The 144179-nt window shown below is 47.3% G+C and overlaps 1 long non-coding RNA gene across 1 annotated transcript; it reads left to right on the forward strand.

Annotated features, from left to right (window-relative positions):
• Window positions 1-7835: 7835 nt before the first annotated feature.
• Window positions 7836-96358, forward strand: LOC147703656 (uncharacterized). The gene is made up of 5 exons (XR_015297591.1): window positions 7836-7971; window positions 8054-8124; window positions 12502-12587; window positions 95586-95642; window positions 96195-96358. It is a non-coding gene; the product is annotated as an uncharacterized LOC147703656 (long non-coding RNA).
• Window positions 96359-144179: the final 47821 nt, after the last annotated feature.

Here is a 144179-nt window from a genome sequence, read left to right on the forward strand (position 1 = left end):
GTGAGGTGCTCTCCCCTGGCTGAGAGGGTCTTTTGGCCCGAGTTCTCGGACTTGTCGTTGGCTGGCTGCTGGACGACCGGAGGCGCGTGTGCTGGTGGCGTGGTCCGCCCACCGGCTTGGAGTTTGGGATCCGCTCCGCCTGCACGGCCACTCCGGCTGGTGTCCTGCGATCTGAGCTGCGGGCGTGGACGGAGCTCGGTGGACGGCGTCCTGGTGCCTGGAGCCTGAGCAAATTTGACTCCTGCCCCGCTGGTGGAGGTGAGTGAGGCGCTGGCCTAAGCGAGACCGGGGCTGCGGAGGCGGCGCTAGGCCGCGATAGGCCTCGCCGAGCGAGCTTCGCCTGGCTGGGGTACGCAACGGCGTTGTGACACAGCAGCTGATAGTTGGAGGTGTGCTCCTATCCGGTGTGATATGAAGACCCTTTGCGCTGCAAATCTGTGTACTCGAGAGGATTGCTGAATCTCCTGCGGCTCTTGGACTACCGCTTTGGGTACACTGTTAAGCCCTGAACTGCGACTGCCGGGGTGAGGATAGACTAGGCCCGTGACCACGTGGGTTGCTGCCCCTGGGCCAGGTTGAGCGTTGTGGAGGCGCCATGGGTAGGCCGGAGCGTAATCAGTCCAAGATCAACTTTGAGGCGAAGAAAACGGCGACGTCCTCCTCACAATCACCGCCGGACGCTGAAACTTCGGGGGCGGTTGGCGGAGCCCCGAATCTGGAGACCACATTGGTGGCGATGCAAAAAACGCTGCAATCCATTGAATGCACCATGGAGGCGGTCAATCACAGGCTCGACCATATGGCGACGCAGTTCGACCGGCAGAACGAGCGGATGGGCGAGGTGGAGCAGAGAGTGTCCGCTGCAGAGGATGGACTGGCCACGGTGACCACTAAGGTGTTCAACATGGGGAGGGTGCTGGCTGTGATCCAGGCGAAGAACGAGGAGTTGGAAGGAAGGTCCAGACGAAACAACATTCCCGTCACGGGCCTTCCGGAGTCCACCAATGTGGGTCGGATGGAAGACTTTATGGAAAGAATGTTGGTGGACATTTTTGGCTCGGATCAGTTATTGAAGGTCTTCATCGTGGAGCGGGCGCACCGCTCCCTGGCAAAGAGGCCTGTGCCTGGAGCCAACCCGCGCCCTGTTATCGCTCGTATTCTTAATTACAGGGACCGAGATGTTATACTTCGGCTGGCCAGGGAGAAGGGCACCATTGAGTACCAAGGAAATAAGCTGGAGTTCTTCCCTGACTTTACTGTGGCGGTGCAAACAGCGCGCAAGGAGTTCGCTCCAGTGAAGCAACTGCTGAGAGACGAGAACATTCCATACGCCAGGTTGTACCCGGCGCGTCTTCAAATTGGACCTCCATCGGACAACAAAATCTTTGCCACCCCTAAGGCTGCCATGGACTACGCGAAGAAACAGAAAAAACGTAAAAGGGACTCTAATGGACAGCAGGAAGGGGAAGGAGACCTCATGGAGGATGTAGAATAGGCGATTTTCACCTGGCAGAGTTAACCTTACTGGATGCGATTCGACTTGGTACAGTGTCCATTTCTGGATTGCTGTGCTCTTCACCCTGTTTTATTCGGCGAGCCTCTGCTATTGCTGGTTGTCTACGGTACTCCTACTACTATTGCATTGTGACTCATTTATGGGGCTGAGGAGGATTGGCATGTAAATACTGTGTTTAAATCGACTTTTGGATTGTGCCCCACTGGGACTATGCATAGGGTGGTGTATGACTAGTGTGTTTTACTCATACGTCCCTTGATATTTGCTTATTGGGCTTATTTTCTACTTGATGGGATCCTGGCGGGAGAGCCGATTGCTCTGTTGCACTTGCTGGGCAGACATGCTTTGCAGGGATCTTTAATGCTCTGAGAGTTGGGGGGGGAGCGGGAATTCATTATCGCTTACGCAGTCCGCTTCTCGTCAGATTTCTGGCGGGAGCTGTGCGCCACTGCGTCCCCACATATGGGAGATCCCCACACATTTATGAACATACAGTTGGGGTTGCTGGGGGAGGGGGGCTGGGGTCGGCTTTGGCAGGTTGGGGACGCTGAAGTGGGTGGTGGGGGGTTGGGGGGTATGTTTCGATCCTAGGTTTGGTCACAGTATTGCATTGAGTATGATGGGAGGTATGTAGGGGTTGGACCGGGGTTGGGCAGTGCATGGGCCTTGTGTTACCTGATGAGGGTGACTCTCCTTACTGGGCTTCGGAGGTTGCTGGGCTCTATGCATTGTGCTCCTTCTAGACAGGGGGGGGTGGCCCTGCTGGTTTAGGGATACCTGTCAACTTTGGGTGGATGACCGGGGGGGGGGGGTAAAATTGCATGTGTTACTTGGAATGTGAGGGGGTTGAACCGCCCTCAAAAGACTAGACAAATGTTGGCGTTTCTAAACAGGCATGGTACGCATATAGCTTTCTTACAGGAAACACATCTATGGGGCAAAGCTGCAGAAACTGTGGGTCGGAGATGGGCGGGGGGTTAGGCTGGCGTCGAACTACTCCTCATATGCACGTGGTGTGATGATATTGATTAAAAAGTCTGTGCCATTTGTTACGATACATGAAGACATTGACAAGGATGGGCGCTATATTATTGTGCATGGTACTTTATGCGGTTCCCCTGTCACGCTCATAAATGTGTATGGACCTAATGTGGATGACCCTGATTTCTATGTTGTGCTTTGGAATAAGGTATACATGTTGCCACAGTCGGCTGTAATTTGCGGTGGGGATTTTAATGTGATCTTGGATGGGGAAATGGACAGGAAACAGGACAAGCCCTGGGTACGGAAGAAAGCGGCTGCTGAGGTTCATGAGGGTATGCAAGGACTGGGATTGGTTGATGTATGGCGTTTGAAGCACCCGGGAAGGAGAGAGGGCACTTGTTATACTTCAGCTCACGACACTTGGTCGCGATTGGATTACTGGTTGGTGACTCGGGATGTGAGTGGATGGGTGTTGGAGGTTGACCATTTGCCGCGCACGCTCTCTGACCATGCGCCGGTTCGCTTGCTGCTGCAGGTACCGTCGTGTACGCCTGCTCCGCTCACTTGGCGCTTATCTCCGGGAACCTTGACCGATTTGGTGCTCCGCGAGCGACTCAGAACTATTATTGTAGAGTTCTTTGAGAAAAATGTCGGCACGGTTGATAGTATGTGCACAGTGTGGGAGGCCTTTAAAATAGCTATTCGTGGGGCGTGTATTGGCCTTCAATCCGGAGTCCTGACATCACTGAGAGACTCCATGTCTAGGTTGGAACGGGAGTTGCTGGTGTTGGAGCGGCAGTTGGAGGACTGCCCTGGGGAAGCTCTACTAGCCGACATTAGATCAAAAGTTTCCGAATATAACAAACTGGCCGATCAGGAGGTGAAGTTCTTATCCAAGCACACCAGGGCGCGCTATTACGGGGAGGGGGGCAGACCGGGGAAAGGACTGGCCGATCGCATAAGGGAACCATGGGCCAAGCATTGTGCGGTGCAGGAGATTGTGGATGGAGGGGAGGTCGTGACTGACACGCCCGGCATCCTGAGTTGCTTTGCAAAATATTACGAGGGTATGTATGAGTATCGGGAGACAGCGACGGAGGAAGAAATAGCTCAGTACTTTGATGATATAGCTTTGGTTTGGCTTTCGAGAGGTCAGCAAAAATTCCTAATGCACCACATCACCGAGGAGGAGTTTCGGGAGGCGATTGCTGCTCTTCCTAATGGGAAAGCTGCTGGCACGGACGGCTTGCCTGCCGAATTCTATAAGGAGTATATTGATCTTCTGCTTCCGCACTTGGCGATGGTGCTGGAGGAGTCTGTGGATCGGGGGCAGTTCCCGACCACGATGAGGGAGGCACTGCTGGTTGCATTGCCGAAGCCCGGGAAACCTCCGGACCAATGTGAGTCGTATCGTCCCCTCTCACTAATGAACACTGACGTTAAGGTTATAGCTAAGGTGCTTGCAACTCGCCTGCGGCTGCTACTTCCGGTAATGGTGCTGCCTGATCAGTCGGGGTTCATACCGCTTCGGTCTACCACCCACAATCTCAGGGCTCTTTTTGCTGCCTTACATTTACTCAAACCGGAACTGGCTGCAGTGGCTGTTCTGCTTGATGCCGCGAAGGCATTTGACTCAGTGGCATGGAGGTATATGATAGCTATTTTACATCGCATGGGGGTGCCCTTCTTTTTTACATCGTTGGTGACTCTTCTTTACACTGACCCGGTGGCCCGTGTGCGGGTCAACGGCCATGTCTCGAACTCGTTGCCGGTGCGGAGGGGCACTCGGCAGGGTTGCCCTCTCTCACCTTTATTGTTTCCTATAGTGATGGAGCCCCTGGCCTGTGTTCTAAGACAAAGGTATGCAGACGCGGCTCTGAAATTCCCCCTTCGTTCGTTGGCTGTGTCCATGTATGCCGATGACATGGTGCTTTATGTGCGCGAGCCTGCATGCCATCTTGAACCTATCCTTCAGGAGTTCATCCGGTTTGGCCGACATTCTGGTTTGACTATCAACTGGGATAAATCTGTTATGCTGCCTCTCACAGACGTCACAGTTCCGTTCCCTCTGGAATTTCCACTGGAGTGGGCTGTGGACCCGGTGCGCTACCTAGGGATCCAGATTCATCGGGATAGTCAGGAGGTAATTAGAGCCAATTATGGTGTGGCTGTCTCCAAACTGGAGGATCAGGTATCTCGGTGGATTAAGCTCCCTCTCACCCTGGCTGACCGCGTGTCTTTAATCAAGATGGTTGTCCTCCCAACATTTTTGTATCTTTTTGTAAACATACCTCTTCGACTGACCTCACATTTCTTTGCGCAGCTGCGCTCTTTGCTGATTACCTTAACATGGGCTGGCAAGAAGCCGCGAGTGACGTGGGATGTGCTGACTAAGCCCTACGCACTGGGTGGTTTTGCCGTGCCGGATATGAAGCTGTATTATCTGTGCGCACAGGCGCACTTTGCTGCCTATTGGGTGTCTGCTCCCCCGTACACTCCTCACGTGGCACTGGAGGCCAGTGCTATTCTGCCGTACCCGTTGAGAGCTATGGTGGGTAACACTCACTCGGTGTTCGATAAGGGTGAGGTGGATACAGTCCGTTCCACAGCGAATGCCTGGCGTGAGCTTGGTAGGAGAGCTGGCAGGTTACCGCTCTATGCTCCTAGCATGCCGCTATTGTATCATTCGGATATCTCGGTGTCGAGTGAAATTGGTGGTTTGCAGGTCCTTCAGGGTGCTGGTCTCCACACTATGGGGGATCTCTTCCCAGGGGCCAAGTTCCTTCCATTGCAAACTGTGACGGAGCAGTCCACGAATGTGGTCATGGCTACCTTTATATATGTTAGACTCCGTGCGGCCATACACTCCTTATATCCTACATATCCGGAGGAACCCCTAGCACTGAGTGCTTTGCAATTAATCTACACCGCGACAGACAGAGTTAAACTGCTCTCCAGACTATACCGTGCTGCTTAAGAGGACGAAGGGGGGGGGGGCTCTCCTGGCTAGGGCCAGATGGGATAGGAGTCTGCCTGAGCCGTTAACGGATGAGGAGTGGACTGAATGCTGCTCCATGACTGGGGGCTACGTGGCTAATGGCAATTTCCGCCTCCTCCACTTTAAATTTCTACATCAGTGGTATTACACGCCAGCACAGCTGGTCAGATATGGTCTTCGGGACACTGCGAGGTGTGTCCGGTTTGGAGAGGATGATGCAGATTTTGTGCATTTGGCGTGGGGGTGTGCCCGGGTGTATGGATTCTGGTTGGCTGTGACTGATGCGCTGACTAAGATGACGGCCACGGAGGTTGCGATGGATATACGGCTATGCTTGTTGGGGCTTGCCTCTGGAGTGCCTTGTGGAGAGCGAAAATTAATTGTACTGGCATTACAGCTTGCTAAGCGGAGGGTGGCTATGGTGTGGGGTGGCAGGCAGGCGCCCGATGTGCAACTGTGGTTAAAGGACCTGGCCTACTGCAGGGATCAGTTAACCTGCTATGCTGAAACTCTGCCCGAAAGGTCACGTCCACGGGACATTTGGGCTCCATATACTACATATATGCTTGCATTGGAGGAGGACGACAGCTCTGATGGCGAGGGCGGGGATTGAATGCCTGGTGTCGGTGTGCCTGAGGGTTTGCATGACTGACTGTTTGGGCTGAGTTGTTATCGCCAATGGGATATCTATGTCTGCTGGTGAGTGCGGCTCCTGGGGGGGGCTGTCCTATCTGTACATTTTCACTGTTCTTGTACGACGACTGATGGCACATGATGGATTTCATATCTGGGGTTGCACTGCTTATACAACTGATGGCAGTACCTTGCGTACCTTCTACCTTGATTTACCATTCAACATTAATACGATGAACTTTACTGTGACCTGGGACCGGAATTGTTTGGGTTTGGGGGGTGGGGGTTGTTGCTGTTCTGTATAAAACTATAAAATAAGGCCTACAGGTGATGAGCGGGGAACGCATGTGGAGGATGATATTGAATTGAACTGTGGACACTTTTTGCCCTCTACGTTCTTGGACTATCCCTGCCTGATATCCTTTGATATGTGCTTGCAGATACCTACTGTTGATATGATGGCAGCCGGCCCTGTATAGGGTTGTAGGCCACTCTGCTGTGTTTGTGAGCACGTTTACAATAAAGGTCTTGCAAAAAAAAAAAAAAAGAGATGACAGAAGAGTTATGCCCCCAGGAGAATGCCAACTCCTTATTGCGCTCCAGACACCTTTTAAAGCGGTTTCCTCACTGACCTTCGCTAGATGGGTTCGCTGGGTGATGCTGGAGGCTGGCATAAGCCTCCAGCACTTCGGGGCGCATTCAACTCAAGAAGATATGGCCTCTAAAGCTTTCGGCTTGGGTGCCCGCTTGGAGGATATCCTAAATGCGGCTGATTGGTCCTTGGACTCCACCTTTAAGAGGTTCTACTTCAAGTCCTGACCTGACCTGTCCAGAGCCTGTCGCTCCACCCGCCGCGTGGCCCATCCTTGGTGTGCCTGGTCTCCGCTTGCCGCTGCCGCTGCCCGTTGTGCCTCTGTTGTGCCCCTGATCTCGCCTTAAACCGTACTGTATCTGCCCTGTTGTGCCAGTAATTTGTATGTTTTGCCCGCATTGTATGTTGTACCAGTAAATTGTATTCTTGTGTTCTCGCCAACTGTTGTGCCCCTCCACCTCGCTCCCCGCTCCCTGCCGCTGCTCCCCCGCGGCCCCACCCCCGTTCCTTCCAGCATCACCGATTCGCTTCCATCCCCATTTGCCACCCCTCTCCCGCCTCCCAGCTGCTCCTCCCTCCCACTGGAAACATAGGGTTGTGTCCGCGAGGCGGGGAGCTGTGACCTGACCTGACCTGGTCAGAGCCGGTCGCTCCACCCGCCCCGTGGCCCTTCCTTGGTGTGCCCGGTCTCCGCTTGCCGCCGCTGCTGCCCGTTGTGCCTCTGTTGTGCCCCTGATCTTGCCTTAAACCGTACTGTATCTGCCCTGTTGTGCCAGTAATTTGTATGTTTTGCCCGCATTGTATGTTGTGCCAGTATATTGTATTCTTGTGTTCTCGCCAACTGTTGTGCCCCTCCACCCCGCTCCCTGCCGCTGCTCCCCCGCAGCCCCACCCCCGTTCCCTCCAGCATCACCGATCCGCTCCCCTCCCCACTCGCCACCCCGCTCCTGCCTCCCAGCTGCTTCTCCCTCGCTTCGCGCCCTCACTCTCCATTTATGGCAGAGTTTGCGCGTACGCCAAAGGCAAGCCCGTCTGCGCCCATCCGCGCCTGAAAATCATCTTCATGCCTTTAGCCATTTAGTAATGGCTGCCGCTTTCATTCATCTTGCTTCTTAGACTAGCAGAAGTCCGTCCTTTAATACCATTATGTAGAGTCTCTAACGCATGCGCGTCTAACACCGACCGGGACTGCTGTGACTCCGGCACCCCCAAGCGAAGATTACACGGAGTTCCTTAACCTCTATCAAGGTGAGCCCCCCTTTCCGTTAGCCCTAATAAAACCATCTCCATCTACAAGCAGTTAGTGAACTCCGCCCGTTATATTTTACAGATTGAGGACTATACCTTTTAAACAGCACTTACGATCATCGTTAAAGGATAGACTTCAGTGAACCCAGTCAGGTATGAGAACCTCCCGCCTTCTCCTATGTAGACTCTCGTTTCACCATGTCCACAATGTTTAATCAGTACTGTTCGCATCTTTTTAGCATCATATCCAGTTCGTTTGAACGCGCAAGTGATTCATCTTTCACATTTCTAGTAACTAAGTCAAGGTCAGTCATATAAAGAGCGTGTCGTTTTTTCACCTGGTGCGGCATCCTGGTAGCACCCCTCAGCTCTATTGAATTATTTATAGAGATAGACTCAACTTTCACTCTTTGCGATTCCTTTGGGTTACGTTGAATCTTTTTTTCTTTCTTTTTCACCCAGTTACACCTGAACTATTTTCCACTTTCTCCCGATCAGTAGAATGGCATGCAGTTAAATGTTGTATATAGGAATGATGTCTGTTAGAATACTTTGGACTGTTTATCCCTCACTGTATAAGAACTGCAACAAATAGAACGTTTTCTTTGATTTTTTCAGATACTGCCCCCGAAGAAGGGCCTGTGGCCCGAAATGCATAGGGCATGCTAAGAAATGTATAAAGGAATGTTAATGAATTGTGAATGTGCAACAATTATCGAAAGTGATCCTTAAATGGATACATCTTATGATTTGCTTTTGAAAAGTACTAAGTAAAAAGGCCAAGAACAAATTTTTGCCTGTATTGATTATGTTGACTAAGTAATGATGTGATATGTTAATATGTTTAAAACTAATGTGTATTAATTAAATAGAAGCACTCCAGCTGGAAGTGCAACAGTGCTCACTAGGACAAGCGGTTACGCTTGTAGTATTACTCGTTATTTGCATAGCAGTTTGGGCATTGTGCTTACCTAGGTAGCACGCATTTAGCTAAACAAAAAAAGTTCAAGTTGAAAATATCTAACTAGTAGGTGTGCCCAGCCCTTTATTTCATGTTTAGAGTTTGCGCGTACGCCAAAGGCAAGCCCGTCTGCGCCCGTCTGCACCTGGCCCGCGCCCAGCGCCAGACCCCCTGGACCCCGTAGATGCCATCCCACCCGCCGGACGTACGACGCCGCCACCCTCAACGCACTCATCACCGGCAGGATCTCCGGCTGCCACAGAGCCACCCCAGGACGCACCCACGGACCCTTCACCTGCCAATCCTGCAAGTTCTCCTGCATCCGGACCGGCACCGCACCCGCCAAGCCGAGCACCAACAGCAACCACCTGAAGTGCATCCTGCTCAACACCCGCTACGTCCACAGACACTCCATGGAACTATGGAACCTGCTCGACACCACAACTCCGGACGTCGCCTTCCTCATGGAAACCTAGAGGAACGCCTCCTCAGCGCCCGACATCGCCATCGCCATCCCGGACGGATACAAGATCACCCGGAGGGACCGCGTCAACCAGACAGGAGGAGGCATCGCCATCGTCCACAAGAACACCATCCGCATCACGACCAACTCCGACGACACCCTCACAGCCGCCAAACATCTTCACTTCCAGATACACACCGACCCCAAGACCACACTCAGAGGCACCCTCATCTACAGACCCCCAGGACCCCGCACACAATTCAGCGAAGACATCGCAGACTCCATTAGCCCACACACCCTCGTCTCCGCTGACTACATCCTCCTAGGGGACCTCAACTTCCACCTGGAGAACAACAACGACAACAACACCACCACCCTGCTGGACAACCTCGCCAACCTCGGACTCAAGCAACTGGTGAACACACCCACTCACTACGCCGGACACACGCTTGACCCAGTCTTCTCCTCCAGCAAGTACATCTCCTTCAGCCACTCCACCGGACTCCACTGGACAGACCACAGCTGCGTCCACTTTAGCTTCAGAAAGACCATGACTCACCTCCACCCACAACAGGTTCCCCGCAGGAGCTGGAATAAGATCACCACCGACCAGCTCACCACATCACTGAACCAGAACCCTCCAGCCAGATCAACGGAACCCAACCAAGCTGCCAACAACGTCACACAGTGGATCACCAACTGCGCTGACGACCTTGCACCCCTGAAAAACCATCCCAGCAGGCCCGGAAGCAAGAAAGCCTCCTGGTTCAACGACGACCTCAAGAACTCCAAGAAGAACTGCCGTACCCTTGAGAAAGCCTGGCGAAAAAACCTGACTACAGACAACATGACCGCCCTCAAGCACGCCACCCGCAAACACCACCAGCTGATCCACACCACCAAGAAGTCAGCATTCAAGAATCAACGAGACAACAACGCACACAACAGCAAGGAACTCTTCAGCATCGTCAAAGAGCTCTCCAACCCCAGCGACGGAAACAACAACATCACTCCCTCACAAGACCTCTGCGACTCACTCGCCTCGTTCTTCCACAGCAAGATCGCAGACATACACAACAGCTTCGACGAACAGACCATGCACCCAACCACAGAACCAACGCCCCCTACAACCACCCTCCGCGCCTGGTCCCCGGTCAGCACCGAAGACACCATCCGCACGATGAACACCATCCAATCCGGATCGCCAACCGACCCATGCCCCCACCACGTCTTCAACAAGGCCGACTCCGTCATCGCACCCCAACTCCGGGACATCATCAACTGCTCCTTCATCACTGCCACCTTCCCGGAGAGCTGGAAGCATGCCGAACTCAGCGCCCTCCTGAAGAAACCATCAGCAGACCCCACCGACCTCAAGAACTACCGCCCAATCTCGCTCCTCCAGTTTCCTGCCAAAGTCATTGAGAAGACCGTCAACAGACAGCTTGCCGCCTTCCTCGAGACGAACAGATCCCTCGACCACTCACAGTCCGGCTTCCGAGCCAACCACAGCACAGAGACCACCCTCATCGCAGCCACTGACGGCATCCGAACCCTGCTTGACAACGGGGAAACAGCGGCCCTCATCCTCCTGGACCTATCCGCAGCGTTCGATACTGTCTGCCACTGCACCCTAGTACAACGCCTCAGCAACGTCGGAATCCAAGAGAAGGCACTGGAGTGGATCATCTCGTTCCTCGCCGGAAGAACCCAGAGAGTCCGCCTCCCCCCGTTCAGATCCAAGGCCACCAAAGTCATCTGTGGCGTACCACAAGGATCATCACTCAGCCCCACCCTCTTCAACGTCTACATGAGCCTCCTCGCGGCCATCGCACGCCAACACAACCTCAACATCATCTCCTACGCCGACGACACCCAGCTGATCCTCCCCCTCACCAACGACCCTGCCACCGCCAGAACCAACCTATTCGAAGGGATGAAAGACGTAGCCGAGTGGATGAAGAACAGCCGCCTGAAACTGAACTCAGACAAGACGGAAGTCCTCATCCTGTGATCATCACCCTCTGCCTGGGACAACTCCTGGTGGCCCCCTGCCCTGGGCAACGCACCGAAACCAACGGACCACGCACGCAACCTGGGCTTCATCCTGGACTCCTCCCTCTCGATGACCAGAGAAGTCAACGCCGTCTCATCATCGTGTTTCAACATCCTACGCATGCTCCGAAAGATCTTTCATTGGATCCCCACTGAAACCAGGAAGACAGTCACCCAGGCACTCGTCACCAGCCGACTGGACTACGGAAATACCCTCTACACCGGAATCACAGCCAAACTGCAGAAAAGACTCCAACGCATCCAGAACGCCTCCCCACGACTCATACTGCACATCCCCCGACACAGCCACATCTCCGGACACCTGAGAGACCTGCACTGGCTCCCCGTCAGCAACAGAATCAAGTTCCGCCTCCTCACCCACGCACACAAAGCCCTCCACGACCTGGGCCCCAGGTACCTCAACAACCGCCTGACCTTCTACACTCCCACCTGCCAGCTACGATCGACCAGCCACGCCCTCGCCGCCGTTCAACGCATTTGAAGAGCCACCATGGGAGGAAGATCCTTCTCCTACCTGGCAGCCAAGACATGGTACTCCCTCCCCATCCACCTCCGTCTTACCCAAGACCACCTCTCCTTCAGGAAGCAATTAAGACCTGGTTGTTCGAGCAGTAGCGGACCCCTCTCCCCCAAGCACCTTGAGACCCTCCGGGTGAGTAGCGTGCTATACAAATCTCTTGATTGATTGATTGATTGATTGATTGATTGATTGATTGAAGTCGGTGCTTAACATGGCTCATTTGTTTGTGGGAAAGCTTTAAACAAGCATAATCCTCGCCTTCAGTCCTGACATAGAATGAAAAATTTCCTAGCTAACGTAACTGAAAGTTTCAATTCTATTAAGGACTCGGAGGCGAGGATTATCCCACCCTACGCTCCAGGAGGAGAACCCTCCCCGTACTGCAGTAAGTACTTTACTTCAGTTTGGTTACATGTATCACTGTTACTGTGTAAAGGTTAACTGCTTCATGCTCTATTTGCAGGCCTTAGCAGTTTGATTCCTTCGGTAATGTGTCCCTGTCGTTTGCAGGTTCTGATGCTCACAAGCAGGACGCCTGAAAAGAATGGATGGGATGTCTTTGCGCTCCAAAAGAGGAAGAGGGGAGACTAGGAAAGGTTATGTTGGGCTACGAAGCCCCTGATTGGACACTATTGCTCTAATCGGATTGGATGTTACTATGTGTTTGTTTTTTCTTGCTACCTTTCCCTTTGGTTCATGGGAAACATAGCCTCTGTTAATCTAAATTGCTGCTATTTGGCATAAAGTGAAGAAAGAAGGAATAATCCTTGCCTCCAAGTCCTTAATAGATTTGAAACTTTCTGTTACGTTAGCTAGGAAATTTTTCATTCAATGGTGAAGGGAACTATTATCGAAGGGTTGGGCTAACTTGCTTCATTCACTCTGTGTCATTAGAGACTTAGGACCCAATTTATAATCTGGAGGCCAGGATGTCCTCTGCTAGGGTGATGGAGTAAAATATTCCATCACCCTGATGGAGGTCCCACTGACCAAATGTAAAAATATTTGGTCAGGCCAGCAGACATTTAATGTGTTGACAAAAGCCATAGTCAAACAGATTTCCATCAATGCACTATAACTTTGCTGTACGGCTGGACCATATGAAGGCCTGGAACAGCCGAGAAATCTTCGGATCCGCACCAGATCTTGTTATCGAATCAGATGCCAGCAGGTTGGGCTGGGGTGCCAGGTGCGGGGATCTCTCTACGGGAGGTTTGTGGTCACCTGACAAACAGAAGTTGCATATAAATTGTCTAGAGCTTCTGGCGGGGTCCTTTGCTGTCCGTTGCTGGATGAGAGACTCTGTGCAGTCTTGCGTTCTCCTGAAGATGGACAACATCTCAGCAGTCCGATATGTGAATCACCTGGGAGGCACCAGGTCGAAAGCCCTCTCGGATCTGGCGGCGAGTTTCTGGCAATATTGCTTGGACAGCCAGATTTCAGTCACATCAGAGTATCTGCCTGGGCGCGACAACTTGGAAGCGGATTTTCACTCGTGCCACTTCCGAGACTCCAGTCTCTGGAGACTTGACCCATTGATTTTTGCAATGCTGAACGATCAGTGGGGACCCTTTTCAGCGGATCTGTGTGCATCCAGACTGGATCATCAGACTCCGTGGTTCTTCAGTTGGAGGCCGGACCCCCTAGTGGCAGCCACAGATGTTTTCCTCCAGGACTGGAATCTGGAGCAGAGGTATGCGTTTTCACCCTTCATGATGATCACGCGGTCAACGGCTCAAGTCCACTGGCAATCAGCGAATCTAGTCATGGTCACCCCACTTTGGAAGTCGCAAATTTGATTTCCAGTTCTTTTGGAACTTTCTTGGGATTTTCAAGTCCTACTTCCCCACTTTCCGACTCTCCTCACAAGCCTCAACGGAACTCCACATCCTCTGGTGTTGACGAACTTGCTGTATCTCATGGCGTGGTGGATTTTAGGGGTAGAGCGCAAACCCCAGGACTTTCGCAGAAGGCTGAGCCGCTCCTCTCCAAGGCTTGGGCGGACAGTACCATCAAGAGGTATAGGTCCGAGTGGGGCAGATGGTCCCATTGGTGTATGCGAAGGGGTTTCGATCTCCTGGTCGCAGATGTAGTAAACGTTGTGAACTTTTTGGCACAACTAGCTTCAGACGGGTTGGCCTACAGATCCATCAACACATTTTGGTCGGCCATTTCATCTGGCCATGTTCCGGTTAATGGAACGCCTATGGGCAAACACCTCATGGTTTGCAGGTTACTGGTGGCATTTGACTCTCATTGCCTCCAGAGCTGCGCTACTCTGCGCTACTCTGCGCTACTCTGCGCTACTCTGCGCTCTGGGATGTGAATTGTTTTTAAGTTTGTCAAACATAATGACAAACTTAAAATGTTTTATTTTCAAAAACAAAACCCAAAGTAGGATTTTCCTTTTGAAAATAAAAAAATAATGCACCGGTTGCCAAAGGAGTTGTCTTCCATGGTGAGGGAGGCATTTTGCAGTTTTCACTGCACTAACCGCCAGGGTTTTCCTGGCAGTGATGGACAGTGAAAACTGACCTGTGAGTCTGTCCATCTAAATTAGGTGGGTGGGAATACATGTCAACCTCCAGTGACGGTTACTCTGATGGGCCATCGGAGGAATGTAACGAAGTAGCCTCCACCATGATTACATCAAAGGTCCGCCAGGCATTTAAATTGGGCAGACAGACCGTTATCTTGGCGGACAGGGTACTTCATCACCATTGCGACAGAGTACTAATTCCACCAACATATAAATTGGCCCCTTAGCTCAAAGTGTTTTTTTTTCTTTTTCTGGCTACTACCTTGTTGTTGCCCAAGGAACCCCAAAATAAGCTTTCTTACACTGTGGATATTCAGTGGGACATTGTCCCTTCACACACGCACTGTTTAGGTTTTTGGAGAGCACGAACAGTTATGGCTCTGGGAGTCAGTTTGGAGTAATACCCTAGCCCAGCAGTGTAACAGAGTATGTTGCTCTCATGTACTAAATGCAATACAACCAATCATGCAGCTCACTGACATATGACTGAAATACAAAGGAATGGGAGCCCAGCCAAGTGCAGTTATTCATGCTGCATTATGGCTGCACCAAAAGCTGAGACCTGAAGCCTTTATCAAGTAAGCAGAGGTGAAGGATAACTATTTGAGAGTTTTTGTGTTGATATAACCGTCTGTGCCTGCCTGTCAGTTAGTAAATCAGTTTGCATGCATGTGTGTATTCACATATTTAAATGAATGATTGATGTCTGGTAGAAGATTGGGCCCCAGGCAAACGGTGGCTTTGGCGTAAGGTGTCTCTCAAAGCTTAGGTTTCATGGTAGATCAGGCATGAGGTTGTCATCTTTTACATATGCTGGCTAATCTAGCGGCTTGATTACATGTCAGGTCGGAGAAAATTAAGACTGCTTCCTCCTGCTACACAAATACGTCACTTTCCCTTCCCTACTCCCCACAACGCCTCCTGCATCTGCCAGCCCTGAGTACATTTACTACCTGCTCAGAGCAGGTGGTAAATACATGTGGTTAGGTGTTACTGTAGCTTTGGTATCAGGTAGCCATCCCATCAATATTGTGGCATCTAGACATTATGTTGACCTTTCTTGGTATACTGTAAATATTGTGGCGCAAACGTCGATAGAGCCTTGTGAATGGATTTATGTTCCACAAACTAAGTGATAATTGTTAGCAGACTTTAGGTGTCTGTTTGGTGTGGCGAAAGCAGGAGAGAAAAATAGAGTGCACAATAGGAGAAGGAAGGAGAATGAGACAGTAGGAGGATAAATCAAACAGTGACAAACAGGTTGAGTATGATGGGCCTGATAGGCAGGGCAGATCTGGAAGAGTTATATAATTATGTTTACACACAGACATACAGAGGCTGCAACCGCAGGTAACAAACTTACAAGACTACTTACAACCACACAATACTGATTCGATCATACAGAATACATCAGGCACATAGAGGGCTGGGGACAGATGGACAAAAAGAGAGAAGGACAAAAGTATCGATGTAGATTTCATGTGCATTCAACATTCACACACTTTGGTGATGAAGGTAATGGGTTTTCAGGAGGAAACGCTATCTACAGGTGATTCCTCCCCTTTTAAATATTCCAGGTGCCAGAATGGATACTTAAACCTTTCCAATAGCTTTTTCACACCATTAGATGAGTCAGGTAATAAGGCAGCACCAGAAGCAAAGTCATTGTGAAGTAAATAGAGTCATAATGCTCTGATGTCCGTTTCCCATCCATTTTTTTTCTGTGCAGGGCAAGAAAGGCATCAGCTCTGCAGAGGTTTGCAGAACCACAACAATATGGAACCTTATTACCATGGCTTCGGACCATCCTTCAAGATGGTGAGAGTACTATGACTGGTGAGGAATCTCCAGGTGGATAGGGTACCCATCAGAAAGATTGCTATCAAAGAAAAATAAAATTTTCTTCAAATGTATACTTCTACTCGCAGATTCTTTGCCTTCTAAATAGATTACCGAGCAGTAAATCACACAAGCAGAACTTGAAGGGATGGTCAGACACAGAAGTCATGGTGGACAGAAAAAGTGAAATAGCTAACCAGCTGTAACTCCAAATCAGAGTGGTAGTGCTTAGCAAAATCATGAAGAGACAGCAATGTTGCTGCCCTGCCGGTCTCAGCGACATGAATTCCCTTCGCAAATACTCAGGCGGAAGACTAGCCTTGGTGAAATGCCACCTGATGCCCTCAGGTGTTGCTTTTCATGCTAGAGCATAACATATTTTAATACATAGAATGAGCCACCTCAAAAGATTCTCTTTTTAACACCTTTTCCCTTTCTGTTAACTACATACCCAACATAGATCTGGTCAGTGACCCTGAAATCTTTTGTGTGGTCACTATAAACTCTAACTACAATTGTGAGATCCAACCTGTGTAACCTCTCCTCCTCCTTGGAGGAATGGGGAGAGATGGAAAAGAAAAAAGGGTAGTGTACTGACCAAGATGAAATGTGATCACTATCTTGAGAAGGAAGCAGCTCTGGTTCAAACAACCAACTTGTCAGTCAAGTAAAAGCCTGTTGGGAGTTTACAGCCTCTGCCTTGCTCATGGCCCATATTCTGCCAAAGCATCAGGTGTTGTGGTTGCTTCTGGTGGGTGCTGTGGCTGATGTTGGTGAGAAACTGCATCCACATTCAAAACCTAAAAGTGTCCAAAACTAATGGTAATGATGTTGGGGAGTGTAGGCTTAAAGAGGGTGCTGTTGTGCTGCTGTTCTCAAAATGTTCTATGGCTGAATAAAACCTCTAGGCTCTCGGGTGACAGATGTATGGATAGGAAACCTGTGTCACGTGGTGCAGGTTAATTGAGTCTATCTATTGTCCAACTCAATGCTGGTGAGGAAGAGGGCATATCCCAAGCCGCAAAAACTTAATTCAGCAGGGCAACATTAAAAGGTCTAAGATACGTCGGAAAGCTGAGCAAAAGGGTGGAGTACCTCTGTCAATATATTTGCTTTTGTTCCCATGAGGAAAGTGCAAGTTCCAAGTCCTCAGCCTTCTTCTTGCCTACAGTGTGCTAGAGAGCACTTCTGGAGGAGAGTGTCATGAATGATTTAACATCCCGAATTCATGGGATGGGTCAATGCCACAAGCTTTCCGAAGGTCCTGGAATTCGATTAGAATTAGGTGGCAGATATTGAGATATCTCACCCATGTCATCAGGTCTTGACACATCCAGTGGGTCGGAATCACTGCAAAACAGTACATGTATCATCTACCAGCGGTACAACCCATTTGCCAGCTTCTCTCTATTCTGATGCTACTCCATGAGGCATTGTACCTCCCTCCAGAATTTGCTAGGCGCCCTTTTGGGCTCAGGAGGGGGAGGTTTTGCCTTGGGAAGCTCTTTCTTTAGGCTCATCATCGCAGGTGCTGAAGCCATTACCACCAAAAGTCAAGCAGGCATCGGTGTAAATGATGTCAAAGACGGTGCCGTGGTAGTGCAGCAAAGGCCAGTGCCTCAGGAAAGTGCTGAGGCAGGAAGGGAGCAAATAACCCAGAGGGGAGTCCCACAGCGGCAGTCGAAATTGCATTCAGGAAGAACATCGGGTACTTTCATTGAGTAGGGCACTTCAGAAACGCCTCGGGGCACTGGCCATGATGGTGGGTTCTGTGGTAGGAAAGAAAGCAGCAGCAGCAGGGTCTGCTGAAGCTGGTGGCATTGTGTCAGAAGAGGGAGAAATCTAAATCAACTCTAGTTCAGAAGATGACTCAGTGGGGGTCGGAGACCATTGAGGGGATTTATATTTTTTACATTTGTCACTGTCAGCATGTCTCTTCTTTTATGCTTGTGTCTCAGCTCTCTTTACGATTTCAAAGGCAGAGATCCCAGTGACCTCAAAGAGTTTGGAAGATTCTCTCAACCCGGTTGGTAGTCATTATTGACCATGGCTATAAAGAGTTTTACCTTCCTCTCTGTGATGGCCTTGGGGTGCATACTTTGACAATACTCACATGACCTTGAGTTGTGGTCTGAACCAAGGAACCAAAGGCAGACGTTGTGAGGGCCAGTCATTGACATCTGACCCTCACAATCTCAGCACGACTTTGAACACCTAAGAGGTTATCACAGAAAATGTGGAAGAATTGCTGACAGGAATTTTGAAGAGCAAGCCCCACACCTGCCCCAAAGGTGCAGACAAAAAGGAACTGATGTCAGGGTAGCTGCATAGGTGTTCTTTGGCTCCAGTGACATCATGATGGCGTTTCTTCCAGTGCCATCTCATTGTGTGCGCCCCCTATCAGCGTAGAAGCTCTATTGGAAAGGTTTCCAGCTTCAGTGTGACACCTGGGATATTCAAAAGGTGAGGAAGGTGAAGATAGTAGTATGCGGCAGAACTCACATTTTAGGTAGACGAAAATCACTGTCAGGGTCTAATCAATCCGTGGCTTCCCCTTTGTGAAGCCACTTTTTCTTGCTGATGGAAAGCTTAGGATTCTAAACCGACTCAATCACTGCTTTTTTAGGGACGATCATGTGTCAATGAAAATGCAGTTCGTGTGCATTCTATCCTTTACTCCTATGCTAAATAATACATTTTTATGCAGACAGTCATCTTACCTGATTGAGGTGCTACTTGAGTTGCATATCCAACCATTGCTAGCAAATAGAAAAAAATGATTAATAAGTATTATATAAGGTACACCAACAATAAAAAAAATTCATAATGTCCTACTATGAAAACAACCGTTTAGGAACAAGCAAATCCTCAATAACAGAATGTACAGCACTGTTATGTAATCCATATCTGTACAATGATTTTTAGGCAAGTCTTTAAAGCAAGTATTTGGGCAGTGACTGAGTGAAGTTCTTTGACAATATTTTCGTTTATACCTACCCGAGTCAAATGAAACCAAATGACCAAGTCTGAAGAATCAAGACTTCTCAAAACCTGATGCACCCAGACTTTTGACACAATCCAATCCTAGCTTACTGATTGATCACTCCCCCTTTAGGCAACATTTATGTACCAGTAGAACAGTGTAACAGTCAAAACAGACAGTTCTGTCTTTACACCCATGGGATTTTTATTCTTGAATGTGGCAGGTGTCTGTAAAAAATCAACACTAGAGAATGCCTAGAGTTTATAGCAGGTTTTCATATTCTCTGCTTACAGGGAACTTGGCTTGTAGTGGTTACAGACCAATACATGTCCCAGCTGTCGTGTCTAGCCACAGTAGACCGAAGGGAGGGTTATGCAGTTATTTTTCCAATTATCTCCCTTTTACTAAAAATATCCATGGTAGCTCATAATTTATATTACCAGATGATTGTATGAAAAGTTTCAAGATCCACCAAGATAGCAGTGCTTATTTTTTACAACACTACATCGCTTGATATAATTACCGCCCTTCGATAATTACATAGTGACTTACTGCTTCCTTGTATAGGAAATCAAAAGGACCAGATTATTACGTGACGAGGAGATTCAAATACATATTTGTGCCAGATGCCTTCTAAAAAGGTACACGGTTTAACTATGCGGTTTAACTAATTCTGATAATCTCGCAAAATCCCATTACTTACTTAACTGCTACAGGGACAAGTTGCATAATTTATTATATAGACTTAACTTGGCATTTTTTAATGAAATGTGCTCTCCTAGTGCCCCATTTAAGTCTACCTTTAAAGATAGAAGTCACAACAGCACCATAGATTTTTTTATTATTCGCTAGTCGTTTTTGGGTCTCGCCTAGGCAGCACTTGCGCTGTCTCTTCGAGACATGCTGTATTCACGATATGTGAATAAAGCTCCACCTTCTTCCTGCCCATCTTTTTAATTGGCTCCTGTCCCTGTCCTTTGTAAATGGTGGCTTTTCATTGGTTATTAGGCTTTGTAGTCCCTCTTTAGTAACTACCTGTCTCTTTTTGTAACCTCCCATGAGAACACCCCCTATTACATGTGTTGTCACGCCCTAGGTTTCAATTACAACCTCAAGGCACTATTTTCTTAAAGGCCTTCAGACAGTACACTCACTTGGTCCTAAACAAGGTTATCAGTGATTACTTTTCTCACTAGCACATCTCACATTTAAATCAGACCTTCTATAAATTTCCCTTCATCAGCTCCACATAGAGTACAACCTAATCAGGAATTAATATAATAATTCTTTGTCACATTTCAAAGCTACTAATTGTATATATTGTGGTACTGGCTTCCATGCAATGCATTATGGGTATGATGCATTTACCATATCTTCAAAGTTTATGATGCTCACTAGGGACATCTAGAAGTGCAGTACAACCTAATCTGGAATTAATATATTAATTATTTTGCCACATTTCAAAACTATTATTTGTCTATATATGGACATAGCTATTTGAATGTACTCATGGTACTGTCTTGCATGCAATGCATTAGGAAAGTATCATACGTGATCAAAAGTTTGTTGCTCACTAGGGACCTTTACTGCATCTACACATCTATGTTAGACCTTCTATAAACTTCCCTTCATCAGCTCCACATAGAGTACACCCTAATCCAAAATTAATATAATCATTCTTTTGTCACATTTGAAAGCTTCTAATTGTATAGATTGAATGTACTGTGGTACTGTCTTCCATGCAATGCATTATGGGTAGGGTGGATTTACCATATCTTCAAAGCTTATGATGCTCACTAAGGACATCTAGGCGCAGCTTGTGGTAATGCACAAACACACCTCACATTTATATTATACCTTTTAGAAAATTCCCTTCTTCAGCTCCACATAGAGTACAACTTATTCAGAATTAATATAATAATTGTTTTGTCACTTTTCATAACTAATAATTGTATATATGGATATAGCTATTTTAATGTACTTGTGGTACTGTCTTGCATGCAATGCTTTAGGGGAGTACATATGTGACCATAAGTGTGATGCTCACTAGGGACCTCTAGGCATAGCTTGCAGTACTGCACCAACACATGTATGTAGACCTTCTATAAATTTCCCTTCATCAGCTAGACATAGAGTACAACCTAATCCGGAATTAATATAATAATTCTTTTGTCACATTTCATACCCCTTCCGGTTCATTTTTAGAAATTGTTTATCAGCCCATAACCTGATCTGCCCTGCACAGTTGGATAGGATATCTCCTGTACCCACATACATCGGTCAAGGCCGCCAAAGCACAATTGATTACATTTTAATCTCATCTTCATTGCTGTCATTAATAGGAACGTGAAGTGCAACAAATAACTGCTTTAGGGACCATATTCCATTGACTTTGGATCTTAACATCTGTGCTCTCAATAAAGAGAGGCTTATGGTGCAAAATATTAATGCTAGAATTGCACCTATTGACCAAGCACGCAGAATAAGATGGGAAATGATCACTCCTGACAGCTTTATGGGAAATTTTATTACTGATTGTGCACAGAACTTGGGAATCTGCCTCAGATCAGGACTCCTGCCCTTTATCAGTCCTTGATGCCTTTGATCGAATCACAAAGCAGATTGCCTCAAACTTAACGGTACCCCATAAACCAAGGCCACTAAAATATAAAAAATGGTTTGATGAAGCCTGTATAAATGCGCATAACCAACTAATGCAGGAATTAAAGCAAAAACCTAGGGCAGTCTTAGGGGTTAATAAGGCTAGGAGGGCATATAAATTTGCTGTAGAAAGGCGGAAAAAACAATTAAGGGAGATGGCGTGGAACGAGCTTAGTCAGGTCAGTGCTTGAAAAACAGCGCTATGTTCTGGTACGTTGTTTACAGCCCAATGTTTGACGAATCCCAGAATTTAAGAAAGGATTGTTTAGTCCCAGCGGATAGTTCAACACTTTGGGCAAGTGTATAGTGATGTGATCACTGCAGTTACAGTAGGGTTAGTGTTTGGGTCTCACAATCCCTTAGTTTTACTACAGGATGAAGTGTTGAAGGCGATTATGACAACGTCAGGGGGGAATGCCCCAGGTCCTGATGGAGTACCGGCAGACCTTCATAAAGCAGATCCTAAGCTATCGGCAAAAATGTTAATCCATGTTTGTAATGCAGCTACCCTGACTGGTTTTCCACTGCAGTGGGCAAAGGCGGTCATTATACCAATTTTCAAGAAGGGAGCCGGAGATGACACGGCCTGCTATAGGCCCATTTCGCTTCTTGATTCTGCAGCAAAGTTATGGGGAAAGTGGTCCTTGCACGTCTTACTGAGTGGCTGGATCAAGCAAACATTGTTTCTGGCCTACAATATTGGTTCAGGCAAGGGAAAGGAACATTGGGCCAATGCCTTAACCTCCATTTGGTGATAGGGAAGTACACAGTCGCTAAGCACAGGGATCTCCATTTGGCTTTTATGGACCTAACCTCAGCATTCAACCTTGTTAATAGATGAAAACTCTGGGCGATCCTCCAAGATATAGCGCTAGCGCTTGACCTGATATCTTTTTTGGCCGCATCCATGAAAACACAACAGCGGCTGTGCACTTCAATGAAGATGGCAGCCTAAATGATTCTTGGGAAGTTAAAAGAGGGGTCCGGCAGGGGTGCATTTTGGCACCCTTGCCGTTTACACTCCATATCAACAAATTAGGGGACGCTCTGATCTCTTGTTGCAAAGATATCCCTAGAGTGGGGGCTAAAATGATTCCTGCACTACTGTATGCCGATGACGCGTTGTTGGTGTCAAGGACGGCTAACAGGTTCAGGTTTTAATGTCTTTATTTCGATAAATGAAATCATAAAAGACAACTTAGAAAAACTTTTACAACAATATCAACATCAATTCATGTTACAAAACAAAATCATTGTATATAAAGAAAAAAAGGGTAGTTATGCCTATGTATGTAAAATCAACACTATACATCAAGCTTGAATCCAAGGTTAAAAAGTTATTAAACCATCAACGACAAAATCAAGACATTAAGTATTCCAAATATAATATCATAATAGTTAAAAAGCTCTAAAATAGGTTTAACAGGTATTAGTGGTGGGCACTATACAGCTTACACTCTGTCAAATAACGGTAGGATTCCTTCTTGTTCTGATTACCCAAGCCCAACCTAGGTATTTAGCCAAGCATATCACAATAAAATCAGTTGTGTTTGTTTTTAAAACCCATATTGCAACTGAAGATTTATTACAGTTCATACGTTTAAAAATGGGTTTTAGCCACTTTGAACGGGGTTCGCTATATCGCGGGCAAACAAACAAAAAGTGCCCCTCTGTTTCCTTGCACCCAGGGCAATGGCTACATAGATTACTAGTTTTATTGTTCCATGATGCTGTGAAGGAATTGAGGGGTAAAGTGCCCACCCGAAATTGGTGATACAATTTTTTTGTCTAGGGGCTTTGAGATAAGATCCCAATATAGCTCCCGAACCGGATCCAATTTAAATCTTAAAAAACGCCCTGTCAGATCTTCAGAACCGGATGCCTGGACCAGAGAATGGCGGGTAGAAGCCCAAAATAAACTCTTAAAATCCTTTTTTGAGGGAAAGTTGCTAATATCTGGCGAGGACCACAGGTGGCTAAGGCCCATGTCAAACAGGGTCTTTTTCACCATCTGCAGCCATGGGATTCTCTCTGAGCCCCCAATAGCCTTCACCTCGGATACCTCCTTTGCAAAGAGTGACAACTCCTCCGTGGTCCACAGACGCCTCCAGGTAGACACTACTCTGTAACGTGCCATATCCGTTATTGGACGGCAACCCATGTCGTGACAAAGAGGGATCAGTGGTGTTGATTGGGGGAGTCCCACCAAACTACGAAGGAACCTGCACTGGATTTTGTACAAACTTGAGAGATCCATAAAACCCCATAACTCTGCCCCGTACAATGTCGCAGCGTTGATTTTAACATCGTAAATTTGTAAAGCCGGGGCAACCCTTTTGGTAATCGATTTCTTTAGCTCTCGCAAAAGGCAACCAGTGAGTTGGGACAGTTTTAAATGCTGGGTCTCCATTTGTGGTTTCCAGGACAATCGGCAATCCAGAGTGACCCCCAGATACGTCATCGTGTCAACTTGTTCTAGGTTAACCCCATTAAGTTGTACACTACTACGTATTGGTTTTTTTCTGGAGAAAACCATAAATTTTGTTTTCCCCACATTTATCTGAAGGTCATTACGGTTACAGTATTCCTCAAAGTGATTTAATGCCCTCTGCAGACCCCCCCTCGTTTTAGATAAGAGGAGGGTGTCGTCCGCAAAGATCAACAATGGGAATTTTGTCCCCGCCAGAGACGGAGCATCGGTGTTAATTGACCCGAAAAATTTCACTACCTGGTCTATGAATAGTAGGAATAGGGTGGGTGCGAGAACGCACCCCTGACGGACTCCTCGAGAGACTGGAAAAGAGTCCGTAAATTGGCCTTGTGCCCCCCATCTGACCCTAGCGAAATTGTCTTCATGTAGTCTGATGATGATGTCCACTAGTTCCCCCGGCATTCCTAGGTCCCTTAAAACCTGCCACAATTTTCCTCTCGGCACCAAATCGAATGCTGATTTTAGGTCTATAAATGCAGCAAAGATGGTACCGCCACCAAGTATGACAAATTTCCAAAAAATCATGCAAAACCTCAGGACCTGGTCTATAGTACTTGTACCGGGTCTAAAACCTGCCTGTAAAGGGGATAATATTCCTTCTGTATCCATCCACCCATGAACCCTCACCAAAATCATACGGGCAAAAACCTTTTGAAAACAATCAATTAGGCTAATCGGGCGATAGTTCCCTGGGTTTGTTCTATCGCCCTTTTTGTGTATGGGGAGAATCTCCGCCCCTTTCCAGGTCTTGGGAATGTGGGCACCTCTCGCAATGATGTTAGCTATGTATGTTAAGTAAGGTACCCACAGACCTGTATTCGCTTTAAAGAGGTCTGCCGGGATTTGGTCCAACCCAGGTGCCTTCCCCCTCTTTGTTAGCCCCAATGCATATTCCGTTTCAGCTTCGGTGAAGGACAGGGTCAAATTGCCTGGTGTTGTTACCGGCAGCAAAGACATTCTGGGCGGGGAATCATGGGCCACTAGACAGAATTGGGTAGAGTAATGTTTGATCCAGTCTTCCGGGCAAACATGGTTGGACGGAGTGCGAAACTCACCATCTTTACCACATTTGACGATGTCCCAGAATTTGACATGGTCGTTTGATTTACTGGCTTCCAGAAGATCTGCCCAAAATTCGTCTTCCCAATCCTTTTTTGCCACCCATTGTACTTTTTTGTACCTTTTCCTAGCCTCTTTAACAGCACAGATGTCTCTAGATTTAACTTTTTCTATGAGATGGCTATGTGCCTCTCTACATTCTCTATTGTACCATTTACTTCTTGGGGGGTTCAGATGCCCAGTATTATGATTACATGGCTTCGATAGAATAAATTTAAGTTCGGAAAAACAATTATCATGAATACCCATCAATTTATGTAAATCATCCTGACCCTTTTCAACAGCAACAAACTTCATGTTAATTAGAGCACATGTCACTACATTTTCAATGTTGGACTGAATCGTTACATCGTTTGAAATTAGTGACCACTTCACTCTCCTCCGATCATTTGATACAGTTATCACCCCTTGCCCCCTAGGATCAGGTTCCCTTAATCTTGTCTGATCACACGTTAAGAATTTCAAGGACAAGGGGTTATGGTCGCTCTCAGGTCGTATTATAATTTCCATGTCACGGCTAACACTTTTAACCCCTTCACCGTGGGGCTAATTCCCCGCGGTGCGGGGTGGGGGGGCGCGCACGGCGCCGCGGTGCTGATGACGAGCCCAGGCTCGTCATGCAGCACGGTGCTCGTGTGCTCATGACGAGCCTGGGCTCGTCATGAACCCGCCCGCGCAATGGAACGCTCAGCACAGCGGGGGAATTAGCCCCGCGTGTGAGCGTTCCACGGCTCATGACGAGCCCAGGCTCGTCATGAGCACACGAGCACCGGGCTGCATGACGAGCCTGGGCTCGTCATCAGCACTGAAGGGGTTAAATTGTTTTATAGATTTTATGGAGTCCCTGGACCTGATTACTAATTTTAAAAAGTTGCATGCTATGTCCATAGGCTCAAACAGGGCAAGGACGGTCACATTCTATTGCAAGGATCTAGAATTAGTAAAAGTCCCTGCAGTTCCATATCTAGGGGGTCTTTTCGATGATAGGCGATCTTAGGTCACACCGCGCATACACAAAAGGAACAAACTCGCTAGAGCCTCAGAGGCAATTCTAGATTTTGCAAAAAGAATTGGATCCAAGTCACTCCCGGCACTCATGAAGATTTATAATGCTAAGTGTCTCCCCATGGTGACCTATGGGAGCGACATCAGGGGATATATAGATGTAAGAGAAATACAGGGGTCGGAAAATGTTTTTTTTCGTCGATTGTTATCGGTCCCAGCATCTACCCCAGTATTTAACTTGCATGAGGAGCTAGGAGCAGGCTTCATTGCCGACCAGATCGCGGTTGCCCCTTTATTGTGCTGGTTGAGAACTTGGGCACAACCTATACCAAATCTTACCCAACTGATTATCCAAGACTACCTTTCCTTAGATAAGGTGCTAGATATCCAATGGATCCCCTACTTTAAGGACCAGATGGAAATGCTTAGCTGTCCCGATCTGTTCTTTAGGCCCACAGCGCTGGGCAAATCAGCCATAAGGGACCTCAAGCAGCAGTTCTTGGAAAGATGCATGTTATCAAGGGAGGGGAGTGAATTGGCAAAACCTATGGCGAGAAGATTAGTCACTTTGGGCTTGGCTACACAGGTGCAACCGTATTTAACCTATATAAATAAATCACACCACCTGTTAGTTTTAATAAAATTCAGGCATAATATGGTTCCCTGGCTATTAGCGTTTTCGGAAGGGTATTTTAAAGAAGGAACATAGACCCTTGCCATTGTGATAACTTCTCGGACCAGAACACTCTCCATTTTATATTTTTCTGTGCCTATTACAATGCTTTACGGAGGAAATTTATTATCCCTCTACTCAGAGGTTGTATTTCGAGCAGGTTCGGCCCGCACTGGCATACCTGCAAATGCTAGCCTCGCCTATGGTGTGCTATGGAGTAGCTAGCTTTTTGACTTCTTACGTTTGAGAAAAATTACCCCGAACATACTAAGAAGACATGAGGTAACAAATGTTTAATCATTTATGTTAAAATTAATATATTAATTATTTTGCCACATTTCAAAACTATTACTTGTGTATATATGGACGTAGCTGTTTGAATGTACACATTGTACTGTCTTGCATGCAATAAATTAAGGCAGTACCATATGTGATCAAAAGTTTGATGCTCACTAGGGACCTCTACTGCACCTATACATTTATGTTAGACCTTCTATAAACTTCCCTTCATCAGCTCCACATAGAGTACAACTAATCCGGAATTAATATAATCATTTTTTTGTCACATTTGAAAGCTACTAATTGCATATATTGAATGTACTGTGGTACTGTCTTCCATGCAATGCATTATGGGTAGGGTGGATTTACCATATCTTCAAAGCTTACGATGCTCTCAAAGGCCATCTAGGTGCAGCTTGTAGTAATGCACATACACACCTCACATTTACATTAGTCCTTCTATAAAATTCCCTTCATCAGCTCCACATAGAGTACAACTTATTCAGAAATAATATAATAATTGTTTTGTCACTTATCATAACTAATAATTGTATATATGGACATAGCTATTTTAATGTCTTGCATGCAATGCTTTAGGGAAGTACATATGTGACCAAAAGTTTGATGCTCACTAGGGACCTCTAGGCGTAGCTTGCAGTACTTCACCTGCACATTTATGTTAGACCTTTAATACATTTCCCTTCATCAGCTACACATAGAGTTCAACCTAATCCGGAATTAATATATTAATTCTTGTCACATTTCAAAGCTATTTGTATATATTGAATGTACTGTGGTACTGTCTTCCATGCAATGGATTATGGGTAGGGTGGATTTGCCACATCTTCAATGTTTATGTTGCTCACTAGGGGCCTTTAGGCTGAGGAACTGCACCTAAACCTCTCACATTTAGATTAGACCTTCTATAAATTTCCCTTCATCAGCTCCATATAGAGTACAACCTAATCCATAATTAATATAATAACTGTTTTGTCATATTCCAATTTGTATATATGGACTTAGCTATTTGAATATAGCTATTTGAATGTACCATATATGACTAAAAGTTTGCGATGCTCACTAGAAACTTCTAGGAGCAGCTTGCGGTACTGCACCTACTACATCTCACATTGATTTTTTTTAAACATATTTTATTGATTTTCATTGCGGTAATCAGATACTCATCCTTACATTTCACCATCATTCTTGCCCCCGGTAATCAGTTATCAATTGGCTGAACTACAAATCAACTATTCTGCTGATTAATTATCATGCCCACTGTTCCCCCTGCAATACAATAAGAAACTGCAACATATCGCCAATCCACAGGTATGTGGCCAGATAACCGACACTGTTTACATTCTATATCTATTCAAATGAACAATTGAAAACTCCCTCCCCTAGTCCCCCTCCCCCCTCCCTTCCACCGATGTGTTCCTTATATCCACAACAATTCAATAGTTAATGTTCGTGGTGTCATAAAGCCAGGATGCCCCTACTGGGTATTACCGTTCCCTCGTGCGCCCCAGTATTCCCTGTCCTCCCTGGTCGGTTGGCTTATCAGTGTCTGAACCAGCTCCTCCCATGCTCTTGCCGTGTCCAGCGCCTTTTCATTATTCTGACGTCGCGCTTGCTGGAAGCGAATAGCACCGTCACTACTAGCTCACTTAAGCAGCTCAGCCCTCCATCTCTTACTGTTGGACCCTCTTTCGATTTCCAGTGCATCGTTATTTCCCTTTTCGCCAGCACGAGACCCATATCTACAAGCTTACTTGTTACCTTTGTCTTGGATGTGTGAGGGAACCAGTGGAGTATGCATGTAGCCATATCAAAGTCCAATTCGTGGTCCGTAATAAATTTATTAGGTCTCCCACTTCTCCCCAATAGCCCCCCACTTTCGGACATTCCCACAACATAGCTCCAATTCTGCTCCCACTCTAGTGCATCTAGGACATATCACATTGCTAACATTATCATATTTCATGATCCTACCAGGTGTTAAATACGCTCTATGTAATATAAAGGAATGCACCAGTTGAAATCGTGCGTTTCTTGTGCCTTTCCACGCCCTACACAACATATGCCCCCAAGTGGCCTCCGGTATGGGTTTCCCAATGCTCTCCTCCCATTTTAGGCGCAGCGTATCTTACTGGGCTAAAACCTCATTCAACATTCTTGAATATAGGCATGTAACTGCTTTAAACGTACCTGCTGCCACCACCACATACTGACACGCCATTGTTAACTTAGGCTCTATCAATCCCCCTTTCCAATGCTTCTGAATTGCACGCACCAGGGTAGCATGTATCAGGAGTCCTCCCCTGGAGAGGTCAAACCTCTCCTGCAATACCTGATAAGTCACCAGCTCCCCATCCTCGTATAAGTCCCCCAACACTTGGATCCCTGCCTGCTCCCATTCCCACAATGATGTCCAATCTCCTCCGTGGGGCAATGCTGTCAGCATCCCTAGTGGTATCTCAGGCACATAAGGGTGCTGTCACCTGCTCTCCACTGGCTCCTATTCCAACACAACCTCAGAGTCTTCTCTTCCACTGTGAGATCTCTCAGGTCCAATCGTTGTTGCAATACTATAAAAGACAGGACATGTCTCGGAATTCCACCACCTCTCGCGGATTCAGGCCCCGGAATTCCATGGCTACCGCCTGTGTAAGAACCTGTAATTGGGCGCTATATAATCCGGTTCCAGGTCAGGAACCGCCAACCCACACTCTGCTTTTGGTCTCATCAATGTTTTTAGAGCCACTCTGCGCCTCCCTGCCCCCCAAATGAACCCCACTATCATGGATTTCAAGTTGGCGAACACCGAGCATGGCACCCATATAGGAAATGTTCTAAAAAAGTACAACAGCCGGGGGAGTGCCACCATCTTCCGCAAAGCTATCCTCCCCATCACCGACAGTGGAAGGGTACTCCAAAATGCCATGCTCCCTTTTAGTGCTCGTATACATCTCCCTATATTTCCTTCTAACATATCACCGGCTCCATGATAGATACGCACTTCGAGGTACGCTAAACAAGATGGTTTTCACCGCACGGTCCTTGACATCTCAGGTGCCACTCTCCCTGGTCGCAATGGGAATAAACATGTTTTAGACCAATTAACCCTCAGTCCTGAGACCGTCCCAAAGTCCGATAGCAGTTGTGCCGCCCCTGCCAATGCGTCGTCTGTGTTCGCCAAAAACAACAACAAATCATCTGCGTATAACAAGATGTATTGCTGTTCCCCTCTAAAAGCCAAGTCCTCATACCACTGTCCCAACCATAGCCCGCGCTGCCAAAGGTTCTATTGCCAAAGCAAATAACAGCGGGGAGAGTGGGCAACCCTGTTGTGTCCCACCAGCTACCACGTATCGGGGGAAATCATCTGCCCTACTTTAACTCTTGCCACCGCCGAAGTATACAGCACGGTTGTCCACCCCACGAACGCCTCGCCCAGCCCAAAATACCCCATTGTTTTTATAAAAATATGGCCATTCTAGGCTATCAAAGGCCTTTTCTATGTCCACTGAGAGGATTGCAGCAATGAACGAGCCTTCGCAGGTCTCTCCCAATACCCTCATCAGTCTCCGCACATTGGTAGTAGTATTCCTGGTAGGGATGAACCCCGCCTGATCCTCGTGTATTAGGCTAGTCATATGCTGCAGCAGGCGCGACGCCAGGATCCGACTAAGTATCTTATAGTCTGTGGACAGCATTGACAATGGCGCGGTACGCCACTGTGTCCGTACCATCTCGTCCCGGCTTCAATAGTGGAACAATGAGGGCCTCACGCATAGTCATCGGGAGATGTCCCAAATCCCTCTCCTCACTATAGACCTATATTAGCCTTGGTGCCAATAAGTCTATATATTGCATATAAAATTCAACAGGCAACCCTTCTACTCCCGGGGTCTTATTCCGATTCATCTGTTTAATGGCGCTCCTAATCTCTTCAAGCGTAAAGTACCCAACCCAGGTGTTTCGCCTGCTCCTCATCCAGCTGTGGAAGTGTTACGCTCTCCAAAAAGAACTCAATATCAGTCTTGCCTACTGTTAGCGCCTCTCATATAGGTTCTCATAATACTCCCGGAACCCATGCATGATCCCACTTTGAGTATAGACCACAGTACCCTCCCCCGCCCGTAGTGCCAGGATCGGAGAGCCCGCGGTATCGGAATAGCCAGCCAAGCTAGCAGCGTTCCTGCCTTATCGCCTTCCACATGAGTCTACTCAAAGTCAAAGTCAAAGAAACTTTATTTCGATTGATTTTACAATCATAAAAGTGCATAGTAGAAAAACATTTGCGTCAAATTTGTAAAAAAAGTTATCATATGTACAATGTTAACTGGTACATGAACAAAACAATAAATTTAGTCTTTAAAAAGAGTATCACCTATGCAATGTGACACGGGTTGACAATTGAATGTAAATTGTGCATATAAAAATTTACAAAGCAGGAACAGCCAATTGAGTTCGGGTTTTCAGACATGCCTTTAAAAAGCAAGCTATACACTTAGCAGCAAATTGTGTGTCTAAAAACTGTAGTGCCAAGAGAGCAGGTCTGCATCTTCTCAATCCCATTTGGCGGAGAAGTGGAACCAACCAGCGTTTACGCGGGGTCTCGTAGAAACTACAAAATAAAATTACATGCAAGGTAGACTGAAGAGTTTTACCGTCACAGGGGCATCTAGTTAATTCACGTGACCAGTCTGAAACCTCGGGGAACGAGACAAGACGATAAAAAGAATCAAATCGAAATCTAGTTAAAACATATCTATCATAATTTGACAAATAAAAGGACAAATATGGTTGTATGCCAGGGGTGGATTGAATCGCCATCAGTTGGTTGTTTGAATGTTTACCAATTTCTGAACACATACGAAGATCTCTTAGGTGGGTAACACATAGTTTCTTTAGAGTCTTTCTGGTTATGTCCATAAGTGAGGGAGGGTCAGTAAAAAATGCTAAACAATTTAGATCATTCAGAAAATTAAACACATAAAGTAGCCAAGGAATCTTTTTCCAGTGGGTCAGGGATAGGCAATCGGTTATTAGTGACCGAGTGAGATGGCATTGCTCTTTGGTCCATATACGGTGCCAGAGGAGTATCGGTTGGTATCTAATGGTGTCAGTTAGATAGTCCAAGCCGAGCTCAATATGACTTCCGTAATTTGGAGCACTTCGAGGGAGGGCTAATACATATTTCAAAAAGTCATTTTCGGTTACTTGGAGCTCTCCGGCAGGAGCATAGCCCAATACGCCCGCTCCGTAAGTTGCCACACTCAGACATTTGGCTTGATAGATTTTGAGCAACTCATCGGGAGCGGGCTTGCCCAACATCCTGGAAAAAGAAGTCAGGCCGCCGTTGTGCGCTGGAACTGCATTTTTTTACTGATGATGGCAGGTTTCCAGGTGATATGTTCATCAATAAGGATCCCCAAGTAAGGGTATTCCCTAGCATTTTCTAGTCTGACATTATCTATAAAAAGAGGTTTACGTTTCTGGGCTTTCTTACCTATGTACATCACAAAAGTCTTGGACTTGAGTCTACTCAACATACTTCCTATAATCAAAATAACACAGCCTCTCTACCTCCGTAGCCAGCGTCTCCTTAGCCTCTATTATTTCTTTCTGACTTTCCGGGTGATTGTTCCGCTAGCCTCAATCGTTGGTCCTCTTTCTCTACGTCCTGCAGCAGGATTTTCCATACTCCAGCATACTTGCTTCTACATATCCCTCTTAATACACCTTAAAGGCATCCCATTCCACTGCCCTAGTAGTAGCAGTTCCTGCGTTCTCATTAAAGTAGTGCGTTATCCCCTCTTCCACCTCCCTACGTAACACTGGGTCATCTAATGTCTCGGGGCGCAACCGCCATGTGGAAATTTCAGCCTTTTCTTTCCTCCAATGCAAGGTGATCAGCAACGGGTTGTGGTCGTATAGGGTCCTAGTGAAATACTCAGAGTGGGTTACAGAAGGCACTACCAATGGGGAGCACAGTATGGCATCAAGCCTAAAGTGAAGCTTGTGTAGTGCTGAGAAATAGGAATAATTCCTAACCTGCGGATGATGCGACCTCCACACATCAACCAAATGCCACCTAGCTTGCCAATCAAGCCGATAATTATACAGTCTATGAACTGGTGAATCTGGTAAGGGGGGGGTGAGACCTGTCCATGACCGTGTCCACTATTGAATTAAAATCTCCCCCCAATATTATCGGGCCCGCCAGGAAATGTGCCAGAGTGCGGGACATTCGATCCAGAAATCTCGCCTGATCCACATTTGGGGCATAAATACTACATAAGGTTACCTCCCTGCCATACAAGCGCCCTTCAACCGCAACAAATCTGCCCTCACCATCTATTGTTTGTTTAAGCATCTGAAAGGGGGCCCCTGCCCTGATCCAAACCAACGCCCCCCTCGCGAACGCCGAATAAAATGTGCTAAAAACCTGTCCCCTCCATCTACGCTGCAGTGCTAGGCCCTCTGATTTAGTAAGGTGCGTTTCTTGGAGCAATGCTATGTGCACCACCCTCCTGACCAGATATGCATGAACCTTGTGGCGCCTTGCCATCGTATTTAGTCCCCGTACATTCCAAGTAATACATTGCAAATCAGGTACTGCCCCCATCAGCACAATTCCACCATTTCTCCCCTCCATAAAAACTATTGAACACACCGGTAAACCCCAGATCCCAACCCAGCCCCCAACTCCCCCACCCCCCCACCCTACCAAGAACAGGTCCTAAAACAAAACTGTTAGTCCCCATCCACACCATTCCAACACACACCTCACACCTAAGCCCAGCAGTAGCCACTGCAGGTTTGCCTTAAGGGCAATGGGGGTGCCTAGTGCCAATGGGTGACCGCTCTCGCTCACCCAAGATCCCTGCTGTAATTCCCCAATAAAACACAGCTAAGACTCCCAAAGAACTCTGCAGACCCTCCCAAACAACACATACAGGGTCTACGAGCAAGCTTCCTTCAATCTGACCCACATTTCCCTCCACCATTCACTGTAATGTAGGCCATCACTCATCCAAGAGTCCATCCGCTGTGGCCCGGGTGACCTGTGGCATTTTACCACTCTCCGCCTCCGAGGTCTCCGCATCCGACTGTGTTTTGTCCTTCTCTGAGTCTGTACTTCTCAGGGACTGCAATACCAGTTGACCTGACAATGCCATCACCGCATCCAACACTTCCTTCTCTCCAGCTCAGTTTGTGACTGCAATGGTTTCCTCTTGTCCAGCCGCTTACGTCGAAGGCGCGGTGACTGGCGTTGGGGGAGGCCCCACGGGATTCCTGAAGGCGTTGCTCCATCCGGTCTGTTCCAGCTCTATAGGTTTCCAGCCACGTCCAGGTTTACTCCGGAGTGTTATGGAATTGCGTGCCCCCATCCCACATTATTTTCAGCTTTGCCGGGAATATTGAAGGCCCTCTGATCGCAACTCTTTTTTAACTGCCAGGAAGGATGTTCGGCGGCTCTGGATCTTCAATGTATAATCCGGGAATATAGTCACTCTACTATTTTCAACCTGATAAGGTCCTTCCGTACGTGCCTTCTGGAGCAAAAAATCCCTGTCCCTATAATGCAGGAGTCTAGCCACCACTGGGGGTGCGGGACGCCCCGGTAGTGGCGGCTTAGCTGGCACTCTGTGCGCCCGCTAAAACGTATAGAAGGAAGACAAACCCTCCTCCGCCACCACCGTGCTCAGCCAGTGTTCCAAATACTTCACCATGTCCGCCCCCTCCACTTTTTCAGGCAGGCCCACCACACGAATGTTGTTCCGTCTATTTCGGCTTTCCGCATGCTCCGCCCTTTTCTCCAACGTCTGAATGCGGTCTAGTACGTTCGTCATTTTGCTTTCCAACACAGTTTTGGCCGGCGCCACCTCCTGCAATGTTACTTCCACCTGTTTCACTCTGTCCACCACCTTAGAGTGGTCCGCTCTCAGGAGCCCAAACCCCGTCGCCACCTGCGCAATGTCTTGTTGCAGGGCTGCACGGGAATCTGCTATTGCCTCCAGTATCCGGTCAAACTGTTGCTGCATACCAGGGTCCTGTGACGGTCCTGCCTCATCTAATTCATCCTGAGACCGCATTTCAGTGTCTGGCGACTGGGGTCCCCCTCCTTGCTTCCCCCTAGGTTTCCCCATGTCTTGGGCCTCCGGATCGCGGTCAGGCGCAAATGGGATTACCACATTGCCCCGAACCTTGCTGGGTCATCAGTGGTCAATACCTCCGCAAACGATGCAGGCGCCCCACTGTATCAACAATTCACCTCCGTCTATAGTTCTGAGCCGGAGATCCCAACAAATCCAGGCCCAGTGTTCCCCGGCCTTAATCAACAATGTCTCTCACTGCCACAGTCGAGCCACCCTTAGAGCAGAGGAGTTACACGTTGTACTTCCACAGATGGCGATCACATTGTCTCTCCGTCACCTCCGGGTCCTGCACCACATTCCCCTCCACTCGTTACAGCCCAGGGTCCTCTCTTCCAGCCCCTAGATGCTACTGTGATTGTAAATGTTGGCTCCTGCACCCTCTTGTCTCTTGCCCCTACGAGCCTCGCCCGATCTAGTTCGCTCCCAACTCCACTAGTGCACCGATCCGGGTCCTCGCTGCCTGCCACCTGCTCCTAGCTAAAGGCTGTTGCTCTCCTCCTCCGTGGAGCGTATAGCTGCCGGGGCCAGGTATGTGTTTTACCAATTCCGGGGGTGCCCCCCCTCTTCAGATCCCCTTTCCTGCCCACCGGTTGCAGCAGTTCCCAAATCTCGGGCCTCCACCGTCCGCCAGCTCCTTTCCCCACCCCCACCACAGCTCATAGGCCGCAATCGTCCCTCGGTCCCGCAACCGCCGGTATGATTGATTTTGCCTCTGCTCCACCGGGGATATTGCTCAGCGGCCGCTCCGCCGCACGTCTAATAGCTTCTGCGGTGCCTCCTTCAGGGACCAGGACCTCAGGCTCCACTCTCTCCCCGCCGGTCCGTTTCCCCGATCCGACCGCGCTTGCTCCTCTCTCCCGCAGCGTCGGGTGCCTCCTCTCATGACCTCCTTGCCTCTTCGCGGCCCGCAGTCCGCCAGCCAGTCCCACAGGGCACCAGTGCTCCGGACGCTACCTCGTTTCGCTCCTTCAACGGGCAGAGTCCTGCGGTCTCAATGGCAGCCTCGATCGCCCCACATCAGCGGCGCCGCCATTTTATGCGCCGTCACTGCCAGCGCTCCAATGTCAAAGTCTGCATATAACTCGCCACCCGCGGCTAGTTTATCGGCGGGCAGGCGCCAGGGGATGTCCACACTCTTCCCTCGTTGCTCGGTGACACCAGGCAGTGCAGAGAGCTGGGTAAATCAGGATCTTACGGGGATGGAAGCGGAGCTCAGCGCTCACGTAGCCAGCTCTATTGGCCTCCAAGCAACGCCCCCTACATCTCACATTGATATTAGATCTTCTATAAATTTCCCTTCATCAGCTCCACAAAGAGTACAACCAAACCTAGTCCAGAATTAAAATGATTCTTTTGCCAAATTTCAAGGCTACTAATCGTACATATGGACATAGCTATTTGAAAGTACTTGCGTTAATGTCTTGCATGCATTGCATTATGGCTAAGGTTGAATTAACCATATCTTCAAAGTTTTTGATGCTCACTAAGGACCTCTAGGAGCAGCTTGCGGTGCTGCACCTAGACAAGCAGTGCTGGTGCCTTGCTCACTGGAGACCTCTAGGAACAGCTTTCGGTACTGCACCTAGACATGCAGTGCTGGTGCCTTGCTCACTAGGGAGCTCTAGGAGCAGATTGCAGTACTGCACTAATACAATGCTGGTTCCTGGCTCACTATGCAATCAATTGAAATACACCATGTCTCGCTTTACTAAAAGTATGAGCTATTGACGTTGCATTATTATTTGTAACACCAATATCTCAAACTATCAGTAATCGAGACCTATTGCATTGCAAATGCTTGTTTTTCTAGTGCTTCTAATTTTTTTACTCATAATATTCCACTAAGTGACCACTTTCTCCAGAGTGTTCAGCGTTTCTTTGATCCATCTTGTAATTAGCCCTCAAGCCAAACCCTCTGTATGGCAGCTGATATTGGACTGGCCTTCTTAAACAGGTACGCAATGTGTTGGTCTCAGGCCGAGCCTGAATGTTTTTTAAAGCAGTTAATTAGCCCTCAGAGAGAAGCTTTAGAGATGCGCTTAGATGATTCCGTTGATCCACGTGTACTTATTGAGGATTTTCTGGCGGTTACGGGAGGAATCAAGGAGGGCCTTTCCGCCTCCAGAGAGCGTACTTGAGAAAAGGGTGGTTTGATTCTGTGTGCTCCAAGGCCCTTTACTCCTTCCATGCTCATGACGAGCTCAGCTCGTCATGCAGTACACTGGTCGTGTGCTTATGACGAGCTGAGCTCGTCATGAACAATTGAAATCTGAAAAGTTCAGCACCAAGCGGGAATTGCTGCAGCAGTCAAGGTGTTAAGAGATTAAATGAGGCCCTACATAAATCCCCTAGATGCAAGTTTGAGGTAGAGGCTTGTCGATCTGACTACAAGAGCACTATGAAACAGGATTAAAAAAGGTTGGAGAAGCAAAGCTTAGAAATCATTGTATGAAGCAAGACTTAATAAAGATAACACTGCATTTTGGCATATAATTAATTCGCCACCTGATGGAAGAGGAACGTTCTAAGATGGATGTTGCAATCTTAGAAGCAAAGTGGATTGACCATTCTTTTAGTATTTATTCAACTCCCACTAATACGTCCGATCTAGTAGGTCGGATACTTTTAAATCTGTAACCGACCCCTCACTCCATAGCACAAGTCTCTCTTCAGTCTAAAGGAGGTCATCAGGTTAATAATTGTGAGTAAAGGGATGAAAGCACCAGGACCAGATGGCATTCCCGTGGATTTGTTTACAGTCAACATCTTATTATTAGGCCCTATATTGACTCTTGTATTAGTTGCATGCTGTATTACAGGATTTTTACCAACTTGGGTGGAGTCAATTATTGTCCCTATTTAAAAAAAGGTAGATCTTCTTACTCCTGACTGTTACAGGCTGATCTCCCTACTTTATTCATTGGTGCAGATAGTCATCCACATGATCTTGAATAGACTACATGACTGAGCAGTATCCAATGAAATACTTACAGATCTACGATAGGGATTTCGCTCTGGCACAAGGACTATTGAGGAGGATCTTAGTTGGGAAGTACACTAAGATTACAAGGGAAATATTAACTGTTGTTTGTAGTCCTGTCATCTGCGGTTTACTGCGTCAGACATGACATGTCGTGGAATATCTTGGCTGACCTTGGGGTGGAGATAACTATTATCCAATTTTTAAGGGATTATATTCTGTAAGTAGGGTCAGGGTCCGTTATAGAGCATGGGGACAGTGCACGCAGTCCTGTGGCATTGAGGAGAGGTAAGGCATGGCTGTGTACTCGCACCCTTTTTATTCTCATTATATTTAATTTAATTTTGAACTTTATTTTGGTCATCGACTATAAAAGCAATAAGTCGTAATACAGTACAAGTAAAATACTTCCGGTCAAATCTAACAACCATACATTAAAATAATAAAATAACAAGCATAGCAATGATAACACTAGTCAAAAATATATAAAAACGCACAACACACTTCTGGAAATACAATAAGTATACTCAACCAATAGGCTGGGTTGCACTGAGTTTGAGTGAAAAGATGTTAACATTTTACACTGAATGGGCCAGAGGCTTTCTATAAACTTTGCGATTGAAAAAACTATTTCCCTTGATGTTTCAGCTCTGCAGATTTACATTCACACTGCTACTCTGCAGCCTTGAACACAAAGTAGTTTAAGGAAAACAAAGGTCCTAAGCTTAAGTAAAATCCTACAATAATATTATATAGACCACAATAGGCTACTATATATTTCTCTCCCTTGTCCAGCCGGACAGGGAATTTATTAATCAAGTGACTTATTAAAGGTTAAGATACATTTGGCAACAAAACATTTCATTGCAGTAAGGCACAGTCCTGTACCGTACTGAGAAAGGATAGGAGAGAAGGTAGTAGAGGGAAAAGTGTTTCAGGCAAAGAGAGTGAGCAATCAGGGCACTGTTTTAAATCAATATTATCAGTGTTTCCTGGAGTAACACATACATACATTAATGTACATTGGTTAAACGTATGTCTACTCAAAGGAGTCGACGTTTTGATCCCGTGCTCAAATTAAAAAGGGATCATCTTCAGGACTTAAAGAGTTATTTTGCCTGGTTTGAAAATTAAATACGCCTGTTGGGAAGGAAACAGGGGAAAGGAAAAAGAAATAACAGAATTTACGTCAATTCCAGAGAAGGTAATGAGAAGTCAGCTTATCCGTTTTTAACATTGTATAAACAATCTTCGGAACCGCAGTGGTAAGGTGTTGCCAGCTGGCGTGGTCATTAAATAAAAATAATTAAAAAAACATTTGGTGTTCAGTGCACTGACAGTAATTAGGTGACTAACTTGCTCCGCCGTGATTGTGGCGAGGAGAACAGTGTGTACGTATACTGGGTTTGGGACAGGATTGCCACTAAAGGTTATGGCGTGCAGCCATGGTGTGACACAATACAGCAAGGGTTGCGGGCTTAAGGCGCATGGGGTGGCGTTGAGACACACGTTTGGGACTGGTGTGGGACATGCCAATGCGTATGGTCGATTGCATACCTCCGCTGGGGGTAGTGAGGCGTAGCAGAGAAGTGCTGAGATGGTAAACTTCGCTTGGATCTTTTGGGCACAGGCTTGGACTTTTCCAGGGGCACATTGTGAGTTAGTTCAGATTAGGCAATGTCTTTCAGAGGTATCTTGCTATAGAAGTGTTGTCCAGTCCTCACTTCTGTTCAGTCCTGTGTGGATGGTATTAAACTGGATTATGGTCTTCAATTCCTCTCGACTCAGGAGTTGACCCAGGTTGCCTCCTCTTTGTGGCAGCTTGACCACTTTTAGGATTGTCCATTTGATGTCGTCAGCGGTATGGTTTAGTTCTGAGAAATGTTCAACAAGTGGAGCATTTGGAGTCCCACATCTTATGCGGCTCCTGTGTTGGCATATGCGGGTCTTTGCTTTTTGGGTGGTTTGGCCCACATACATTTTAGGACATGGGCAAAGTATTTCGTAGATGACATTACTGCTGTTACAGTTGGTAAAGCTTTTCATTTCAAAAGTGATACCATTATGACAAAAATTGCGAGCCTCAATCGTGAAATCACATACATTACAGCAACCACACTTAACGTGACCCAAGATTAGTGGTAGTCCCCAGTTGGATTCAATGGTTGCCTTCGGAGTGGGGACAGGTAGGGCTGCTCTGACCAAGTGGTCCTTCGTGTTCTTGCTTTTCATAAAAGCAAATAACTGTCTTTCTAAGTTTATTGGGCCTGCGTTTATCGTTGGCCAATGCTTGAGGATAGATTTTCGAATTTTATTCGAAACAGGGGAGAAGGTAGTTACACAGGCTATCCTCTCTGTTTTGTCACGAGTCTTTGGTGTAAGGAGAACCTTGCGTGGGTAGTACCAAGCTCTTTTGGATACATTTTTTATTAGTCTTCTAGGGTAGCCACGTGTTTTTAGTTTATTGGCCAGAGTGTTACCTTCCCTGAAGTAGTCTGCCTTGGATGAGCAATTGCGCCGTATCCTCAGAAATGGAGAATATGGCAGTGAGTCTTTCAGGGCCCTCGGGTGGTTGCTGTCATAGCTTAGAAGAGTATTTCGTTCTGTAGGCTTTCTATACAAGCGTGTTAGCAGTTTGCCTTCATTATGATAGATTGTCAAATCGAGGTAGGCTATTTGTATTTTGTCATGGGCAAGGGTGAAGTTGAGGTCTGCACAGTTATTATTTAGCCAGTGGAGAAACAAATGCAATGTGGCAATATCGAGATTCCAGATCAGGAAAATGTTGTCTATATAGCAACGCCAAAGTGCTGTTCCTGAACGGAATGGATTCCCATCCGTCAGGATAGAGCCAGTTTTGAGTGCGTCCATGAACAGGATAGCCAGGTTGGGGGCAAAAATTGCCCCCATGGAAGTGCCCTTTATCTGTTGATAATATACATTATTAAAAATGAAAAAGTTTCTAGAGAGGCATAACTTAAGCAGCAGAAGGATGAAGAGTGTGGGGACCCTATGAGGACGGGGACGTGAGTCAAGGGTTTTCTGGATAACCAGAAGAGCCGCTGTCTGGGGGATGTTTGTGTAGAGCGACTCTACATCCATGGTGCAGAGTGTGTTAACTGCTGGGTCATAGGGATAGTGTTCTACCAAGTTAATCATCACCATGCTATCCCTTACGTAGCAGGCTGTAGATGGTACGAAGTCTTTTATGAAGAAATCCACATAAGCTCCTAGTGGTTCTGTGGATTTCTAGCAGTTAACACACTCTGCACCATGGATGTAGAGTCGCTCTACACAAACATCCCCCAGACAGCGGCTCTTCTGGTTATCCAGAAAACCCTTGACTCACGTCCCCGTCCTCATAGGGTTCCCACACTCTTCATCCTTCAACTGCTTGAGTTATGCCTCTCTAGAAACTTTTTCATTTTCATTTTCATTGTTTATAATGTATATCATCAACAGATAAAGGGCACTTCCATGGGGGCAATTTTTGCCCCAAACCTGGATATCCTGTTCATGGACGCACTCAACACTGACTCTATCCTGACGGATGGGAATCCATTCCGTTCAGGAATAGCACTTTGGCGTCGCTATATAGACAACATTTTCCTGATCTGGAATCTCGATATTGCCACATTGCATTTGTTTCTCCACTGGCTAAATAATAACTGCGCAGACCTCAACTTCACCCTTGCCCATGACAAAATACAAATAGCCTTCCTCGATTTGACAATCTATCATAATGAAGGCGAACTGCTAACACGCTTCTATAGAAAGCCAACAGAACGAAACACTCTTCTAAGCTATGACAGCAACCACTGAGGGCCCTGAAAGACTCACTGCCATATTCTCAATTTCTGAGGATAAGGCACAATTGCTCATCCAAGGCAGATTACTTCAGGGAAGCTAACACTCTGGCCAATAAACTAAAAAAACGTGGCTACCCTAGAAGACTAGTAAAAAATGCATCCAAAAGAGCTTGGTACTGCCCACGCGAGGTTCTCCTTACACCAAAGACATGTGACAAAACAGAGAGGATAGCCTGTGTAACTACCTTCTCCCCTGTTTCGAATAAAATTCACTGTTGAAATGAAAAGCTTTACCAACTGTAACTGCAGTAATGTCATCTACGCAATACTTTGCCCATGACCTAAAATGTATGTGGGCCAAACCACCCAAAAAGCAAAGACCCGCATATGCCAACACAGGAGCCGCATAAGATGTGGGACTCCAAATGCTCCACTTGTTGAACATTTCTCAGAACTAAACCATACCGCTGACAACATCAAATGGACAATCCTAAAAGCGGTCAAGCTGCCACAAAGAGGAGGCAACCTGGGTCAACTCCTGAATCGAGAGGAATTGAAGACCATAATCCAGTTTAATACCATCCACACAGGACTGAACAGAAGTGAGGACTGGACAACACTTCTATAGCAGGATACCTCTGAAAGACATTGGCTAATCTGAACTAACTCACAATGTGCCCCTGGAAAAGTACAACGTTCAAATGTACTCAGAGTCATTGTAATGCTTCTAATGTAATCTCACACCCTTTCACCATGTCACATGTGACGCCCTCAGCACCCCCTCACAAGGCATGAGACCAGGTTCGCCGCTCACACCATCAGGGAACCACATTGTCTCATCCCGATTCATTAGGTTCAATTACCACAATGCATCTTTGCCTAAATGTCAGCCATTTTAATATCACAAACACATGCGCCGTATGCCTATAATCACTATTGTGTCACTTGCCCTTTACATTCATGCACCTGCACGATAGGCGGCCTTCCCCCAATTGTCTGCGCACCTCTTCAAGATGGTGGCCATATTAACCTGAAGTCACACTGGGCCCCACCGATGCCTCTATCACGTGACCCTCTGGCTCATTACTAAGATGTCTGCCTGCCCCAGTCAAGCGCGCAATCGGACAAGCACAGCGGCCCGTCCGTATCCAGACATCGCTCTACTCCCCGGTAAGTCCCCAGCTCTCGGGTTTACCAGACGGACACCCCTCTATGCTCCAATCTAATCACCGTTCAACCCTTTCTCTAGCGGATCCTTGAATTACTCGACCGCGGTGCTACGACGGTCATCTAGCCGGCGTCGAAGCCCATAATCAGTAAACCACAGACAGCCCGACAGCGCCTCAACCCTAATTGAGCCAACGGTATGATCCCGCGCCTTTTAGCCATTCACCCATAACGTCCCCGACCTGTAACTAACCCTCATTCCCTCCCTTACAGCATCTGTGGTTCAAACCCTGCACGTTTAAGACTCGAGCCAGCCTCCATTACTCAATGGACACACCGACAGGCACTCAGCGCCTGGCTGTCCTGACACTCGAGCCTGGAATTACCACATCACGGACTCCCCAAAAGGCTTCTACCAAGCCTACGGTACGTTCCGTTTCTCTTAGCTAACCGTCAGAATAGCTTCCCCGCACAGGAATATTAACCCCTATTCCATCCACAGCATTCGCGTCTCCAAGTCTGTGCCCAAAACATCCAAGCAAAGTTTACCATCTCAGCACTTCTCAGCTACGCCTCACTACCCCCGGCGGAGGTATGCAATCGACCATACGCATTGGCACATCCCACACCAGTCCCAAACGTGTGTCTCAACGCCACCCCATGCGCCTTAAGCCTGCAACCCTTGCTGTATTGTGTCACACCATGGCTGCACGCCATAACCTCTAGTGGCAATCCTGTCCCAAGCCCAGTATACGTGCACATAGTTCTCCTCGCCACAATCACGGAGGAGCCAGTTAGCCACCTAATTACCGTCAGTGCACTGAACACCGAATGTTTTTTTAATTGTTTTTATTTAATGACCACGCCAGCTGGCAACCCCTTACCACTGCGGTTCCGAAGATTGTTCATACAATGTTAAAAACGGATAAGCTGACTTCTCATTACCTTCTCTGGAATTGACGTACAGTCAGTTATTTTTTTTTCCTTTCCCCTGTTTCCTTCCCAACAGGCGTATTTAATTTTCAAACCAGGCAAAATAACTCTTTAAGTCCTGAAGATGATCCCTTTATAACTTGAGAACGGGATCGAAACGTCGACTCCTTTGAGTAGACATATGTTTAACCAATGTACATTATTGTGTGTATGTGTTACTCCAGGAAACACTGATAATATGGATTTAAAACCGTGCCCTGATTGCTCACTCTCTTTGCCTGAAACACTTTTCCCTCTACTACCTTCTCTCCTATCCTTTCTCAGTACGGTACAGGACTGTGCCTTACTGCAATGAAATGTTTTGTTGACAAATGTATCTTAACCTTTAATAAGTCACTTGATTAATAAATTCCCTGTCCGGCTGGACAAGGGAGAGAAATATATAGTAGCCTATTGTGGTCTATATAATATTATTGTAGGATTTTACTTAAGCTTAGGACCTTTGTTTTCCTTAAACTTAGTTGATACCCAATGTCCATAGCTACCCACTGGGTTCCCCTTGTTTTTTCAAAAAATTGAACACAAAGGAAGCAGCAGAGAGGGATTATCCAGTGCCTTCTTTGCTTGTTGTATTTTGAACAGAAGAATAATATGTGTTCTGTTGTTTACTCTGCTTCTCCTCGTGCAGGAAATAAGTAAAAAAGTGCCTACAGGGGATTTTGTTTCTAAACTTAGTTCAATAGTTATATCTAGAAAGCTTATTTTCGGTTCAACCCTGATTAGTGGAAACTAATGATTAATCAAACAAAAAGAGGGAAGAAAAATAATTCTTTTTAGGCTGACATTTGTCTCAAAAACATAAATTGGGTAAAACGGGGCAGACTTTTCTTCAGACAAACATATATTTAATAAATACACAAATAAGAACAAGGGAAGTACAATTAGAATCAACCAAACATAGTGCTAGAGGTGTCACAAATTAATCTGCGGAGCAACTATGTATACATCTATTCCATAAATTAACTACGGAAAACGATCTAACAAAACAGAAAATGGTTCCTTAAGATCAACAAATGTGTGAAGAAATAGACGTTGCAGTCGATGTTTCGGTCTGTGTTGGCAATAAGACCGTCAGACCATCTTCAGGACGTGGGGTTGATTGTAAAACCAAAAGATATTCCTGTATACACAATGTACATAAATATGTAAACATTGTCAGCTAAAAAAGTTAATTCACTATTTAAAAGAGAGAAAAGACGCACCCGTGTGAAAGAAAAAAGTATAAGGTCATTCAGTGTGAGAGGCCAACAAAGTATAATTTCCCTCCTAACCCCGAGCTGTGGGCAGGAAAGGGACCCAGATCACCATATAAAAAAAAGAGAAAAAGCTCTTACTTTTTAATCAAAAAGAAAAAGAAACATTAGCTCCTATCAAGGTTTTCATTAAACAGTAAGAATATTCAGATTAGAATAGCTTACTTCTATACTTTCTTTGGAAGGAATTGGACCCAGAAGAATCAAGGTACTTGGACTGGTACACCGTCCGGTTTAGTGAATATCTATTGAAAAAATAAGTCAGATGTATGTTTTAAATGTAAATCTGATATTAGACTACCACAATAGTGGAGTTGTGCACTCAGTACTTAAAACGGTTTGTTGCTCAAGGAACGTTATTGGGTTACTTCTTGTGTCAAATATATGTTGTTTACTGGGACACTCGCAAAACACTTTGCGCAATAAGGTAAAGCGTGAAAAAGTTAAAGCGCACAATGTGCTTCAAAAGTTGACAACCTGAGTGTTACAATTGTCCATACTTGTTTAAAAAGACCTGGTATAATTAGAGTGCTCATTGCGTTTCAACAGCACAGCATGCTGAGTATTTCAATTACACATAGGCATTTTTTTCTTCAAAACACTCGCCTCTCTTGATGTAGGACTATTATTTTTATTTGTATCCACTAGATGTTTGGCTCATATTCATTTGAGCGCAACGTATACTAAGGAGTTATTGGCTACAATTCTTCTCTGTAAAACAAAACATTTTTCTATTTGATCGCAACTATTACTGTAAGAATATATTGGTTGAAATTCTTCATTTAAACTTAGAAATCCCATATTACGAGACTGGTCATCATGAGTGCAGTACTACGTAATTGAAAGAGGGTAAATTATACAAAACTGAACTATTTACACCCATCGAACGAAGTACTATGAATCGACCTCGGGTTTCAAAGAAAGTTCGTACATATAAATAGAATCCAACGATTCAAACGTTATATTACGCATATGTCAATCATGTTAAACTTACCTGCGACCAGTTAACATGAACATATTTACTCCCCACTCTTATACACAGTGACCAATGCGGTTTTTCCCTGCGCGTAGCACTTTACTCAACACTAGGAGACTTCATCATGTAATGAGGTCTACTCCCAGCGAGTACGACATGGTGGGATGTCTAACGTTAGACCTACGTCAGGCATTTGACTCCATAATGTGGGAGTACATGTTCACAGCCCTGTCACGTTTTGGCCTCCCCCAGGATTTACTGCGATGGGTGCCTCCACTCTACACTGGCCCTACGGAGAGGGCGTGTACCAGGAGGTATATTTCCTTAGAATACACAGTGCACAGGGGCACTAGACAGGGGTGCCCCCTCTACCCTCTCCTGTTTGTGCTTGCCGTGGAACCGCTAGCCACAGCCTTGAGACTATCATCTGTGGCTTTGGGAATTCCCATACTGAACGATACACACCTTATCTCAATATATGCAGACAACATCCTCATATATTTGCAGGACTTAGAGGGCAAGGCGAACCCGCTCCCTGTGGTATTCTCCGACTTTGAAACCATATTGGGGTTCAGCTGTTAAAGCCGGGAAGTCCTATGCCTTTTATTTCCAGGAGGGTCTTCGTCTGGATGCAATAGAATTTGGCACTTATCGGATACCGGTGGCACAGGATACATTTAAGTACCTGGGTATCCAAGTCTACAGGACCCCGGCAGACCAAATAGAAGGCAACTTGATGAAGGCCATCACTTCGCTGCGCCCTAGTATTTCGTTCTGGACATCCCTGCCTCTGTCCTTGATGGGGAGGATAGCCATCTCCAAAATGGTGATGTTGCCATGACGATTGTATTTCTTTGTAAACTTTCCCCTGGTGGTGCCTCAGTCTACATTTTGCTTATTAGACACACTCTTGGTGGGGCTTATATGGGGCAGCAGTAGACGCAGGGTAAGTCTCAAGAAGTTACAGTTAAAATCTAACAGGGGACGGTTAGGAGTTCCCGATTTCCGAGCAAACTATTATGCATCCCAGCTGCAATGGCTGTCTTTCCGGACAGCAGGCAGGAACTTGCAAGAGATAAATTATACTACACTGGATCTGAAAAGGGGTACACTACATAGTATGCCACTTCCAAGGGCGAAAATACCATCGGACGGTCCTCCACTATTACAAATGGCACTGAACTTCTGGAAAAAGGCACTGCAGTACACATCGGATGAGATCCGCTACGTGTCAAATATCCCACTATGGGGGCTGCCAGTCATGGGTAGTAGACTCACAAGGGCAAGGCTGTGGGCTTGGGAGGCTGCGGGAGTCGTGGAAGTGGGTTCCTTCTTTGGGGATGGGGTACATCTGGATCATGGCACATTTGTGAGGACCACAAGGGCTTCTGATCGCCTTTACCTATTGCATGCATTGATAGTACATTACATCAGGACTACATGGGCACCCCAGCGTAGTGAGCCTCCACAGCATGACATGGTACATCTGCTTTATTTCATGGGGAGAGGGGGACACCTAGTTAAGTGGCTATATACTGGCATCCGGACGCAGGCCTCTACCTGCCTTACGGACCTCCGGGGGAAATGGGCAGAAACTACGAATATGGTAATTTTAGACAAAGCCTGGGAGGGTATTATGGAACACCCCAAGCGGGTCTGCCATAATGGAAAACTCACGCTTATACAGTATATGATACTCCATAGAGCCTATCTAACCCCGAAACGGATTCACTGAATGTTCCCGGAAGCCCAGAACCACTGTCCAAGGTTTAGGGAGAAGAAGGCTGGTTTGTACATATGTTGTGGGCTTGCCCGTATCTCAGGGAGTACTGAGGACACATTCGCAACATGCTGGGAGAAATCCCACACCTTCCAATGTCAGACAACATATTGGAAGGCCTATTGGGTCTATGCAGGCGCACCAAAGCCCATAAGATTTCTAGACCTATCGCTAATACTAGCGAGCAGAGTATTTACTATGAAATGGAAATCCCCAAGGAATCCCCCACTACATGTATGGAGAGAGGAGGTAATTAGATGGGGTAATGCGGAAAGTGATGCACTTAGACAGGAGGAGGCAAGAGGGTTGCGGAAGCGTCCCATCTCTATGGATTGAGACGTTATGCTAGAAGACTTCACACAATTGGATATCCCACTTCCATTGCTTGATTCACCACCCTGATCAGCTGAGTCGTTCGTCACACCGCCAGAGGCAACTAGAGTAGATTGTGAAGAAAGGCTCCTAGTACACCGAAGGTATAGGGTGACACCCATGATAAAGCATGTATATGAGACTGTATAGATGACAACACACCAACAGACTAGGAAGGGGGGGAGGGAAAGGGAGGGGGTAGTTAACTTAGTTTAGGGATGACAAAATGCATATTTATGTCACGGTATGTTAGTGACATTAGTAAGTAATATGGATGAGTCCACGTGCCGTAATTATTACATAGTACGTTTTGTATTGTGGAATTGATGGATACAAAAATTGAAGTATGTACACTTACTTATAGTAAATGATGGGTTATGTTACACCACAATGTAAAATGGAAAATGCCAAGAACATTTGTAATGATGTAATGCACACTGAATAAAGGCTCAATAAAGTTTGTTTAAAAAAGATACATGTACGTATTTAGTTAAACCGTGCAAGCAACCGCTAACGGTCACAGCGACTTGTCTAGTCTGATTATGACTCCTAAACGCCGTCAGGAAATATAAAAAGCGAATAGGGGCGTCTTTAAATAGACTGCAAATTCGGGCTTTGTGACATAAATTCAGGTCAGGGTGGCGCTTAACTGCACAGTATCTTTTGTTTGCGCAACATACACGATTCCCATCAATGTGGAACTGAAAGTGAGTGTGGTGCCATTGATCGACTATTTCTAGGCACGTCACTTAAGAGGTGTATTTGTTAGAAAACAGACTAAAGTGAATCCAGCACATTTAATGAAATTTGTCAGGCATCTTTAAATGTATCATAATAGAGCCTGTTTACTGAAAATGGTTATAACATTTAATGTTAAGTTAGTACTCTAACGAGAGTTAGATGTTCAGTGTAGGCAACTTATTTATTTGAATTGCCACAATATAATTTCTCTGCAACTAACCTAATACAGGAACTGGCATCGACTTGTGGAACCAGGGAATATTATTAGTGAGGACTTCATGCAACCAAGTGACAGAGAAAATAGAGTCAAGCAAATACGAGTAAGCGGTGAGATAGAGAGTAAATCAAGAAATTTATAAAGAAAACCACTGATTTAGGATTAAATTGACATTAATACATAAAGAAAGCATATATTTACATTCAAATGTTAAGAGCCATATTGTGCTGCATGTATAATGAAATACATTAGTCATAAACATTGGAAACTCTTACATATAGAACTACTCCACAAATAGTTACATCGTTTAAAGTATAGCTGTTCATAAATTGTTCACTCTTGAATTAAATCTGAAAAGTATTTAAAATACAAATATGTTATATACGTAGCACACAATGGAAAAAGTGGTTCAAGTATTTGTTCAATCTAAAATTGAACCTGGACAGTCTTTAAAATACAGATATGTTGTGTATATATCACAAAATAGAAATTAGAAAAAAATACATATTCTATTCAGCATAAACATTCAGCAATGTTCTGTTCCGATTAATGTACCCAAATATTCAATAGACATACTATTAGTATTTAAGTCAATATTGATCCAGCACACAAGTCTCTTTTTCATAAAGTATATACAATAGTAACCACAATTTGTAAATCACAGTAGTAAAACATTCAGTAGCAGAATCAATTATGGTATTTTTGAAGTTCAATCTTTATTTAATCTTCATAACGCACTGTAGCCAACGCGTTTCGTCCTCCACGGACTTCTTCAGGGCAAATAAAGAGAGCTCGTCTTACAATGTAAATGTAGAAATCTATCCTTCCATCCAGTCCAATTAATACTGGGTATCTTCAAGGAAATCTCCCCTACTTCATCATGTGTTATTATTCTCATTAAATGAAAGGCACTGTATTTTCAATATCAAGGTCACTCTGGTAAGGTAGCCCGGTATAGTTGAAATTTTAAAGGTGGATTTCGGCCGGCTCCATCGCGTGGCGTCTTTTGTTGTAGGGTAGTGTAGCGTAGCGGAAGGTGTATAATAATACTATTATTATTTACACATAAAGATGTTGAGCGAAAGCAATCAAGAGTGTATTCAGCGTCATCATAAATAAAGCCAACAGTCAGGAATTACAGCCCATTGATTAAACAGCACAGGACCACAGAGGGAAACTCATTATCATCATATACATGCAAGGGTATGCCATTCGGTGGTTGAGTTCAGACCCTTATTAATACTGTCAGTAAGACAGATCCACTGGTTCTCCAAGAGGGTCAGCAAGCGGTCGACATTTGCATGCCTGATTGAAGGTTTAACCACTGTGATGACCCACCAGAGCATATCAAACAGATTGTTTGAATGCCAATATTATTCCCACTGGTCTTCAAATCAAAAACATTCCAATAATTTTTACAGATGACGACGACTTCAAAGTTGGTTTCAGTTATTCAGCTAACAAGTGCTCACGCACCTGGATGGTGCTGAGCATAGAAACAGCTTTGAAACACATCAAGATTCTCTTAAAAGAAATAGAGAATTTGGAGAAAAAAAATGGAATCTGACTTAAATATTACTAATTCCAAAACACTTCTGGATAAGGTTGCACTTACAAATAAGGAATTCAAGGAATTTAATTCCCATAAAACAAAAACTGATAAATCACACAAAGATATCAGGCGATACAGCAAAGAGAGGACTTATCCTTACCTCTAGAAAGATTTTTATTTGCTTGAGCGTTCAAACCAATTTCAATGTAAGAAAACTACCTTTTCAGGCACTAACTCGACACTGATAGTGAACACGCATCATGAACACACATCAGATAACATACATCGTCAATATTGAGAACAACAACCCTCCACTTCTAGACAGACTTTTTTAGGTCCAGACCGGAGAGGACAGTCCAACCTCGGAGACAACGTTCCTCCAAGAAAGATGGTTCCGGAACCAGTACACCCCTGAGTTCAGACAGACACGGAACCAGTACTACGAATGGTAAATTGTCAACAGACCATTCCAATTTTCAATCTTACGCAGCAGATCATCAGAGTCTGGAATAGCAGTCTTGTCATAAGGCCTATCATTTGAACCGACTAACAAAAATGACCTTTTCGAAACAAAATTAAAACTATATAAGTTCTTCCGTTCTGTTAGATTGAAAAACTTCTTTTTAATGTAGAACATCCACTTCAGTCACTGACACCACTGGTTTACATAACTCTACCTTTTTTCCATCTAACTAAATGGTAGCAAAAGAAGTGATCACTTTTGAAAATGCCATCATTACATAGATTGAGAACATGTGCAAAAATAATTCTTCGATTAGCTATAATCTCACCAAAGACGAATAGAAATCATTCCACAACCTTCAGACCCTCCCTGGCACAATAATCAAACCTACGGATAAGGGTGGGAGAATTGTTCTTTGGGACAAGGAAGCATACAGAGCTGAGGTACTTAAACAACTGTCCATTGAAACACACTATAAGAAACATACAGGCAATCCTACCAGCTGTTTGACCAAATCCCTTTCTTTATTGAGTCGTCAGGGTTTCTATGGAGGCTGGTTGAGTGAAAAACAGGCTTCATTTTTAAATAATACATCACCAACCGTGCCAGCACTTTATATGTTGCCCAAAGTGGATGAAGTACAGCCGTCTGAAACTGAATTCAGACAAAACAGAAGTCCTTATCTTAGGTACCTCCCCCTCCGCCTGGGACGACTCTTCGTGGCCAGAGGCCCTTGGAAAAGCACCCATCCCAACGGACCACGCACGGAACCTTGGCGTCATCCTGGACTCCTCACTCTCGATGACCAGACAAGTCAACGCCGTTTCATCATCTTGCTTCAGCATTCTTCACATGCTCAAAAAAACATTTCGCTGGATCCCCACCGAAACTAGAAAAACGGTCACCCACGCACTGGTTACAAGTCGCCTGGACTACGGAAACACCCTATACGCCGGTACCACCGCAAAACTTCAGAAAAAACTCCAACGCATCCAGAACGCATCAGCCAGACTCATACTAGACATCCTGCGTAACGACCACATTTCTGGTCACCTGAAAAACCTCCACTGGCTCCCCGTCAATAAGAGGATAACATTCCGTCTCCTAACCCACGCACACAAAGCACTTTACGAACTTGGACCCGAATGCCTCAACACACGACTCTCCTTCTACACCACCTCCCGCCAGCTACGTTCCTCCAACCAAGCCCTTGCTGCTGTACCTCGTATCAACAAAACCACCATGGGAGGAAGATCCTTCTCCTACCTGGCGGCTAAAACCTGGAACTCACTTCCCATTCACCTTCGCCTCACTCAGAACCACCTAGCATTCAGAAAGCAACTTAAAACCTGGATATTCGACAAGTAATCCCCCACCCTTCTCCAAGCGCCTTGGGACCCTCTGGGTATGTAGCGCGCTATATAAATTAATTGAATTGAATTGAATTGAATTGAAAGTGCATAAAAACATCAGTGCGCCGCCCGGGAAACCCATCGTCTCAGGTTGCAACTCGATCCTCAAACCTCTAGCTCAGTATGCAGACTTTTTTATTTGACCTTTTGCAACAGGGACAGCTAACTTTATAAGAGACACAATGGTAGTAATCAATGCAGTTGAGAATCACAGCTTTGATCCTACATGTGAATTACTAGTTTCTATGAACGTAGAAAGTCTCTACATGAATATTCCACAGCTAGAGGTTCTTAACATCATTGAACTTCCACTAGATGACAGACCAAGACCACACAATGTTCCCACACATTTCATCATTGAATTTTTCAAAATCTCTATGTGTGAAAATGTCTTTCTTTTTGAGAATACTTTCTACCAGCAACTTAAGGGCATTGCAATGGGGGCTGTTTATGCCCCTGAAAAAGCGAATAACTATGTCTCTGATTTTCAAAATAAGTTCATCTATGATGTACTTAATCCCTATACACCTAATATCATGTGTTACCTAAGATATATAGATGATGTCTTCCTCAGCTGGAGGGGTAACAAAGAATTGTTACTTGAATTTCAGGACTGGATTAACACCAGAAATCCACATCTAAAGTTCACCTTGGAGTTTGACAATAACAGCATGAATTTCTTGGACATTGCAATTAAGGCTGACAACAACAACTCACTTTATACCACTCTTTTCACAAAACCTACTGTCAGAAAAACATTGCTAAAATGCAACAGCCACCATCCTCAGGCATTACAGGATGGACACCCCTTTGGGAAGTCCCTACGTCTCTGCAGGAACTGCACAAGGAGGGATGATTACTTTCTGGAGGCAAGGAAGTTAAAGGATAAACTACAGGCACGCAGTAACCCAAATAAGCTTCTTAAAAGATCTTTAAAGCGTGCTTGGTATAATGACCGTGAAGCATTATAAGAGGTTAAAAACAAACCTTCACAACCACAACATGTTTGTGTGACCACCTTTGGAACAGCTACCAACAATAACAAAAGGATAGTTAAGAAACATTGGACGTTACTTAACGGCCTCCCTGGATTACAGGAACAACCTATGTTTTCTTTTAAAAGGGGCCCTAATATAAAAGACCGTTTGCTACATGCATATGAACCCCAAGACAATCATGTAGTGGACAATATGAGACAAATTGTTCCACTCACAGGCCACTACAAATGCACAATGTGCGCTGACTACAGTACCACTAAAAACATCAAATTCTTTGACCTAAATGGTCGGTCAACGACAATCAAGAGTTTCTCAGAGTGCAATACCAGTAACGTTGTTTATTGTATTCAATGCCCTTGTGGCCTCCACTATAGCGGGAAAACTACACAAATGGTTAAAAAAAGAATCCTTTAACACCAACCTCAGATTCGCTGTAAAGTTGAGAATGCCTCATTGGTTGACCATTACAGTCAGGTCAAACATTCAGAGAAAGATATGCTCTGGTGGGTCATCACAGTGGGTACACCTTCAATCAGGAATGCAAATGTCGACCGCTTGCTGACCCTCAAGGAGAACCCGTGGATCTGTCGTACTGACAGTATTAATAAGGGTCTGAACTCAGCCACTGAATGGAATACCCTTGCATGTATATGAAGATGATAATTTTATTTATTTTTTATTTTCAGAGTTTTGTATAGGCAAACAGAAAATTCAAAGTTAACGTTCAGGTGAATTTAGCCATGAGGATAGCTTTGACTTCTTTTTTGAAGGAAGCAGTGGATGAGATGATTCTCGTTTCTGGCAGGAGGGCATTCCAGATCCTGGGGGCCATCCCTGAGAAGGAACCCTTCTAAGTTTTGGAATTTTTGTGGTTTCAAAAGGAGAGTTTCTGAGCTTCTTGTGGTTCTTGCGCCTCCTGAGATTGTCAATTTTTGAGCAATGTAGCTGGGCGAGCTGTGATGTAAGGCTTTGTGAGTAATGCATGCGATTTTCAGGTGTATTCTGGCTTCGAGAGGAAGCCAATACAGAGATTTTAAGTCCGGAGAGATGTGGGAGTGGTTTTTGTTCCAGTTATGAGCCTTGCTGCAGCATTGATGGAGGATCCTAATGGTGCGGTTGTTGATAGAGGGAGGACGCAGTGGGCGGTAATTCCATAATCAATCCGAGGTATAATTAGTGCTTGAACTGCAGTTCTAAAGTCGTTAGCTGGAAGGAAGGGTTTCAGTTTTCTCAAAGTGTTGATTTGGAAATTAGCTCCCTGTGCTGTTTAATAAATGGGCAGTAATTCCTGAATGTTGGCTTTATTTATGATGACACTGAATACACTCTTCTTAATTGCTTTAGCTCGATATCTTTATATGTAAATACTAATAGTATGTCTATTGAATATATGGGTACATTAATCGGAACAGAACATTGCTGAATGTTTATGCTGAATAGAATATGTATTTTTTCTATTTTCTATTTTGTGATATATATACACACAACATATCTGTATTTTAAAGACTGTCCAGATTCAATTTTAGATTGAACAAATACTTGAACCACTTTTTCTATTTTGTGCTACATATATAACATATTTGTATTTTAAATACTGTTCAGATTTAATTCAGGAGTGAACAATATTTGAACAGCTATACTTTAAACAATATAACTATTTGTGGAGTAGTTCTATATGTAAGAGTTTCCAATGTTGATGACTAATGTATTTCATTATGCATGCAGCACAATATGACTAACATTTGAATGCAAATATATGCTTTCTTCATGTATTATTGTCAATTTAATCCTAAATCAGTGTTTTTTCTTCATAAATTTCTTGATTTACTCTCTATCTCACCGCTTACTTGTATTTGCTTGACTCTATTTTCTCTGTCACTTGCTTGCAAGAGGTCATCACTAAAAATATTTCCTGGTTCCACAAGTCAATGCCAGTTCCTGTATTAGGTTAGTTGCAGAGATATTAGATTGTGGCAGTTCAAATAAATAGGTTGCCTACTCTGAGTATCTAACTCTTGTTAGAGAACTAACTTAACATGAAGTATCGTAACCATTTTCAGTAAATGGGATCTATTAAGATACATTTAAAGATGGCCGACAAATTTCATTAAATGTGCAGGATTTACTTTAGTCCGTTTTCTAACAAATACACCTTGTAAGTGACATGCCTTGGAATAGTCGATCAATGGCACCACACTCACTTTCAGTTCCACATTGATGGGAAGCGCATATGTTTCACAAACAAAAGATACTGTTCAGGTAAGCGCCACCCTGACCGTTAATTTATGTCAGAAAGCCCACATTTGCAGTCTATTTAAAGACGCCCTTCTTTGCTTTTTATATTTCCTGATGGCATTTAGGAGTCATAATCACACTAGACAAGTCGCTGTGGCCGGTAACTAATATGTGCATGTTAACTGGTCGCAGGTAAGCTTAACATGATTGACACATGCGTACTATAACGTTTGAATCGTTGGATTCTATTTATATGTACGAACTTTCTTTGAAACACGAGGTCAATTCATAGCACTTCGTTCGATGGGTGTAAATAGTTCAGTTTTGTATAATTTACCCTCTTTCAATTACGTAGTGCTGCAGCCACGATGACCAGTCTCGTATCATGGGATTTTAACCCGTACTTGTATTTTTGTTCAAATGAAGAATTTCAGCCGATATATTCTTATAGTAATAGTTGCGATCAAATAGAAAAATGTTTTGTTTTACACAGAATTGTAGCCAATACTTCTTTAGTTTAAGTTGCGCTCAAATGAATATGACCCAAACATCTAGTGGATAAAAATAAAAATAATAGTCCTACATCAAGAGAGGTGAGTGTTTAAAAATAAAAAAAAGCCCATGCGTAATTGAAATACTCAGCATGCTTTGCTGTTGAAACACAACGAGCGCTCGAATTACACCATGTCTTTTCAAACGTATGGACAATTGTAACACTCAGGTTGTCAACTTTTTAAGCACATTGTGCGCTTTAACTTTTTCACGCTTTACCTTGTTGCGTGAAGTGTTTTGAGAGTGCCCCAGTAAACAACATATATTTGACACAAGAAGTAATGCAATACCGTTCCTTGAGCAACAAACCGTTTTAATTACTGAGTGCACAACTCCACTATTAGGGTAGTCTAATATCAGATCTACATTTAAAACAAACGTCAGACTTATTCTTCAATAGATATTCACTAAACTGGACGGTGTACGCGTCCAAGTACCTTGATTCTTCTGGGTCCAATTCCTTCCAAAGAATTTATAGAAGTAAGCTATTCTAATCTGAATATTTTTACTGTTTAATTTAAACTTCTGATAGGAGCTAATGTTTCTTTTTCTTTGTGATTCAAAAGTAAGAGCTTTTTCTCTTCTTTTTTATATGGTAATTTGGGTCCCTTTCTGGCCCACAGCTCGGGGTTAGGATGGAAATTATACTTAGTTAGCCTCTCACACTGAATGGCCTTATACTTTTTCTTTCACACAGGTGCATCTTTTCTCTCTTTTAAATATTGAATTAACTTTTTTTGCTGACAATGTTAAATATTTATATACATTGTGTATATAGGGATATCGTTTGGTTTCACAATCAAACCCACGTCCTGAAGATGGTCTGACGGTCTTATTGCCAACACAGACCGAAACGTCGACTGCAATGTCTATTTCTTCACACATTTATTGATCTTAAGGAACGGTTTTCTGTTTTGTCAGATCGTTTTCCTTAGTTAATTTATGGAATAGATGTATACATAGTTGCTCTGCAGGTTATACAGTTCTCACTTCCATAGCACAGAATGACCAGATTGTATGTCAGAAAGCAGACAAAAGGGGGTGCCCTTGTTATCTTAAACAAGGAATATTATGAAACACATGTCTCAATTCATCTACAAGATGAGAATACATACATGCAACTAGTCTTTAATCCCACAAAGGAAATTAAAAGAACCTTACTACAAATCTTACAGAGAGCTATTGATAAGGGAACAATAAATGAGAAGGTCAGAAAATACTTATCTCAGGACAACCCGGCCATTCCTACTTCTTACATGGTACCTAAAGTACATAAAGATCCACACAAACCACCTTGTCGCCGATTGTTTCCACCAAAAGGAGCTTGCATGAACCAATAGGTAAATTTTTGGATAAGTATTTACAACCACTAGTAACTAAGATCAGATCATATATTAAAGACACCACAGACTTTCTCAATAAACTCTCATCAATAAACATCACGAAAGAGCAAACCATTCTATTGGCTACCATTCACGTAAAAGCCCTATATACGTCAATACCACATGGTCAAGGTTTAGAAGCAGTAGAGAAAGCACTACTGCACAGTGAATATGCACAGGATCTACACATTTTCTTGATGGAACTAATGGATTTTACATTGATGCACAGTTTTTTCACATACAATGAAAAATGGTATTTACAAAAGAGTGGAACATCCATGGGAAATTGTGCAGCTCCATCTTATGCAAATCTGTACATGACGTCCTTCGAAGAAGAACACGTATACAATAAAGAGGAGTGGTATACCAATCTAGTATTGGATGTACGTTTTATTGATGATATATTCATTATATGGAAAGGCTCGAGAGAAAGATTGCAGCATCAAGTAGAAGAATTGAACACTATTGATGAAGGAGTATAATTTACGTGGGATATACAAGAGGAAACGATCCATTTCTTGGATGTGGAAATAACAAGGAAACCCACAGGTTTTGCCACCAATTTGTATAAAAAACCGACAGACCGAAACAACCTCTTGAGATATGAAAGTTATCACCCCAATCATTGAAACAGCACCTACCTTATTGGCAACTGCTAAGGGTTAAACGAGTGGTCTCGGATCCAGAACAACAAGTGATACAAATAAGAATGATGACACAACGTTTTAAAGATAGAGGTTACCCTGATCAAATATTGGAACAGGCAATCCTAAGAAACAATCAAAAAACCAGAGAAGATTTACTTAAACCTATGCCACAAAAAACTAGTAATCGAATAACATGTGTCAGTAAGTATTCCAACATGAGTACTCAGTTCAAAACCATCATTAAGAGACATTGGAATATATTAAGAGTTGAACCAGACTTCAACAATATATTCACCTCTGAACTGTTGTTTGCATATACAAGAGCCAAGAACCTAGGACAAATTCTGAAACAACCAGAGGATAAAACAATCCCAATAACATACAAAGGCACAGCCCCATGTATGAACTGTAGTAATTGTCATAACATTATCAAGGGCAATCAAATAACACACCCGATGAAAGGTCACAAGATTCATTTGAAAGTCCACGCAACATGTGATACGACCAACATCATATACATGTTAAAGTGCCCTTGTGGCTCTGTCTACGTGAGCCAAACAGAAAGAAAACTAAAAACTAGATTGAATGAACATAAAAGCAAAATTAGGACAAAAATGATGAAGTCCACCATCACAGCCCACTTTTTAGAGGCCAATCATTATATGTCAATCGTGAAGTGGTACAAAAAACAGAAGGGACAGACAATAGAAAAAATCTTCTCAAAAGAGAAAATTATTGGATATATCACCTGAACTCATTGAAGCCGTATGGGTTAAATGAAAGTGTAGACTTCATGTGTTACCTGTAATAATGCCTCTGAGCATTTGTCACATTTAAACATTTGTGTATATGAACAATCATAGAATTGCTAGACAGGTAGCCTGTAAGTAGCGAGTGAATACTAACAGTCACCCTGAGTAAGCGCATTTCTAATTCAAAGACAGAAAGCTCTATCCAGTGTTTATCTAACTTTATTTATCACCAGAGCCCATTGATTAATACACATAAAGTTTAAAGCACACTCGAGGGAAGGGAGGCGTTTCCCCTCTAAGACCTTTCGAACAGCAACACGCATGCGCGTAAATTCAACTCAGCGGCAGGCGAGCAGGAGGCCGTTACAGATTGAGCATTTTGGGTTTAGACACGAACGCACAAGGAAGAAACGAGATTCCTTACAAAATCACAGAAAGGTGAGCGAAACCTGCACGGCAGGTTACGTTACATCGGGTGTCCAGCTAGAGTAGATAGCGTTTAGTGACATTTAAACATTCTGAAGCGCGTAATATGAAACCCACACTCAAACGATTTTACTTTTGAAGTGGAGCCTTCAGATACTGGTGATATCGCACAAGGAGAGAGGTGTGTTTAAACAAAATAGTTGCAGCGCAATAGATAAATACACTCCAAATGAAGCCCTACAGCTACTCTACCGGGGAGAGTTAAGCTTTGTGTTCCCGCCAACGGGACCAAACTATTGGTTAGACTTAATCCACGGGTCTCCTAGTGAGATTAAGGACTAAAGGCAGCTTATCAGGATATCATACTAAAATAGCGTGTATAGACTTATCATTAATAACTGATTTAGTTAACACAGATAGTCACACCAATGCAGATACCATAGGTTATGTATTTAAATTATAATATTGTTGTAGGTATGTATGTATGGACTACCAAATGAAATTCAACGAGATATAAGTATAATATGTTTGTTTATTTTAGACAATCCCCTGATGAAGGTGTTGTACGCCGAAATGCATTGGGTTCAACAGTGATGTACGACACGGATGTCTATGATAAAGTGCATAAGAAACATTTACGATTGAATGATTCGAGATGTGAACTCAACATCTAGAATGAAATAAGTAAATAAAAACAGAAACTGATTCTAAATAAACACAAATGAAGAAATTCTTTTCAAGGTGAATCGAGCTAGCCTTAAACAGCACACATCTAGTACCCAGGGAGACAGCACTACATCCTGTTGGACTGCAACATAATTTATTAGTAATTACACTCCTAGTGGGGAGTGATTCCCAGGAGCGCAGGAGAAACAAATAAAAAGGAGGAAAACACAAGGCAGCGCACGAATAAATGGATACAAGGGTATCTGAATCGTAAGTTAGGCGATTTGTTCTAAAGCAGACACTTTGTAACTTATGACCTCGGTTGCAGTAAGTACATTGTATCCGCGGAAACATTAACCTCAGTAAAAATACGGAGCGAAAGAACAAGTTACTTACCTTCGGTAATGCTTTTTCTGGTAGATACAGTATCTGCCTGTGGATTCCTCACCTTGTGAATATCCCCCTGCGTCAGCAACGTTCGGAAAACTCTTTTGTAGCACGCCGGCGTGGACGACGTCACAGGAGCACAGCATCGCGCGCGACACCGGCTGACATCACTGACTCCTTATTAGGCCTACGTCGGCGTGATGACATCAGTTCCACCCTTTTTTCCATGCCTTCGAGGCACCCAGACGGACCAATGACAGCAGATATACATACATACAGTGTACATAGTACATACAATTCAAAACTGCACACATAGTGAGTAGCAAAGGTATTAAAAACCCAATATATATACAAATATAAATATAAATATACATAAAAATACATAAACTCAGGTATAGCAGAGTGGACAATGGGGAGGCGGGTGGGTCAGTGAGGAATCCACAGGCAGATACTGTATCTACCAGAAAAAGCGTTACCGAAGGTAAGTAACTTGTTCTTCTGATAGATACATCTGCCAGTGGATCACTCACCTTGTGAATAGAGTCCCACAGCAGTCCACACTCCCGGAGGAGGGTGTCCACTCTCTCATACCAAGAAATCCTGAAGGACAGAGCGCGCAAAGTAGCCATCCCTCCTCACCTCGGTATCCAAGCAGTAATGCTTTGCGAAAGTGTGGACGGAGGCCCAAGTCACGGCTATGCAAATATCCTCAACAGGTACACCTCTAGATAAAGCAGAAGTAGCAGACTTTGCTCTAGTAGAGTGAGCTCTTACCCGCCAGGGAGTAGCAGATCTTGATGCATAATATTATCCATCTTGAAAGAGTGCGCTTGTGCACAGATCTTCCTTTCCTGCAGCCAGCAAACCCAACGAACAGCTGGTCATCCAACCTGAACTCCCTTGTCCTGTCCAGGTAGAAGCTCACCGCCCTCTTAGGGTCCAAGCGATGAAGCCTCTCCTCCTCCTTGGAATGGTGAGGGGGAGGATAAAAGGTAGGGAGGGTAATGGACTGTCCTAAATGGAATGGAGTAACCACCTTAGGTAGAAAAGCAGCCCTGGTCCTGAGAACCATTCTTTCAACATGAATGGTCAAGAATGGGGGCTTTCAGCTAAGAGCTTGAAGCTCACTTACCCTCCTTGCCAAGGTAATTGCGACTAGGAAGACCGTTTTAAAAGATAAAAGTCTCAAGGGATATGAGTGTAAAGGTTCAAAAGGAGAACCCATCAAGAACGTAAGAACAAGGTTCAAGTCCCATTGAGGTACAATAAAAGGTGTTGGAGGACATTTATTGGCAAGGCCCTGAAGCGTAATACAATTGGAGATTTAAACAAAGAGGGCTGGTCCGGCAAACAAAGGAAAGCTGATAAGGCTGACAAATAACCTTTAATAGTTGCCACTACAAAACCCTGCTGGGCCAAGAAAAGTGCAAATTGAAGAATATTGGACAAACAAGCCCTTAAAGGGTCAACAGACTTCTCCCCACACCAAGCAACAAATTTAGACCACCGATAAGAATAGATGGACTTGGTGGAATCACGCCTGGCTGATAAGATGACGTCCACCACATCATGAGGGAGAGAAAAAGAACTCAGGTTGCCCGTTCAATCTCCAGGCATGAAGGTGTAAGGTCTGGAGGTGGGGATGTAGAACCTGCTCCTCCATCTGGGAGAGGAGGTCTGCCCAGTGAGGGAGACGGAGCGGCGAGCACGAGGAGAGGTGGAGAAGATCTGTGTACCACACCCTTCTTGGCCAATCCGGGGCGATCAATATAACTTGGGCCCGGTCTTGGCGAATTTTCCTCAGAACCCGAGAAATCAAGGGTATGGGAGGAACCGCGTAAAGGAGTTGCGAGTCCCAACTGAACTGAAACGCATCACCCAGAGCTCCTTGCATAGGAAACTGGAGACTGCAGAATGACGGGCAGTGAGCATTCTCATGTGTGGCAAACAGGTCCACCTGAGGAGTTCCCCACGTCCGGAAGACGTGATGAACCACCACCAGGTGAAGCCTCCATTGGTGGTCGGCCGAGAACAGCCGACTGAGACTGTCTGCACGTACGTTCAGAACCCCGGCAAGATGATTTGCCATCAGACAAATCTGATGGTCCTGAACCCAGGACCAGAGACGCAGAGCCTATCTGCAGAGGCACCACGACCCTACTCCTCCCTGCTTGTTGACATACCACATCGCGGTGGTATTGTCCGTCAGGACTTGAACCGACCGACTGCGAAGGGAAGGGAGGAAGGCCTTGAGTGCTAAACATATGGCCCGCAATTCTAGAAGGTTGATGTGAAGCAACCTTTCCTCTGGAGACCAAAGACCCTTGACCTCCAGGTCCCCCAGATGAGTGGATGCATTCGTTATCCGTGTGGCCACCGCATGGGGAAGTTGGAAAGGCTTTCCTTGAGACAGATTGCCTTCCACGCCCCACCAAGACAGATCCGCCGCAGTTTCTCTGGAGATCCTCACTGACTCCCTGAGATCTCCGTTGTGCTGATACCACTGCCTGCGGAGGCACCACTGGCGTGCCCTCATGTGCCAGCGTGCATGATTGACCAACAGAATGCAAGAAACCATCAGACCGAGCAGACGAAGGACCTTCAGGACTGAAACAACCGCTCCATAGTGAAATAAAGGTATCATTTCCTGTATGTCGCGAATCCTTTGAGGAGGAGGGAATGCACGGCACACAGTAGTGTCCAGTACCGCACCTATGAACAGGTTGCGCTGGGAGGGCACCAGGTGAGATTTGGGTATATTTATCGAAAAACCCAACCTGTGCAACAACTGAGTTGTCTCTAGCAAATGATGCAGCACCTTCTCCTGCGACTCTGCTTTGATCAGCCAGTCGTCCAGATAGGGGAACACTGGAATCCCCGACCTTCTGAGATGCGCTGCCACCACAGCCATCACCTTGGTGAAGACTCGAGGCGCAGTAGTAAGTCCAAACGGAAGGACCGCAAACTGGTAATGCTGCGATCCCACCGTAAAACGGAGATACTTCCTGTGCGACTTCAGGATCGGAATGTGAAAATACGCATCCTGCAAATCGATCTACACCATCCAGTCTTCTTCCATCAGCGCCATAAAGAACCTGCGCAAGAGTGAGCATCTTGAACCTCTCCTGTTTGAGATAGAGGTTCAAAACCCTGAGGTCCAGGATTGGACGAAGTCTGCCATCCTTCTTGGGGATCAGAAAATACCGGGAATAGCATCCCTGACCCCTTTCCTGCTCCGGAACCACCTCTATCGCACCCTTTCTGAAAAGTGCCACGACTTCTTCCTGCAAGAGAAGCAGGTGGTCCTCCGAACAATAACCTGGGCAAGGAGGGTAATTTGGGGGAAATTCCTGAAAGAGAAGAGCATACCCATTCTCTACGAGATTGAGAACCCAAAGATCTGATGTAACCGATTTCCAATCTCGTAGACAATAGGTAAGACGACCCCCTACAGGACCCGCATGATCCAGAATGGTGGATCTAGGGCTGCTTTGCAGTTGTAGGTGGGGGGTGGGTATTAGAGGAGGAAGTTGAGGAGGAGAAGGCTTGACGACCACGGGCAAGACCCCTTTGTCTACCTCTAGTGGACTTGTACAAAGGATTCTGCTGCTGTTGCTGCTGTTGGTTCTGCTTATAGGTACAAAAAGTGGACCTTCCAAAACCCCTGAATTTCCTGGTGGAAGAGCCTCTAGTCTGTAAGCCCAAAGACCTTGCAGTTGCCCCGCTATCTTTGAACCTTTCTAAGGCAGCGTCGGCCTTCTTTCCAAAAAGGCCAGTGCCATCAAAAGGCAAATCCAAAAGAGCAGCCTGGACATCAGCTGAGAATTCGGACGATTTTAACCAAGCGGCCCTTCTAGTGGCGACTGAAGATCCCATTATTCTAGCAACAGAGTCCGCTGTATCCATGCCACTCTGAATCACCTGGCGAGCCGCAGCCTGAGTGTCAGACACTACCTCATTGAAGTTCTTCCTATCCTCCTCCGGAAGCTTAGATGATAACTGCTTAACCATGTCCATCAAAGCATGTACATATCTGCCCAGCTATCAAGTAGCATTTGTCGATTTCAGGGCCATGCTGCTTGATGAGAACACCTTCTTTGCATTCTGATCCAACCTTTTTGAGTCCTTATCCCCTGGAACCTGGGGAAATGCACCCGCCGACCTCTTTGAACAAGCCACCTGAACAACCAGACTCTCTGGCGAGGGATGGGATGTCAAGAACTCAGGGTCACCAGGTGCCACCCTATAGCGTCTCGCCACTGTTCTAGACACCCCAGGAGCAGTCAGAGGCTTTTTCCAAACTTCCAATATCGGCTCAGTAAGAGCCTCAGTGAATGGAAGAGTCGGCTCAACAACAGATGAAGGTGAATGTAGAACCTCAGTAAGGATGTTAGATTTAAACTCTACCGAAGGCAAAGTTAAGTTGAACAGTTCTGCAGCCTTTTTAATAACAACATGGTATGGAGCCACATCTTTAGATGGTGCATCACAAACTACAGGCAACCCCCATTCAGTCGAAAATTCCAAACCACATGCACTATGCAGATCCTCAAAATAATCTTCCTGATCCTGAAGTTCGCCTTCCTCTACTTCTGGATCCTCATATTCCTTCTCTTCCATGAGCTTTACTCCTCGACCACTCGAACCGAACCAAAGTTATCGGATCCGGTAACGACTCCGATGGAGCCGGGGGCCAGCGTCGAGTGAGGAGCTGGAACAGCCTGAGGATGAGAAGCTGGAACCGGCAACAAATCTCGATTCCGACCCCGAGGTCGCTCCGGAGCCGGCGAAGCTGTGTGCGGAGTCAATTACCTCAGCGGCGCCGAACCAAGCCAAGGTGGACATGGCGTCGGCAAAAATGGCAGGAAAGGCGCCTGAGCGTAAGCTTGAGGGACACTGTTGGACTTGGCCCGTAGAGCAGGTTCACCTCTAAACTTTTTGCTGTTATTTGTGACCCTGTGTCAGTGATTTTTGGGTCTCTGCGCACTTTTTCCTGGGTCACAGAGTGAAAGTGCGTGCGTGTAGTAAGGCTGGCCCGCCTTCCCATAGGAATGCATGGGGAATGTGTGTGTCCCTGGTAGTTCCTGATGTGTGGGGAGTGCAGGCTCGAGTTTAGTATGTGTAAACTCGTGAGAGTGAATGCTGCGAGATGGTGTATGCGGCATGTATGTGTCTAGAAGGGAAGTGCTACTTCTGGACATTGAGATATGTGTGCAGTGAGGGTGCTGGAGCGTGATTGGCTGGAGCTGGCTGGCATGCCAGGCTCCAGGAAGTCTGGATGGGCCTGCCCGGTGGTGAGTGTGAGATTAGCATGAGTGATGTGTGGGAGGAGTATACCTGTGTCCTGGATGGGCTGGGTTTTCCCCACACAATGCTGGCTCCGCCCCCTGTGGTGTGTCTAAGAACCCTAGCCTCCCCAGTGAAAGAAAGGGGTGGTTGGGCCATCAAGGGTACTCTCAAACCAGCTGCGACTGGTTTCTCCCCCACCCTGCACCTCCAAACAAAGGATTTAGCTGTATAAAAATGGGAATGTGTCCCCATGAATGTGTTCTACTTTTGGATCCTGCCAGAGGGGGCTGTTGCTGCTGCTGGGGCCAGGAGGACCGCCACTTGGGGTGTCTCCCTGCCTGGAGACCCAGTGTGCTGGCTCTGGCCCAGCCTTGCCCCCCCTGCCTGCCGCCAGCCCTTGCTGGAGCCTTGTCCTGTCCTCCAGTGCTGGGGAGCACTGAGGATTCCTTGCATGCAGCTCTGAGAGCGCTGCTCTCTGCCCTTCAGCGCTAGGGAGCGCTGAAATCTCCTGCCTAGCGCTTGAAAGCATTTTATTTGGCCCATAGCGCTGTGAGCGCTGTATTTTCGTCCTGTGGCGCTTGGGAGCGCCTTTCCTCGCTGATTAGCGCTGCTAGCGCTTTGGGTGCCCTTCGCCGGTGCCCACCCGGCATCTGATCGCCCCGTGTGGTGATTTAGCGGCGCGGGTGCCACCCCGCGCATTGCCGCTTTATTTTGCCCGTTTCCTTTGAGAATCAAGAGCCGGTGCCCACCCGGCGTTGCCCCGTGTTCACCGCCGCAGCCCCGGAGTGTGTGTAGCCCCCGCCGGGCGGCCGCGCTGCCTACCGCGACCCGGAAGTGCTGGGTCAGCTGGCCAATCGCTGCGCGGCCCGGGAGAGGCGAACCGGAAGTCCCGCCCCCGCAGCCGAGCGGGGAAGCAGCTTGCCGTCCCCGAGGCTCCCCGAAGTGGAGAGGAGCCCCGCGTTGCCGGAGAGGAGAAGCCGGCAGTGTTTCCCACCCCCCGCAGCACCAGCGAGGACCCGATGAGTGCGGGTGGGGGCGGGTTCTTTGTTGGGTCGCTCCTACAAGAGGGGCCAGTTCTTTGCTCGTGAGCCCTAGAGGCTCTTGGGGGCATTTCCTGGTTGCGAGCCTTGCGAGGCTCGATTGCCGGCACCCTTGTTTCGCGAGCCCTGAGAGGCTCGAGGTCAGTTCTTTGTTCGTGAGCCTGTGAGGCTCTGGGGGGCATTTGTCCTTGCTCCGAGTCCCCCGAGAGGGACTCCAACGTGGCCATTGTCCTTTGAGCCCCCAGAGGCTCCCCAGTTGTGCCTGGGTCCCCCGTGAGGGACCCCCCCTGCCTAGTGAGGCAGAGTCCGTTGTCTTCGAGCCCAGAGAGGCTCCTGCGCCCACAGTCGTTCTGTGAGCCCAGAGAGGCTCTGAGGGTGCCATTTCCTTGCTTTGAGAGCCCCGAGAGGCTCGAGTGCCCAGTCCTGTTGAAGAGCCTGAGAGAGGCTCAGGGCGCCATTTCTTGTCCAGGAGCCCAGAGAGGCTCCGCAGTGCCACAGTGGTGGTTCTTGAGCCCACGAGGCTCCAACGTTGCTCTAACTTTCCCTGCACCAGTTGCCCAGCACTTTGTGGGCAACTGCCACGTTTAGGCCCTGACATTGGGACACAGGGACTGTCACAGGTGGTGACTTATCTGAGTTTTGCGCAACTGTGTGTTTTTGCTTACACCTCTGAATGTATTGCGATGCATCATGTGTTTTCCCTCCTTACACCTCTGAATGAATGTTATGCATTGCATCATGTGTTATGTTCTTACATCCCTACAGGTAGTGTGATATGTAGGTGGTTGTTTTCTCCCTAGTACAGGTGGTGCTAGTGAGGTCCTGGTAACCAGTGATTACTGGTCGTGTGCTCTATTTTTACCTTGTGTACTACAGTGATTTTACTTTCTACAAGTGCTGATTCCTGCCAGTGGTCCATGTGGCCCTGTCTTGTACATATCCCCTGTAAATTCTGCCCGTGCCTCTGGCACATTGTAAAGTGTGTGTTTTATCTAATGTGTTTTGGTGTAATACAAAGGCTATTTTTATATATAACCTTGTGTGGAGTTTCCTTTGTGGTGGGCCTTGGGTGTTGTTGCTGGGGTGCGTGCGCAAATACTTAACTCATATCGCCTCCAAGTTTAGCCTTGCTGCTCGCGCCACGTTACCTAGAGGGTGAGCAGGGGTTATCTTGGCGTGTAACTCCCTTGCCCTGACTTAGGAGTGGTGGTCTCTGACTGACTTTGGCGCAAGCCCTGGCCAGCCAGGGATCCCATTTCTAACATTGGCGGCAAGCTGTGAGGATAAGGATTTGTCATGTTGAGAAGTCAGGGGTGGTAGAAACTGCCTTACCGGTCCGAGGGGAGGGTGTGTGTGGATGAATGGTGTGTTTTCCTGGACACATGTGTATGAGTTCTCTTTGATAAGGAGATTGTTGAAATTTTTGAATTGTGTACTTTTACTTCAGATTGTTAGGTCCCTTGTGTTGCACGTGTCTGAGCATCCTGTCAAGATGGAATCTCCTTTTAACCTCTGTGGCCTGTTTAAGTACAGTGTGCATGAGTTGGTACGGTTTTGTGAGGAGAGAGACATCCCAGTGAGTGAGTCAGACACCCAGTCCAAGCTTAGGGATAACCTGATCCTATGGCAGAAGGATGACTGGGAACGTGAGCACAGTGAGAGGGAGAGGGCCCGGGCCGCACACCATGAGGGTGGTGGGTCTGAGGGGAGCCCTGAAGAGTCTGATGTGGAGAGTGAGTTTGACAGTGGATGGGCGCCAGCAGAGAGCGAGTACCCCCTAGATAGGGAGTCCCTTGCTGGGTCCAGTGTCAGATGTAGCACCCCATCCCTTTCCCTGTCCCCAGAGGAGTGGGAGGATAGGAGAGAAGAGAGGGAGCACCAGCTGGCCATGGAGAAGCTCAGGTTAGAGCATGCCAGAGAGATGGCGCAGCTGGGTGTGAATGAGCGGACTGCAGAGGCTGAGAGGGCCTTGGCCAGGAAGAAGATAGTCCTAGAGTGTAGGTTATCCCCTGACCGCAGTCATAATGTTCTGGATCCCCCAGTGAGGGTTGAGTCCAGTGGTGGCAGCTATTTAGACTTCAGTGTAGGAAGTCCCCTACCCAGTGCCCAACGTATGGTCCCTTGTTCCCAAGAGGAGGAGTGCCGGATGAAGTTCAGGAACCTTAGGAGACTGCCTCACCAGGAGTGGGGGGAGTTTGTGGACGACTGTTCTGATGCAATGTGGGATTGGCCGGCGGCTTGCTCGGATGATGAGAGAGACGGAGTACTGAATATGTTTCTCAAAGAGCAGTTGCTCAGTGTTGTTGGTCCAGAGTTGCGCCAGCACCTGTTGAAGTCTGAATCCCTTAGTCCTTGGGCGCTTGCTGAGGAAGCAGAGCGCTGGGAAAGTGCTAGAGGTTCTCTAGAGTCATTGGTGAGTGACTCCAAAAGTAGTGGTTCAGGGATCTTCCAGCCCAGCGTGGTGGAAGAGGCTCAGTGTAGCCCAGCTAGGTCCCAGTATAGTGAGAAGGGTGGAGGGGCTGACTACCTGGCTCAGTGGAGCAGGAGTCAGTGGGTGGCTGAGAGCTCCCAGAGGCCCGAAGCCCTGTCTCAGAACCTGGGTGGTTTCTTGAGGGAACACCAGGTTGGGGACCTAGGCTGTCCTGTTAGCCCCTTTGAGGAGGATCTCCCAGTGAGTAGAGGACCTGGAGCGTCTGTAACCAGAGCTCCTGTGGTTCTAGAGGCTGGCAGTACCGCTCCGGTAGGGATGGTACAGGAGTCCAGCGTGAGGAGTGATTGGGGGAGGAGTTTCCCAGTGGATGCACCAGTGGACCAGAGACTAGCCAGTTGGGCTAGATCTTCTTGGGGGGACCCGGGTGGCGCCACTTCTGGTCTGGGGGATCGTCACGCACTGTCAGGTGGACAGGGGACGGGAGATCTGCACCAGACAGACAGTCACACAACAGATGTGTCATTTGTTAGCCTCAGGGGGATTGTGTGTGCATCCCCAGAAGTCCTGGAGTGCCAGGCAAATGTTCCACCAAAGGTTTTAGACCGGCGGGTGGATGGCCAGGTTCAGGATCAGCCTGACCTGAAGGGTAGGACGACTGTAACCAGTGTCCTGACCGGTTCGTCTTCTAGAGGAACTTCTCCAGTTGGGAGAGGGCAGACCTCTGGAAGGGGGTGCAGAGGGTGGGAGAGCCCACCTCTGACCCCGGTGCAACCTAAGGGGTTAAACCCTGGGGTTGGAATGGCGTGCTAGGTGTACCCCTCGCAGGGGGAGGAGGAACCCTAGAAGAAGAGGTAGGGGGAGGAGAGCCTTCCCTGAGACTCCTGGTCCGCCTGAGGTTGTAGACCCTAGGCTGGAGTACCAGTGGCAGTCTGGCCCTGTCTTGCAGGCAGGAAGAGTGGAGAGTGGCTACTATGTACCAGGGGTTACTACCCCCCGCTTCGTGAGTAGGCAGGAACCAGTGGCACCTGGGTGGCCTAGGGCCTGGTCCTGGCCGCGGACAGCTGAGGAGTACCAGTGGGGTAGCCTAGTTGGTCCTTACAGTAGCTTTAGAAGGAACCCTAGGGGTTCACCGTGGCATAGAACAGGAGGGTGTCCCGGCAGTGGTGGGCCTGCGTCTGTGTTCTATCACCCCAAGCAGGGAAGTCCATCACGGTGGTGATTGTTCTCCCCTGCGTTTTGGCTTGAAGGGGGTTGTGTTGGACTTGGCCCGTAGGGCAGGTTCACCCCTAAACTTTTTGCTGTTATTTGTGACCCTGTATCAGTGATTTTTGGGTCTCTGCGCACTTTTCCCTGGGTCCCAGAGTGAAAGTGCGTGCGTGTAGTATGGCTGGCCCGCCCTCCCATAGGAATGCATGGGGAATGTGTGTGTCCCTGGTAGTTCCTGATGTGTGGGGAGTGCAGGCTCGAGTTTAGTATGTGTAAACTCGTGAGAGTGAATGCTGCGAGATGGTGTATGCGGCATGTATGTGTCTAGAAGGGAAGTGCTACTTCTGGACATTGAGATATGTGTGCAGTGAGGGTGCTGGAGCTTGATTGGCTGGAGCTGGCTGGCATGCCAGTCTCCAGGAAGTCTGGATGGGTCTGCCCGGTGATGAGTGTGAGATTAGCATGAGTGATGTGTGGGAGGAGTGTACCTGTGTCCTGGATGGGCTGGGTTTTCCCCACACAATGCTGGCTCTGCCCCCCTGTGGTGTGTCTAACGACCCTAGCCTCCCCAGTGAAAGAAAGGGGTGGTTGGGCCATCAATGGTACTGCCAAACCAGCTGCGACTGGTTTCTCCCCCACCCTGCACCTCCAAACAAAGGATTTAGCTGTATAAAAATGGGAATGTGTCCCCATGAATGTGTTCTACTTTTGGATCCTGCCAGAGGGGGCTGTTGCTGCTGCTGGGGCCAGGAGGACCGCCTCTTGGGGTGTCTCCCTGCATGGAGACCCAGTGTGCTGGCTCTGGCCCAGCCTTGCCCCCCCTGCCTGCCTCCAGCCCTTGCTGGAGCCTTGTCCTGTACTCCAGTGCTGGGGAGCACTGAGGATTCCTTGCCTGCAGCTCTGAGAGCGCTGCTCTCTGCCCTTCAGCGCTGGGGAGCGCTGAAATCTCCTGCTTAGCGCTTGAAAGCGCTTTATTTGGCCCATAGCGCTGTGAGCGCTGTATTTTTGTCCTGTGGCGTTTGGGAGCGCCTTTCCTCGCTGATTAGCGCTGCTAGCGCTTTGGGTGCCCTTCGCCGGTGCCCACCCGGCATCTGATCGCCCCGTGTGGTGATTTAGCGGCGCGGGTGCCACCCCGCGCATTGCCGCTTTATTTTGCCCGTTTCCTTTGAGAATCAAAAGCCGGTGCCCACCCGGCGTTGCCCCGTGTTCACCGCCGCAGCCCAGGAGTGTGTGTAGCCCCCGCCGGGCCGCCGCGCTGCCTACCGCGACCCGGAAGTGCTGGGTCAGCTGGCCAATCGCTGCGCGGCCCGGGAGAGGCGGACCGGAAGTCCCGCCCCCGCAGCCGAGCGGGGAAGCAGCTTGCCGTCCCCGAGGCTCCCCGAAGTGGAGAGGAGCCCCGCGTTAGCGGAGAGGAGAAGCCGGCAGTGTTTCCCGCCCCAGGCAGCACCAGCGAGGACCCGGTGAGTGCGGGTGGGGGCGGGTTCTTTGTTGTTCTGCGAGTGGCCCCGTTGGGAGAGGGCCGCTCCTACAAGAGGGGCAAGTTGTTTGCTCGTGAGCCCTAGAGGCTCTTGGGGGGCATGTCCTGTTTGCGAGTCTTGCGAGGCTCGATTGCCGGCACCCTTGTTTCGCGAGCCCTGAGAGGCCCGAGGCCAGTTCTTTGTTTGTGAGCCTGTGAGGCTCTGGGGGGCATTTGTCCTTGCTCCGAGTCCCCCGAGAGGGACTCCAACGTGGCCATTGTCCTTTGAGCCCCGAGAGGCTCCCCAGTTGTGCCTGGGTCCCCCGTAAGGGACCCCCCCTGCCTAGTGAGGCAGAGTCCGTTGTCTTCGAGCCCAGAGAGGCTCTTGCGCCCACAGTCGTTCTGCGAGCCCAGAGAGGCTCTGAGGGTGCCATTTCCTTGCTTTGAGAGCCCCGAGAGGCTTGAGTGCCCAGTCCTGTTGAAGAGCCTGAGAGAGGCTCAGGGTGCCATTTCTTGTCCAGGAGCCCAGAGAGGCTCCGCAGTGCCACAGTGGTGGTTCTTGAGCCCACGAGGCTCCAACGTTGCTCTAACTTTCCCTGCACCAGTTGCCCAGCACTTTGTGGGCAACTGCCACGTTTAGGCCCTGACATTGGGACACAGGGACTGTCACAGGTGGTGACTTATCTGAGTTTTGCGCAACTGTGTGTTTTTGCTTACACCTCTGAATGTATTGTGATGCATTATGTGTTTTCCGTCCTTACACCTCTGAATGAATGTTATGCATTGCATCATGTGTTATGTTCTTACATCCCTACAGGTAGTGTGATATGTAGGTGGTTGTTTTCTCCCTAGTACAGGTGGTGCTAGTGAGGTCCTGGTAACCAGTGATTACTGGTTGTGTGCTCTATTTTTATATTGTGTACTACAGTGATTTTACTTTCTACAAGTGCTAAGTTCTAAAGTGCTGATTCCTGACAGTGGTCCATGTGGCCCTGTCTTGTACATATCCCCTGTAAATTCTGCCCGTGCCTCTGGCACATTGTAAAGTGTGTGTTTTATCTAATGTGTTTTGGTGTAATACAAAGGCTAATTTTATATATAACCTTGTGTGGAGTTTCCTTTGTGGTGGGCCTTGGGTGTTGTTGCTGGGGTGCGTGCGCAAATACTTAACTCATATCGCCTCCAAGTTTAGCCTTGCTGCTCGCGCCACGTTACCTAGAGGATGAGCAGGGGTTATCTTGGCGTGTAACTCCCTTGCCCTGACTTAGGAGTGGTGGTCTCTGACTGACTTTGGGGCAAGCCCTGGCCAGCCAGGGATCCCATTTCTAACAGACACCCAATTTGTACGACAATGGACCCATGGGACCAGCCGGTGCACCAGTGGGGTACATTGCTCTCGCATACACGCCATACATAGCGTTAAGGAAATGCGAGGGATCCTGTCCAGGACCAGGAAACAGAGGGTACGAACCCACTGGCTGCTCCAGAGGAGGGCTGCACTGGAATCCTATCTTCATGACGATCCTGTTCCTCTGGATGATGCACCGGAGTCGCCGAAGCCTATGGATTCTCAACGTCTTCATCCTCATGCTCAGAAGACTGACACGGATCCAGAGACGGATTCGCTTCTGGATCCGGAGATGGCCCTCGGGACTGAAAGGGCGAGGCTTCACCTTCAGGCTCACGAGATGGTGAGGGAGACAAAAAGTCCTTAAGATGCTTACGAGATGAAGACCTCTTTTTCGAATCCGACTCCTCGCCGGAATGATGCCTCGAGCTATGCGTCTTCCTCTTATGTTTTTTCTTCGAGGAACCCGAAGCATGACCCGAAGACGACTTCGACGCCGACTCCGATCGGGACCTCGACCTCGATCTCGACCTCAACTTCGACCTCGAGCGTCTGGATCTTGACCTCGAAGACCTCTTAGCATCCTTTCCCTTTACCTTGGCCAGAAGAAGTTTAGCCTCTCGTTCACGCAGAGCCTTCGGGTTCATCTTAGAACAGGATTGACAGCCTCCCACATCGTGGTCCGAGCCCAGACACCACAAGCAATCACTATGAGGATCGGTTATAGACATCATCCTGGCACACAATCTGCACTCCTTAAACCCTGTCTTCTTCGACGACATCTTCAGCAAAGAACAACAGCTCGAAAAAGATACAGAAACACACAAATAGCAACAAAGTTACTATCCGCAACACAAGAGATCCCAAGAAACCGTTAGCGTCGACGACGCGGAAAAAAGGGAACTGATGTCATCACGCCGACGTAGGCCTAATAAGGAGTCGGTGACGTCAGCCGGATTCGCACGCGATGCCGTGCTCCTGTGACGTCGTTTATGCCAGCGTGCTACAAAAGAGTTTTCTGAACGTTGCTGACACAGGGGGATATTCAAAAGGTGAGGAATCCACTGGCAGATGTATCTATCAGAATCTACGCATTATTTAATTAGATGTGCGATATGGCGAATCATAGTTATCCCTTCCCCTTTCTTTACTTACTATGTGATAGTTCAGCTGAGTGGGAGATTTCAGTTAGCGGGTCCGATAAGCAGCAGCTTTTTAGCGATGATTATGAATTTCTCTTCAAAATGAGTCCTAAATGGATCGACCAAATAACATACAAGGGTCACATTTATTCTATAATTTAACTGTGACCTAATATGTATCTTTGCCGACTTAGTCCTACATAAATGTTGAAGCAGCACAATGTATGCCGTTCAATACTCACTAATCTCTTTCTTTATATATTATTGTGAGCCGTATGGCGTTGACGAAAATGAGGCAAGACAACTGGTTCTGGCTCTAGTACGGAGAGGGTGTGACCCTGTCAAGAAAAAGCCAAAATGAATACAATTATATTCTCTACAACTTTTTCTGTTGTTACTTATCCATAGTCCAGTCTTAGTTATATGTTGTGTTTATAATATCTTATTAAAAAAAATAGCCAGGTTAGGTCATTACCTGTTCAAAAGGCGTATATTTTCCACCTCTCTTGCCGTCATCCTGAGTCTTCACTAATGAGCTACGTACAAGCATCTAACCTGATGTGAGCGTTCAGAGCGCTTTTAAAGGAGGTCAGAAACCGCGTGAAATTTTGTTTACGAATAGCGAACTCGCTATCATGGTATGTAGGTTCCCTATGATTCAAAGACAATGTCTTATTGGCTGTAAAGGATGTCAATAGGTAACATGAGCTCTAATTGGTGCATAACAGCATTCACGGATATAACGCCTGTGATAATAAGTTCCCGGCTTTCTGTGTACGTAGAGGCAGATGAAACATGCCTTTAATCTACGCATTGAGCGTAAGTTAGCCTACATAGTTTAAAGAAGTCATGTTTCAAAGATAGGAGGGCAATTACCTCACCGTTTCTTCCATAGATAATCGAAAAGGGCCTCAAATCTACACATCATGTTCTCCAGTGAGTCTGAATGCATCAGTATTCCCCTGCGAATCAGGTCATCAATTACTGTTTTTGTTAAAATCCTTTACCTCGAGATACCAAACTGTGCCACAAATAGAAACTGCCTAGTAGTGAATTGCTGTTTTCAGTATAATAGACATACATGGCCAACCTAAAGACATTCGGTTTTACCGATGATGATTTTCTATCAATGGTTGGGTCAACAGCGAATTTTGATAATAGAACCACTGCACAATCTGGTCCAAATGACGAATTAGTAAAACTATTAGCGCTAAAGAAAAAAACAAAGAGACTTGAGCTGCACAGGCATTTTATGTTACAATATCTACGTGCAGGGATAATTCCACAGGGCCTACATATTAAGAATATACCTGGGCTTTTTGTTCATATGAAAGAATTTTGGGAGAAATGGTCCCTTATCGCTAATAGGTGTTCAAGGGACCTTATGATGCTTATTGTTGAATCAGCTAAACAATTACTATCACAACTTCTAAATGAAATCCTAGAGCTAGTAGACAAAATAAAAACGTCCGAGGGCGTGGCCGGGCAAGATGGCCGAGCAGACGTGACCTGCTTCGTCTCCTGGTCCGCGCGGCACTTGGCGAGGCTCTGACGGAGTCTCTTGAGAACGCAGTTCGCCGTACTGTGGCGCTACCATCGGCGGAATGCCTGACGACCACTAAACGGCTCCTGGTGTGGCGGCCGAAGCTCATGTGATCCGGCTCTGTCCTTCGGGCCGGGAGGACCTCGGCACCCAATATGGCGGCGGTGAGGTGAGCTGAGCCGCCCGACGGGAGCGCCGGCTGCTCTCCCTGGATGCGGCGCCGTGTTGGGTGAGCGGAGGCCCGACGGCAACACCGGGCTCCCAGGGGTCCGATCTGCTACCTGCCCCCCCGCTAGTGTGGCCCGGAGAAGGTCGACGACAACTCTCCCCGATGCCTGACTTCAAGATGGCGGCTGCTGGGACGCTCTGACTGTGAGCCGACCTCGTGGAGCCCTGAGGGGGTTCTACACCCCTGAGCGCGGTCCTGCTGCATGCAGGACCCCTACCGCGGTAGCGCAGGTTCTCACTGATCTCCTGCCCCGGTCCAGCACTGCTCCCTGTGGATGTCTACTCAGAGGGGTCCCGGACTGGTGCTGAGCTGATGTTCCAATAGCGCGCCGGGAGGCCTGACGACCTACGCCACCGGTGAGGACGGGGAAGCTCTACCTAAACCGAGGGAGACTGTCCTACAGGACCTGAGCATTCACCGCTACATAGCTGTCCACTGCACTCCTCCACCACGGTAGCACGCTGGGAGGCGCAGGAATCTGTGTTGGCAATCATCGACGCGCCGCAAGTGGGGGGGTCACTGCTACTTATGCCTCCGAAGAAGAACACTTCTAAAGGGTCCGGTAAGGTTTACGATTTTTTCGCCCCACCGGACTCCAGACCCCCTCTCCAGGGCTCCGCGGAAAAAGCTAACATGGCCCTCTCTAAGGCGGACCTCCAAGCTATGCTTCAGGACTTCAAGTCAGAACTTCGGAAGGAACTGGGACAAGACGTGAAATCCTCCATTGACCAGCTGCGCTCCGACATCACGGAGCGTATGACCTCACTACAAAAAGATGTGGACTCAGGGGGCACGAAAGTACTCGATCTGAAGGCCGGCCACCAAACACACAGCCAGACATTGGTGGAATGCCAGGATGACATCAAATCGCTAAAGGAGCAGCTCCAACAGGCGCAATTGAAGTCTGAGGATTTGGAAAACCGCCCAAGGCGGGAAAATATCCGCATTAGAGACCTTGAGGAGGGCGCAGAGGGTCCAGACCTGGAGGAGTTTGTGGAGGGCCTCTTCGCGGAGATTCTGCACCCCACAGTGCTCAAAATAAAGCTCGACAGGGTGCACAGAGTGGGACCCCCTCCAAAGGGCGACCGGCGCAAACCACGAGATATCCTGGCTAAATTCCACTCGTATAAAGTAAAGGAAAAAGTGCTCCAGGCTGCGAGGACCAAAGACTCTGTCTCATTCCAGAACTTCTCGTGCTCTGTCTTTCAAGACATCGCTCCATCCACACTGGCGAGGCGACAATCCCTCCGCCCCATCACGTCCAAGCTCCAAGACGATAGAATTAAATATAGATGGACATACCCCTTTGGCCTTAGCTTCACGCTACACAACAAACACCACCACCTCACCTCCCTGAGTGAGGGCCTGCGCCTTTTGGGGCTGCCAACGGAGGAGGACGACTCGACACGGGACGCATCCGGGTCCCCACTGAGGGACGCGCCGTCCACCTCGCCCTGGACCCCGGCGACGAACAAGAAGAACGGCTGATGGTGTGCTTCCTGCACTCTACTATTCCCCTTCCATTTAGGGCCTTGCTGTGGGGACTGAAGCGGGCCACCTCCAAGTGGGGAAGTTGCTTCCGTGCCGTTTGGACTGCCGAGGACATTCCTGTTCTCTCATTGCTGGCGATCGCTCTTCTGATTGACTCGAACTGTAAGTGACTCCGAATTTAGATGCCTCTATGTTACTACCGCTGCATTGCTGCGCGGTCCGGGCCCCAAGGCCCAAGGTTCCCACCGGTATATTCGTGGGATGGGCCGCCCTATAGGGCGGCTGCTTGAGGATGTACCATTTTGTTTATGGTTGTGTATTTGGTTAATGGCTCAGGGGATGGGGGATGAGGGTGGGGACAATGGTAGTGGCGGTATACGTTCTTCTGGGTTGACTGTTTCTTGTGGGCCGAGGGTGTGGGGGACGCCGAACTGGCGGGACTCTTTGGGGTCATTCAAGCAGTCCTGAGAGGGGGGATAGGCATCATGCTTCTCGCGCCTAATGTCTGGCCTTCAAGTGAGAGGGAAGGGAACACCGTAGAAAATTGTTTGCCTGGGACTTCGGGAGGCCCCTGTAAAGAAGTCCTCCTGGTACATGTGGTGCAATGCCTATCACTATAGGTACATGGAATGTTAAAGGGCTCAATTCCCCCCAGAAAAGGCAGAAGGTTTGGAAGTATATCTTAGATCACAATTTGGATATAATTGCCCTGCAAGAGACCCACCTGAAGAAATCTGAAGATTCTCGCCTAAAACACAAGCTATACCCACTTATTTATAAGTCCTCTGCTCCTACCAAACATAGGGGGGTGGCACTCCTTTTTAGTCCCTCTGCTCAATTTCAGCCCCTGGATGTGCTCAGTGACAGGCACGGCCGAAGGCTAATGGTTAAGGGGCGTTTGAAAGGGAAACTGTGCTCCTTTGTGACGCTTTACGCCCCCAATAGCGGGCAGAAAGAATTCCTTAACACTCTTCTGGGTAAGATAACCGATTTTATTGAAGGCCCTCTAATTCTGCTGGGTGATTTTAATTTGGTCTGGCATTCCACATTAGACAGCACACATGCAAACCGTTCTGGTTTGGGCTCTTTCCACTCTACTACTCAAGGGCTTCTCCAAGACATGGGCCTGCTAGATACTTGGCGCACCCTCTATCCACACACCCAGGATTACACTTTTTTTTCGCATGTGCATCATTCCTACTCTAGGTTGGATTACATATTCACTAGCCAGTCCTTGCAGGGTGACCTCAGAGAGGCTAAGATATTCCCTATATCTGTATCCGACCATAGCTTATACTCCGTTTACCTGTCCTGCCGTGGCAATGCCCCATCACCGGCCCGTTGGTATTTCCCAGCATCCCTGACTAGAGAGAAAGACTCATGTTCCCTCCTGCGGGAGACCGTCAAGGACTTCTTTGAACATAATCATCCGGAAGACACTTCCGAATACAATACTTGGGATGCCCTTAAGGCGGTGATTCGTGGCAAGTGTCTCGCGCTCAACTCTGCTCTAAATAAACGGAGAGTGAAGGAGAGAGAGGACATAGCGAGTGAGTTGGCCTCCATTGAGCACTCCCATAAACTTGCACCCACCAGACAAACACTCCGCAATCTCACGGCGGTCAAGAGCAAGCCAAGGGCCATTTATAATAATCGAGCGGAATTCACCCTCCTTAAGCTGCGCAACCTCTCCTACACCCAGGGCAATAAGGTAGGGAAACACCTAGCGAGGCAGCTGCGAGACAAGCGTGACCGGGAGTATGTAGGGGGTATTCGGGATCCCTCAGGGGCACTCATACACAGGGATGAGGACAAACTTATTCGGGGACTTCTATAAAACACTGTACTCTGCGGACGCCCTAGACCCCGTCGCACAACAGGACTTCCTTCAGAGCCTCCCCATCCCACAGGTCTCCCCAGCTTCAAATGAGGAGCTAACTGCTCCGATCACCCTGGAAGAGGTCCTCTCTGCTATAAAATCCCTGAAATCCCATAAGGCGCCGGGCACCGGGCGCCGATGGGTACACTGCACTCTTCTATAAAACATTTGCCCCCGACCTCGGCCATCACTTGGTTCGACTTTTTAACCAGATGGCCTCTGATGCGACACGTCGACCTCTATGGCTGAGGCAGTAATTTCGGTGATTCCTAAAGCGGGAAAGGACCCCTCCCTCTGTGCCTCCTATAGGCCTATTGCCCTTTTAAATATCGACGCCAAACTTTACTCCTCAATACTGGCTAAAAGACTAAACAACCTTATGCCGCTTATCATCCACCCAGACCAATCCGGTTTTATAGCGGGTCGGCAAACACATGACAACACTCGGCGCATCATCCACCTGCTCGAGAAAGCGAACAAATTTAGAATTCCTGCAGTCCTGGTTGGGCTCGATGCAGAAAAGGCCTTTGATCGCGTCGACTGGAAATTCCTCACAGCCACACTCACGGCGTTTGGCTTTTCTCCCAAATTTATACAAATGCTTCAGGCTAACTATCGGCTGCCGAGGTCTAGAGTCTTGGTGAACGGCGTCCAGTCTGCTCCCTTCTACCACTCCAGGGGTACCAGGCAAGGCTGCCCCTTGTTTCCCTTACTGTTCGCCCTTAGTATTGAACCCCTAGCCATTGCCGTCAGGGAGCACCCGGGAATTGAAGGCCTTCCATTTACGGGCGAGTCCCATAAGATATCCCTCTTCGCAGACGATGTCCTCCTGTCTCTCTCCAACCCAGCCTCGTCTCTCCCGCGCCCGCAGGCGGTTCTGAGCCGCTTTGAGTCAGTTTCGGGTTTCAAGATCAATCTGACCAAATCTTACATACTTAACGTCAATCTCTCCCCAGCTGAGGTCTCCCACCTTCAGACACGGACTCCCCTTCCGTGGGCGTCCTCCTCCCTACAATACTTGGGAATACAGCTCACGTCGAAAGTGGAGAACTTATATGTGGCTAATTTCCCTCCTATCCTTCGGCGCATCCAAGCAGAACTCACGAGGTGGAAACCACCATTCCTCTCATGACTGGGGCGGGTCCACGCTGTCAAAATGACCCTCCTTCCCAAACTGCTGTACTTATTCCAATCACTCCCCATAGAGATGGACAGAGACTTCATCGGTAGGGTGAAGGCGATGATCCTGCGCTTTATATGGCAAGGGGGGCGGGCGCGATTCTCCTTTCGCCTACTTCGACGTCCCCAAAGGGAGGGTGGAGTGGGCCTTCCGGACATTCATTTATACTATAAAGCGGCCCAACTCCGAATTCTTACCGAATGGTCCCAGCACGAATCAGAAAAACACTGGCTCCATATGGACCGTAGTGTAACAGGGAGAACGATCTGGGATCTTATCTGGCGGGCAAAACAAGACAGACCCAAGAACACCTATCTTAGCACCCCCACCCGTACCACTCTAAAAGTCTGGGACTCGGTGACATCTCTAGAGGGCTGGACCGCCTTCCCCTCACCCTTCACCCCTATCCATTTTAACCCGGCTTTCCCTCCAGCACTCCACGAAGGCCCGTTTGATTCTTGGAGGGAGGGGGGATGTCTGGCTCTGACCCACCTGTTCCATAACTATGATCCCCTCACATTTTAGAATTGTAAGAGAGAATATGGTATAGGGGACACTGAACGTTTCCGCTACACCCAAATGCTACACTGGGCTCTGCCCCCCCAGATGCAGGAGGGAGAGACCCGATCCCTCACTAAATTTGAGGCCTACATAGTTAGGACCCCCCCTATGAAAGGGGCCATCTCCTTCCTATATAAACACTTATTGTCCTCAACACCGACTCCTAGACCCCGTTACATGTCCATGTGGGAGGGGCTGGCTCAGCGGGCTATCTCAGATGAGGAGTGGTCGCACTTATGGTCTGATATCTTCAAATTCAACCGATCTGCTGATTTACGAGAAGCGCATCTAATGACTATGATGGATTGGTACCTGTATCCATCGAAGTAGGCTCGGATCTTCCCGGGCTCGTCGGACAGGTGCTGGAGGGGGTGTGGCCTACTGGGTAATTTTCAACATATTTGGTGGGACTGTCCCGTTATTAGGCCCTTTTGGGAGGAAATCGTAGCTCAAATGAGGGACTTATTAGGGTACCCTATACCGACCACCATGACTGCAACTTTACTGGGGTTTCATGACCCTACACTAGAGCACCAAACTAGGGCCGATAAGAGAATCATGTGGCTCTGTCTCGGGCGGCTAAAACCACCATAGCGGCTGCATGGAAGAAAAGAGAGGCGCCAGCGATGTCCTTGTGGCACTCCCGCCTCAGGAGACTTCTCAGCATGGAACCTATGTCAGACATCTTCCATGAGGACTTCAAGAACTTTGAGTTCAAGTGGGGGCCTTTGGTTGCCTTCTTGTCCCGAGGATTGCCCTGGGCGCTATGCCCGCCCACAATACGGGCTTTACATCTCTTCCAGATCTGAGGAGTACAGCTTCTGTGACTTTACTCTGTGTTACCACCACTACCGGGGGGGTGGGGGGAGGGGGGTGTTTTTAGGGGGGGGGGGTTGGGAGGGAGTTCAGTATTAGGTTTCCTTGTGGCTGTTGTCGCTTCTGGGGCTAGAGGACTCATCATTACCATTATGACTGAGAAGAAGACTCTTGGAGTACCCCATCATTTTGGAATCTGTAACCAATCTCTAGACTTGTACATTGGGCTCGGGGTATGTGCCCTTAGTATGCTGAGTTCCCTCTTGCTCGACTGTTTCTATGACTTGCACTGACCACCCCTGTGTGGGATTATGGGCGGATTGTGCCATGAGCTGTTTTTCTAAAAAACTTCAATAAACACCTCTTTGACAAAAAATAAATAAAAACGTCCACAGCAGTGGACGCTGCAAAAAAAGCCCTAGAAGATTTAGACACTGAATTTAATTCATACAGTGACTATCTGACTAAAAGGAAGACTGATAAACTCCAAAAAGACTTAAAATATTACAGCAAGGAACATACGTACCCCTACCTTGCAGATGGATTTTATAACCAAATTGATGTTAATGGACAAGATACCACAACTTACCAACAACCTATGAGGCCTACCCCAGAAAAGTGAATACCTTTTCTGACTCATCAGATTCAGATGGTGATAGTGGCATGGCCACTTTTGACCAGAGAGGCAAACCAAAGCTACCGTCCTTTTGTAGGGAGACGCTACCAGAACAAAGGCAATTGGCGTCAACCATATCAACCTCAATTTCAACCTCCATTGCAACCTCCATTTCAAGCACAATATCAACCTTGTGCCCAATATCAAACCCAATATCAGAACCATCAACAAGCAAACATGAACCAATATCTGGAAACAAGGAATGCCAGGTATTGGAGACAATAAAATAAAATACCGATCTTTAATTTAAGTCCACTCACGTTCGATGAGGCAACATACTCTTTCCTCTCTACGGGACTATTGTATGTACCACACGCAGGACTGAATAAATTTGAATTGTTTAATGACTTAATGGCTTTTTTTAGGAAAATCTGTTTAAAATGTTTTTTTAGAGACAAGGAAATCATTAGTGAGGACATCAACAGGTCTAGTCTATCGTTAAAATCCACATTCACCCCTACGGTTGAACAAATCGCCCCAGAAATAAGAATCTTTGAACAAGTTGTTTACAACAAACTGCTTTGTGTGTCAAAATATGTACCAAAGACACCATGTAATATCTCTATGAGCGAACATGCAGCCTTAAAGAGCTTGAAAGAATCCCCTGAGATAATAGTTAAAAGCTGCGATAAAGGCGGTGGGATTGCCATTATGGAGAAACAAACATACATTAATAAAGTAGAAGAAATGTTCAATGATGACAGATATTATAGTAAGATCAACAAAAATCCAACACAAAGGATTAAATCTAAAATCCTTAGACTGACAACAAAAGCATTACATAATGTTGTTATCTGTAAGAAGGAGTTCCAGTATATGAATATCGAGAATCCCAGACTAGCCACTTTATACGGAACCCCCCAAGTACACAAAGATGTAGAGAACCCTCCTCTAAGACCAATTGTTACTATAATTGGGTCAGTAACAGAACCCATCTACAAATACCTGGATGCAATATTAAGTCCATCCATCAGACTATGTTAAAGACACCTGTCAGATTATCAACTTGATGGAAGGTGCTCCCTTTAATCAACATGGACAATGGCTAGTCACACTGGATGTTGAAAGCCTTTATTCAAACATTCCAGGAAATGGAGCTATTACAGCAGTTGAATGGTTTACAGACATGTATGAAGTAGAATGTGACAAAAATTTCATCATAGATTGTCTGAAAATCATTTTACAAACAAACGAAGGGAATCAGTATGGGCGCATCTTGCGCCCCTACCATAGCAAATATTTATGTTGCCCATTTCGAACAGCAATACATCTTTAACAAAGTGGCTCCATTTTATTAGTCAGTTCTTAATTGGTCAAGATATTTGACAATATCATTTTCATCTGGGACGACAATGAAGACACCCTCAAAGAATTCATCATGTGGCTAAATCTATGTAATGGTAACTTAAAATTTACCCCGAAAATTAGGAATGTACAAATGGAATTTCTGGACATTCTGATTAAGCATGATGAGGAGCAGCTTTTTGTCGACCTATTCACTAAGTTGACTGCACGCAACACTTTGCTGCATTTCGACAGTTTTCATCCCACCAAACAAAAGAGTAGCATTCCTTTTGGGCAGTTTCTTCGACTACGAAGAAACTGTACAAAACTAGATGATTATGATACCAGATCCATTGAAATGAAAGCTAAATTCATAAATAGAGGCTATCCCCACCGCTTGGTTCGAGAAGCATATAAACGTGCCAGATTTTACGACCAAAGGGGGTGGTGATGGAAGGTATGCCCAGACGTGGGCCACGTGCTCACTACGCCACTGGAGTCAAGCTATCCTGGCTGAAGACGGCTGATAGCCAGAAACCGGTCCTAGGATGCTTGATTCCGGTCCAGGGAAAACATGGCTTGGCAGTTCAGTCTGGACTGTTCCCATGAGGCACAGGGTCAAGACTGATTTGCATATGGCCATGTCTGAACTGGGTTGGCTTGGTGAGCAAAATAACAATGGATTAAACCCAAATCTGTGACTGGGGGTGAATGTTTTGCCATTGTGCAACATTCCGTCCATCAACTTGTGTGTTTTGCTGTTCCCCTATGTGGGAAGGGAATGCCCAGACGTGGGTCCCGTGCTCACTACACCACTGGAGTCAAGCTATCCTGGCTGAAGACAGCTGGTAGCCAGAAACCGGTCCTAGGATGCTTGATTCCGGTCCAGGGAAGACATGGCTTGGCAGTTCGGTCTGGACTGGTCCCATGAGGCACAGGGTCAAGACTGATTTGCATATGGCCATGTCTGAACTGGGGTGGCTTGGTGAGCAAAATAACGATGGTTTAAACCCAGATCTGTGACTGGGGGGGAATGTTTTGCCATTGTGCAACATTCCGTCCATCAACTTGTGTTTTTTCCTGTTCACCCTATGTGGGAAGGGTATGCCCAGACGTGGGTCCCGTGCTCACTACGCCACTGGAGTCAAGCTATCCTGGCTGAAGACGGCTGATAGCCAGAAACCGGTCCTAGGATGCTTGATTCCGGTCCAGGGAAAACATGGCTCGGCAGTTCGGTCTGGACTGTTCCCATGACGCACAGGGTCAAGAATGATTTGAATATGGCCATGTCTGAACTGGGGTGGCTTGGTGAGCAAAATAATGATGGATTAAACCCAGATCTGTGACTGGGGGTGAATGTTTTGCCATTGTGCAACATTCCGTCCATCAACTTGTGTGTTTTGCTGTTCACCCTATGTGGGAAGGGTATGCCCAGACGTGGGTTCCGTGCTCACTACGCAACTGGAGTCAAGCTATCCTGGCTGAAGACGGCTGATAGCCAGAAACCGGTCCTAGGATGCTTGATTCCGGTCCAGGGAAGACATGGCTTGGCAGTTCGGTCTGGACTGTTCCCATGAGGCACAGGGTCAAACTGATTTGCATATGGCCATGTCTGAACTGGGGTGGCTTGGTGAGCAAGATAACGATGGATTAAACCCAGATCTGTGACTGGGGGTGAATGTTTTGCCATTGTGCAACATTCCGTCCATCAACTTGTGTGTTTTTTTTAGATTTTACGACCGACAACATATCCTCCAAGGCTCCAATAAAACAAAGAATGACAATCTGGTCTTTGTAACTCGTCATTCAATTATGAGTGAACAAATCAGACAAACAATGTGTTCTAGTTGGCACCTGTTAAATATCAACAACACTAAAGATCAATACATACAGAGGCCAATGTTTGCATATAGAAAAAATCGAAACCTGAAAGATTTGATTGTCAGATCCCGTATGCCTGATAAGAAAAAGGAAAAGATACAGTGTAGTCTTACATCAGTAACGGGAAATTATAGATGTGGGACGTGTATAGTATGCCCTTTTGCTATCGAAACAAAAGAATTACATTTCAATGGACAAACCCTGGTAAGCAAAGGCATAAATAACTGCAAAACAAAAACATCATCTACCTTTTAATATGCCCTTGTAACAAGGGTTATGTGGGAGAGACGTCTAGATCATTGAATGCTAGACTAACTGAACACAGGTCAATACGTACAGCAAAATTGTCTTCACCCATGGTATCGCACTTCATGGAGTGCAATCACTCTACTGAAGATATCAAGTGGTTTATCCTTGAAAAAATCATCCCCAAGGAAGGAATCGACATTGATAAACTGAGAAAGAAACGTGAGGTGTTCTATATTTTTTGGTTGGACACAGTAAAACATGGCCTCAATTTGGAAATACCGTGGGAACAAGCAATCATATAAATATATGAAATGCTAGGCTGTGATCCTGCTACACTACAATGTACCTAAATACATACATAAAGACAGTTAAAAAGATCCATGGTTGGAAGTGCAATAGATATAGATGTTTTGATGGCCCAATGACACAGTATGAGGATTATATAACTTAGGCTTGAGTATGAAAAAATTATATGTATCATTTTCACTTTGTATATATTTATGTCACGGAGATGCAATAGAAATATTTTAAAACTGTAAATATAAATAGATGGATCTAGTTACAACCAAAGTAATTAAGACATTTGTGTATTAGATATATGTATGTTTACTTTTTTGTATATATTTATTTATGTTTAAAAATATTTTCTGTCTTGGATACATAACATATGATGAACATTTAGATCAATAATGAAGGAAGCATTCAGTAATTGATGACCTGATTCGCAGGGGAATGCTGATGGATTCAGACTCACTGGAGAACATGAAGTGTAGATTTGAGGCCCTTTTCGATTATCTATGGAAGAAACGGTGAGGTAATTGCCCTCCTATCTTTGCAACATGAGCTCTTTAAACTATGTAGGCTAACTTAAGCTCAATGCGTAGACTAAAGTCATGTTTCATCTGCCTCTACGTACACGGAAATCCGGGAACCTATTATCACGGCGTTATATCCGTGAATGCTGTTATGCACCAATTAGAGCTCATGTTACCTATTGACATCCTTTACAACCAATAAGACATTGTCTTTGAATCATAGAGAACCTACATACCATGATAGCGAGTTCTCTATTCGTAAATAATATTTCGCGCAGTTTCTGACCTCTTTTAAAAACGCTCCGAACGCTCGCATCAGGTTAGATGATTGTACGTAGCTCATTAGTGAAGACTCAGCATGACGGCAAGAGAGGTGGAAAATATACGCCTTTTGAACAGGTAATGACCTAACCTGGCTATTTTTTTAAATAAGATAGTATACAACCAGCCTATAACTAAGACTGGACTATGGCTAAGTAACAACAGAAGAAGTTGTAGAGAATATAGTTGTATTCATTTTGGCTTTTTCCTGACAGGGTCACACCCTCTCTGTACTAGAGCCGGAACCAGTTGTCATGCCTCATTTTCGTCAACGCCATACAGCTTGCAATAATATATAAAGAAAGAGATTAGTGAGTATTGAACGGCATACATTATATAATATGTTAAATGGTGTTTCAACATTTATGTAGGACTAAGTCGGCAAAGATACATATTAGGTCACAGTTAAATTATAGAATAAATGTGACCCTTGTATGTTATTTGGTCGATCCATTTAGGACTCATTTTGAAGAGAAATTCATAATCATAGCTAAAAAGCTGCTGCTTATCGGACCCGCTAACTGAAATCTCCCACTCAGCTGAACTATCAAATAGTAAGTAAAGAAAGGGGAAGGGATAACTATGATTTGCCATATCGCACATCTAATTAAATAATGCGTAGATTTCGATTGGTATTTTTACTGAGGTTAATGTTTCAGCGGATACAATGTACTTACTGCAACCGCGGTCATAAGTTACAAAGTGTCTGCTTTAGAACAAATTGCCTAACTTACGATTCAGATACCCGTGTATCCATTTAAAATGAAAACAGGTCGGTTATAGTAAGGGCGAACGCTAACATGCAATATACTTTTTATTTATTTTTTATTACCTTGGTTACAGCATCAAGATTTTTTTTTTTTTTTTTTAACTTCATTTTTATTGCATCACCAATATAAATGTACAGACAATATACTTAGCATTAACAACGCATCATGTACAGGCTTAGTTAGATCCAGTTGATCGCCGGCAGGGGGTTTCATCTCGAGCTTGGCGCGGGTGATCTCAACCCTGCCCATTTCTTGTGGCTCCTTACAGTGTCCGACCGCTTCATCAAGCAAATAACCCTGGGACGCTTTTGTAGTTTTCTCCCCTCCCCCTCCCCGAATTTCGGTACCCCAATTCCCCTCCCAAACAGCCTCCTACCCACCCACCCCCGTGGTCGCTCTGCGCTGGGTTGACAGTGTAAAAGCGTCTGGTGTGCTGCAGGAGGAAGTAAACTTTCGCTAAGGTGTGTTCTCCTGTGTAGTGTTAGGGTCTGCTCCATCTAGTTCACTCTCGCCATCCTGCCCCTCATCGTCCACATCCCGGAGTGCCTGCACCATCACCTCCCATGCCGTCGCCCTCTCCAGCGCCTTCTCATCATTCAACCTCCAGGCCAACTGGTATCGTAGGGTACTCTCACATGCGGCCCACCTCAGACATTCTCCATACCATCTTTTATACGTGGGCCCCACTCTGGACTTCCAGTTTCTCGTGATCTCCCGCTTGGCCAGGATGAGCCCCAAATCTATAAATTTACTAGTCATCTTAGTCCTAGGTGTATGCGGGAACCAATGTAGGACACCAACCGCTTTAGTAAACTGGATATCCCTGTCTGTCGCTGCGTTAAGGGCCCGCCCAACTTCCTGCCAATAATCCCCTAAGGAGGGGCAATCCCACAGCATATGGCACAAATCCGCCCCAGATGTGTTACATCTGGGGCAAGCAGCGTCAGTCGCCCCAAAATACTGTTGGATTTTCCCAGGGGTGAGGTATGCCCTGTGAATTACATAAAAGTGAATCAATTGGAACCTGGCGTTCCTCGAGCTCTTCCTTGCCCGTCTTAGCAACTGGCCCCAGGTCGTGTCTGGTATCTCCACTTGGAGGTCCAGCTCCCACTTGGCCTTCAGGGCCGCCAAAGGTTGCAAGGCCTCCCGCTGCATCCTGGAGTAGAGGCACGTGACAGCCTTAAAGGTTCCCGCCGCCATCATGGCGTACTGGCAGGCCATCGAGGTGCCCGGTTCCTGCAGCCCTTCCCCCCAGTGGGCTTGCATAGCGCCCGTGACTGCTGCGTGCAGCAAGTAGTCGCCCCTCGGAAGGTCAAATCGCTCCTGCAGGTCTCGAAACGGCAGCAACACCCCATCTTCGTAGAGGTCACCCAGCATTAGTATTCCTGCCTCCTCCCATCCCAGCAATCGCGACCAGTCACCCCCATGTGGGAGGGCGGTGACCATCCCCAGCGGAATTTCGGGGGCATACATAAGGCGAACACCCGCCCGCTTACGGGCCCGGTCCCAGGAAAGCCGGAACGTCTGCTCCTCGACCGTCAGATCTCCCACCCGGAGTTTCTGGTGCAGCGTGATATATGCCAGAACGTGTCGCGGGGTGCCTTCTACTCTCGCGTCCTCGGGGCCTCTATACACTCTCGCCACCTCCTGAGTAAAGGTCTGCAGCTGCGCAGCTAGGTAATACCCTTCGAAATCCGGCACTGCCATACCTCCTTCATCTTTAGGGCGCAACAGCGTGTCGAGCGCTATGCGCCTCCTACCCGTGCCCCACAAGAACGCTATGACCAGTGACCTCAGGCGTTTGAAAACCGAGCTCGGTACCCACACCGGTAGTGTCCTAAAATAATACAAAAGCCTGGGCAGGGCTATCATTTTAAGCAGGGAAATTCTACCAGCCAGGGAGAGCGGCAGGGTTGCCCAGAAGTCCATGGACCCCCGCAGGGCGTTAATACAGCGAGTGATGTTACCATCCAGCAGGTCGGACGGGCGTGGTAAACATAGACCCCCAAATAATGCAGACAGCGCGGCTCCCATCGGAGTTCCTGAGCAGTGAGTGGGCACGGTTCTCCCGGCCTCAGGGGAAACAGACAGGATTTAGGCCAGTTGACCCTCAGGCCCGACAACCTACCGAACCGTCCCAGTAGCTGCCGCGCCCCCTGAAGCTCGGGGCCCGCGTCGGCCAAAAACATCAGCAAGTCATCCGCGTACAGGGAGATGAAGTGCGGTCTCCCCCTAAATGACAAACCTGCGTAGTAGCGGCCCAGTCTGGCTTCCGCAGCGAAGGGTTCCATCGCCAACGCGAATAGGAGCGGGGATAGGGAACAGCCCTGTCTAGTGCCACGCCTAATCGGGTATTGACTCGAGATCAGTGTGCCCACTCGGACCCTCGCTACCGCCTCGGTGTAGAGGACCTTGGTCCATTTTATATATCCGTCCCCCAGCCCGAAGCGACGCATCACCTCATATAAGTATCCCCATTCAAGACTGTCAAATGCCTTCTCAATATCAATGGAAAGGACAAATGGGGAGACGGCGTCCGGCCAGTCCGCACCCATCAGTCTCGTGAGTCTACGAATGTTATGGGTGGTGTTGCGTGTCGGTATGAAACCGCACTGGTCACCGTGAACCAGGCCCGTCATGTGTACCAGCAGTCTGTTGGCCAGAATTTTACTGAGGATCTTGTAGTCCGTCGTCAACATAGACAACGGACGATACGAGGACAGCGCCGCACCCTCTCTGCCCGGCTTCAAAAGCGGGATCATGAGAGCCTCGCACATGGAGCCCGGGAGTCGGCCCCTCTCCTGCGCCTCGTTGTATACCTCGCGCAGCCGTGGTGCAAGGTACTCTAGGTATTTGCCATAAAATTCGATCGGCAGTCCGTCAAGGCCCGGGGTCTTATTTCTAGCCATCTGTTTTATAGCACAACCTATTTCTCCGAGAGAGATGGGCCGACCTAGCTCTTCTGCCTCCGAGTCCTCCACTCGCGGCAACTGTAATCCGTCCAAGAACTCCTCAAGCTCCTCTGCCCCTCCTGTTCCACCACTCTCATAGAGCCCTTCATAATAAGCACGAAACTTGTTCAGGATCCCGGGTTGAGTGTGGCAGGGCTCCTCCCCTGGCTCCTGGATCCCCATGATCGGCACTCCCCCCCGGATTGGGTTAGCAAGCCAAGCCAACATTGACCCCGCCTTATCACCTTCCGCATGCGCCCTTGTCATGTACGCCTTGTGGTCGAAGCTACGCAGCCGCTCCAGCTCTACCGCCAGCCCCTCCCGCGCCCCGCTAAGCCCCTCCTGCAGTTCAGGGTGATTCGGGCGCCTCTTCTCTAGTTCCCTCAGCCGTGTCTCAGCCTTATCTAAGTCATCCAACAGAGTCTTCCGAGCCCCTGCCGTGTGTCCAATACAGTGTCCCCGCACCACCACCTTGAACGCATCCCATTCAACCGCCCTCGTGGAGGCTGAGCCACTGTTCTCCTCAAAATACCTCTCAATGCGCTCACTCAGGGCCTCCCTGAACAACAAATCGTCCAGGGTATCAGGTTGCAGGCGCCATGTTGGCACGCAGTTAACAGTCACCATCCATTCCAGAGATAACAACAAGGGGTTGTGGTCCGATATCGTCCTGGCCAAGTATTCCGCCCCTCCCACCGCGGGGAGCACACATGCCGAACAAAGAAACGCATCCAGCCGCACATGCAAATCATGCAGGTGTGAGTGAAAGGAATAGTCCCTAGCGGTGGGGTGCAACGCCCTCCATGCATCCGTGAGGGCCCAGCTCTCCTGCCATTCCAACCTACGCTTAGCGACCCTATGTACTGGGGACGCGCGCAGCGGGGGATGGGACCTATCTAGTAACACATCCTCAACCGAGTTGAAGTCCCCCCCCAAGAGGACCGGCCCTGCCAGGTAACCCGCCAATTTGCCCGAGACGGTAGACAAGAAGGCGGGCAGGTCTACATTAGGAGCATACACATTACAGAGAGATATCACCCTGCCTCTTAGCTTCCCCTCCACCGCCACATATCTGCCCTCAGGGTCCACCAATGACTTTGAGACCTGGAAGGGGACCCCCGCCCGTATCCAAATCAGTGCCCCCCTTGCAAAAGCCGAAAATGTCGTGTAGAATAGCTGCCCCCTCCAGCGCCTTTGCAGAGCCGCCCCTTCCTGCTTATTGAGATGTGTCTCCTGCAGGAACGCTACATGAACCCCCCTACGCTTGAGGTACGCCTGGACTTTATGTCTGCGCGCCATGGACTGCATACCCCGCACATTCCAGGTCACACATTTCAAAGCCCCAGTGCTAGCCATCTCCCCCTACACAACCGGACCATACAGCAAAGAACAATGTCCGCACAAGTCCCGCGACCACGGGCCCACCCACCCACCCTCTCCAAACAGGAAGCTGAACCCCACCAACAACAACTGCCCCCCGAGCAACCCCAACTGCTCGCAACTCCCACCCCCCCAGGACAGGCCCCCCCTCAACTGGAAGTACCCCCATCCAAACCAACACTCCCGACCACCCCTCAAGGAGAGGTGGTAATGCTCGCAGTCCCCACTGCGATGACCTTAGGGGCCAGTAGGGCGCGGCTCAATGCGATAGAACCTCAAAACAAATCAGCCCCGCGCGCTCCACCCCGCAATCCCCTCATTACAGCTCCCCAAAACCTCAATCAATAAGGTTCCACTGCTGCCGGCCCAGTGCCCCGGTGTCCAACCAACGAGCTCACTCCACCAGTTCAGTTCAACACGCCTCCAATATCTCCTCCGAAGTCTGCGGCGTCACAATAGGGCCCTGGGCTCCACCAAATTCCGATTGTCCTGTCTCCGAGCCCGTGCCCGGGTCCTCCGATTCCGTGCCCTTCCCGGACCGAGTCCTGGCGGTCCTAGATAAGTCCACTACCGCCTGTAGTGCCGCCTGCCTCTCCGCCTCCGTCTGCGACACCGATGGTTTCCCGGTTCTCTTGCGGTTCCTCCTGATCCGTTGGGACTGCCTTACCGGCTTCGCCACCTTGGCCTCCTCCTCCCTGGCCTTGGCACCGTCCGTTCCCGCTTTATAAGTGTCCCACCAGTCCCAAGCGTCCGCGGAAGTTGTGAAGAATAGTGTTTTCTCATCCACCACCACTCTTAGCTTGGCAGGGAACAGCAAGGAGTACTTGATGCCTTCCTGGCGGAGCTCCCGCTTGAGGGACAGGAAGTTTGCCCGGAGTCGCTGCGTCTCAAACGTGTAGTCCGGGAACATGGTGACTCTATTGTACTCCACTTGAAAGGGCCCTGCTTCTCTCGCCCTCTGTAAGAGCCAATCTCTGTCCCGATAATGGAGCAACTTGAACACCACCGGGCGAGGAGGAAGGCCCAAGGCTGGCGGGCGCGCTGGAACTCTATGTGCCCGTTCCAGGGAGAAGAAGGGGGACAGACCTTCCGGTGCCACCTCCGTCCGCAACCAGTTATCAAGGTATCCCACCATGTCGTCGCCTTCAATTTTCTCCGGCAGGCCCACTAGGCGTACGTTGTTGCGCCTGTTTCTGTTTTCGGCATCCTCGGCCCTCCTTTCCAGCACCTTCAGGCGGTCCATCACGTCTACCATCTGGGCCTTCATCGTTTCTTGGCCCGGGGCTAATTCCTTAACCGTGATCTCCACGGATTTCACCCTGTCTTTAAGTTTGTCGTGGTCGGCCTTCAGGAGGCCCAAGCCCGTCGCCACCTGAGCGATATCTTGCTGCAAGGCGTCCTTAGTGGTGGCGATGGCCTCCAGGATACGATCCTGCATCCGCTGCAATGCCGCTTGGTCTCGCTCCGCTCCCTCCGCAGCCTCAGTGTCGGTCGCGCCATCTCCCTTCCCCTTTGGTTTCCCCATCTGGGCCGGTTTGGGCGGCGGTCTCCGAGTATATTCCTGGTCACCCTCCGAAGGCCGTCGGGTTTCGTTCTTCGGCAGGGTTCCCGGGCCCAGTTTTGTCACCAAGTAGTAGGAAACACTGAACGATCGCGGCCCGGCCTGCGCCAGACGTGCCAGGGGCCCGGGGCTCTCGTCACTGGGCCACTGCCGCACTGCCGTCGCCCCTACTAGGGGGGCGGTCCTCAGCCACCTCCCAAGAGTGCTCCCAAAGTCCACTCGGCACCCGGGGAGAGGCGCGATGTGGCCGCCAACACCCTTGATTCGTCAGGGAGCAGTCCTCAGTGGGTCTCCGGGCAGATGTCTCCGTCGTGTCTGCTCTCATGCCCTCGCCGCCATTTTGGGGTCCGCGACTTCTCGCCTGGGTTCAACTTTCAAAGTCGAAATACTGCTGTGGGATGGCTCAGTGTCGTCCTCCGTGGGCCTCGGACCCTCCGCAGTAACGTCCAGTACCGGATGGTATCGGTTACCTCGGGGTCCGATCAGTTTTTCAGGATATTTTCCGGGATCGGGCACGGAGCTCCGAGCTCGCGCTGCCTACCTCCTCGGCATCCAAGCCACGCCCCCCTTGGTTACAGCATCAAGATATCGTAAAGTTTCAGTAAAACTTGAATACAAGCATCATTTTATTTACGGTAAGATAACACAAAAAATCTCTCTTTGAGTCTGCATCTATAGCTTTTCCTTATGCAGAGGGCTACAGCTGCTTTTTAATTCATGATTCTCACTGGGCAATGGTCAATGCAGCTGAAATATAATCGCAATGCTTCTGATATTTATGTACCAAAGTCAGTATATATAAATGTACAGAATGATATGTTTTCATTGTTAGGCATAATGGGAATAAGATTGGATTTTTCTTATTCTTGTGTTATAATTTTTTCCATCTTCTGAAATTGACTTTTCATAATGGTTTTCTGTTGGGGGGAAGATCGTGTGTTTCCTTTCTATATATTTTCTAAAAAAAACTGTAAAAAGATGAATTAGTTAGTAACCGAGTAACTGTAAATATATGTTATGTGGTTTGGCGACTCCATATATGGAAATATGAATGCTAAAACGGACACTATAAATTAAAACTCAATAAGATGAATTGCAAATATCTCTGAAGTATATATTATGTTACATGTAACCACCGAACAATAACCAAATAATGATGTACCTATTTGATTGTATGTTTATTTTAGTGCAATAGACTGCTACCTGATGAAGGCACGTATGCCGAAACGCGCGTGGTTGACACCTGACGCACTGCCTCCATCATTCTTACGTCTATCGTATATTATGGATGTACAACTATACAGTTCTAAATAAAATATAAAAACAACAAAAGTTAAATATGAGCTATATATAAAACAATAAAAAGAAATATGCTTTGATATGTATATGAGTGTATAGCCATTCTGTTAAAAGAAGGTGGTTCTTGTTTGTTCTAATTCACCTTCACTTCAGAGAAACATAAAATAGGTCTACTGTTGAATCAATGCCTAGCTAAATTCTTCCTTATCGCACTGGTTGCTCTCCTACCGCTTTCTCCTCCGTAGCGTCCCCTACCGTGTCCTCATTCGTGTTGTCCTCCACCGCTCTCCTGCTTTCACCTCATTCCATCAGAGTTCCCCTCTGCAGTTCCGCCATCAGAATATAAAGTCCCTCCTCCCCCATGCACAGGAAGTATTACACCGGCAACAGAGGGAGAGACCAGGAAGCAGGACTCCTTGGTGCCCCCGGGGTTTCTGCCACAAGCCCCCAAGGCCTTTTCCTTACAGTACTCCCCTTCCAGGCTTGGCTGATCGGGCCAAAAGTCCACCGTAAGGAGCGACCCATAAGGTAATACTGAAAGTACTGGAGGGCCCATTTAATGGCAGAGGGGAGGCTGCAAAGTTTGGCCAGCAGCCAACACAGCGCAACCAGATCATAGCTGCCAAGGTTTCAGAATGCTATGTGTGACATTTCCATAATTTCAGGGTAGTTATGAGTGACATTTCCATGACTATGAGTGTCACTTTCTCACAAGCAAAATCTAGCAATGAAGACAAGGGTAACATATAGATATCAGAAATTAAATCCATATGAGCAATGGAAAACTCCAAGGAGATCTTAAAACTGCGACAAAGGCCCAGAAATGGAAGGGCGCTGACAGGAGACTTCTCCTTGCAATCCAGCTGCACAGATTATTGACACCTACTCAATTTACTAATCTGAAAGTAATCTAAGCTTTATGGGCAAAACAATATTTCATATAGTAAACAGCTTCAGTTATGGTCCACTGCTGAACTCAGTCCAAGATGTTTTTTTTTTTTTTTTAAACCTTTATTTATCGAATGCACAATACACAGCGTCTGCCTACAACCCAATCGGGCCGGCCGCTATGACAAACATTAAGAGAAATAAATAAGAGACATATGCAATGGAGGTGGCCAGTTAGCGTCCGTTATGGTGTAGTGTACAATACAGTAAGCGACAGGATATCAAAGGTTTAATTTTATAGTTTTGTCGAAGTGGAAAAATAACAAAAAAAACACATGGTATAGTATTGGTAAGGCTCACAGGAGGGGGGGGGAAAGGGAAGGTGTAGATATAAACAGGAGCAAGATTAACATGGGAGGGGGTTTATGGATGGAATATAGAATGTAAGTAGTGAAAAGCAACGCCGGTCATGGGGAGGAGGGAGTAGCCTCGGCATAATCAAGTGGAGGGGCACAGATATCGCCTCGGTATGCATTCCATTGTGCCCAGACCCTGTTCCACTTTCTAGGACGACCCCGTGCCTCATACACCGTCTTCTCTCGAAACATGCACCAGTCCATGTTGTCTTTCCCGGTACTGAGCCTCGGTGGTCTATTGGAGCCCCAGAGCTGAGCTATGTCTCTCTTGGCAACCATGTTGCCGAGAGTGACCCAGAAGGTCTGGGCAGCAGTACAATCCGTAGGCTCCCACACATTGAGCAGACAGCGTCGTGCCTCGGGAAGGAGGGGGACTCCAGTAACACGTCCCATCACATCATGCGACCTGGTCAAGAAAGTGGAAACAACCGGGCATTCCCACAAGACATGAAGAAAAGTACCATCCATACCACATCCACGTCTACACAGTCCATCCGATGCAAGCCCCATTCGCACCAGACGTACACCAGTCACATACACACGGTGGAGGATCTTTAGTTGGACAAAACGAAGCCGAGCCGGAATAGCCACCTCTTTAGGGGAGGAAACAGCCATCTGCCAGTCCTCATCGTCTAGTACGAGCCCATCCGCCGTCCAGGAGGCACGAAGCCTCTCCAGCAGGTCAGCCCTGTTGTTAATAAGCTTCTTATAGATTAGAGAAATCGTGCTATCGGGGACGTGGCCATCAAGAATACGGTCCTCCAGTGGGGATGACTGGGGAATATCAGTCCCAGGGGGAAAAACGGAAGATAAGGCATGTCGCACCTGAATATACCGAAAATACTCCTTATCATCCAACTGATATTCCACCTTCAGGGCCTCAAAGGATTTTACAGTGCCCCTGGCCCAGAGATCCTCCACCTTACTAATCCCAATCATATCCCACCTATCGAACCCTTTCGTCTGCCACAGGTTGCCCAGCCGCTCAGAATCATACAGTGGGGTCATACGTGTCAATTTGCCGCCCCAGCCCGTAGCCACAGTCGCATCCTTCCAGGCACGCACCGCACACTTCGTAGGACCAGTCAGGAGACGGAGTGGTGTCTTCGAGTACAAAGCTCTATTGAAGTTGCCGCCGGGCAGTAGGAATTTATCCAGGGCAAAGGCAGGAGCGGGTTCCGAAGAGTATGTTACATGGTTAATTGCGCTTAAATGCGAGGCCCAGTAATATCGTTTGATATCTGGTAAAGCGATACCGCCATCGTACCAGGGGAGTGTAAGTTTAGATAATGCGATACGGGCACGTCCGTCCCAAATCAATTGCCGCTGTAGACTTTCGATTTCACGGAAATAGCGAGCAGGGATTGGATCGAAAAATTTTTGTAAGGCATAAAGAAATCTGGGGAGCGACATCATTTTAAAAAGTGCCGCTCGCCCTAACGGGGATAAAGGCAGTTCACGCCACCGTCTCACATCTTGCTTGAGGCGACGGAGGGGGGCATAGAGATTCCGATCGTATCGCACCGCGGGAACCATGGAGACATAGATCCCCAGGTATTTGAAGCCATCCTCTGCCACCTGGATTGGAAACCTACGGGGCAGCGGTGGTAACACCCCCGCTATGACATAAACACAGGACTTGGTCCAATTGATAACCAGTCCGGAGTTCTTACCAAAAGAAGTTAGAACGTCAAAGAGCATGTTCAAAGATTTCTGGGGGGAGGTGAAATAAAGAAGGATGTCGTCGGCGTAGAGCGAGACGCGATCTTCCAAATCCGGCGCCCACCGGATCCCCTTAATCGAGGGTTCCCACCGAAGCCATGCCGCTAGGGGCTCGAGCGCCAGTGCAAACAGAAGTGGGGAAAGCGGACACCCCTGACGGGTGCCGCGTCCCAATGGAAATGGGTCAGAGCTTCTTCCATTCACTACAACTTGAGCCAACGGTTGCTCGTACAGGAGCCTCACCCACGCAATGAAATTAGGGCCGAAGCCAAATTTGGAAAGGGCCACCCATAGATATGGCCATTCAATGGTATCAAAAGCCATGGTAGCGTCCAAGGAGGCCACCACCGCTGGCTCAGCGAGAGTTGCAGCTCTCGCGAGAACGCCGTGAAGCCTACGAAGATTAAGGGCCGTGTTGCGATGGGGTATGGAGCCGGATTGATCCGGATGTATCAAGTCACAGATCACAGTCAACAACCGATTGGCTAGGACCTTGGCAAGGATTTTGGGTTCCGCGTTCAGTAATGAAATGGGGCGGTAGGAGGTGCAACGGTCACGAGGTTTACCGTCCTTATGAATGACCACTATAGTGGCCAGGCGCTGTTCAGACGGAAGGACTCCAGCCTCAAATGCGTCCAGGAACATGGTCCGCAAGTGAGCGGCCATTTTGTCTGGACGGAGTTTATAAAGCTCGATAGGCAAACCATTAGGCCCCATCGCCTTACCCGAACGCAAGGATCTGATGGCGAGGGCGATCTCGTCCACCGTAAAAGGAGCTTCCAGAGCCAATCCATCCTCTTCCGAGACACAGGGAAGAGCAATATCGCGCAACAGTAAACGGGAGTCGGCCTCATCACGATCACTCACCGGGGTATAAACCTTCCGGAAATGGTCCACGAAACAGTCAACAATTTCACCGGGGTCAGACACACATTCACCAGATTCACGGGTAATAATAGGTACCACACGATTCATTCTTTCAGCCTTATCCAGCCAAGCGAGGAGTTTGCTAGCCTTGTCACCCACATCATACAAACGGCCCAGCTGATTCACACGCATCACCTTAGCAGCATCAGTCACACAGGCTCTATAATCCGCCTGCTTCAGTTCCAGAGTGTGTAGGAGCGCAGGCGTGTCATCCCCACCCAACTCACTTTCAAGTGTGGCTATTTCGGTCTCTAGGGCCAGCACGGCCTCCCTCCTAACCTTTCTTTCAGCTGCAATAAGAGACAGTGCGGATCCCCGTATGACAGTTTTAAAGGCCTCCCAAAGAGTCGTAGGGGAAGTCATCGAACCCACATTCTCATCGAAGTAGCAATCGATGGCCTTTACCAAATCTGAGCGGAGCCGAGGTTCCGAAAGTGCCAGGGCGGGACAGGGGGGACTCTGCTACCAGAAAGACCACCCACAGAAACCTCAAGCAGCAAAGGGGAATGATCTGAAATACCCCGGGGGAGATGCCGAACTTCCCGCACCAAGGATAGGTTAGAGGTCAGCATGAAAAAGTAGTCTATCCTTGAGAGGCTGCCATGCGGACCAGAGTGGAAGGTGTATTGCATCTGCGTGGGGTGTAGCGAACGCCAGACGTCCACGAGACCAAAAGTTTCAGCCATGTCAGTTAGCCACATCTGGGACAACGGCAGAACTCTAGGAGGCAGTCGATCACAATCACCAGACATCACAGAATTAAAATCCCCACCCATAATCAGTAGGCCATCAGGGAGACCAAGAAGAGTCTTGCCGAGGTCAGCATACGTAGTTGCCTGTAGCCCCGGGGGAACATATACAGCCACTATCACAATTAGCTTCCCCTCCCATCTCCCCGAGACGGCAGCATAGCGTCCCCGATCATCAAGGGTGACATCGTCAATCTCAAGGGCCAAGGAGGATTTAACCATTATACCAACTCCTCGGGAACCAGACGTAAAACCAGCGTGAGCGACCAACCGGTAGCCACGACAGTCAAGAGCTTTACAGGCATTACCAATCAAATGGGTTTCTTGAAGTAACACAACATCAGGGGCATGACGCCTTATAAATTGCAACACAATGTTACGTTTAATTCTGTCTCCCAAACCATTGACGTTCCAAGAAATAACCTTCATCTCACCCCCCCCCCCCCCCCCCCATCCCAAGAAGAGCGACCCAACCCAACCCAACCCCCTTCCGGAACCTCAGAGCAAGGATGCACGCAATCAATAGTGTACCATGTGAAAAGAAAAACAAGAAACACGCAACACAACCAAGTCCCCACCAACCACCCCCCCAACCATGAACCCGTTACAACGCCCCCCACCCTGCACCACTGCTGACTAGAAAGCCACCCCAAACTGCAGTGTGCCTGTCGCCCCATCTGATCTACACAAAGAAACCCCTGAGGAGGAAGGGAGTAACTACCCAAACCCGCCCCACCCCAGGCATAAACATTGAGCGTATGAAAAAAGTTACTCTGTAAAGTTTATGGTCCAAAGCCGGACCTCTGGGGCCCGAATTCAGTCCTGTGCCGTTGCACCGCCGTCCCCGCCTCCGGGGCCTCCGCTCTCGGTGTCGTCCTTTGGCAAAGAGTCCAACCAGTCACTGGCACTATCTGGTAGATCGAAGAAGTAAGCGCGTTCCCTGTATTCGATACGCAGGCAAGCGGGAAATAACATAGCATATTTTAGTCCCAAATCCCTCAAGCGACGCTTCACTCCAAGGAATCCAGAACGTTGCCGTTGCACTTGAGGAGTGAAGTCAGGATAGATCGAGACAGAGTTATTATCGAACTTCAGCGGGCCGTGTTTGCGGGCGGCCTGAAGAATGGCGTCCCTGTCCCGAAAATGGAACAGTCTAGCAATGATAGGCCTCGGGGGTCCCCCCGGCTTTACCTGTCCACCCGGGAAGCGATAAGCACGCTCGACCGCAAAAAACTTGCTAAGGCCTGCGGGAGCGAGTTTAGAGACAATTAGCTCCTCAACCAGTAGATCGATCGAGGCAACACCATTGTCCTCCGGCACTCCGACTAGGCGAATGTTGTTGCGCCGGGCCCTATTGTCGTAGTCTTCCATGCGTTTGGCCAACAGGTCTTGTGATGAACGCAAATTCCCAATTTCTGACTGTGCTTCCGCCATGTCCGTCACCAGACTGGATGCCTTCAGGTCCAGCGCCTTGACCCTCTCGTTGGTCTTGGCCAGGTCGGCTCGAATAAGGGTAACATCCACCGCCACCGTGTCTATCTTCGACACAATGGCCTCATACTGCTGACTCATATCGGCCTTGAGCCCCGCAATGGCGGCCAGTAGGTCCTGAAGTGACACGTCCGAGGAGGTCGCCATGTCAGTCCTTGGGTCTTCCAAGCCTCGGCTGACAGCACTGGGGGAACCTCTCGGTTGCGTATAGCGGTCGATCACGTTGGACTGGACCGACCCCCCACGAGTAGTAGCCTTTCTGCGCTTCTCCATCTCGGGTTTCGTCGCCATGTTGAAGTCGGCACCCCACAGGGACAACCCGGGTGCGACAGGATATCAGCGATTCTCGACCTCGAAAGTCTGGTTTTTGCAAGAAACTGTCACAGGCCACTGAGCCGGCACTGCGAAAAAGCGTGTTGCCAGTGGGAACAGCAAACCAGGATGAAGAGCAGGTCACAGGGAGTCAGGATACAGGGGGACCCGAAACCGAAAGTGAAAGTGGCACTTCACCGGTGCAGCAGATGTCAGGCAGCCGTTGTTGTTGCATTACAGCTCGGCCATCCAAGGCAGCAGAGTCCCCGGTCCCGTCCGGGGCTAGGCCAGGAAGTTAGAGACGATGTAAAAATGGTCCCCAAAGTCCGATCTCGGCCCAAAAAAGTTCAGCAGCATCAGCAAGAGTAACACTTCAAAAGCCCGTCGAAGTGACCAGGATAACTGAAGGATAAATCAAAAAGAGCGGTGCGGGTCTCGGGAGCTCTCTGCTCACGCGACCATCTTGGATGCCCGCGTAGCTCCTCCCTCCAAGATGTTTATTAACGTTTCTTGCACGCTCACATTTTGTTAATACTGCATAGTCTTGCAGGGGACCAACTCATGGGGGATTGAGGGTCACACAGACTCTGAGAATGCACCTCAATACCAAATATATATGTAGTTAAAGGGAACGTTTAAAGGCTCAGGAGTCCCACCGTTAAAAACAGATTTGCATGTAGATACTAAAATACGCTACTAACTGGGAGAAAATATCACTGGCCCAAACTGTAATGTTGACACCATATAGAATAAAATAGTGTTTTTTTACTACAGACTCCATCTGTTGGCATATTAACAGGAACTACACAAAGTTCGCATAACTTGTTCATTTGGCTTGAAAAAACTAATTAACAAGACCTCACAATTCACGTTACTTTGGGTCGGGAGAAGTGTTAACAGATTAGTGCTTCCAAAAGAGGTGCACGTTCAGCAGATTGATTTGCACAAAAATTTACTCGTACTTGTGCTCCTTTTATTAGCACTGGAAACTTTAATTTTCTAGTAGCAACAGCACTGTACTTACTACACAGCACGTTCCGTGATGAAACACTGCCTTGGATCAGGGTTAGGAGTCTGTGTTAGCAACACACGCACAGCATGAATCTTCCGATGCCTTGTGACCCAGTGACTGGTGCGTGGAAGGAGAAGGGAGCCGGGCAAGCACTGGCTCCAAACAGGGGCATCCACAGGCCCCTGCGCGCATATGATCAGACCTGGAAGAATGGCGCCGATTTGACGCCTGCGTGCGTGGAAAGGAGAAACAAAATTGCCGCCGTCTGTATCTGCCTCTGACCAATCAGACCATGCATGGCCACAGGCGTCACTCCAGGGTTCGCAAGGGGCAGTCAGAGTCTGCTATTAATGACAGAGACCGTTCTTGACTATAAAAATGATTGCCAGCAGGAAGAATTATTGAAAGTAAGCTATGCTTGACAGTCTACATTGGTGAATACAACAATTAGAGCTTCACTGCGTCGGTCACCGCTCATTGGTGTCACCCCATGTGCTGGTGTCACCCGGTGCGGTCCGCACCCCCCTAGTGATGGCACTGCCCAGCCTCACAGGAAACATCTGTTAGAAAGAGATGGGCAAGTGGTAGAGACAGGAGGCTAGCCAAACTTGTTCTGGGGATAAGAGTTTGGAAATGGGATAGGGTAGCTATATAAGGTTTTAAAGTGGGTCACCCAATCTTGTGGTTTCATCCTAGCTGACTTTGCGTCCCAATTGTTTTTTGCAAGTTTTAGGGCTTGTTTGTAATCAGATCTAGCAGCTTGTTTTTACATCTAGGGGAGAGTCACACTTAAGGACGCCCAAAAGATGGCTTTTTGCCATTCTCCAGTTTTTCTTGTACCATGTGACATTTATTGGCCCAGAATAATTCTTTATAGTTAAAGGCTTGGTGAAATACTTCATTTTTAACTCCTCAAACCATTTGATGTGGGCCCACATAATCTTATTGGGGGTTGAAAGAAACCAGCTAGGAGGGACAGGGTCGGTCTCAAATTGTGATAAATCGGGGAAATATAAAGTCTCATTAGTCAGAAAAGTCCACCATTTGACCGTTTTGCAGTTATTACTCAATGCTAGGGACCACACGGCAGTCTCAATTCTCTATTCGCCCTGCTTATAATGCTGTAATGAGTAAGAATTAGGGGAAAATGATTGCTCCCTGTCTTAGGAATGACTTGCATATCTTCAATATTACACCATAGTAGAACTGACACTAGAAACCAATCAATACGAGTCGTGTACGAATTTCTTGTGAATGTCGAGTGTCTCTTTAAGTCGGATTTAGTTCTGCCATTGCAAGCTATTAGTTGGCTGCAGAAACTAAACCCCATCAATTGCAAAGGTGCTTTGGGATTATATTTATACTAGGGACCAAAATGTGGGAAATGTCTAAATAGTAAACTTCTTCGCTAGTTATTTCCCTTTGAAGTGTGGTAGGTTCGAAACACACATTAAAGCCTCCACCAATAATTTGAACTATCTATCCTTTAGGGTTAGAGTTAATAAGTATTATTACTTTTTTTTTATTTACAGAGTTTTATATAGCGCAAACTTGACCCAATCGGGTATCAGAGTGCTTTACATAGCACAAGTTATGTTACATGATACACATTCATATTTGTTAGGCACGGGGAGATTAAGATATTTGCCCAGAATCAAAGGATGTTCAGAGTCATTGCCAAAACTCAAACTCAGTTCCCCAGATTTGAGGTCGACCGCCCTAGCCGTTAGAACAACTCCTCTGCCCAATGTGATTCAGTTTTTGAATTACAGGGGACTCAGCTGACCTGGGAACAGTCCTACAATAAAAATTAAACAGGTGGAGTTTATCTTTTTTGTTAGGTACAGTAATTTCAAGATCAAGGATATCTGGGTAGGCAATAGATAAATGTCTGACCTGACCCAAAGAAGCACTAACCCATGTAGTGAGCCCACCTTGCGGTCTACCAGGTTTTAGCTTGCAGGCTGGCACATGGAATGTTGTGAAGCCCTGCCTGCAAGAGGGAGTAGTTTCCCAGATTTCCTGGAGCATGCCCCTTGGAATAGCTTGCTCCCCAGGCCCCCAATATTTCATGAAATCAAAGTGGAGAGATTTCACAAATTGTAATTCGATGAGTTTTGGGCAGCTTGGCCGTTAGGAGACATATTTTGAGATCAGACCTTGGTTGATACACCATTAGGGGATTTTAAAACTTCTTTAAAGGCAGGGTGAGGAGTATAACAGGGAACCTCCAGTGGCATATAAAGAAAGCATGTCAAAGGTGAGAGGGGGAGGGCCCTATAAAATGTAACTTACTGCCAATACTTGAGGACTTTGTAGGAATCTCGGAGCTAGCCAGTCAATCCATGCGGGAAAGAAGTGAAGATGATTGGGCATGCTCAGCTCCCTGTAAAAGGAACTCCCTGCTTTTGAATTGGTTCTGGGAAGCTGTGGGGTTATTGGCTCGTGATTGCATAGAAAATAGCCTGTTCACAATGGAGTGATCGGTGATCTGTAACTTGACGCAATACAAATTTTCAGAAAAGGGGACTTGAGAGGCCCTTGTTATATCTGCCCGAATAACGCTGCAGCAATTCCTCAAATTATGGATCCAATGGATCACTTCATGAATATTGTCCTAACAGAGGAATAGGCATTTTGGTTAGAGTTCAACTGGGGATTCAGAGAAATCACTGAACTATGCTTGGGATTATGGGACCTTAGTAGGCAGGGACTGAGCTATCCTACCACCTTAGTACCCATGATCCCAGGACCGACTAGCTATAGTGTCTCATTTGCCCTCCTACTCACTCACAGAGGAACACGTGATCAGGAACCCCAGAACACAACACTCCCGACTCTCTCAGGAATCGGAGTTGAAAGACACAGCCTTTCGCTCACTCTCTTGTACCAGTCCACAATAAAATCTGACAGAGACATGAAAAAAGTGTAAAATGTGTATTCCAACTAACATGCTCTAGTATGCAGTATACGTGCCACAATTGGTAGAAAAATGCCTAACACCAAAATGGTTAGCATAGCAAGTAGTCCGTAAATCATAAAAAGAGCTGTCATGATATACGACAGAGGAGCCTAACCTCCCTCCCATTGTATAAAAGTAAGATGAGTATATATTAGAAGATATCTGGGTGTTATTAGCAGACCCCATATCTCAGTCTATAGGTGGTAATTCTACATCGCTGGTGCTGCCACGCTCTTCTCCCTGGAAAGGTCCCTTTCCAAGTGTACGTGTTACCTATCTGGGTACCCTCATATGACCAAAGTACGTGTTCTCAAACAACAGATGCATCTGCATGTTTTGTCTAGGTGCTAGGGGTAGATCTGTATAGAATGACAAGGGGCATTGTTGTTCAACCTTATTCAAAATGTTCAGACTAAAATCCCAGGAACAAGCAAAGTGAAAAACAACAGAATGTTCTATCTGAAAGTTTCAATATGGCACAAGCAAAATATATTTGTGTAAGAACGTGTGCGAAGCAGCGGCCAGTCAACAACATGTTCATGCTAACATAGGGAATACGTCAATACCCGTATGGGCCACGTGACACCCTCCCTTTGGTCAAGACTGTAGCACCAAGTGGTGACAGAAGTTAGAGGTATGCAGAACTTAAGTGTCTCTGGCAAGCGTTCAATGCAAAATGCGGCCTAAGAGAGAAAGGAAAAGGCTCGGAAAAAAGTGTTGCACACAAAAATATGTCCAATTACAGCACATCTTCAGGGCCCAATACATAGGTCGCCCAATGGAATGCCAAAAGCTCCAACAAGGCGTCCGACTCTTCCAGAGTGAAAAGTGTAGCCATCTAAATAAGCAATTCAATTGAACAGACATGCTCCTCATATCCATTAGTCGTTAGGAGCATCCCCAGTAAACCTGTGTTGATTTTGATGAAACTCAGATCCAGGAGGCGCTGGGCACAGGCACAGGTGCTTGCATAGGCCGGTGGCCCAAGTGATGGATTGTACACAAGCCTCATACCTAAGCATGGGCGTAAAATCCGTTCCGCTCGCGGATTTTCGGTAAATTCGCAATCCGCGAGATTCGCGAATTTCCCGCAAAATCCGCAAATTCGCACGCAGCGGATTTTTTTTTCTTGGTGATACAATTTTGCGGCGCGCGGCGTTTACTTACCGTCATTCAGCGTTTGCCGAGTTGTTTTTCTTGATATTTTGCGAGTGCTGCGCCATTTTGGATCTTGCTGCGGGATCCCGCGAGAATTTGGCGAGCGCGATTACGTAATCTCGGCTTGCCAACTTGCACAGCGAGAGTTTGTCAACGCGAGTACGCCGTGATCATGTATCGCGGGACTTCGCAATCGCGAGCTTCGAGATGCGGCGGGGGGTGGGGTGGGAGGAAGGAAGTGCCCCACAGTCTTCAACTTCCTGTTCCTGTCCAGCAGGCTCCTCCCAGTGCTTTGTCCATCTCCTGGTCACTTTTCATTTGGATCTGGAGCTGGAACGATTACTTTTTGTGGATGCTGCTGGATATTTGGATTTGAGGCCTTTTTTACTTTCTTTGGATCATTTTTGGATTAGAAATTTCACAAGTAAGTTTGTTTGGGGCATTACAGTTGCTGCAACTACAATTTTGGAATTTTCGATTTTTGGGCTTTCTGTGGGGTGTTTTGAATTTAAACATCATGGAGGGGCTGGATGGCTTGGGATTGTGCTGATTTTTCTGTGATTTTCGTTTTTTTGGCCTGTTGTGGCCTTTTCACCCTGGGTAGTGAGTGGTGCATGGGCCTAGTCTTTCTGTGGGTTGTCTTGAATTTAGGTATAAACAACAAAATAGAGAAGACCAGGTCCATGGTGGTATGCTGCCAGAGCGGTGACTGGGATCATATAGGTACGTGTGTGAAGAGGTGTGTTGAGTCACACTGGGCTATGAAGTTCCCATCAGAAGGAAGGGCAGTCCGGTGTCTAACACACGTTCTTTGGGATGTTTGTGTAGAGCTATTTGGCCTGGGCACAGAACAACTGTGTGTTTACTGTGTCCTTTATTTCTACACACTAGAGCGGGGCCTCTATTTCCCGAGCGGTTGCCGGGAAATCGAGGCCCCGGTTGCCTGGTCTTCTCTATTTTGTTGTTTATACCTTAATAGTAGGGGCACGAGTAGACAGGTCGGTAAACTATTCCCCTTGACCCTCCGTAATGTGTTTTTTGTCTTGAATTTAAACATCATGGAGGGGCTGGATGGCATGGGATTGTGCTGATTTTTATGTGATTTTCGTTTTTTTTCGTTTTTTTGGCCTGTTGTGGACAGGCCATGTGGTTGGGTCCACTCTGAGTGCTGCTACAGGCCCTGGCCATGTGCTGTGATGGAGGGGGCCATTTTGAATGCAGGCAGTGTTCTCAGGCCTGCACCCATTTTGCCTAGCTTTCATCCATTATGCCCAGGGGTAGTGAGTGGTGCATGGGCCTAGTCTTTCTGTGGGTTGTCTTGAATTTAAACATCATGGAGGGGCTGGATGGCATGGGATTGTGCTGATTTTTCTGTGATTTTCGTTTTTTTGGCCTGTTGTGGACAGGCCATGTGGTTGGGGGCCATATTGAGTGCTGCTACAGGCCCTGGCCATGTGCTGTGATGGAGGGGGCCATTTTGAATGCAGGCAGTGTTCTCAGGCCTGCACTCATTTTGCCTAGCTTTCATCCATTATGCCCAGGGGTAGTGAGTGGTGCATGGGCCTAGTCTTTCTGTGGGTTGTCTTGAATTTAAACATCATGGAGGGGCTGGATGGCATGGGATTGTGCTGATTTTTCTGTGATTTTCGTTTTTTTGGCCTGTTGTGGACAGGCCATGTGGTTGGGGGCCATTTTGAGTGCTGCTACAGGCCCTGGCCATGTGCTGTGATGGAGGGGGCCATTTTGAATGCAGGCAGTGTTCTCAGGCCTGCACCCATTTTGCCTAGCTTTCATCCATTATGCCCAGGGGTAGTGAGTGGTGCATGGGCCTAGTCTTTCTGTGGGTTGTCTTGAATTTAAACATCATGGAGGGGCTGGATGGCATGGGATTGTGCTGATTTTTCTGTGATTTTCGTTTTTTTGGCCTGTTGTGGACAGGCCATGTGGTTGGGGGCCATTTTGAGTGCTGCTACAGGCCCTGGCCATGTGCTGTGATGGAGGGGGCCATTTAGAATGCAGGCAGTGTTCTCAGGCATGCACCCATTTTTGCCTAGCTTTCATCCATTATGCCCAGGGGTAGTGAGTGGTGCATGGGCCTAGTCTTTCTGTGGGTTGTCTTGAATTTAAACATCATGGAGGGGCTGGATGGCATGGGATTGTGCTGATTTTTCTGTGATTTTCGTTTTTTTGGCCTGTTGTGGACAGGCCATGTGGTTGGGGGCCATTTTGAGTGCTGCTACAGGCCCTGGCCATGTGCTGTGATGGAGGGGGCCATTTTGAATGCAGGCAGTGTTCTCAGGCCTGCACCCATTTTGCCTAGCTTTCATCCATTATGCCCAGGGGTAGTGAGTGGTTCACGGGCCTAGTCTTTCTGTGGGTTGTCTTGAATTTAAACATCATGGAGGGGCTGGATGGCATGGGATTGTGCTGATTTTTCTGTGATTTTCGTTTTTTTGGCCTGTTGTGGCCAGGCCATGAGGTTGGGGGCCATTTTGAGTGCTGCTACAGGCCCTGGCCATGTGCTGTGATGGAGGGGGCCATTTTGAATGCAGGCAGTGTTCTCAGGCCTGCACCCATTTTGCCTAGCTTTCATCCATTATGCCCAGGGGTAGTGAGTGGTGCATGGGCCTAGTCTTTCTGTGGGTTGTCTTGAATTTAAACATCATGGAGGGGCTGGATGGCTTGGGATTGTGCTGATTTTTCTGTGATTTTCGTTTTTTTGGCCTGTTGTTGTGGCCTTTTCACCAGAGGTAGTGACTAGTGAGTGTTGCATGGGCCTAGTCTTTCTGTGGGTTGTCTTGAATTTAAACATCATGGAGGGGCTGGATGGCATGGGATTGTGCTGATTTTTCTTTGATTTTCGTTTTTTTGGCCTGTTGTGGACAGGCCATGTGGTTGGGGGCCATTTTGAGTGCTGCTACAGGCCCTGGCCATGTGCTGTGATGGAGGGGGCCATTTTGAATGCAGGCAGTGTTCTCAAGCCTGCACCCATTTTGCCTAGCTTTCATCCATTATGCCCAGGGGTAGTGAGTGGTGCATGGGCCTAGTCTTTCTGTGGGTTGTCTTGAATTTAAACATCATGGAGGGGCTGGATGGCATGGGATTGTGCTGATTTTTCTGTGATTTTCGTTTTTTTGGCCTGTTGTGGACAGGCCATGTGGTTGGGGGCCATTTTGAGTGCTGCTACAGGCCCTGGCCATGTGCTGTGATGGAGGGGGCCATTTTGAATGCAGGCAGTGTTCTCAAGCCTGCACCCATTTTGCCTAGCTTTCATCCATTATGCCCAGGGGTAGTGAGTGGTTCATGGGCCTAGTCTTTCTGTGGGTTGTCTTGAATTTAAACATCATGGAGGGGCTGGATGGCATGGGATTGTGCTGATTTTTCTGTGATTTTCGTTCTTTTGGCCTGTTGTGGACAGGCCATGTGGTTGGGGGCCATTTTGAGTGCTGCTACAGGCCCTGGCCATGTGCTGTGATGGAGGGGGCCATTTTGAATGCAGGCAGTGTTCTCAGGCCTGCACCCATTTTGCCTAGCTTTCATCCATTATGCCCAGGGGTAGTGAGTGGTGCATGGTCCTAGTCTTTCTGTGGGTTGTCTTGAATTTAAACATCATGGAGGGGCTGGATGGCATGGGATTGTGCTGATTTTTCTGTGATTTTTGTTTTTTTGGCCTGTTGTGGCCAGGCCATGTGGTTGGGGGGCATTTTGAGTGCTGCTACAGGCCCTGGCCATGTGCTGTGATGGAGGGGGGCATTTTGAATGCAGGCAGTGTTCTCAGGCCTGCACCCATTTTGCCTAGCTTTCATCCATTATGCCCAGGGGTAGTGAGTGGCGCATGGGCCTAGTCTTTCTGTGGGTTGTCTTGAATTTAAACATCATGGAGGGGCTGGATGGCATGGGATTGTGCTGATTTTTCTTTGATTTTCGTTTTTTTGGCCTGTTGTGGACAGGCCATGTGGTTGGGGGCCATTTTGAGTGCTGCTACAGGCCCTGGCCATGTGCTGTGATGGAGGGGGCCATTTTGAATGCAGGCAGTGTTCTCAGGCCTGCACCCATTTTGCCTAGCTTTCATCCATTATGCCCAGGGGTAGTGAGTGGTGCATGGGCCTAGTCTTTCTGTGGGTTGTCTTGAATTTAAACATCATGGAGGGGCTGGATGGCATGGGATTGTGCTGATTTTTCTGTGATTTTCGTTTTTTGGCTTGTTGTGGACAGGCCATGTGGTTGGGGGCCATTTTGAGTGCTGCTACAGGCCCTGGCCATGTGCTGTGATGGAGGGGGCCATTTTGAATGCAGGCAGTGTTCTCAGGCCTGCACCCATTTTGCCTAGCTTTCATCCATTATGCCCAGGGGTAGTGAGTGGTGCATGGGCCTAGTCTTTCTGTGGGTTGTCTTTAATTTAAACATCATGGAGGGGCTGGATGGCTTGGGATTGTGCTGATTTTTCTGTGATTTTCGTTTTTTTGGCCTTTTGTTGTGGCCTTTTCACCAGAGGTAGTGACTAGTGAGTGTTGCATGTGCCTAGTCTTTCTGCGGGGTGTCTTGAATTTAAGCATCATGGAGGGCATGGGATTGTGCTGATTTTTCTGTTTTTTTTTTATTTTTTTGGGGTGTATAACTGAACTGATGTTCCTCTGTCTTCCTTTGCTTTTAGGTGCACAAGACTCAAGAGAACCACCAGTGCCAGGAAGAAGTCCTGCAGCGGTGTGTGTGTGCAGCATAACGTCACACGACATCCCGTCTGGCCTCAGACAACTCTACAATTCGTGCAACTGCGGCCTGCTTTCTGACCTGCTCTCAAGAAGAAGGCCCCAAAAAAAGGTCTCCGTAGCTCCTCTAGCAAGAACGTTGCTAGTAAGGAGCAGAAGAAGCAAGTTACCAAGGAGGCTGGTGTGCCGGCCGCCGCGTTTTTTGGGAGCAAAAAAAAAATTACGCCTGCAGCAGCAGCAGGATCTGCTTGGGACCAAGCTGGGAGCAGCACCCCCGCTCCATTGGGTTCAGTGCCTCCACCACCACGCCAACTTAAGTCAAAGCCCTTGAGTGCTTCAGAGGCAGTCAGTGTACTTCTTCAATCACCATCGACCAGTGATGTTGGCTCATCGCAAGAAAGTAGCAGCAATGTCCCTGAATCAACACAAGTTGTTGTAACTCATCTGACAAGTGGTGAACAACCACAGCCGCAACAACAACACCATGTGCAAGTACAAGCCCAAGTACATGTGGAAGGAGAGGCAGCGCAAGGAGATGCGCAAGCAGAGGTGCATGGAGGGTCACAAGTGCCCACAATAGTTGTTCCTCCCGAAGTAGGGGCACATCAGGAAATTGACAATCAAACCGAGGTATCATTTGAGGAAGCCACTCCTCCTGATCATTCATTGTCTTCCACATCCCTAGCAAGGAAAAGATCAAGGGGGGTGTCTACATCTTCTTCAAGCCCACCTCCTTCTGATGATCCCATTCTGGATGAAGATTGGGAACCATCATCACGGCAGTCTGAGAGTGAGGCACACCATGATCTGACAAAGATACCTAAGCGTAAAAGGAAGGTCGCCGAAAAACTCATAGCTATGGAGTGTGATGAGGCTCAACAAGAAGTGACGGATACTGCTGCTGATGAAGCCTCTCACGATGACGACGAGCCAGTCATCATAAAGGTCACTGCAGCCCCAGCGGGCATGCAGCAAAGAGACATTTTGACCCTATCCCGAGAAGCTGCTGAGCGTGATGATGATGTCGACGAGGAGGCAATGGAAATGGAAACACAACAATCATTAGATTTGGAGTTAACTAGTACACCAACACCTACCGCTTCCATATTTCTTCCTCGCAAGAAGGGACCTTCATCCACCTCGACCTCAATTAGTGGTGGTGAAAGTGCAAAACGTACTGAAGTTCGGCAATCCACATCCTCCACTTCATCTGGCATTAGCAGCAGGACCACCACCACCAGTATCGCCGCCTCCTCCGGCCCCCAAAGACATTTCAAGTCTCCAGTTTGGGACTTCTTTAGTGTTTGCCCAAAAAAGGAAAACATAGCCATTTGTAGCATTTGTAAGCTTCGAGTTAGTCGTGGTAAGTTTGGTACCAACTATGGTACCGGAGGCCAGAGAGGTCATCTTAGGAGAACGCACACTGTCCAATGGTTTGCGCACCTAGAGGCGATCAAGGAAGCCCGAATTGCACGTAATGAAAACGTTGATTTTTCATCTGATGATGACGAGGAGGAAGAAGACGATTCAAACACTTCACTTACACCCAGTACCCCTGTCAGCAGCTTACCCCATGTGAGCCACACTAAGAGTGTGGGAGAGAGTGAGACACCAATGCGAAAAAGTTCATCAGCGAGCGTAACTGGGTCGAAGATATCATCATCATCATCCAGTAAATCCTTGGTCCAGGGCAACATTAAAAAGATGTTGTTTACAGAAGCGCAATATGAACGCAACCACCCACTGACGCGTCTGTATAACACTAAGCTGGCTAAAATGCTAGCTCTGGACCTTCTCCCTTTTTCTTTTGTAGAAGGGGTTGGTTTTCTAGAATTAGTGGCAGCGCTCTGCCCTAAATGGAAGGTTCCTAGCCGGTTCTATTTTGCCCGAGTTGCGGTTCCAGCACTACATGAAGATGTTCTGGAGGTGATTGGGGCAGCTTTGCAGAAGAGTGCTGTTCACACTATACATCTGACAACAGACATGTGGACCAGTGGCGCAGGCGCTGATTACATGTGCATCACTGCACACTGGGTCTCTTTTTCAGGGGCTAAAGCAAAGCTAAACGCAGGTGTTGACCCGGACATTGTTTTTAAAGCTGCTCGGAAACATGCAACACTAGCCATGTTTGGTTTGGAGAAATGTCACACAGCACAAAACATTTTGGATGTCTTTAACACAAAGGTCCTTGACTGGCTGTCCCCAAAAAAATGCCAGGTTGGTTATGTTTCCACGGACAATGGCGCCAATATAGTTAAGGCCATGCAGCTGGGTGACTATTTCAGAGTGCCGTGTTTGGCGCACTGTATAAACCTGGTTGTCAAAAAATTCTTGGGTGATAAAGACAGTGCAGAGTACAGAGTAGTGGACACCTGCCGAAAAATGTGCAACCATTTCAGCCATTCTTTTAAGGCCCGGAAGCATCTGAGGAGCCTGCTATATGAACGTCAAATGCCAGTGAAAGCACTCATCCAGGAGGTGGTAACATGTTGGAACTCAACCTTCTACATGCTTAAGCGTCTGTATGAGCAGTATACGGTACTCGATCACTATTTCTTAACACAGGGTACAGCTCAGAAGGAGGACCTGAGGATGGGTGCGGCGCAATGGAACATAGTTAAAAGCCTGACACGCATGCTTCGTCCTTTTGAGTTCTTCACGCGTGCAGTCAGCAAGGAGGACTGTAATTTGGGAAAAGCTATCCCATTGTTGTACATGCTGGAGCACCAACTGAAGGAGGTGTGTTCTGTGTTTGAAAAAGATGAAGAAAACCAAGTCCCTTTTGTTCTGGCTGAGAAATTATTAGAGCACCTACAAGGTGATGAACGTCTTAAAATGATCCACTCAAACCAGCATTACATTTGTGCTACTATTCTGGATCCACGCTACAAAAAGGACCTGGCAGGCCAAGCATTCTTTCCTTTTGCTGATGAAGATGTTACAAAGTACAAACAGTGGATAGCCTCCTCAGCCAAGAGGTTTGAAAGAGAACGGCAGCAAATTGAAGGAAAAGGCAGTACATCAGCATCAGCAGGCCATCCCCAGTCACAACAATCCACTTCTGCACCTGTGGCTGCGGCACAAGTGACCTCTCAGCCGTTAAAGAGGCCGGCAACCGGATCATGTGCACCACCAGACACAACAGTAACATTGGAGGCTGAAGAGGATTGGCTAGCTCGGCTTGGGTTTGATTCTCAAAAGGTCACAGCAACAGCTAAGCAAAGTGGAGAAACCTTTGAGGAGAACCTTGAGTCGGCGGTGAAGGACTATCTGAATGACTCAACAGAGGTCTATGTTAATGCTGACCCATTAGCGTATTGGCATGGGAAAAAAGAATTGTGGCCACAGCTCACCAACCTGGCTTTAAACTACTTGTCTTGCCCACTCGCAAGCGTGTCTTCTGAACGTGTTTTCAGTGCTGCTGGTGGCATTGTAACTTCCAAACGGAGCCGCCTCTCGCCCAAAAATGTGGAGAGGTTAACAATGATCAAGATGAATCAGCACCTCATACCACCAGATTTCAGAGTACGAGAAAGCTCGCCGGATGAAGATGAGGTGGACAGCAACATAGATGAGGGAATTTCTTCTCTGTCAGGTGACACTGAGCTCACCCTGCCTGAATTCGCAGAGTATGATGACGAAGCCTTATTCTCATTCATGGACCGTGATACCGAGCCCTGAAAATGAGACAACGAATCAATAACTTTCTTTTTCGTCCTTATTCACTTTTATTCCTGTGTGTCTGTCTTTCTTTGTTGTGCACAGCTAATATAATTCAAACTTTAATCAGATAATCACAAAAACAAGCCCATCAGCAGAACTGTCTTCACTTGTTTGCTAATTGATTTGAAGGTGCCGCAGTCTGCATTCCTCAGGTTCACAAGTTCAGAAGAACATGCTCCTCTATCCTCCTCCTCCAGACTCCTATTTCCATCAAAGCAGAGGGGTGGTTTACGCCCAATGAAGAAAGACTCAGCACTTGTGGGGGTGTAGTTCTATCTCTTTGCAGGTGAGTTGACGGCTCTGGGGCCATTGCTGGGAAGCTCTAATACCGGATAAAAGTGGTTTGGACCAAATCCGAGGCGGAAATTTTTGGGTGTTTTTGCTGACTTGCTTGCCTTTGAGGTGCTCTTTGAGGGGGTTCCGGCTGTTTGTGGGTGAGTTTAGGGGTCTGGGAGCACTGCTGGGACACTCTAATCTTGATTGCATTTGCTTTTCAGGAAATCCGTGGTGGTAAACTGGACTTATGGCCTAGCTACACAGCGCGTTTGGACCGAAGGCCGAGAAATATTGTAAGTATGAGATTTTGCTTTTGGCCTGTTTGGGGGTGTTATGCTTTTTGGCGGGTGGGTTGGCGGGTCTTGGGGCATTCCTGGGAAGGTCTAATACCGGATAGAAGTGGTTGGGACAAAATCCACGCCGAATTTTTTTTGGCTATTTCTGACATTTTGCTCAATGTAGCGTTTTCGGGGGCCTGTTTGGGGGGCTTCCTGGTGTTTGTGGGTGGGTTTCGGGGTCTGGGAGCACTGCTGGCTATGGAAACTTTACTTTGCAAGAGGTTTGAAGCAAATCCATGGTGGCAGAGGTGAGTTAGGGCCTAGCTGCAGAGCGCGCGCGGAGTGATTTGGGAAATTTGCCAAAAAATGACTAAGTCCCCATTTTTGTACTTTTGCTCTTTGGCTGTTTGGGGGTCTTCTACTCGTTTTCTCCTGGGTTGACGGCTCTGGGGCCATTGCTGGGAAGCTCTAATACCGGATAAAAGTAGTTTGGACCAAATCCGAGGCGGAAATTTTTGGGTGTTTTTGCTTACTTGCTTGCCTTTGAGGTGCTCTTTGAGGGGGTTCCGGCTGTTTGTGGGTGAGTTTCGGGGTCTGGGAGCACTGCTGGGACACTCTAATCTTAATTGCATTTGCTTTTCAGGAAATCCGTGGTGGTAAACCGGACTTATGGCCTAGCTACACAGCGCGTTTAGACCGAAGGCCGAGAAATATTGTAAGTATGAGAGTTTGCTTTTGGCCTGTTTGGGGGTGTTATGCTTTTTGGCGGGTGGGTTGGCGGGTCTTGGGGCATTCCTGGGAAGGTCTAATACCGGATAGAAGTGGTTGGGACAAAATCCACGCGGAAAAGCCTTTTGGCACTTTTTGTAACTTAGGGTTCGTTAGGGTTAGCCCTAGCAGCAGGATTGCATGTGTTTCGGGGTGTTCTAGATTTTTGCAACTGAGTTCTGGGGTCTTAGAGCACTCGTGAGAATGTGTAATTTTGGTTGCAAGTCATTTGAAGAAAATCCATGGTGGGAAAGGGGAGATTTGGCATAGTTAAAGAAAGCCTTTGCCACTATTCTTAACTTAGGGTTCGTTAGGGTTAGCAGTATTTCTATTGCATGTGTTTGGGTGGGGGGGTTTTCGAGTCTTGGAGCAATGCTGGCTATGGATACTTTTGCTTGGTTGCTTGCAAGTGGTTTGAATGCAATCCACGGTGGGTAAGGGGGTATTTGGGCCTACTTTTACTTTCAAAGTACGTTTTGTCACCAGTTTTCTGCTAGGCCTCGTTTTTTGAGATTTGATTGGGGTCTTCTACATTTTTGCGACTGGCTTTAGTAAGGGTCTGGGTGGGAGCACTGCTGGGAAGATCTAATTTTGTTCTAAAACACAGTTTACAGTACACCTAGCTTGAGGGGAAAGATCCGCTACAATAATTTGCCCATACTTATTTATCCTTCAAAAGGTGACTCAGACAGAGTACGCACTTTCAAAAATATTGTACTGTCTACTAGGAAAATCAAAGTGTGACTTTTTGCACTCCACAGCCTACATACCTTATATTTATTTATCAGTAGTGTTGTAATATATCACTTCCTGTTTTTCGTTGAATAATTACAGGCCGGGTTTCAGTCTGTGCAATGGGGAAAAAAGGATGGAGTCAGGCTTCACATTAGCGAGCCGCAATTCAGCATCCGCCAGGCAGGCAGTGGACAGGGTGTCTTCTGGTCACCAACATTGATGGACGAAGCGTCAGATGGAATGGAGGAGTGCCGCTAATAGGAGGAATTTTTTTCTGCATGCAACTTACTTACCAAATTCAACAGGACAACTACAACAACATACAGATACAGTATCCATTGTGTTTTTCTATGACTGTGACTGCATTTCTTGGATCTCTCTCTGCTTCTAAATTGATCCCTTAACACATCACTTAGTCCACTCCACTATCACATCTGCACCACACATAGTCATTTGTAAGTGCTCCTACGTAATTCGCAAGTCGCAGCACGCCCCAGCCCGTAGAGGACTGGGATGGCCCCAATGATGAAGCATGTCACCAAGGGGCAACCCTGGTGAGTGAGGGGACACCTAGAAAAAGAGCAATTTCTCCGTTTTTATCTACTATACCTTCCAGACCAACCCCATTGAGTGTTGTGAATGGATTTATAGTGACCAGCAAGGCTCTCAGGTATCTGGCAACAGAGACCTTATGTTGAATATAGTTATCAATAATTCCACACACGCCCTGTACTGTCGCATTCTTTCTTCCACAGTTGTCGAAAGTACTACTTACTTTTCACTGACATGCATGCAGTAGTGCATGCACTTTCAAAGATTGATGGATAGGTTTGTACCCAAAGATTTGTTTATGTTCAATTGTTTGTCCATGCTGTGCTTTTTTTACAGGGTGTCTTCTGGTGACCAACATCGATGGACGAAGCGTCAGCTGCAATGGAGGAGTGCCGCTAATAAGAGGAATTTTTTTCTGCATGCAACTTACTTACCAATTTCAACAGGACAACTACAACAACATACAGATACAGTATCCATTGTTTCTTTCTATGACTGTGACTGCATTTCTTGGATCTCTCTCTGCTTCTAAATTGATCCTTTAACACATCACTTAGTCCACTCCACTATCACATCTGCACCACACATAGTCATTTGTAAGTGCTCCTACGTAATTCGCAAGTCGCAGCACGCCCCAGCCCGTAGAGGACTGGGATGGCCCCAATGATGAAGCATGTCACCAAGGGGCAACCCTGGTGAGTGAGGGGACACCTAGAAAAAGAGCAATTTCTCCTTTTCTATCTACTATACCTTCCAGACTAACCCCATTGAGTGTTGTGAATGGATTTATAGTGACCAGCAAGGCTCTCAGATATCTGGCAACAGAGACCTTATCTTGAATATAGTTATCAATATTTCCACACACGCCCTGTACTGTCGCATTCTTTCTTCCACAGTTGTCGAAAGTACTACTTACTTTTCACTGACATGCATGCAGTAGTGCATGCACTTTCAAAGATTGATGGATAGGTTTGTACCCAAAGATTTGCTTATGTTCACAATTGTTTGTCCATGCTGTGCTATTTTTTCTTGTCTCCCAAAACCTTTCCCAAAAACCCCCGTACCCATCCATTTTTAAAACCCTAACCCTCTTCCCCCGGGCTGTGTGGTTTTGATTGATGTGTGACTAAATTACAGCAATAAATCCACACACTTGCTGGGGAGGATAAGGTGATACCAACAGGCTGGTGAAGAAATCCGAGGATATATTCTTACTCTGCTTGACAAAGACCCATGGCTAATGTCAAAGAACTTCAACCGAATTAGTAGTTATACTTTACCATTTGTTAGGCTACAATGTGGCACTGTTCTAGTGTACTGTCACCTGCTATATTCTCTATTGTACCGTGTATTGCTCAGGAGGACAAACCAGATTTCATTTTCTTTTTTTTCATAGGCATGCAACTGCCACTGTGTCACACCACTAGTACCACCGCTATGAGGAAATTTTATCCGCCCAGGATTGCCAACCTTATTCGCTGTTTCCCGTGGAGCCAGCCCTGGGCCTAGCCCTACTTGCAAACAGAAATTACAGGTAAGATAGGCGTTTGGTTGGAGGTAGTATAATGGAGTATTAGGAGAGACTAGAGATTGACGGTAGTACTACTAAAGTCCTAGGACTATTCAGGAAAACAAACTTACTGTTAAACCCCCACCCACCAGACTTAAAAGCAGTAAAAAACAAGTATGGTGAGATAAAGTTTCAAAAAGTATATTTTTATAGCCCTAACAAAATAATCTCCCGCAAGACCCTCCCTAACCCCAACGATTGTCCTTCAAAAGTCCCCAAAAAACCCAACTCCCAATTCCCACCCCCCAAAAGTCTCTAAAAAAGGGGCAAGGGACACTATGGCAGGGTGCTGTTGGCTTTAGCAGCCAGGGCATCATGCTCCTTGCGGAGGGTGGCATGGTCGAAGCGGAGGCCCTCCACCACGTTCTCATAGTTATGGACCTCCTGCTCCAGGTAGGACAGTCTGAGGGATAAGTGGCGCCGGCGTGCCTTGCAACTCCTGTGGGGGGCAGCTGCTGTCTTTGCTGCTCGGCGGTGGCGTTTGGCTTTGGTAGCCTGGCTCCGTACCGCTGGAGCACTGCACTGGCTGGCAGCCCGCACGGAGGAGGATGCAGCTGTCCCCGTTGACGTTGTTGTTGTACCAGACTGCGTCTCCTCCTCCTCCAGGGCCACCAGCCGCCGATATTCAGCGACAGTGGCATCCAGCCTCCGTTGCCGGGCCATTCGAGCCAGCTCCTTCCTCCTTGATGGTCTCTTGGATTTGGAAGGAGCAACTACATGAAGAAAGAAAGACATAGTCTGTAACCAATGCTCCTTAAGATTAACACAAAATGATTGAGCAGAAAGTTGTCACAGTACAAGTAGCAAATTGAAAGCACAGTACATAACTATTGAGAACAGTATCTAGGTAACCTCCGACTTCTTCATCCTTGCTCTAACATTAGTGGGAGTTTAAGGAACAAATTCTACGAGCACTATGGACTTCCATTACAGTCGACTATGACAGTACACCAGTCTTATTCTTCTTCTCTCTTGTTTAGGAAAATTGGTACGTTATCTTATGCAAGCCGGCATAATGCCAGCGCAGTGAACTTGCACCCGAGAAAAAAAGACGCACACCATGGTGAGTGAGACAGACTTGCGTTACTGTACCGGTCCAGTACATGCAGGTGGTGAAGCTCTTACTTTTCTATTACGGGTGGCACTGAGAATACTCTGTTAAAAGGGCTACTGCTTAATTAATTTAGCTTTTACCCTACAGTGCAAATGAGTATTAGAAAAGGAAAATAAAGAAGCTAAATAATATGATTATCTATCACTTCACATGGGATGTATTTGATGACATATGGGGTGACTTTAGGTGCTTTGCTTATTATTGAGTGAACAGTGATACCCCCACACATGAATGACGTACTACTACTAAACTAAAGTTATTAAGAGAGGTAGGGAGTGTCCACCGTAATAACCGGATATATGCTGTGCTTGCAGTTGCAATACAAACTACTGCTACTATTCATGGTAGTATTTGGACAAAATTACAACTTCTTTTCCTTGCCTTTCCTACACTGGAACGGACGTGCGGGTGCGGTGTTACATGCTCTTCAAAGTAACACTTAGTTCATCCAGTGACCGTCTACTCTCTCTAGATACACATATGCTATCTAAGAGTCATATAGTACCATGAATGATCCAGGCATCCATCCATTCAAAGTATATGCACACATACAGTTTCTGTTTCACCCACCCAGGCTGTTCTCCTTCCAGCCATCCTTGCTTCATCATTCACCCAGCCATGCACCATACCATATTCTTTCCTTCCCAGCCACCTCGGGGACCAAGCAAACACATATCATTCTTCTTTGCCAGTCATCATTACATTTCTCGTCCTTCCACACTTACTTATACCCTTCTTTCGCTTTTCGTTCATCCCTTCCATCAAGTTCACCTCAGATTTGATTGGGATTCTTCTCGCCAAAAACTTCACAGCTAAGTCGAAGTACATTTAGAGGAGGATACTACCTGGTTTATTTATAATACACCCTTGCAGAAAGCACACTCTGCAGTCTTCAATCTCAAATGAGTAAGGAATGTATAGCTTACCTCTGCCCGCCACCACCGTGTCATCCCCCACAGATTTGTCCGGCACTTCCACCGCCTCCTCCCCAGAGTTGTCCTCGTCCAATGCCACCACAACCTCGACGCTGGCCCCGCCTCCAGATGTTCCACCTACAAAGTACATTCAATAATGTTAGAATACACCACTCACTACTATATAATATTTGGTCTAGGAGGAAGAAAGAAATGTGAAAAAAAGTATACAATTTAATAATTTGTGACTGTCTACTCTAAAGTAAAAATGTCCCTTTTTCCAGGGAAGGCTGTTGTCTTGCTGCACTTTTTGGCACAACTGATGAATGCTTGCTTTTCATTTTTAACACGCACCACTTTTTCTCCTAACAGACAGAAGCTTGACTTCTAAGAACACGAGCAGGATCAAGTTCAAACCAGGTGAGAGCTCGGCTCGACCACAAGAAATGTGTCCAATTAATCGTCAGCACTAAACACTTTTCCATTTCCAGTTAAACGTTTACTTTTATGACAAACTTGATTTTAATAAATGTGTTTACTTTTAATAAAGCTTTTAAACTTAAATAGGCTCTGTGGTTTTTGGTCCTCCAGACTAGAGTGGATGAGCTAAAGGTTTTGGAATTTTTAAGTCCGTGCCTCTGCCATCGGTGACTTTGGGAGCTAAATGACTCTGCCACACTATCTAGTCAGTAAGGAGATTGGGGGTTCAACTACAAAGTCTGTTATCCCTGAGGTATGTGGAAAGTCTAACAGCACCTATTATAATTGATAAGCTAAGCAATGCATTATTTAGTGTCCATAGTTCTGTTTGTGCAGATTTGTCCCTGCAACAGTAGTAGAATGGATTGTCCTCTTATCCAAACCAAAAGTAAAGTAGTATCTTATTCTTTCTTGGTGGTTATTCACCTTTTTATTGTTGGCAATTGTCAAAGCATAAACATTTAGAATACTTGAAAAGACATTATGGACAATCCCAGAGGACTGCACTCAGTGCATAGAGCTATTGCTGACTAGAATGGGAGTCCAATGGAAATGCCAAATGTGCAATCTTAGTTAGCTACACAGACAGACTAATAAGAATAATCTAGTAATACCACACGGAGTCATAGTCGAGGCAGGATAAGAATTTAGATCCTGTCTACAAGAAGATCAAAGACGATTTAGAAAAAAATCGAATGAGGAACGCTAGGAAAAAATAAGTACTCTATATTAAAATTAAAACTTACTGGGGCCAGCAAAGGAGCCCTCGCCTGCCCGGTCCTGGCCTGCATCGTCAACAGCACCCTCCTCCTCCTCCTCCTGTGTCCTCCTCTTGCCCCTGGGGGAAGCTGATGTACAACATGAAAGAAAGAAAAACAGAAAACATGGATGATATTTGTCAACCAAATCAAACATTTCAAAAGAACGAACAAAATATTTTTGCGAAATAGCAAATAGACAACTACTCCACGGGATATATTATTGACCAATCTCATGTGGTCGACTACGTTATTACTTTAGTATTGCTTGATTTGCGGACCGTCGAATTGGAAATTACCTTATGTAACTCACTAAACAAAGTACTAAAAAGGTTTGCCTAGGATTGGCAGGCAGCAGTCCGCAGCACGCGAAGTGACAGCCAAAGTCCATCGTGATTGAAGATCAGCGACAACACTACAGTTTCCTACTACATTAACCAGTCATTAAAATACTCAAACTATCAATCCACCACCACTATTTCTTCTTATCGCCATGTGTACAAAGGAAGGACTGGACTTGAGTCTGTAGGGGCTGATTTAGAAGCCCCTTGTGGCTCTTTTGCTCCATTGTTGCGTGACTTTTGTGACGCAGCGGCAGCACAAAAGAGGCGCAATGGTGCGGCGTATATTAACAACGTGACGCATATGGGAGATGCATCACGTTGTAAAGCCCTGCGCCAATAGGGGGCGTTCCGGCGCAAGGGAGGGCGTTCCTGCGCAGGAACGCATCCTAAAAGTGGCTGAGGGAAATCTACAAGATTTCAATCAGTCACCTTGAGGACAATGATGCGTTACTCAAACCTACGCCTGCTTGAAGCAGACGTACGGCTTGACGCAGCATTGGGGAGATAGGGCACCCCAGAGCATTGATGGAGCTGCACCATCGTTGCGACCCAACTCCAGCAATGCGCCGCCTTTACGGCACAGATGCCTAACGCTTTGGTGACGTTTTGGGCCCATGGTGCGCCGCATTGTAAATACGGCGCACCATGGGTGATGGTGGCGTGAGGCACAATTACTGGCGCATCCCTGCTACTTTGCAGGGATGCGCCGGTAATTAAAAATCTGAACCTTAGTGTGTAGCATTACGCAGTTCTTTAAACTACACTCATACATAATTTCACAGGCCAATGAAATGAACACAAAATCTAAAACAAATAAGCATAGTAGCAACACTACTGAGAAGAAGGAGAGCAGTGTACCTGAAATTCACAGAAGATTTTGAAATATAATTTACCTACAATGTAATGAGCAGCATTATTGCTCTTGGTAAAAAACAAAAATTTGCAATATAATAACACAGCAGGAGAAAACAGAGTAGTAAAGAAATAGCTACTACTACTCACCAAGCCCGGGAATCTCAAGGCCAAGGAGGTCGAGCAGATCTCGCTCACGGGTCAGGACATCCGTCCAGCGGTGGGTGGCCAGGTTGTAGGTGCGCCAGACCCGAGAGTGGTTACTACTGTTATTGAGAACAGCAAGAACTATATTCAAATTTTCCTGATCAATTTGCCGTAGGCGTACAGCAGCTCCCATTAGTGACAATTTCCAAAATTAAGTATAGGATGCATAAACAAAACGTTTTGCAATCAGGGACTTTGGGCCTAGAAGGAAGTCAGAAAGGGCTATGTTTTCCGATAAAAGGGAAAGATGTTGTTCTACAGAAGACAGTGTGGAATGTTCCAACCATTGTTGGCACAATTTACCCACTGAATAAGTGGTAACCGTATTGAAATTGGGGGAATGTAGGTAGCATGAATCTGATCTATGTAGTGGAAACCCACTGGTAGTATTCATAAAGTGTGAATGACAAACATTCATGTCTGTTGGCCATAATACTCACCCATGAGGATTTATCATGGATGAATTAAAGGTACAATTTTTTATCATACAATTTAACTGATCTGCAATATAGTGAGTATATGTCTGCCATGTCTCATAAAGGGCTAGGGACGGAATAGTAGGAATATTCATATTTTTAACCGCAGCAATCCCAAACAAGTTGTTTCTTGGACCGGTTCATTAATATTATCTTAGTGGCAAACACACAAGCACAGTTCAAGGACTTAGTACCCTGCACTTGCCAGAACTTAGTGCCCCATACAGATTTCAACCCAACATTTTCCCTCGAGTAATCATAACCTTTCAGGGCCAAATCGGCATTGAAGGACAAAGAATAAACTTACTTAGTTTCATTAAGCATGTATTTGTTTGATGTAGGGATATTCAGTTTGAAGTAATATGTGGCTGTGTCGGAAAGGTTATAACCAGTTAAATATGTATACTTCCCTTTTTGTATGTTAGAACTTCCCTTAGCTGGTGTAGGACAATGTTCCCATTGTGTACAATTAATAGACGGACCCTGTCTGCTCGTTCTATAGAGAAAGTGATGCCAATATTGTTGGTAACTAAATAAATCACCAAAATTATCTGAATTCTGATATAAATCTTCTGTATCAAATACTGTGTAATATTGTAAGTAAGAAAACAAAGAATTCACAGCATTAACATCCGAAAAATCTGGATGCAAACCAGGTATAACAATATCACCCAGAGAAACCCAGAAGATATATGGAATCCGTAGGACAATATACTTCGAATGGCACCTTATCCCACACAATGCAATCAGCAATTGGGACTGCTGAAATAGTAACAAGGGTATGGTCTCTTCATTTTATGGGAAGATGAATGTGGGGCCAATAGTGTGTCGACCTATTAGACTGCAGAGCATTCAGGGAGGTAGTGGTTATTAATCAACAAGAAGAACACAAGTCACAAATCCAATCCACATGAAGAGGAAAATATTGAAAAAACAATTCAGATATAAGTCCAAGGTGGGACCAGATAAGTGTTTTTTAACTAAGCGATGAAAACACAGATCTGTGCAGCTGTGGTGACATAACCGAAGACAATAAAGAACTGTCCGATGAAAAATTATCTTGATCGCTATAGTAACCGCTGGAACTGAGCTGAAAGAACAGGGCCTGGTCAGGGCTTGTACTTGAATCATGGTCTGCCACTGGGGATGTAACAGGCAGGGAAGCATAAGTCATTTCCATGGTAGAATATTGTGGGAAAGTAGGATCTGCTTTTAGGGTTACCCCCACTTTATCCTGGTGCTATGCTGTTTCTGACTAGTGTGACTGGGATCCTGCAAATCAAGACCCCAGTCTCCGAGCTTTCTCCCCTAAATTGGCATGGTAAATACTTAAGTACATCGAAGTTTGGACACTAGTGTACCCTTTTAGTCCCAAGTATATGGTACTAAGGTACCCAGGGCATAGGTGGACCAGGGGTCCCCCATGGGCTGAAGCATGAATTATGCCAACCATGAGGGACCACTCAAACGGTAACTACAGGTCTGCAATTTCAGCCTGTGTAAGCTGGTGCTAGCAGCACTTACGAAAGATATAGGTTTCCATAGATCTAAGGTCACTGCACTTTAAACCTATGAGTCACCCATAAAGCAAGCCTTTTAATCCTGAAGGCAGGGTGCTCAGTTCTAAGTGTGAGAGTGCCCCTGCATGATCAGGACCCCCCTACAATCCTTGGAGTCCATTCTCTGGGGTTGTAAGTGCAGCAGCCATTACGAGACATAAAGTGGCCATGCGTCATTACGTGATGACCATCTCTAAACTGGCTGTAAAAAACCCTATCATGTTTGGTATCAAACATGTTGGAATCATACCTCCACACCGTAAACGGTGTAGGAGGTATGATTCTATGCACTGCAAAGCTCCTCCAGGAGGCCCTCAGTGCCTCCGGTACCAGTCTTCTATACCCAGACAGCACCACATAGCTATTGCCAGAGACATTATTCTGTCCTCCTGCTGCAGAGCTAAGCTCGAGCAGGGGAAGGCAGAACAATAGGTATCCTGTCACAGGGAGATGTGACACCTCAGAGACAGGGTTTAGTATATTGGGGTTGGGTGGGAGTGTTTGCCAGCACCACTCAGTCTGCTTGAAGAGCACATTTGGTGCCCTCCTCGCATAGTCCAGTTCAAACCAGCTCAAGGAGCAGTTGGCTCCCGCTCTGGCGTAAAAACTGTACAAACGACATGGGAGTATGCTCCCCATTGTCCGACTCTTCCCCTGGGAGGGAACCTTGAATCATCCCAACCCTTTCCTTAGGATACGTAGGGCCTTACTTCAGAGTAGGTCCCTAGATTTTACGTGGGACAAGATTAATTTCAAGACATTAGTTCTTCTTCAACCATCTGGGCACCCTGGACTTTATTGGACAGCGCTCTGGGCATCAAGTCTGCAACTGGGAAGACTCCTGCTGCTCCTGATCTCATCGCCCTGCTCATCTGTTGCAACATCCATGCCTGTGCTCCATACAAGAACCTTCCAAGGCCTATGGGCATCCAAGACACCTGAAGGAATCTCCTGTGAAGTGAAGGAGTCACTTCCCTGCATCTGCAGGTACCGCAACTAAGCTGACCGGTCTGCTGATCCTGGGCTCCCACAGACTCTGAAAGGCTCAGCAACACAGGTGGTGGTTCTACACACCCCTTGAGGCCTGCCCTGTCATCTCACTAAGTTTAAGGCCAGTATACCTTGTCGGAGCCGCAGGAACCGAACCCCTGTGCAAGAGTCCACTTGCTGTTGCAAAGGCTTGTTGGCTTCCTTCCAACAAGATCTTTGGGCTTCAAGTAGCCCCCATCTCAAGCATCTTATGTAACCAAGATCTTCATCCTCACTGCATCACTTGTACCATGGGCCTGCATTTTTGGTGAGCAGCTTTAGGTGCTCTTGCGACTCCAGTGTCTCCCATCTGTGAGTCCTCTTGAGGGTCTTCTTAAATTTCTCTGGGGTCCCCTGATTGCTCAGGGCCTGCTCTGACTCCCCTGCTTGTGGTGAGTAACCTGGGTCTTGCTGGTTCTGACACTCTATCTTCTTCCCTCTCCACGTTGTTTGCAGTTGCCAAAGCCTGTTGGTACTCCCGACAGACACCAACCTCTCAACTCTTGACATCCTACTTGCGACAGCTTGTGAACGGCTCCTGGTCTTCCACAGCATCGCCTGGCCTTCACAGCTAAAGCTACAAGGTCACCGTCATCTCTCCTGCAACATCCAACATCGGGGGGCATTCATCTTTCGTGCCTCCTGGTCACTCCTGAGTGGCATATACTCTGTCCCCTCTGCTTGCAGGTACCTCTCATATCAAATCCACTTTGGGTTGTACCGTACACTTTAACCTTCTCCAGCAGTGGCTTCTTCCTGAAGTCTCCCATTGAGTTCGACAGCAGTTTCCAACACCACTTCGCATCTATGCACCCAGCTTCCCTGGTGTAGGTATTCTGGTTACTAGGGTATCCACGGGTGGGCTGGCTCTCCAACCTTCTGTCTTTTCACTAGGTTTCTTCAGGGTGCACTGGGAAGGGTCCTTCTTTAAAACTGCAACCGTGACTTACCAGTTGACTTGTATTGAGAAAAAGGTTATGTTCCCACACTGCACACAACCTCCGTGGGGTTCCTAGATACCCACCTTGGATGGTTCCTTGGGTCCCAGGCACTTCTACGTCTTCAAGGTACAGTTGTGGTTCACATACCACTATTTTAGTATATGGATTGGTCTCCTCCTGGTGACCACTGTGTATTCTGTGCTACTTACCTGTTCCTATTGAAAAGTACTGTGTATATCTCCGGCTAGGAGATATCTGTATGTGTTAGTGAGTGTCTTATAATTAATACATATTTTTATAAATACACTGTGTTGTTCTTTTTCATCTAACCTATGCCTATAAGATTATGTTCTGTGTACACTCCTTCTGAACTAAGCCTGAATGCTGCTCTCCACAGCTACCACTTAGAGTGATTTCTCAGGTTGTCCAAGACCACTAAAATCACCATACGGGTTGTCTGGGTTGGTGCAGGGTGCACAGTTACATAAGTGTGCATCATATACCAAGCCAGCTTCTCACAAATATGCAGAAGGTAAAACCGATAACTGGTCAACTAAAGACTCGGTCTCCCCTTCTGGTAGCTGGGGAGAATCAGAACAGAGTTCACAAGACGTAATGAAACATACAGATGCAGGATGTTTGTAGGCATACTATTGAGTGTCTGCCATATGGTGTAACTTGACATGTTCAACTGAAATAAAGCAACTGTCTTTGGATCCTGGTATCGGAGGTAAAATCACAGTTCGGATGCCCTGAAGACCAAGGACTGGGACCAGAGCACGGTATGTAGGACCAAATAATTTCTTTTTTGCCACTTTCTCTCGAACCAGATAACCAACTTTCGGTAGCCAGCCAGAAATATGAATCAGCACTGCTGCCTCCGTGGGCAAAATGTTTTTTGCCAGAGTGTCATGATACTTTTGTGGATACTGTAACATAGCACAGTGGGTATCTACGTCAAATATTGTGTCGGCTGCCACAACATCTAGAACGTCAAGGTCTGGCACAAACATCTTAATGACAATGAGCATTTCGTACGGGTCCACCCACCCAGAGATATTCGAGAGAGATTATCAAGACCACGTTGAACCTCATAAAGGTGACTTAAACAGCCACTGCCCGTACCTATACCCTTGCTGTTAAAGACTGTTTAAGTCACAATTCATCTGCTCCACAACAGAATTGTCTTTGGGCCTATATGAAGACAAGAAATGCACCTGCACCCCCATGGAATACATCGACTCACTGCAAGAATTAAAGGCAAAAGCTAGACCCTGGTCTGAATGGAAGGTACCAAAGGCATAAGTCCCTACAAAGACAAGCAAATCCTTTACAACAGTACGAGCATCAGCAGAGCATTGTGGCCAAACCCAGAGGAACCAAGTGCATGAATCCACTGCAACCAAAATATATTTGAAAGCATTATCGGATGTTTAGGGACCGCAATGATCAAAATAAATACACCCAAACAGACGGTTAGAAATGAAAAGATGGGCGCGACACAGTAGAACTCTTGATTTGTTGACAAATGTCACATGACAGCACATATTTGCGAGTCTGTTGGTTTAACGCACGCCACCAATAGGGTTCCTACAAAAGAGAAACTGCAGCAGACACTCCTGTGTGAGCAGGAGCCATGCCTTTAAGGCAGCCACAATAAGCAAAGGTCTGCGGTCATCATTGGGAATCAAACGATCCCCAACCATAGGAATAGTGACAAACTGTGTCCCTAAGATGAGCCTGGCGGCCGCGTTTTGGATGGTTTGAAGCTTGCGTAGAAGGGTTTTGTTGATTCCCGGGTACAGGGCGTTGCCATAGTCAAGTCTGCTGGTGATGAGTGCGTGGGTGACGGTCTTTCTACAGTTGGGGGGACCCATTTGAAGGTCTTTCAGAGGATCCGGAGGCAGTTGAAACAGGCAGAGACGACAGCGTTGATTTGGCGGTTTATGGAGAGGGAGGAGTCAAGGATTATGCTTAGGTTCCGAGCATGGTCTGTGGGGGTGGGTGGGATCCCGAGGGCGATGGGCCACCAGGTGTTGTCCCAGGCAGAGCGGCAGGGTCCGAGGATGAGGACCTTGGACTTCTCGGAGTTGAGCTTAAGGCAGCTGTCCTTCATCCAGGCCACCAAGTTTCTCATTCCTTCCTGGAAGCTAAGTCTAGTGTCTTCTGGGCTTTTGGTGAGGGAGAGGATGAGCTGGGTGTCGTCAGCGTAGGATATGATGCTGAGCCTGTGCTGTCTGATGAATGGGGCCATGTAGATGTTGAAGAGTGTTGGGCTTAGTGAATATCCTTGGGGCATTCCGCAGATGATGTCAGTGGGGTCGGAGAAGGAGGGGAAAGCCTGACCATCTGGGTTCTGCAGGAGAGGAAGGATCAGATACAGTTGAGGGCAGACCCCTGTATTCCCACGTTGTGAAGCCTGGTGGCTAGTCTGCGGTGTGAGACGGTGTCGAATGCTGCGGAGAGGTCTAGGAGGATGAGGGCTGCGGTGTGGCCCTGGTCGAACTGCATGCGGACGTCGTCGGTGGCTGCGAGGAGGGCGGTCTCGGTGCTGTGGTTGCTGCGGAAGCCTGATCGGGAGTTGTCCAGGATGCAGTTTTCTTCGATGAAAGTAGTCAGTTGGGAGTTCACGAGCCATTCGGTGACTTTGGCTGCAAAAGGGAGGAGAGAGATAGGCCGGTAGTTCTTCAGGTCCGTAGGGTCGGCCGTTGGTATCTTGAGGAGGGGTTTCACCTCAGCGCGTTTCCAGTCGTCGAGGCAGGTGCGGGATGCAAGGGAGGAGTGGATGGCATGGGCTAGTTCGGGAGCGATGGCAGTGGCGGCTCTGTGGAAGATATGCAGGGGGCAAGCGTCCATTGGGGATCCTGAGTTAGTTTTCTTCATGGTTGAGGAGATGAGCTTGACGGATGCGGTGTCCCAAGTGGTGATGGTTGGCTTCTCAGCGGTGGTGGGTAGTGTGGTGCTGTCTTCTGTTGGCGCGCTGAAATTGTCGTAGAGGGCCATGATTTTCAAGTGAAAATATGAGCTGAGTGTAGGAGATCAGGGTCTGCTTTCTATGTTCACCCCCACTTTTTGCTTTTGCTTTACTGGTTTTCGACTTTAATGTGGCTGTGGGCCTGCTAATCAGACCCACAGCCCAGCTGTTCTCTCTCTAAATTCATACCATGTACTTTAGGTCCACATCCAATTGGGAATTGGGTCACCTTTGTGAGCCCCTGTATAGTGTAACTTAGGTACCCAGGGCATAGGTGCATCCAAGGCCTACCAGGGGCTACAGTATGTATTATGCCACCCCTGGCTGGCCATCCACATTGACACAACTGGCTCATCACTCAGCTGGGGCAAGGTCGTGTAATCACCCCTTGCTTAGGTATAGTATCTCTATAACTACCATTACATATAGACACATATTGACCTATAAGTCACTACTATGGCAGGCCTTAACAATCCTGAAGGCAGAGTGCTTGGTTTTATGTGAGATGAGGCTCTAGCATGAGCTGAGCCTGTCTGCAGCTTTCGGAACCATGTCCTTATAGCTGTTCTATGATATAGCCATACCATATACTCTTAAGTGCATTATAATCCTCGCGGTTGAATGCTAACTTTGGTTTGGCTTTATCAAAACATGTCGTGTAAGGTGTCATACGCTTTGTAATACTACCCCCTCGCTAGTTCTGGTGACGGGGGTAGCATTCCACCCTTCTAGAGGGAGAAGACATGTTGTTCCTGTTAATCCCGGTTAAAGTTAACAAGAGCCTCAGCATCACAAAATGGATGCTGCGGCCACAGACACAAGTCTGACCTCCTGTTGCTGGGAGTCCTTCCAGCGAGGGAGGCTTGGACAATAGGTTTCCTATCTTGGGAGGTACTAGCACCACCCCAGACAGGTCATAGTGTATTGGGGCAGGGAGTGCTGAATGAAATGAGACACTGCCGGGGGCACACAAGGTGCTCCATGCATAGTCCGGTTGAAACCAGTTGCTGGGGAGCTCCAGCCCTAGCTCTGGCGCGAAACTGGACAATGGGAAAGGGGTGTAACCATCCCCTTCCCTGGTCCCACCCATAGGAGGGACCTAGCAGGTAATCCAGACCCTTAGATCAGTATAAAGGTAGGAGCTGAGTCAAGAGACTTTAGATTTATACTGAACTGAAACGTGAAACTAAACTCTGGACCTTCGACATTCTACTGCAACTGGAAGACTGAAGAATCTCCCTTGTGGTCTAGGAGTGACCACCCTGTGCAAACAGGCACCATCCAGCGATCTGTGGTTTGCTATGGCGACGCTCACGCCGGAGCCCGAGCATAGAGCCTGACAAGAACCAGACTTCTAGACTTCCTTGAGCCCGATCCACAGCCACAGCAAAGCTGAGACCCGTGGAGGTGATGAGAGATGTGGGATCGGCCATCTTAAAAAAAAACTGCTCATTGCTACTTGTGCAGCTTCAGAGGCACCCTCGAAGTTGTGCATTGGGGATTGAGAAACCCCAGCCCCGAGCACCTTCTACACCGACGCACAGCCCTCCACACTCCACGAGTGCCGCGTGGGGCCTGCTAATGTTTTTGTGCTCGACGCGTCTGTCCGGTCAGTGGCCCGTTGGCTAGTGGCCTCTGTGACGACGAACCTTTGAATCTACACCACTGGCCTGGTTGCTCCAGGCTGGCCCCTGCTTCCCTGAAAAGGAGAAGCCCTCCAGACGTTGCTGGTCTGCGACAGAAGCCATCTTCGATTCCTGCCGGGGTTGCCTTTGCCAAGGCTTGTTGGCTCCAATCCGGAAGCCGACAACGCCGACAGCTAGTTCCTTTGTGGGACAGTCCGTATCCAGCTCCTGGTTGTCGTCGACGTCCCCTGGTCCACGTGGCTGCAGAGACCAGCTTCACGACATCACCTGATTGCTTCACGATACCGCCTGGTTCCTTCCTGGTCACTGGCTAGTGACCCAGATTCTGTCCCGTCTGCTTTCAGGTACTCTTCATCCTTGATCCGCCCTTGGATCCAACCAGACACTTCTCTCCTGGTCGCCTGCAGCATCTTTTCACAGGTCTACATAGGATTCAGCAACGAAACCCGACACATTTTGACACCTATGCACCTAGCTCCTGTGGGTGAGGTAACGCAAATACTCCGGTGCTCCTGTGGGTATTGACTATCCTAGTGTCCTGGTTTTCAGTAGCTTTCACCTAGTCCTTCCGGAAGTGTCCTAAATCAACTAGTTTCTAATTCTTTCGTTTCCATTGTATTCCTATGAGAACCCGCGTGTGTGTTTAGACACTGCACACGCTTCCCGTGGGCCACCTGCTTCCTAACCTTTGGTAGTACAGTGTAACACCAGCGATTCCCGAGGCCCTAGGCCTATTCCTTGTTCATGACGTGGTTCTTATACCACTATTTTAGTATCCAAAGAACTGGGTCAAGCGTGCACCATCCTAAGCAACAGTAGTGAGAAGAAGGGATCTAATAATCACAACAACACATCATGCTGTTTAGTCTGAATTCTAAAATTACAATGAATTGTACGAGACAGGAAAAATCAGGCAATGTCCCTGAAGTTTGAAAATCTTCATTTCATTTTATTCTTTAATTCATCACAATGAAAACAGCCAACACGTGTTTCGTTAGTACTATATAAGTACCGTAACATCCTCAAGACTGTAACATAAAATAACACCAATCAATATACACAAAAACCAAATATATGTACATGTAGACGACAATTTCTAAAGCGATTGGTTTAATTTAAGAGAAAAATCATCAAAACGTGTGGAAAAAAGGAGTCACTATGTGAGTATAATGATTAGATCAGAGAAAAGACACATGAAAGAAGAGAAAAGATCACTGTAAACCAAAAACCCTAAAGTGATAAAGATGAAGGAATTGTGATAAGTAATAGAGCAATGGATGAACATAAGTCCTTCGCTTGGAAAAGGAGACAAAAGAGCTGGATAGTATAGTAAGGTGAAAGTATATACCAGTAGCACCACATAGGGTGAAACAACGCAACAAACATGCACAGTGTAACATACGGTCCTCATACCTCTCTAAACGATACACCACAACAACATTTATTCTGAAAGAACTAACCTGACAAAAATTCTGAAGTGAAGGTAAGCTGAAGAAATGAGAAATATATAACATCTTATTCCTAAAATTTAAAAAATCTACAAATTAGGATATGAGTAAAAGCTATGAGGGACAAAATATCACAAGCAGTCAAGGATTGCTAGATTAAATGTCAGCAGTGAAGCTAAATGAACAGATATTGTAATATAGATACCTGGTCATCAATACGTGAGTGCTAGGTCTAAAAACACGCACAGAGATCACACACATCACCTCCAAAGTGCCTCTGATCTTAGGAACACCACTCCAACACAGAACAGGTTAACAAACCCTTTATTTTTTGCATCTGCATTTAAAAGCCGGTAAATCAGTCCCCAACGCGTTTCGAAGCAACATGCTTCTTCCTCATGGGGATGGCAGCAATTGACGAAAGCGGCCACAACGTCATTTCCCCTTTGAAGTATGCTATCTCCAGTGATGCATACTGGGCGCTGTAGTCGTGTAATTTTGCCCTTTAAGTAGAGTTCGTCACAAGAGCTTTAATTCCTTCATGCCTTCTTTCATTATTTTCAACAGCCCTCCGGTGGGCCCCAGATCTCCAAATTGCAGATGCCCAATTTTTATCGTTCACGTGCGCTGCACACAGACTGAAGTTTCACAGCCTGCAGACCCAATTGAAGTTGCTGGGCGTTGCACTCCCCAAGGCTGAGGCCGCCGCGTCACAAATCACCTCCAAAGTGCCTCTGATCTTAGGAACGCCACTCCAACACGGAACAGGTTAACAAACCCTTTATTTTTTGCATCTGCATTTAAAAGCCGGTAAATCAGTCCCCAACGCATTTCGAAGCAACATGCTTCTTCCTCATGGGGTAGGCAGCAATTGACGAAAGCGGCCACAACGTCATTTCCCCTTTGAAGTATGCTATCTCCAGTGATGCATACTGGGCGCTGTAGTCGTGTAATTTTGCCCTTTAAGTAGAGTTCGTCACAAGAGCTTTAATTCCCTTAGCCTTCTTTAATTATTTTCAACAGCCCTCCGATGGGCCCCAGATCTCCAAATTGCAGATGCACAATTTTTATTGTTCACGTGCGCTGCACACAGACTGAAGGTTCACAGCCTGCAGACCCAATTGAAGTTGCTGGGCGGTGCACTCCCCACGGCTGAGGCCGCCGCGTCACAAATCACCTCCAAAGTGCCTCTGATCTTAGGAACGCCACTCCAACACGGAACAGGTTAACAAACCCATTATTATTTGCATCTGCATTTAAAAGCTGGTAAATCAGTCCCCAAGGCGTTTCGAAGCAACATGCTTCTTCCTCATGGGGTAGGCAGCAATTGACGAAAGCGGCCACAACGTAATTTCCCCTTTGAAGTATGCTATCTCCAGTGATGCATACTGGGCGCTGTAGTTGTGTAATTTTGCCCTTTAAGTAGAGTTCGTCACAAGAGATTTAATTCCTTCATGCCTTCTTTAATTATTTTCAACAGCCCTCCGGTGGGCCCCAGATCTCCAAATTGCAGATGCACAATTTTTATCGTTCACGTGCGCTGCACACATACTGAAGGTTCACAGCCTGCAGATCCAATTGAAGTTGCTGGCCGGTGCACTCCCCACGGCTGAGGCCGCCGCGTCACAAATCACCTCCAAAGTGCCTCTGATCTTAGGAACGCCACTCCAACACGGAACAGGGTAACAAACCCTTAATTTTTTGCACCTGCATTCAAAAGCCGGTAAATAAGTCCCCAACGCGTTTCGAAGCAACATGCTTCTTCCTCATGGGGTAGGCAGCAATTGACGAAAGCAACCACAACCTCATTTACCCTTTGAAGTATGCTATCTCCAGTGATGCATACTGGGCGCTGTAGTCGTGTAATTTTGCCCTTTAAGTAGAGTTCGTCACAAGAGCTATAATTCCTTCATGCCTTCTTTAATTATTTTCAACAGCCCTCCGGTGGGCCCCAGATCTCCAAATTGCAGATGCACAATTTTTATCATTCATGTGCGCTGCACACAGACTGAAGGTTCACAGCCTGCAGACCCAATTGAAGTTGCCGGGCGGTGCACTCCCCACGGCTGAGGCCGCCGCATCACAAATCACCTCCAAAGTGCCTCTGATCTTAGGAACGCCACTCCAACACAGAACAGGTTAACAAACCCTTTATTTTTTGCATCTGCATTTAAAAGCCGGTAAATCAGTCCCCAACGCGTTTCGAAGCAACATGCTTCTTCCTCATGGGGTAGGCAGCAATTGACGAAAGCGGCCACAACGTCATTTCCCCTTTGAAGTATGCTATCTCCAGTGATGCATACTGGGCGCTGTAGTCGTGTAATTTTGCCCTTTAAGTAGAGTTCGTCACAAGAGCTTTAATTCCTTCATGCCTTCTTTCATTATTTTCAACAGCCCTCCGGTGGGCCCCAGATCTCCAAATTGCAGATGCCCAATTTTTATCGTTCACGTGCGCTGCACACAGACTGAAGTTTCACAGCCTGCAGACCCAATTGAAGTTGCTGGGCGGTGCACTCCCCAAGGCTGAGGCCGCCGCGTCACAAATCACCTCCAAAGTGCCTCTGATCTTAGGAACGCCACTCCAACACGGAACAGGTTAACAAACCCTTTATTTTTTGCATCTGCATTTAAAAGCCGGTAAATCAGTCCCCAACGCATTTCGAAGCAACATGCTTCTTCCTCATGGGGTAGGCAGCAATTGACGAAAGCGGCCACAACGTCATTTCCCCTTTGAAGTATGCTATCTCCAGTGATGCATACTGGGCGCTGTAGTCGTGTAATTTTGCCCTTTAAGTAGAGTTCGTCACAAGAGCTTTAATTCCTTCATGCCTTCTTTAATTATTTTCAACAGCCCTCCGATGGGCCCCAGATCTTCAAATTGCAGATGCACAATTTTTATCGTTCACGTGTGCTGCACACAGACTGAAAGTTCACAGCCTGCAGACCAAATTGAAGTTGCTGGGCGGTGCACTCCCCACGGCTGAGGCCGCCGCGTCACAAATCACCTCCAAAGTGCCTCTGATCTTAGGAAGGCCACTCCAACACGGAACAGGTTAACAAACCCATTATTATTTGCATCTGCATTTAAAAGCTGATAAATCAGTCCCCAAGGCGTTTCGAAGCAACATGCTTCTTCCTCATGGGGTAGGCAGCAATTGACGAAAGCGGCCACAACGTAATTTCCCCTTTGAAGTATGCTATCTCCAGTGATGCATACTGGGCGCTGTAGTCGTGTAATTTTGCCCTTTAAGTAGAGTTCGTCACAAGAGCTTTAATTCCTTCATGCCTTCTTTCATTATTTTCAACAGCCCTCCGGTGGGCCCCAGATCTCCAAATTGCAGATGCCCAATTTTTATCGTTCACGTGCGCTGCACACAGACTGAAGTTTCACAGCCTGCAGACCCAATTGAAGTTGCTGGGCGGTGCACTCCCCAAGGCTGAGGCCGCCGCGTCACAAATCACCTCCAAAGTGCCTCTGATCTTAGGAACGCCACTCCAACACGGAACAGGTTAACAAACCCTTTATTTTTTGCATCTGCATTTAAAAGCCGGTAAATCAGTCCCCAACGCATTTCGAAGCAACATGCTTCTTCGTCATGGGGTAGGCAGCAATTGACGAAAGCGGCCACAACGTCATTTCCCCTTTGAAGTATGCTATCTCCAGTGATGCATACTGGGCGCTGTAGTCGTGTAATTTTGCCCTTTAAGTAGAGTTCGTCACAAGAGCTTTAATTCCTTCATGCCTTCTTTAATTATTTTCAACAGCCCTCCGATGGGCCCCAGAACTCCAAATTGCAGATGCACAATTTTTATCGTTCACGTGCGCTGCACACAGACTGAAGGTTCACAGCCTGCAGACCCAATTGAAGTTGCTGGGCGGTGCACTCCCCACGGCTGAGGCCGCCGTGTCACAAATCACCTCCAAAGTGCCTCTGATCTTAGGAACGCCACTCCAACACGGAACAGGTTAACAAACCCATTATTATTTGCATCTGCATTTAAAAGCTGGTAAATCAGTCCCCAAGGCGTTTCGAAGCAACATGCTTCTTCCTCATGGGGTAGGCAGCAATTGACGAAAGCGGCCACAACGTAATTTCCCCTTTGAAGTATGCTATCTCCAGTGATGCATACTGGGCGCTGTAGTCGTGTAATTTTGCCCTTTAAGTAGAGTTCGTCACAAGAGCTTTAATTCCTTCATGCCTTCTTTCATTATTTTCAACAGACCTCCGGTGGGCCCCAGATCTCCAAATTGCAGATGCCCAATTTTTATCGTTCACGTGCGCTGCACACAGACTGAAGTTTCACAGCCTGCAGACCCAATTGAAGTTGCTGGGCGGTGCACTCCCCAAGGCTGAGGCCGCCGCGTCACAAATCACCTCCAAAGTGCCTCTGATCTTAGGAACGCCACTCCAACACGGAACATGTTAACAAACCCTTTATTTTTTGCATCTGCATTTAAAAGCCGGTAAATCAGTCCCCAACGCATTTCGAAGCAACATGCTTCTTCCTCATGGGGTAGGCAGCAATTTACGAAAGCGGCCACAACGTCATTTCCCCTTTGAAGTATGATATCTCCAGTGATGCATACTGGGCGCTGTAGTCGTGTAATTTTGCCCTTTAAGTAGAGTTCGTCACAAGAGCTTTAATTCCTTCATGCCTTCTTTAATTATTGTCAACAGCCCTCCGATGGGCCCCAGATCTCCAAATTGCAGATGCACAATTTTTATCGTTCACGTGCGCTGCACACAGACTGAAGGTTCACAGCCTGCAGACCCAATTGAAGTTGGTGGGCGGTGCACTCCCCACAGCTGAGGCCGCCGCGTCACAAATCACCTCCAAAGTGCCTCTGATCTTAGGAACGCCACTCCAACACGGAACAGGTTAACAAACCCAATATTATTTGCATCTGCGTTTAAAAGCTGGTAAATCAGTCCCCAAGGCGTTTCGAAGCAACATGCTTCTTCCTCATGGGGTAGGCAGCAATTGACGAAAGCGGCCTCAACGTAATTTCCCCTTTGAAGTATGCTATCTCCAGTGATGCATACTGGGCGCTGTAGTTGTGTAATTTTGCCCTTTAAGTAGAGTTCGTCACAAGAGCTTTAATTGCTTCATGCCTTCTTTAATTATTTTCAACAGCCCTCCGGTGGGCCCCAGATCTCCAAATTGCAGATGCACAATTTTTATCGTTCACGTGCGCTGCACACAGACTGAAGGTTCACAGCCTGCAGATCAAATTGAAGTTGCTGGCCGGTGCACTCCCCACGGCTGAGGACGCCGCGTCACAAATCACCTCCAAAGTGCCTCTGATCTTAGGAACGCCACTCCAACACGGAACAGGTTAACAAACCCTTTATTTTTTGCATCTGCATTCAAAAGCCGGTAAATAAGTCCCCAACGCGTTTCGAAGCAACATGCTTCTTCCTCATGGGGTAGGCAGCAATTGACGAAAGCGGCCACAACCTCATTAACCCTTTGAAGTATGCTATCTCCAGTGATGCATACTGGGCGCTGTAGTCGTTTAATTTTGCCCTTTAAGTAGAGTTCGTCACAAGAGCTTTAATTCCTTCATGCCTTCTTTATTTATTTTCAACAGCCCTCCGGTGGGCCCCAGATCTCCAAATTGCAGATGCACAATTTTTATCGTTCATGTGCGCTGCACACAGACTGAAGGCTCACAGCCTGCAGGCCCAATTGAAGTTGCCGGGCGGTGCACTCCCCACGGCTGAGGCCGCCGCGTCACAAATCACCTCCAAGTGCCTCTGATCTTAGGAACGCCACTCCAACACGGAACAGGTTAACAAACCCTTTATTTTTCGCATCTGCATTTAAAAGCCGGTAAATCAGTCCCCAACGCGTTTCGAAGCAACATGCTTCTTCCTCATGGGGTAGGCAGCAATTGACGAAAGCGGCCACAACCTCATTTCCCCTTTGAAGTATGCTAACTCCAGTGATGCATACTGGGCGCTGTAGTCGTGTAATTTTGCCCTTTAAGTAGAGTTCGTCACAAGAGCTTTAATTCCTTCATGCCTTCTTTAATTATTTTCAACAGCCCTCCGATGGGCCCCAGATCTCCAAATTGCAGATGCACAATTTTTATCGTTCATGTGCGCTGCACACAGACTAAAGGTTCACAGCCTGCAGACCCAATTGAAGTTGCTGGGCGGTGCACTCCCCACGGCTGAGGCCGCCGCGTCACCAATCACCTCCAAAGTGCCTCTGATCTTAGGAACGCCACTCCAACACGGAACAGGTTAACAAAACCTTTATTTTTTGCATCTGCATTTAAAAGCCGGTAAATCAGTCCCCAACGCGTTTCGAAGCAACATGCTTCTTCCTCATGGGGTAGGCAGCAATTGACGAAAGCGGCCACAACCTCATTTCCGCTTTGAAGTATGCTATCTCCAGTGATGCATACTGGGCGCTGTAGTCGTGTAATTTTGCCCTTTAAGTAGAGTTCGTCACAAGAGCTTTAATTCCTTCATGCCTTCTTTAATTATTTTCAACAGCCCTCCGATGGGCCCCAGATCTTCAAATTGCAGATGCACAATTTTTATCGTTCACGTGTGCTGCACACAGACTGAAGGTTCACAGCCTGCAGACCAAATTGAAGTTGCTGGGCGGTGCACTCCCCACGGCTGAGGCCGCCGCGTCACAAATCACCTCCAAAGTGCCTCTGATCTTAGGAAGGCCACTCCAACACGGAACTGGTTAACAAACCCATTATTATTTGCATCTGCATTTAAAAGCTGGTAAATCAGTCCCCAAGGCGTTTCGAAGCAACATGCTTCTTCCTCATGGGGTAGGCAGCAATTGACGAAAGCGGCCACAACGTAATTTCCCCTTTGAAGTATGCTATCTCCAGTGATGCATACTGGGCGCTGTAGTCGTGTAATTTTGCCCTTCAAGTAGAGTTCGTCACAAGAGCTTTAATTCCTTCATGCCTTCTTTCATTATTTTCAACAGCCCTCCGGTGGGCCCCAGATCTCCAAATTGCAGATGCCCAATTTTTATCGTTCACGTGCGCTGCACACAGACTGAAGTTTCACAGCCTGCAGACCCAATTGAAGTTGCTGGGCGGTGCACTCCCCAAGGCTGAGGCCGCCGCGTCACAAATCACCTCCAAAGTGCCTCTGATCTTAGGAACGCCACTCCAACACGGAACAGGTTAACAAACCCTTTATTTTTTGCATCTGCATTTAAAAGCCGGTAAATCAGTCCCCAACGCATTTCGAAGCAACATGCTTCTTCGTCATGGGGTAGGCAGCAATTGACGAAAGCGGCCACAACGTAATTTCCCCTTTGAAGTATGCTATCTCCAGTGATGCATACTGGGCGCTGTAGTCGTGTAATTTTGCCCTTTAAGTAGAGTTCGTCACAAGAGATTTAATTCCTTCATGCCTTCTTTAATTATTTTCAACAGCCCTCCAGTGGGCCCCAGATCTCCAAATTACAGATGCACAATTTTTATCGTTCATGTGCGCTGCACACAGACTGAAGGTTCAAAGCCTGCAGGCCCAATTGAAGTTGCTGGGCGGTGCACTCCCCACGGCTGAGGCCGCCGCGTCACCAATCACCTCCAAAGTGCCTCTGATCTTAGGAACGCCACTCCAACACAGACCAGGTTAACACACCCTTTATTTTTTGCATCTGCATTTAAAAGCCGGTAAATCAGTCACAAACGCGTTTCGAAGCAACATGCTTCTTCCTCACGGGGTAGGCAGCAATTGACGAAAGCGGCCACAACGTCATTTACCCTTTGAAATATGCTATCTCCATTGATGCATACTGGGCGCTGTAGTCGTGTAATATTGCCCTTTAAGTAGAGTTCGTCACAAGTGCTTTAATTCCTTCATGCCTTTTTTAATTATTTTCAACAGCACTCCATTTGGCCCCAGATCTCCAAATTGCAGATGCCCAATTTTTATCGTTCACGTGCGCTGCACACAGACTGAAGGTTCACAGCCTGCAGACCCAATTGAAGTTTCAGGGCGGTGCACTCCCCACGGCTGAGGCCGCCTCGTCACAAATCACCTCCAAAATGCCTCTGATCTTAGGAACGCCACTCCAACACGGAACAGGTTAACAAACCCTTTAGTTTTTGCATCTGCATTTAAAAGCCGGTAAATCAGTCCCCAACGCGTTTCGAAGCAACATGCTTCTTCCTCATGGGGTAGGCAGCAATTGACGAAAGCGGCCACAACGCCATTTCCCCTTTGAAGTATGCTATCTCCAGTGATGCAAACTGGGTGCTGTAGTCATGTAATTTTGCCCTTTAAGTAGAGTTCGTCACAAGAGCTTTAATTCCTTCATGCCTTCTTTAATTATTTTCAACAGCCCTCCGGTGGGACCCAGATCTCCAAATTGCAGATGCACAATTTTTATCGTTCATGTGCGCTGCACACAGACTGAAGATTCACAGCCTGCAAACCCAATTGAAGTTGCTGGGCGGTGCACTCCTCACGGCTGAGGCCGCCACGTTACAAATCACCTCTAAAGTGCCTCTGATCTTAGGAACGCCACTCCAACACGGAACAGGTTAACAAACCCTTTATTTTTTGCATCTGCATTTAAAAGCCGGTAAATCAGTCCCCAACGCGTTTCAAAGCAACATGCTTCTTCCTCATGGGGTAGGCAGCAATTGACGAAAGCGACCACAACGCCATTTCCCCTTTGAAGTATGCTATCTCCAGTGATGAATACTGGGCGCTGTAGTCGTGTAATTTTGCCCTTTACGTAGAGTTCGTCACAAGTGCTTTAATTCCTTCATGCCTTTTTTAATTATTTTCAACAGCACTCCATTTGGCCCCAGATCTCCAAATTGCAGATGCCCAATTGTTATCGTTCACGTGCGCTGCACACAGACTGAAGGTTCACAGCCTGCAG

This window comes from Lissotriton vulgaris, chromosome 7 (genome assembly GCF_964263255.1).
Source record: "Lissotriton vulgaris chromosome 7, aLisVul1.2, whole genome shotgun sequence".
NCBI classification, from domain to species: domain Eukaryota; kingdom Metazoa; phylum Chordata; class Amphibia; order Caudata; family Salamandridae; genus Lissotriton; species Lissotriton vulgaris.